Source organism: Salvia splendens, chromosome 13 (assembly GCF_004379255.2).
Source record: "Salvia splendens isolate huo1 chromosome 13, SspV2, whole genome shotgun sequence".
In the NCBI taxonomy this organism is placed as follows: Eukaryota; Viridiplantae; Streptophyta; class Magnoliopsida; order Lamiales; family Lamiaceae; genus Salvia; species Salvia splendens.
The window spans coordinates 5341951-5486129 of NC_056044.1; the positions used below are offsets into that span (position 1 = coordinate 5341951).

The 144179-nt window shown below is 38.3% G+C and overlaps 12 protein-coding genes, 1 long non-coding RNA gene and 1 pseudogene across 22 annotated transcripts in view; 9 read left to right on the forward strand and 5 right to left on the reverse strand.

Annotated features, from left to right (window-relative positions):
* Positions 1-6806: 6806 nt before the first annotated feature.
* On the forward strand, positions 6807-9181 carry LOC121761138 (extensin-2-like). Its single transcript, XM_042156738.1, has one exon. It carries the CDS (start codon positions 6842-6844, stop codon positions 8858-8860), a length of 2019 nt encoding a protein of 672 aa, XP_042012672.1. The 5' UTR covers positions 6807-6841; the 3' UTR covers positions 8861-9181.
* A 10056-nt stretch (positions 9182-19237) lies between these two features.
* Positions 19238-21731, forward strand: LOC121760380 (extensin-2-like). The gene has a single exon (XM_042156062.1). The coding sequence runs from the start codon at positions 19238-19240 to the stop codon at positions 21491-21493; it is 2256 nt and encodes a 751-aa protein (XP_042011996.1). The 3' UTR covers positions 21494-21731.
* A 486-nt stretch (positions 21732-22217) lies between these two features.
* Positions 22218-25050, reverse strand: LOC121760132 (ADP,ATP carrier protein 1, mitochondrial-like). Its single transcript, XM_042155749.1, has 4 exons — positions 24956-25050; positions 23402-23905; positions 22929-23300; positions 22218-22831 (listed from the first exon to the last, which is right to left on the reverse strand). The coding sequence occupies exons 2-4, from the start codon at positions 23897-23899 to the stop codon at positions 22535-22537; spliced, it is 1167 nt and encodes a 388-aa protein (XP_042011683.1). The 5' UTR covers positions 23900-23905; positions 24956-25050; the 3' UTR covers positions 22218-22534.
* Positions 25051-25987: 937 nt separating this feature from the next.
* On the reverse strand, positions 25988-29095 carry LOC121760381. Its single transcript, XM_042156063.1, has 3 exons — positions 28523-29095; positions 26295-26837; positions 25988-26208 (listed from the first exon to the last, which is right to left on the reverse strand). The coding sequence occupies exons 1-3, from the start codon at positions 29093-29095 to the stop codon at positions 26113-26115; spliced, it is 1212 nt and encodes a 403-aa protein (XP_042011997.1). The 3' UTR covers positions 25988-26112.
* A 5825-nt stretch (positions 29096-34920) lies between these two features.
* On the forward strand, positions 34921-42114 carry LOC121761895 (ABC transporter G family member 12-like). Of its 2 annotated transcripts, none has more exons than XM_042157599.1 (9): positions 34921-35332; positions 37727-37809; positions 39041-39502; positions 39884-40006; positions 40081-40206; positions 40297-40581; positions 40997-41269; positions 41344-41451; positions 41490-41653. In XM_042157599.1, the coding sequence occupies exons 1-9, from the start codon at positions 35119-35121 to the stop codon at positions 41490-41492; spliced, it is 1677 nt and encodes a 558-aa protein (XP_042013533.1). In that variant the 5' UTR covers positions 34921-35118; the 3' UTR covers positions 41493-41653. The 2 variants fall into 2 exon arrangements, with proteins under 2 accessions (XP_042013533.1, XP_042013532.1); XM_042157598.1 differs by having other exon boundaries at positions 34923-35332; positions 41511-42114.
* LOC121761896 (protein TRAUCO-like) lies at positions 39433-48176 on the reverse strand. 2 transcript variants are annotated; one of them, XR_006042122.1, is made up of 5 exons: positions 46988-48176; positions 45470-45709; positions 44721-44833; positions 43633-43715; positions 39433-39491 (listed from the first exon to the last, which is right to left on the reverse strand). XR_006042122.1 is itself a non-coding variant. In XM_042157600.1 (4 exons), exons 1-3 carry the CDS (start codon positions 48087-48089, stop codon positions 44739-44741), a joined length of 1437 nt encoding a protein of 478 aa, XP_042013534.1. In that variant the 5' UTR covers positions 48090-48176; the 3' UTR covers positions 43474-43715; positions 44721-44738. The 2 variants fall into 2 exon arrangements, 1 of the variants encoding a protein (XP_042013534.1); XM_042157600.1 differs by lacking the exon at positions 39433-39491 and having other exon boundaries at positions 43474-43715.
* LOC121763137 lies at positions 43917-44013 on the forward strand (annotated as a pseudogene).
* Positions 48177-76469: 28293 nt separating the features above from the next.
* LOC121762006 lies at positions 76470-78234 on the forward strand. The gene is made up of 3 exons (XM_042157730.1): positions 76470-76768; positions 76932-77284; positions 77411-78234. Exons 1-3 carry the CDS (start codon positions 76714-76716, stop codon positions 78017-78019), a joined length of 1017 nt encoding a protein of 338 aa, XP_042013664.1. The 5' UTR covers positions 76470-76713; the 3' UTR covers positions 78020-78234.
* A 23-nt stretch (positions 78235-78257) lies between these two features.
* LOC121762007 lies at positions 78258-82166 on the reverse strand. The gene is made up of 3 exons (XM_042157731.1): positions 81877-82166; positions 78876-79235; positions 78258-78805 (listed from the first exon to the last, which is right to left on the reverse strand). Exons 2-3 carry the CDS (start codon positions 79209-79211, stop codon positions 78386-78388), a joined length of 756 nt encoding a protein of 251 aa, XP_042013665.1. The 5' UTR covers positions 79212-79235; positions 81877-82166; the 3' UTR covers positions 78258-78385.
* LOC121762005 lies at positions 79729-82413 on the reverse strand. The gene is made up of 4 exons (XM_042157729.1): positions 82177-82413; positions 80830-81354; positions 80504-80729; positions 79729-80388 (listed from the first exon to the last, which is right to left on the reverse strand). Exons 2-4 carry the CDS (start codon positions 81352-81354, stop codon positions 79979-79981), a joined length of 1161 nt encoding a protein of 386 aa, XP_042013663.1. The 5' UTR covers positions 82177-82413; the 3' UTR covers positions 79729-79978.
* Positions 82414-83954: 1541 nt separating this feature from the next.
* LOC121761493 lies at positions 83955-88931 on the forward strand. Its single transcript, XR_006042003.1, has 4 exons — positions 83955-84060; positions 84818-84970; positions 85636-87062; positions 87131-88931. It is a non-coding gene; the product is annotated as an uncharacterized LOC121761493 (long non-coding RNA).
* A 2039-nt stretch (positions 88932-90970) lies between these two features.
* Positions 90971-92746, forward strand: LOC121761492. Its single transcript, XM_042157134.1, has 2 exons — positions 90971-91482; positions 92189-92746. Exons 1-2 carry the CDS (start codon positions 91468-91470, stop codon positions 92489-92491), a joined length of 318 nt encoding a protein of 105 aa, XP_042013068.1. The 5' UTR covers positions 90971-91467; the 3' UTR covers positions 92492-92746.
* A 10109-nt stretch (positions 92747-102855) lies between these two features.
* LOC121761237 lies at positions 102856-104839 on the forward strand. 8 transcript variants are annotated; one of them, XR_006041958.1, is made up of 8 exons: positions 102856-102938; positions 103018-103142; positions 103239-103323; positions 103438-103560; positions 103667-103827; positions 103927-104047; positions 104135-104361; positions 104462-104839. XR_006041958.1 is itself a non-coding variant. In XM_042156869.1 (5 exons), the coding sequence occupies exons 2-4, from the start codon at positions 103733-103735 to the stop codon at positions 104321-104323; spliced, it is 405 nt and encodes a 134-aa protein (XP_042012803.1). In that variant the 5' UTR covers positions 102920-102938; positions 103667-103732; the 3' UTR covers positions 104324-104361; positions 104462-104839. The 8 variants fall into 8 exon arrangements, 2 of the variants coding, with proteins under 2 accessions (XP_042012803.1, XP_042012802.1); XR_006041957.1 differs by having other exon boundaries at positions 103018-103323; XR_006041960.1 differs by lacking the exon at positions 103018-103142 and having other exon boundaries at positions 102906-102938.
* Positions 104840-139877: 35038 nt separating this feature from the next.
* LOC121763098 (NAD(H) kinase 1-like) overlaps positions 139878-144179 on the forward strand; it is a 7846-nt gene continuing 3544 nt past the window's right edge. Inside the window, exons 1-6 of the mRNA XM_042159162.1 lie at positions 139878-140164; positions 140627-140753; positions 140853-140972; positions 143053-143252; positions 143715-143828; positions 143953-144047. Coding sequence (XP_042015096.1) covers positions 140114-140164; positions 140627-140753; positions 140853-140972; positions 143053-143252; positions 143715-143828; positions 143953-144047 — 707 coding nt within the window. The 5' untranslated portion in view covers positions 139878-140113. The remainder of the gene's footprint in view (positions 140165-140626; positions 140754-140852; positions 140973-143052; positions 143253-143714; positions 143829-143952; positions 144048-144179) is intronic.

Below are 144179 nucleotides of genomic sequence, written 5' to 3' on the forward strand. Positions count from 1 at the left end.
ATAGACGCTTTCCTTTTCCGTCCGTCTCATAAAAATAGTCGATTTTCATTTATAGAAATTTCTCTCCAACTAATTTATTTACAACATATACTACTATAGCCTACTACTCCCTTCGTCCCGCTTTAGCAGTCCCAGTCACTTTTGAGCCATCGTTTTGTAAAAATGATACTAAATAGTTAAAGTGAAGAAATGGTAAAGTAAGAGAGATAATAATGTAGTTAAGACTCTTAACTACATTATTATCTCTCTTACTTTACCATTTCTCCACTTTAACTATTTATTATCATTTTACAAGACGAGTGCTCAAAAGTGACTGGGACTGCTAAAACGGGACGAATGGAGTATTAAACATTAATAATAATGTGAGTCTTACTATCCACTAATACTCTTTTAACTATCCTGCTCATTATCTTTCTTAATTAATCAGTTATGCATTTGTTCAGGGGGCGTTATGGTGACACCAGCCTTAAAGTGATAACTTGACAACAACGTACCATGCAATCTGCGATACATAGACAAGTAACTCGGCATACGGTTCTAAGCAATCTGTGATACGAAATCAGAGCATTGTGGTGACACCATAATTACAATGACCATCTAGACAAACAATCTACTATACATATGCAAACAATCTGTGATAAATAGACAAATAATTCGGTATATGATTTCAAGCAATCTACTATACAAAATTAGAGATAATCAAGCAATCTCTGATGCATAAACAAGTCTGCCACGTGGCAGACTAAGATTGAATCCGCTCCTAAATCTAAGGGTTCTCAATGGTGATAAGTTGTCATTTTAAATATAGTTGACATTTTAATACAACCCTATATAAATATTTTTAAAATTCGTACATAACTTTTCTTCTCCTCTGAAATATTTTTCTCTATCGGCTCTTGAGACTAGTGTCTTTGACACTCCAACTACTCCGAATTTTTGTATTCTTTTACAGAAGGCAACTAAGTTTTTTACGATTAACTATATGTCTGGACTTCTCGTTTTTTTTTCATAAGGACAACACTGGGTTTTTTAATAAAATACTAGGGGGGCAATTTAATCAAATGAAACATATTATAACAAAATTACATAGGAGTATATATTTATGTATAAATGAAAAGTGAGGTGGGGCAATTGCCCTTGTGAATATATACTAGATCCGTCATTGCATTAGTTCCAATTTTATCATAAATGTCCCTATTTTTATAAGATGGAGGGAGTATCCACTTTACAATCATATATTTCAAATTTAACACAATAGACAAGCGGTGGAATATAAAAATCCATATACTCCGAAGTAGATTATTAGTTTTATGTGATTGGGCAAAATCTATAACATGTGCCAAATATCTAAATATTAATGAAATATTGACAAGTTAATACTACGTAGTGAAAAAGAATGCTTAACAACTCGAAATTGATTAGTTAAATGTCACAGCTCTGGCGACAGGTATCTACAAATTAATGGCGCCTTCCACCAATAAATTAAAGCGTGTAATTATTATTAGCCGAAGACGTTAAAATATCTTCTAAATGATAGTGATTTGATATATCATGGTTTCATAACAGCATCTCCAATAGCAATAGGTCAGCCATAGCTTAGCCACAAACTCCTCCTGACACATCATCAGTACTAAAAACTCCTCATGCCACATCATCAGGACAAGCAACTGGACATGCAATAGGTTAGCCATAGGCTAGCCACAATAAACAAAATTATAAAAAAAAATAATTAACACTCACACAAAATACGGAATTAAATTTACGACACAAATACGAGAAAATTCAATAATAATATTTAATTTAAAAAAAGTACATTAATTAAAAAAAATTACATAATTAATAAAAATGTAGATTAAAAAAAATTACATAATTAAAAAAAACTAACGTCGTGCAGTCCTCCGCGCTCACAACTCTTCAATTAAATCCTTTTTGCGTCGAATATGAGCATCCATTTGGCGCATGTCGGCATGTGCTTGGAGGTGGCCGGCTTCATCGTGAGGTACCCCGCTTCGTACGTTGGGGGCGGCCACGCCGTGGCTTGGACCGGCTTCATTATCGTCGTTGGCCCAACTAGTCAGTTGTACACCTTCATCTTCGACAATCATGTTGTGCATGATAATACAGGCGTACATTATATCAGCAATGCAGTCGACATGCCACAAACGCGTTGGACCCCTAATTGCTGCTCATCGAGACTGGAGCACACCAAATGCGCGTTCCACGTCCTTGCGCGCCGACTCCTGCCGTTCCGCAAAGTAGGCCATCCTCTCATCTGATGCGCATCTGATCGTCTTCACAAAGACGGGCCACCTAGGGTATATCCCATCCGCCAAGTAGTAGCCCATATCATGTCGGTTGCCGTTGGCGACAAAATAGATGGCTGGACCGACGCCTTGGCACTGCTCGTTGAAAAGGGGCGACGAGTTGAGGACGTTGAGGTCGTTGTTCGACCCGGCTACCCCAAAATACGCATGCCAAATCTACAGCCGGTAATCAGCTACTGCCTCGAGGATCGTCGTGGGATTCTTTCCCTTGTAGCCGGTCGTGTAGAACCCCTTCCAGGCAGCGGGACAGTTCTCCCACTCTCAATGCATACAATCTATGCTGCCTAACATACCCGAGAACCCATGCTTCTCCCCGTGCATCTACATCATCTCCTGGCAGTCTTCGGGGGTAGGGCTTCGAAGGTACTGATCATGGAATATTTCAACCACGCCCTGACAGAAATACTTCATACATTCAAGGGCATTCGTCTCACCGATGTGGAGGTACTCGTCCCACATATCTGCCGCGCTTCCGTAGGCCAACTGCCTGATTGCCGCAGTGCACTTTTGAATAGGTGTGTGGCCGGGTCTGCCAGCCGTATCGTACCTGAAGCGGAAACACAGATATCGATGCTCCAAAGCGTCAACAATACGCATAAACAGGACCCTGCTCATCCTAAAACGCCGCCTGAAAAGGTTGGCGTTAAACCGCGACTCTTGTGCGAAGTAGTCTTCATATAGCCGCTGATGTGCAGCTACGTGATCTCGTTCAATCACTGCTCGGAGGTGGACAACGGGTCGAGGTCGAGGTACCGCCGGCTGCAAGGCCCTTTGTATCAGCCGGTTGATCTCACTGGACATATAGGCCTCCAACTCTTCGTTCATTTGCCGTTCGTACTCCTCAGCATCCCCACCACTGCCACCACTACTACCACTCGCGTTACTCATTTCGCGTTGTTGATCTTGTACAGAAATTAAGATAGAGAGAAAACTCGTTAAAACAAGTTGTGCGAATGAAAATGACGTGCAAATCACGTATATATAGTGTTTCGAAAATTAAATAAATAAATAAAAAATGGGTTGGCCGATCGCTCGCCGATCGGGAGCCTGCAATGGCGGCCAGCCGACCGGCGAGCGGATCGGCCAGCGCCCGAAAGTCGGCATGCGCTCGCCGATTTTCTCGCCGAATTGCCGCTCGCCGCCTGGTTCGGGGAGCGAACCGGCCAGCGCCTGGAATCGGCTAGCCGGTCCGCTCGCCGCCATTGTGGATGCTCTAACAAAGTGGAATAGAGTTGTACTTGTATATTCGAATGTAAGTTTTAATGCGAGAGTGGTACTTTTACAAATTAAGTAATTGTTGGAGAAGAAGAATTTTCTTTTACAAATCAAATAATTATTCATTTGTTGGAGAAGGAGAATTTTCTTTTAAGCATGGGCGGAGCTAGATGGATATGGAAGTCTTGTTCTAAGAAATCTCATTCCACAACGAGTGAACTTCAAAATAAGACCCAACACCAAAGAAACTCTATAGATACTTAGCATGACTAGAATTGAGGACAATAGATGTGTATTTTGCAAAGAGCAAACAGAAACCACCGAATATAGTATATTCTTTTGTTGCATGGATGTCCAATAGTCTATGGTATTATTGATGTGAGAAATGGAGCGTCTCCATTTGTCTTCCTAAAGATCCAAAAGACTTACTTTGTCAATTGGTTGGATAACCAGTTTATGAAGTTTGGTAAAAAAAAATTGTGAATCGATCTCCATGTTATTTGTGATCGCATGGTCAGTCTAGAAGATTGAGGACAACTTTGCCAAAGCGACAACTTCTGAACTATTTTCTCTGTCCCAAATTAATTTAATTTAATTATATTCTATTTTGGGTTATCTCAAATTACTTTTTCTTTTATAATAGAAAAACAAAAGTGACTCCATTAAAAGGTTTGGAGGGAGTATGATTGATAATTAATTCCAAATTCATATACAGTGTATCTCTGGAATTGTTTTGTCATAAAAACGTGGCCCAAAGGAAACTTAAAGTTTGACTCAGGCCCATTAATATTTTGCTTATGGACTTATTTATCTTCTGAGCCCAGGATGCACTTTATTTTCCTACATATTAGGATTATTAGTAGTACTAATTTTTTTTTGTTTATTAGAGTTTAATTGGAATTTAGAATCTGTAGGGTTTAACTGCATGCTTTGTTATTAGATGGAACATCTTTTTAGGTTCATAAACTTTGGCAAAGTATTATTTTAGGTCCGTGAACTTTGAAAATATCATTTTAGGTCCGTCAACTACAAGTTAATATCATTTGGGGTATTTTGAACTTTGTCCGGACGAAAATACCCTTAAGGCCTTCAAAGGGTAATTTGGACAATTCTTTCGCCACTCATCTTGCGTCAAAAACCTAGAGTCCAACAATTTTTTTACTACTATTTGATTCAATTACCGTCCAAATTGAATTTAAATATAATTAAAATTTGCCTTAAAAAATATGTGTTAATTTTTCAATTATTAGATGACCAATTATTTAGGAATAGTGAATTGGGACTTGATACTTTATTTTGTTTTTTCAATCTAAACTGCATTTTAAGAACTTACTATAGGTGATTTGTGAATTATATTTAGTTTATTTATTTTAGAATTAGATAGCTATATTAATTTGGATTGTTATTTGGAGTATTATTTATATGGATTTGGGAATTATATTTAGTTTATTTATTTTGGAATTAGATAGCTATATTAATTTGGATTGTCATTTGGAGTATTATTTATATGAATTTCAGAATGGAGATCAATTACCATCCAAATTGAATTTAAATATAAAAATTTGCCGTCAAGATGAGTGGAGAAAGAATTGTCCAAGTTGCCATTTGAAGGCCTTAAGGAAATTTTCGTCTAAAAAAAGTTCAAAATACGTCAAATGATATTAACTTGTAGTTGATGGACCTAAAATGATATTTTCAAAGTTCACGGACCTAAAATGATACTTTAGCAAAGTTCGTTGACCTAAAAAGATGTTCCCCTTGTTATTAATACACGAGTGACGAAAACCTTTCTTTCAAATTCAATTCCATAAAATTTCATTCCCAACACAATTTCAATTTTATGGTATCAAATGGGTTCTCCAAAAATATTGGCGTAAGAGATTCTGGTTATAAAGTAGCATAGGATTTCTAGAAAATTTCAAGAATCAAAGCTATAAATTTCTCTCAACGAATCTGTCTTCTGCGCAAGAGATTTTAAAGTCTTTGATTTTTAGTTTTCGCATTTGATTAGTTCTTCCATATAACCTTTTCCCAACTACATGTCAAGATTTAATTAAAACAGAAGTTCTAGCATAAACATAAGAGAACGTAACTTGAATTTCATGTGATATTTTTGTCTTTAAAATATATAAATAAAATTTGTTATAAGGGCAAGTCGAAGCCAGCTCAAACGAATTTTAGTAAACAATAATCTTAGATTGAATTGTTCTTTATTTCATTCAAAAGGCATTTTATTGATCTTCTAAAGTATTATTACTGAATTTATTAAGGTTATTTTTATATCTATATCATAAACTAAAGTCAGGAATTTAACGTTGGGGCTCACGGTTAATACTCCCTCCATCACACAATAGGAGTCACATTTGATATGAGCACGAGTTTTAGAAAATGTAAAAATAGTAGGTTGAAAAAGTTAGTGGAATATATAGCCTATTTTTTATATTGGTTTTATAATAAAATGTGAGTGAATTGAGTTAGTGGAATGTGAGACGTACTTACCATTTATAGTAAAAGTGAAATGTGACTCTTATTGTGGGACGAACTAAAATGACAAAATATGACTTCTATTATAGGACGGAGAGAGTAATTATGCAAGATTTTAGAATACATACAAGACTTCTATTAAGCTACTTTCGTTATCAATTATTTATTAAAATTCATATTGTCCGCTACCGACACGGTAATGTTCTATTGATGAGCTATACTGAATATAAATACACCTGTATAATTGTTTATTACACCGTTCATAAAAAGTTTGAAATGGTGCATAAGTTTGACATGGTGCAGGAATAATTTATGTATGTTTTCAATAATTTATGTATGTTTTCTTAATTTTTAATTGTGTGAATGCTAGACTTTTTCATCACATACTAATAAAATGTAGTTTAATTATCATGCGAGCCACTAAATATCAACTTTCCCCACGATGTATTCAAATTTTGTGCTGTTTAAATGTCATTTTCAATTTGTTTTAACATCAAGATCATAACAATCAATCAGAGAATAATATGTCCATTGACATCAACAAAAACAATTTATGCATAGCTATTTTAATACTATTTCTAGCGTTGAATAAGATGAGGTATATTAGTTGTTTCTAATTGAATGACTAGTTCTTACCGGCAATCCATAGGCATCAACCAACTCTTAATAAAATAATTGCAATTTGATTGCAAAAAGTAGACTCATTCAATAAAATTGTAGCGAGGAATGGCTATATAATGCTATAGGTTGAACTAATGAAAATCAGAAAACAAAAAAGAAAGATCCAACTCCACAACTACAGTCTTTCATTAGCAACCATGAAGAGCTTCATGGAACCCCGACTGTGGGTTCTGGTGGCTCTCGTCACCACCTTAGCTGCCACGGCAAATGCCGACTCCACGTGGAAACCCGACTTGCCACTGCCACATCTTCCGTATCTTTACAGCTCACCGCCGCCGCCACCATACAAATATGAGTCGCCACCACCTCCACCATACAAGTACGAGTCTCCACCACCTCCACCATACAAGTACGAGTCTCCAACACCGCCACCATACAAATATGAATCTCCACCGCCACCACCTTATAAGTATGAATCACCTCCACCACCACCATACAAATATAAGTCACCACCACCTCCTCCCTATGTGTACAAGTCTCCTCCGCCACCGCCATACTTGTACGAATCCCCTCCACCACCTCCTTACAAGTATGAGTCTCCACCACCACCACCATACAAGTACAAGTCACCTCCTCCACCGCCATACAAATATGAATCTCCACCCCCACCACCTTATAAGTATGAATCACCTCCACCACCACCCTACAAATACAAATCTCCACCGCCGCCGCCTTACAACTATGAATCGCCTCCACCTCCGCCGTACAAATATGAGTCTCCACCACCACCACCCTACAAGTATAAGTCACCTCCACCACCACCATACAAATATGAATCTCCACCACCACCACCGTACAAGTATGAGTCACCACCTCCTCCTCCTTATGTGTACAAATCTCCTCCACCACCGCCTTACAAGTATGAATCACCTCCGCCACCACCCTACAAATACAAGTCTCCACCACCACCTCCTTACAAGTACGAGTCACCTCCACCACCGCCATACAAATACGAATCTCCACCACCACCACCACCTTACAAGTACGAGTCACCTCCACCCCCACCATACAAATATGAATCTCCACCACCACCTCCATATGTTTACAAGTCTCCACCACCACCGGCCTACAAGTACGAGTCTCCTCCACCACCACCATACAAATACGAATCTCCACCACCACCTCCATATGTTTACAAGTCTCCATCACCACCGCCCTACAAGTATGAATCGCCTCCACCACCACCCTACAAGTACGAGTCTCCACCACCACCACCCTACAAGTACGAGTCGCCTCCACCACCACCATACAAATACGAATCTCCACCACCACCTCCATATGTTTACAAGTCTCCACCACCACCACCCTCCAAGTATGAATCACCTCCTCCTCCACCCTATAAGTACAAGTCTCCACCACCACCACCATACAAGTACGAGTCTCCTCCACTACCACCATACAAATACGAATCTCCACCACCACCTCCATATGTTTACAAGTCTCCACCACCACCCCCTTACAACTATGAATCACCTCCACCACCGCCATACAAATATGAGTCACCACCGCCTCCTCCTTATGTGTACATGTCTCCCCCACCACCACCTTACAAATATGAGTCACCACCGCCTCCTCCTTATGTGTACAAGTCTCCCCCACCACCGCCTTACAAATATGAATCACCGCCACCACCACCCTACAAATACGAGTCACCACCACCACCACCGTACCTCTACAAGTCTCCACCACCACCACCTTACAAGTATGAGTCACCACCTCCTCCTCCTCCATATCTATACAAATCCCCACCACCACCGCCTTACAAATATGAATCACCGCCACCGCCACCCTACAAATACGAGTCACCACCACCACCACCGTACGTCTACAAGTCTCCACCACCACCACCTTACAAGTATGAGTCACCACCTCCTCCTCCATATCTATACAAATCCCCACCACCACCGCCTTACAAATACGAATCACCTCCACCACCACCTTACAAGTATGAGTCACCTCCACCACCACCCTACAAATACAAGTCACCTCCACCTCCTCCTTATGTTTACAAATCTCCACCACCACCACCATACAGATATGAGTCTCCACCACCTCTTCCTTACAAATATAAATCTTCACCAACACCACCTCAGAAGGATGACTGTCCACCACCATCATACCAGTACAAATCTCCACCACCTCCACCAATATACTAATCACCCCACTCCCCATCTCCCCATCCATCATGATCCAGTTTGTTATTATATTCCTTCAGCTCCTTCAGATTATTTATTTACCAAAACCACCATCATTATCACATTCAAACAAACCGTGATTCTCTTTCTGGTTGCTTCATTAATATTGCGTAAATAAAGGTTTCACTTCTCTTCTAGTATCCATAATGCTCAGCGTCCTATCAAGGAGTTGCGGACAAAAAAGAGTGGATGATCGATGCTTGCAATCTTTTTCTTTGATCGTAATTGTAACTTATGTTTGTTCATGTACTTTATATATTTAATGGATTTTTTTTATATCAACGTCTTCCTGAACATATTGGATTTTGACAAACTAAGACTCATGATCTACAAATCAATTAGTCGGATCCTTATTAAGGGTTTCCAAACTGATTTTATTTATAATTATCATTATACTCTAATCACATTTTTATCGCATATCTGGAAGAGCTTTTTTCAAGTAACAAGAGTCAAATTTGATTAAAGTAGTTTGTAACTAATCATTGACGACGTAATTCTGTAATTTTTCACCAACACATGATTGTTTTACATCTCTGTGAGGTGAACAAGTCTCCAAGTCTATCTCATCTATCATTGGTGGGCAGAGCTGTTTCTTTTTGTTTTGTTGATTTTCATGATTTTATTAATTTTGCTATAGTTACCTGAAATTAGTCTTGTGGATGTATGAGATGGTGCATAAAATCAGTTGAGATGAATTTCCAAAAGTCAACTACGAACTTATAAAACAATTTGTTGGAATCGTGTGTCCGGTCAAAGGTTTTTACCAAGAATAAATTTAACGAGACATTTAATTTTGTAAAATTAAATAATATAGCGTCGATCTATGTTCGGAGTAGATGACCGTGGTATATTCCTTTTCTCAAATCCGATTCCCGGTGAGTGAGAAATAATGAATTAAAGTTTGGTAAAATTGCGAGCTAATTAAATGAGCTATGAAAGAAGTCATGTGATTAAGTAAAAGAGTTAATTATCCCACATCAGAAATAATATAGCGTCGATTTTTTTATTGTAATATCGTTTCAGTATTCATTATGTATTCCTTCTTTTAGGTTGTATCCGGTTCATCTTTTGTAATTCATAAACCAACACAATTTAAAAGGATTAATCTTAATATCTACAAATTATGCAAAGAACAAAGATGATGCCCTTCCCTGGTTAATGCTTTTCAGTTTTGATTGAGAAATCTTACGTGTCACATTCTTTTTATAGAAAAATGAAAAAAAAAGTTAACAATGAATAAATTACGATTTACGATATTTAGTGAATTTATTGATTTTATTTTGAAATTTGTCAATTTTATCTCAATCTTTAACAATACTTACACCCGTGCTATACACGGCGCATATTATTTATATCAAATTATGAAATATTTTTTGAATATTAAACAATATCCTTATATGGGTCTAAAATTATAAATGTATTTAATAATAAACATTTACAATATTACTACATTTGATCAAAATAGTTACTTTTATTAAAATAAAGTTATGATGTATAAAATTATGAATTTAGTATAATTTATGTTCAAAAATTGCGAAGAGTAGTTTTATTATATAATGATAGTATTGATAAACGAGCATATTATATAGAACAAAAATATTATAGTAAGTTTATATATTATTTCTATGTACATATACATGTTGCAATGAAGATTACCAGATTCAAATTCAATGTACATACATTTGACTCATATTAAGATTAGAATTTAGTTTATTTAAACAAATAACCTCATGCATGCATTCAACATTATAATTAATATAGTTAATGCTTTCTAAAATGACATTCAGTTTCAATAAACGATAACGATCGCAATTTATACTTTCTATCCTAAACCCTTAGTATTGTCATTTTTTAAATTCACAAAAAGATGTTGATTTGTGTAGGGCTGGGGCAATTTAAAAAAATGAAACTACGTCATTAATATTCTAATTTCAAAATTTATGGACGGACCACAATATGACCAAACTCCGTGATTGATATGACTATCATCCCAATAAATAATAGAATATAAAATATTTAAATAATTATCATTTTAAAATATATATTATTTAAAATTATACAATATTAAAATAAATATTAAAAAATAAAAGTACAGTATAATTAACATTACCTTTTCTTATGCATATACTTTTTCATCTTGCACGACACATTATATTTTCTTTCAAAATGCGTAGAATATCAAATAATTATGCACAAAGAATGAAATAAAAAATAATTTATTGAAATTAACTCCATCTTGCACGACACATTATGCACACTTCTCTCTTCCTCCTTCATCTTCCTCAACTCTCCTTCCTTAAGACCTTAACAAAGCTTTTGTAGAACATGAATAAACAAATATTACTTACTTCGTATACTTTGTTTGTCGTTGATATTTACATGTCACCCCGGTCGCAGTCAATTTCCTCTCCGGAACGTCGCAAAATAATATTTTTGGCTCCTTGCTCGTGTTTTCATCGTTGCCGAACAACAGAAAGAACCGGCTAAAGGAAAATGAGAAGATTACAGTAGATGAGAGAGATATCCATAGGAGAAGGATGAAAGTTTATTCAATGTAGTTTCTTTTTTTTCGTTGTCTCAACATTACATGAAAGGAAATACTTATAGGAAGATTTCAAGTGCTCCACTACTCCACTACTCTACTAAACCAACTACATATAAGCATGCACAAACCGAATCGGCCCGGCGGTTCGGAACCGCCGGTTCATGAACCGGAACCGGAACCGGCGGCGGCGGTGATTCAAGCGGGCCGGTTCAGGTTCTGGAATATGATGAACCGTAACCGGCGGATCGCCGATTTGAACCGGCGGTTCAACGGTCCCAACGGGCAGATTCCGGCTAGAGCGTAGGGTTGCAGGCGAGGTGTGCAGAAAAACCGGCGGTTTCTGACGTAAACCGCCGGTTTCCGACGGCTCCGGTGCTTTTTCAGGTGGAAAAGCATAGGTGATAGTGTATAGGCCTGAAAACCGGTCAGAAACCATCGGTTTTCAGCCAGAAACTGCCGGTTTCCGTCAGGAAACCGTGGACTGAACCGCCGGTTTTGCTCTGAACCGCCGGTTCAACCGGTAAACCGGCCGAATTTGAAATTTGTATTATTTTTTTTATTTCTTCCAATTTTACTCCTATAAATACCCCACTTCCCCCATCATTTTTGCTCACCCCATTCTTGTGTTTACAAGGATTTCCTTCTCAATCTTCATTTCTCTGTTCTCTCCTCATTCTCTCTAATTGCTCAAGTTGTTTACTAGTTACTACTTACTACTATATTTGTTATTGAGTTCGTAAACTTACCATTTATTCAATACTCCATATTCCATCCATACTATTTTCATTTATCACTATGTCTTCTTCTCGTGGTGGACCGGGACGTGGTGATCGGGGCAAAGGAATTGCCCAATATCAAAGTAGTCGTCCCTCAAAATCAGGGCGACCTAGTCGTCGAGAGTTATGGAAGAGGTTTCCCGAGTGGCCGCTGAACGCATGCAAGTAAGTTCTAAAAAATTATTTTTACAATTCATAATTTCATAATATTGAGTTTTTAAAATTTTTTTGTGTTCCTACTTATAACTTCAACTTATATAATATTTATAGATAGAAGAAGATCATAGGATGATCATGCTACTCGCTGAAATGCATCAAGGTAGGGGGAGGGGCGGTGGTAGTTCCCAACAACAAGATGACGAGTACGACGTGTTTATATCGTCGGACTCGGACAACAATGATGATAGATCTCATTCTCGTATTCCGTCTAGCACCGACGGAAATGAGGAGATGCCTCCTCCCCCTCCACCCACTAACACTACAAAAGCTTTGAAATCTGATATTTTTGTTAAACACTACAAGAAGGTCCCGGTGGTAATTTCAAGTCCTCATGATCCGCATTCTCAAGAAGAGAAATCGGCGTTTCATGCATATTGTAACTATTGTGATAAAGTCTACAAATTTGCGGGTGGTGGGGGATATGACACCCTCCGTCGTCATTTGGTGACAAAGCATCTGGTAGAATGTGGCACTACCTCTACCCAAACCCAACTAAACTTCCAACCCGGTTGCTCAGGTTCGTCAGGTACGCCTCTTTTTAAATATGTTAAAACTTTTTTGCTGACGTTATGACTAGATGGGCTGCAATGAAGCATTTTCCTTTTAATGTGTATGATGATAAAAAATTTGAGGTTACTATGCAAAGTGGTTTAAACGTAGCTATCAAAAGAGTAGGTCGAATGACCGTTCAACGATCTACCGTTAGACAATGTTTAGTGAAAATGTTGAATTATCACGTTATTTACTTAACTTGGGCTTGGGCCACAAAGTGGACATTTGCTCAGATGTATGGACTGATTGTTTTAACCGGCATTCATACATGGGCATTACGGTTCACTTTTTGGACAATAGTTGGACTTTGAACAAGCGTTTAATTGGTTTTAGAGAATTTGAGACACCACACACTGCACCCGAAATTGCTTCTTTAATTATTCAAGTTTTGAGTGAGTTTCAATTATGCAATAAGATATTTTCTGTTGGTTTTGATAATGCAACTGCGAACATTGCAAGTATTAGTGGTTTGATTGCGGCCTGTGCTCCGGTTATTGGAGGTAAGTATTTTCATCAAAGATGCATATGTCATATTTTAAATTTATGTGTACAAGATGCGCTTGAATTATGGCAAAAGCATGTTAGTCCTATCAGAACTGCAGTTAGATTAATCCATCAAAGCCAACTATTGGCAAAGTTTGGAAAAATATTGTCATCAAAAGAACGTAAGATATACGAATTTTACTAAGGATGTGTCTCATAGATGGAATTCGACATATGATTGTTTGAATTCTACTTTGACGCATAAAGATTCTTTATGTGATTTTTTTAGAACCTATCCCGTTCATGATTTATATATTTCGCATAGTTGTTGGGAACATAGCGTGGCTTTATTTAAATTGTTCAAATATTTCAAAAATGCAACTGTTGAATTATCGGGTGTTTATTATTGCACTACTGTTCGTGTTTTAGAGCATTGCATGTATATATCACTTGGTTTTAAAACTGCAATGAAAAATGCTTACTTTTCACCTGAATTGATGTGTGTTTTATATTATATGATTGAGAAATGGCTTAAGAGTATCTCCAATAAGAATAGCCCAGTCATAGCTCAGCCACAAACTCCTCCTATCACATCATCAGCTCTAAAACTCCTTCTGCCACATCACCAGGACAAGCAACTGGACAAACAATAGCTCAGTCATAGCCCAGCCACAATAAACAAAATTATTAAAAATAAATAATTAACAATCACACAAAATACGAAATTAAATTTACGACACATATACGGAAAAATTCAATAATAATATTAAAATTTTAAAAAGTACATTAATTAAAAAAGTACAATAAAAAAATTACATTAATTTAAAAAAAACTCCTACTCCACGCACGAGCCCCCCCGCCTCCGCCTCACGCCTCGCCGTCGTCGCCATCGTCGTTGTCGTCGCCATCGTCGCCGCTATCCAGGACCCCCAAATCTGCATCTTCTGAGCCCGCGTCTGAGACCCCCACCTGTGCCGCGGCGGCAGTTAAATCGGCTCGCATACTCATGAGCAGTGCGTGAAAAAAACTCTTCTTCTCTGGGTCAGTGGCATTCTTCCAGTCAGATATGACCTTGTACATCCGAGCCCGCGTTTGTTGACGCGCCAAGAAGACGAGGTCGGTTGTTGGGCTGCCAACAGTGGGGGATGGCGACTGGACCTCCTCGGACCTCTGGCGAGCCCGTTGCCCGCCTTTGACCAATCGGACGAGTGCAGCGAGTAAACGCGGGAGGGGACGGGGTCTCCTGAGCATCTTCGGGGAGGTCGTGGGAACCGCTGCTGCCGCCGGCGTAATCACTGATATAGTTCAGGCGCTGCTTCTTCGGCCAGCCAGCATCGACTCCTACCCGAAACTTCTCGGAGTCCATTAGCACCAGGTAGCAGTTCCAGTAGGTGAACTCCTTGTAAAGCCCGGGCACGGGAAACTCTTTCTCCGCCATCCTCCTGCAGTCCTTGTCAGTTTGGCCACTAGACTGCAATCGGAGGGCGTTGGTGTACAAGCCCGAAAATCGGGAGACCCCTTGCCGGATTCGGTCCCATCCCTTCCGGCACTCCTCCCCGCTGCGTGGCCTCCCCTCCGGGAAAAAATGTCTTGTAGGCTGTTGCTATTTTAGCCCACAGGTTGACGATCCTCTGATAGTTCGAGGTGAGGGGATCATCGCAAACACTCACCCACGCCTTGGACAGCGCGACGTTCTCCGCGTCCGTCCACTTCCTCTGTGCCGGGCTGTCGTCATCAACCGGCTGCGACGACTAGCCGACCACCCTCTTGCCCTTCCTCTTTGGCGCGGCCCGACCCCGCCCCTACTCCCCCCGTTTGAACGGGGGTGTCCGCATCCCCGAGATCTATCCCCAACTCCTCTAAGGAGAAAGTATCACACCCAGTGAACTGCGTCTCCGCTGGGGTCGATATGTGCGAAGAAGAAGTAGCAAAATCAAGACTGGGGCGATAGACGTTGTCCCCCCCCAGCGTCCCCTGCATCCCTGGGTACCCTGGCATCATCTGCATCCCGAGTGTCCACCCCGGCATTATCGGCATAGGGGGTTGCATCCCCGGTCCCCCCTGCCTGCCTGGAACCGTCGGCCCGCCCTGCATCACCGGACCCCCCGGCATCCCCTACCATCCCGACATACCACCCCCGTATGCCACCCCGGGCATCATCTGCTTCCAAGTGTAGTAGTACCCTGGCATCGGACCCCATCCACCTCTCGCGGGTACCGTCGGAGTTTGAGACCCGCTCGTCACTGGAGTAGACTCGTTGTTGTGCTTCATTTCGCGTTGTTGCTCTTGTACAGAAATTAAGATAGAGAGAGTACTCATTAAAACAAGTGGTGCAAATGAAAATGAAGTTCAAATCGCGTATATATAGTGTTTCAAAAATTAAATAAAAAAAATCATGCTCGCCGATCTGGAGCCTGCAATGGCGGCAGGAGATCGGCGAGCGCATCGCCGAGCGCTCGGGAATCAGCGTGCACTCGCCATTTTTCTCGTCGATTTGGAGCTCGCCGACTGCAATGGTTCGGGGAGCGGATCGGCGAGCGCCAAGAATCGGCTAGCCGGTGCGCTCGCCGCTATTGAAGATGCTCTAAGTATTTCAATGAGATTCCAATGGTGTTTTTGATTGCAAAGGTCTTGGATCCAAAATGGAAATTAGCCGGTACCTCCAAGATTTTAGATTTTTATTATAACAATTTGAGTTCTATTAATCTTGGTCCACTTAAAGCATTGCAATCGGATACCAGTGACTAATTCGGAGTAGACCTCTCAGAAACATTTCAAATAAACCTCCCGAACCGGTCAATTATCCAACAAACCTTCGAGTTTAACTTGCGTGCTCTCTACACCGAATACGAAACCAAGTATAACAGTACCCACCAAGTCAGAAGACCTCCCCCTCCTCAACAACATAACTTTGGCTTCTCATTTCAAGTCGATTATGATGACCCCGACGTGCAATCCTAATTAGCCGACCTATACAGCTACAACACCGGCGAAGGTCCTCAGATATGGTAAGTGAGTTAGATTTATATTTCGATTCACTCTTTTCTTTTGGTGATGAAGGTCCTACTCCTCTCGCCCAAATCGACGTCCTCGATTGGTGGGGAACACACGAGAAATATTTTCCCATACTTGCGTCAATGGCCAAGAAGATTTTTTTTGTTCTGGCTTCCACTGTCGCCGTCGAGTCCGCTTTTAGTGTTGGCTCGCGTGTGTTGGATGAATCAAGAAGTAAGCTCTCCGCGAAAAATATGGAAGCCATGATGTTACTTGATGATTGGGTCAAAGCTGACGTCAGAGAACAAGAAAATGATTGGGATGATCGTCAGGAGGGATCACAAGAAAAATTCACCGGGGATGAATCGTAGGCCAACCGTCAACCGCCGGCCAAGCCAAATAGGTAAGTAAGGTAAGAGAACTATGTGGGCTTTGATTCCCTAATGCAAATGAGCATTGGGGATACGTAGGCAACTCAACTTAAATTTTAAATTTAAGTTGAGCTCAAGTCCTTTTTCTTTTATTTCTTTTTTTCCCATTTGTTTCTACTTTAAAAATATGCAAATACAATTAAATAATTGTATATGTATATACTCTAGTCGATGAAATAGATTTCTCTATAAGGCTAAATCCGGGAAACTTTTGACAATTCTACTATAATTGTTGATTGTTAGACTAAACTCAACATTTAAAGTTGAATTGCTAAATGTGTCTTCAATTTAGTTATGTAGAAAGATCTTTCGCCGACTAAGAGTATATATACTTATAAAATTATTGTTCAGAACTTCTAAGTCTTTTTTGTAATTAGCTTCGTTGTTGACTAGTAGTCTCGTTGTATTTAAATTTTTGTTTAAGACTTCAAGACCTCAAAGTTTTTGTGATTTGTAATTGTTGTAACTTGTAAGTTCATGAACCGGAATCGGCAGTTTCCGGCCCGTGTGCAGGCCTAACTACATAGCTGTTACATATAATTACTATAATTTATGACTTACGATTATGAAGTCTTTATCTCATTATAATATTTATAATGACAGTCTTGTAAATATCTTCAAAACTCCCATTTTATATATGTATATAATTACTATAATTTATGACTTACGATTATAAAGTCTTTATTTCATTATAATATTTATAATGGCAGTCTTATAAATATCTCCAAAACTCTCCTTTTATATATGTATAGATAGATTAGTCAGTATATCCCAATCTATTAATTTATCATTTTAATTCTTATCTTTGTAATTTGTACCAGTTTTATCAATCAACTTTTAGATTATTATTTTTATAAAAATAAAAACTGCAGTGAAATACTCCCTCCGTTCGCGAATAGAAGTCTCGTTTTTCGTTTTAGTCCGTTCGTGAATAGGAGTTCTGGTTCATATTTACCATAAATGGTAATAGGGTTACATCTTCCACTAACTCATTCAACTCACATTTCATTTTAAAATTAATATATACAAGTGAGACTCTTATTCCACTAATTTTTTTCCGCTCATTTTTTTTAATATTTCTTAAATCCCGTGACGCCAAGAAATTGGACGCCTAATGATGGATGGAGGAAGTATATAATATAATCGTGCACAATTTATTTTTCAGAGTAAAATAATGTCATCATCCAACACATCATATCGACATGATTTAATTAATTGATAAACTGATAGTGCAGTTTTGAAAATATTGGCCTAAAATTGATAATTTAAACAGGTCAATCATTGTTTATAAAAAATAAAACTAAAACAAAATATAAATAAGTATCATTATATACAACTTTTTCCAAGATAAAATATAAATCATCTTCCAACACATTATCTCGCAGCTTAAATGTTACAGTAAGATTTTGATTTTAAATTTTAAAAAAAAATTGTTATAAATTGATAATGTAAAAAGGTTGGATAGATTTGGTATAATTACTAAAACTAGAATAAAATTCACAAATTTTAAAAATAGATTAAAAAGAGATTCAATCGTATTAATCCCTTCAATACTTTTTCATAAAAAAAAACTACTAATTGACAATTGCGACGTACATTCTTTTAATTTCCTACGTAATTTAATTAGTAAACTCCGCCATCATGTAATTCTAATTAATAATACTCCCCCCCCCCCTCCATCATTTAAACCCCATTACTCCCTGAGAGACTTTCGGCCTTAATCCACAAACCCGATCGAGCAGGATTAGTCGGATTCCGCCGAAGACGGGTTCAATACACCTGTGGTCAAACAAAAAAAAAACTATTTTAACTCGGTACAAGTTTTTAAAATTATTGACCGACCATAATATGATCATTTAGCATCACTCTTTGTATAATTGTATGAATACTAGAATTTTTCATCACATACTAATAAAATGTAGTTTAGTTATCATGCAAGCCACTAAATATCAACTTCCCCACGATGTATACAAATTTTGTGCTCTGTTTAAATGTCATTTTCAATTTTGTTTTAATATCAAGATCATAACAATCAATCAGAGAATAAAATGTCCATTGACATCAACAAAAACAAATTATATATAGCTATTTGAAAACTATTTCTAGCGTTGAATGAGATGAGGTATATTAGTTGTTTTTTATTAAATGATTCTTACCGGCAATACCATAGACATCTACCAACATTTAATAAAATAATTTCAATTTGAAAGCAAATTGTAGACTCGTTCAATAAAATTGTAGAGAAGAATGGCTATATAATGCTAAGGTTGAACTAATGAAAATCAGAAAACAAAAAAGAAAGATCCAACTCCATAACTGCAGTCTTTCATTAGCAACCATGAAGAGCATCATAGAACCCCAACTGTGGGTTCTGGTGGCTCTCGTCACCACCTTAGCTGCCACGGCAAATGCCGACTCCACGTGGAAACCCGACTTGCCACTGCCACATCTTCCGTATCTTTACAGCTCACCGCCGCCACCACCATACAAATATAAGTCGCCTCCACCACCGCCTTATAAATATGAGTCGCCACCACCTCCACCATACAAGTACGAGTCTCCACCACCGCCACCATACAAATATGAATCTCCACCGCCACCACCTTATAAGTATGAATCACCTCCACCACCACCATACAAATATAAGTCACCACCACCTCCTCCCTATGTGTACAAGTCTCCTCCGCCACCGCCATACTTGTACGAATCCCCTCCACCACCTCCTTACAAGTATGAGTCTCCACCACCACCACCATACAAGTACAAGTCACCTCCTCCACCGCCATACAAATATGAATCTCCACCCCCACCACCTTATAAGTATGAATCACCTCCACCATCACCCTACAAATACAAATCACCACCACCGCCGCCTTACAAGTATGAATCGCCTCCACCTCCGCCGTACAAATATGAGTCTCCACCACCACCACCTTACAAGTATAAGTCACCTCCACAACCACCACCGTACAAATATAAGTCACCACCTCCTCCTCCTTATGTGTACAAATCTCCTCCACCACCATCTTACAAGTATGAATCACCTCCGCCACCACCCTACAAATACAAGTCTCCACCACCACCTCCTTACAAGTACGAGTCACCTCCACCACCACCATACAAATACGAATCTCCACCACCACCTCCATATGTTTACAAGTCTCCACCACCACCGCCCTACAAGTATGAATCGCCTCCACCACCACCCTACAAGTACAAGTCCCCATCACCACCACCATACAAGTACGAGTCTCCACCACCACCACCATACAAGTATGAATCCCCACCTCCGTCTCAATATATTTACAAGTCTCCACCACCACCACCATACAAATACGAGTCGCCACCTCCACCTCCATATGATTACAAGTCTCCTCCACCACCACCCTACAAGTATGAATTGCCTCCACCACCACCCTACAAGTATGAATCGCCTCCACCTCCACCCTACAAGTACGAGTCTCCACCACCACCACCATACAAGTACGAGTCACCTCCACCACCACCATACAAATACGAATCTCCACCACCACCACCATATGTTTACAAGTCTCCACCACCACCGCCCTACAAATATGAATCGCCTCCACCTCCACCATACAAGTACGAATCTCCACCACCACCACCATACAAGTACGAGTCACCTCCACCACCACCATACAAATACGAATCGCCACCACCACCTCCATATGTTTACAAGTCTCCACCACCACCACCACCTTACAAGTATGAGTCACCGCCACCTCCACCTTACGTATACAAGTCTCCACCACCACCTTACAAGTATGAGTCACCACCACCTCCCCCGTATCTATACAAATCTCCACCACCACCCCCTTACAAATATGAATCGCCTCCACCTCCACCTTACCAATACGAGTCACCACCGCCTCCTCCTTATCTTTACAAGTCTCCTCCACCTCCACCCTACAAGTACGAGTCTCCACCACCACCACCATACAAGTACGAGTTACCTTCACCACCACCATACAAATACGAATCGCCACCACCACCTCCATATGTTTACAGGTCTCCACCACCACCACCTTACAAGTATGAGTCACCGCCACCTCCACCTTACGTATACAAGTCTCCACCACCACCTTACAAGTATGAGTCACCACCACCTCCCCCGTATCTATACAAATCTCCACCACCACCCCCTTACAAATATGAATCGCCTCCACCTCCACCTTACCAATACGAGTCACCACCGCCTCCTCCTTATCTTTACAAGTCTCCTCCACCACCACCTTATAAGTATGAGTCACCTCCACCACCACCCTACAAATACGAATCACCACCACCTCCTTATGTTTACAAATCTCCACCACCACCACCGTACAAATACGAATCACCTCCACCCCCACCATACAAATATGAGTCTCCACCACCTCCCCCTTACAAGTACGAATCTCCACCACCACCGCCATACAAGTATGAATCACCTCCACCACCACTCTACGTATACAAATCACCACCACCTCCTCCATATGTTTATAAATCCCCACCACCACCACCCTACCTTTACAAATCACCTCCACCCCCATCTTACCTTTACAAATCTCCACCACCTCCACCATACAAGTACTAATCACCCCACTCCCACCATACATTTCCCCATCTCCCCATCCACCATCATCCAATTTGTTATCATATCTCTTCATCTCCTTTATATTATTTATTTACTAAAACCACCATTTTTATTCCATTCCAACAAACCTTGTTCTTTTTTGAATGCTTCATCATTAATATTGTTAAAGATAAAAGTCTCACCTCTCTTCTAGTATCCATAATGCTCAGCATCCTATCAAGGAGTTGCGGACAAAAAAGAGTCGGATGATTAATGCTTGCCAATCTTTCTCTTTGATTTTAATTGTAACTTATGTTTTTCATGTACTTCATATATTAATGGATTTTTTTATACCAACGTCTTCCCTCAACGTATTGGATTTTGACAAACTAAGACTCATGATCTACAAACTAATTAGTCGGATCCTGATTAAGCGTTGCAAAATTATAATTATCATTATACACTAATCACGTTTTTACCGCGTATATTCAAGAGCCTTTTCAAGTAACAAGAGTAAAAAGCCTTTTCAAGTAACAAGAGTAAAATTTGATGAAAATTGTTTGTTACTATCATTAGAACGCGTGATTCTGTAAATTGTTTTACATCTTTGTGAGGTGAACAAGTCTCCAAGTCTATCTCTTCTATCATTGGTGGGCAGGAATCGGTTTCTTTTTGTTTTTTTCATTTACAAGGTTTTATACTCCCTATGTTCCCCAATAATTGTGCACTTCATTTCAAGCATAGGTTTTAAAAAAATGTCAAGTTTTATTTAGCAGAACGATTGAGCAGACCTTCAGCAACAAGGCAAAAATGCAACTGTCCCGAGTAAGAAAACTACATGACTCAAACTCAGCTGTCCGAAATCAATCACCCAGCTGCACTGACAATTATGTCAGCCTACGTATGCAATGTTTACTACCATCCAGAGTTGAATTAAGCAACAGAGTTTGGGGAATAGACATACAACCCCCATAAACAAATTATTATTCAAAATTGAATCAAACCGGTTGTCTTCGAAGAAAACCCAAGCCCACGTCGTCGTCATTATCATCATGAGCATACTTAAGCACCACCAGAACCGTATTTCTTTCCGAGGACGAGTAACTGCAGCTTATCGTAGCCAGCAAGCACACCAGCACCGGCTATGGCCCTCAGAATGTTTGCTCCAGCTCCCTTGAATAGAGATTTGGCACCCTCATTCTTCAAGATCTGAGAGAACGCATCCAATGAGCTTTTATATTTTACTGCTTCACCAGACGTCATCATCATACGTCTGCGAACGGTGTCAATTGGGTACGATGCAAGACCAGCACCGTTTGTGATCAGCCAACCCAGAGCAAAGCTAGCAAAGAAACTATCCTGAAACCAACAAATTATTTCAAAGACAGGTAGGGGTCAGTACAATCCAAAATATTCAAATGCAGATGAAGATTCATATATTTAGAGTTATAGATACCTGTAGTGTGCCAGTGAGAAGAACTGGCTTCAATGAATCGTACATTCCAAAGTAGAGACCACGGTAAACAATGATTCCTACACATGATATGTTGAATCCGCGATACAGTCCAGCAATACCATCGGATGCCAAAGTCTTCCTGTAGACATCAATCAAGCCGTTGAACTGCCTCTCTCCTCCCTTCTTTGCAGCCTTGGCATCATTAGCCAATCTAGTACGAGCATAGTCCAGAGAGTAAACAAAGAGGAGAGAAGAAGCACCAGCTGCACCACCTGAAGCCAGGTTTCCAGCAAACCATTTCCAGTAACCATCCCTATCTTTCTTAAAGTTGAAAAGCCTCTTGAAGTAATCCTTGAATGCAAAATTCAAGGCCTGCAAACGATTCAAAAGATTTTATTTAGTATTACTATATACACTAGGGGGTAAAGGAAACATATTACCAGTGTCCAGAAAACAAAAATCATATAACTTGCCTGGGTTGGGAAGTAACGGATCACATTAGCAGTGTTTCCTCTCCACAGAGAACCAAATCCTTCTTCTTTAATTGTTCGCGAGAAACATTCACCGATGCCTCCGTATGGTTTAGATAATCTACCAGTCTTAAGCATTTCATCCTGGTTTTGTATCAGCAGTTTCACACGCTCAATAGGAGCTGCAGCTGTTTTGGACACCGCAGCAGAGACTCCACCCATGAGGAAATCAATGGCAAAGCCCGCAAATCCTTTCTCTGCAGGGGCTTGTGCAAAAACTGGGGAGGCGGTAGACTTGACCATAGAAAGGTCGCACGTCATTTGACATGGATATGTCAATGCAGTGTTGGTGTAGTTCCCATATTTGAACTGTGATTGATAGAGTGATGGTCGGGGCTGGCTTCCTTCAAATGCTCCAAAACGTTGAGTGGGGGTTGTTCTGTAGAGCTTCCCAGTCACCTTCTGAGCAATGGTGGGATAGTGTGGCTGATCCATAGTCATTTCTTTCTGTGAAAATAAAAAATCCAGCCATCAGACCAAAAAAGTAAATGGCTATGGAACAACCAGAATGAAAAGGAGAGCAACAGAGTAGTGCCTGCCAAATGTATGGAGATATTATTTGTTAAATAGTGAAAAAATAATACTGGAGACACATCAGTGCATATAATATCACAGAAAGATAACAATACTATTAAAAACATACAGATAAATGATTGTGACAGCGGTTCCAGAACAGTACAATAATTCTTCACTGCTTGCACACAAACACACACCCATAGATCAACTTCCACAAGGTCAATATTATGTTTACAAAAATGAGCTCAAAGATTATGCAGGAAAGAGTGCCATTTTCTTTATAATACCTTGTAACTATCCAAAAAGAAAAGATGGATTACAAAGATTTTCAAATTATGAATTGAAAATGCCAGAAAATGCAAATTCACGACAGATCAAATAAAATAAGTCTATATTCTGTTGTAAATGAGAATCATCCAATAAATGGAAATAGAAATCTCATAATGACTTCACTAATTAATCCTAATATCTCTGAAACACAGTATGTACAAAATATCAGAAGAATCACAAGATAAAATGGCAAAAATAGAAATCCCTCATAATTGTGCAAGAAAGTGGCATTCCCATCCCATAAAAACATAGCCAGTCAAACTCACATCCATTTGCGAGAATAATACAGTAACCATGATTTAGTTTTCACAGAAGTATATAACTGAAACTGAAACTAAAAATCGGAATCATGATCGAATAAATTCAATCATGATAAGAAGTTCATGAAATCAGTTGAAGATACTGATTCATGAAAAAACAGCACGGTTTGCATTTACATCCATCAGATCTACTATTTGAGTGAACAAATATACGAAATGAAAGCAACAATCAAGACAAATTACAAAAGGATTCTGCAAGCACACAATACAGTACACAAAGTTAAAGGAACAAGCAGATCGCTATATATTAAAGTGAAGTTCCGAAACCAATCCAGCTGCAGAATTTATTCCGATGAATTTAGAGAATCGAAGGATGTGAAAATTGTGGTACCTTCGCGAAGACGATGAGAGACAGAGAGAACTCCGCCTTGACCTAACAATTTGTCACGCGAAGAAAAGGGGTGTGAGGTAAGTGCAATGTTAAATAGTGGCTACTTTCCCCTTTCTTTTTCATTTTTCATTTTTCATTTTTCATTTTTCATTTTTGTTTTGGTAAAATAGTCCTGTAGTACTCCCTCCGTTTCATAATATTGGAGACGTTTCTTTTCATCACGGGATTTAAAAAAAATTGTGTTGAATGAGTTAGATAAAGAAAGAATAAAGTGGAAAATTAAACAGGTGGATGGAGTAAGAGATAATAAAGTAAGAAAAGTAAAATAAGTGACAAGAAATGTATTGACTTTTAACTCTACTACTATGAAACGGAGAGAATAGTAATTAGTAGTAATTAGTACTTGAATAATACTCCGTACGTTGAAATAAAATCATAATGAATCAAGAAAAAATATAACTTGATCGTTTTAATAGGTGTTTTTCATTCCTACCGATATTTAGAATAGTACTCCTATTTTATATTTATGGATTTTTTTTTATTTTTATGAATAGGTAGTAACTTGACAAGTCACAACTTAATTTCTTTTAAATCATACGTATATGAGTACACACATCGGATCTCCTCCACACTTGCACCCATCCAACACAAATTTAGGCTAATTCTAAAAAATAAATATAATGGTCCAAAAAAGTTTATAAAGATTTTTGAATTGATATATATCTAGCGGTGCATGTTGTGAATTTATATATTCTGATAAAGTGATTATATATAGACTCGTAACCAAGAAGTTTGTAGTCTTGTAGATGAAAAATCAACGATTGTATAGTTGTACAATATCACTTGTTATGAATTAGGAAATTTGTTCTTCGATTTACAAATATTCAACTAGGGGGAACTCTCTAGGCAACTTGCAAATTCAAAGCCAGCTAACAGAAAACCAACAATATGAAAAACCTTCTCTCATCAAATTATTTTGAATCAACATTTACAAACACCTTCTCATCAAATGGAAATGGCTTGATACTAGATTGAAACAAAAAAAAACAAATACCTTCTCACATCAATTCACACCATAACTCTATTCTATTCAAAAGGGTACATTAAAAAAATCTCATCTACATACAGTTGATATCCTCCCACATTTTGGTGCAAAATTAAGCTATGATCTCATCTATCTTGCACTCCCTAAGTCCAACTTCCATTTTCCCACCATCCACTCGAACAATATCACAACATTCACATCTATCAATCTGCAACAAGAATCAAACAAACTAACATAAGATTACCATTTGAAACCACACACAAATTCAACTAAGAATCAATTTGATTTTTATACCTGGAGGCGTTTTTTCTTTGGTGAAATCACTTTAATCTTAGTAATACAATCAGCAGGGTGGTTGCCAGCGGAGGAACAAGGAGGCAAGCCCCGGGGGCGGGCGCGTTTATAGGTTGTCACAATGTGATGTGGTGAAGCGGTCTTGGAGACGGATTGAAGGAAGAAGAAATGAGGCTTTTCACAAGAGTCGTTGGACTGCGGGCGCGTGTTGAACGTGTAGAAAGGGTGTTCCTTGCCACTCGCCCACGGGGTGAACGTTTCGATGGGCATTTGAAGATAGCTTCGTGGCATTATTCTCTCGTATATTTGTGCGGAGTAACCCCACGACACGGAGATAGACCAGTTGGTCTTCTTGTGGTAGCAGATGGTCTGCTGAAGTAGCCGGGACTGGTCAGCGTCGGCCGCCTTCATGAGGTGGCGTGAGGATTGCATGCGATCCATGGAAGGGAATATGGGATCCATTGCGTCGAAGTGATGGAAGGTCATCACAGGAGCTTTGGGATGGGCTGATAGATAGCCTGAGAAGTCTCCATGTAAATCTACCTGCAAAATTTAATCACTGTTACGCCCCTCTTGGTATGCTGGAACTGGAATGGAATGACATTCCTACCTCCATTCAATTCTTTTACTTGGTAAATATTTTTGTTAGGAATTACCATTCCTGTTCGAATGGCCATTCCATTCCGCATGGGAATACTCATTCCATCCATTTAACTAACGAATGGCCATTCCATTTTCCTTTTTTCTTATTTAAAATTTTAACAAAATTATATAAATATTATTTTATATTATATTTAAATTTAATATCATCACAATTTTATAATAAATTTAAAATTTTTTAATAATTGAAAATTCCACACACACACTACACACTACACGCACTACACACACTACACACACTTCACACACTACACGCACTACACACACTACACACACTACACACATTTCACACACTATTTGTAGTTATCAAACATAGGGTGTGAAGTGCGTGTAGTGTGTGAAGTGCGTGTAGTGTGTGAAATATGTGAAATGTGTGTAGTATGTGTAATGTGTGAAATGTGTGTAGTGCTTTTTTTTTGATAGAATCAACATATTAATTATTCATATTTCATTCCATTCCATTTCTATATTAATTTATAGTTATCAAACATTGGAATGGAATCAATCAAGGAATAACAATTCCTTTCCTTGTGCTTACCAAGCATAAGAATGGAATGGAATTGTCATTCCATTCACACCTTCATTCTATTCCATCTCCACTCCATTCCCTCCTCATTCTATTTCATCATACCAAGAAGCTCCTTACTGTATTATAATATATACATTCTTTATCAGTATATAATTGTACTTAAACTACTTTAACAACCATGAAATAGTCATCAATTGATCATTTTAAAATTATTATTCTCTCATGTCCTAATAAATGTCACATATTTGATCCACGCAAGTTTTAAAAAATGGTTTTACTTTGTAAAAAATGAATAAAATTGTAGAATCTTATAATATCGTCGAAAAACTATATTATTCATATAATATTATCATATATATTGGATACTTCCTATGTCCCATATTAGGAGTCACTTTGACTTTTCAGTACTCGTTTTATAAAAATGATACTAATAAATAGTTAAAGTGATGAAATGGTAAAGTAAGAAAGAATAAAGTGGGGCGAAGGGAGTATTTTGTATAAATTATAATGCAAAACCCTTTGTATAAATTATAATACAAAAACCCTATCATCCGGAAAATTCTTATTTTAATATTTTGAATAATGAATTTACTCCCTCCATCCAATTTTATGAGTCCCGGTTTATCACTTTTGGATGTCTCATTTTAAATATTCCATAAATGGTAATAGATATCACGTGGAACACTCACATTTTATTATAAACTATAGTACATGTTCACAATCAGATTTATTTGTTGCGGGATAACTGCAAACATATCTAAACTTCATAAAATTTTCGAGTACGTATTGCCGAACAAACTAGAATCATATTTAACATGATGGGATCGTCCAAATGAGATTGTCCATTTCCATATTCAATTTGGTGATTCCATTATAGTGTGTAGTAAATAAAAGTGATTAGTGATAGATCCAATCATCCAAATCATATTTGACATGATTGAATCGTCCAACATGAGATTGTCCTATTCCAAATTTGGTTGATCTCTTATCCATATATAATTCAAAACCGTTAAACAAAAACAAAACAAATCAAACTAACCTGGTGAATCCCTTTATGAGGAGTGAGGCTGACTCCAACATCAGCAATGCACGCCATACTAATCCAATCAGCAGACCAGCCACCGGCATACCTAATCAGGCACCTATCCATGTCCCTCACCAGCGCCGCCGCCAGCGGGTAGCTCATCACGATCCCGCCGCCGCCAAACGCCTGGTCGAACGAGTACCAGAAGTTGGATATCACGCTCTCCGAGTGCCACCCAAGATAATAGTACTTATTATGATCATACTCCGCCAGCACATCCACCACGTTTTCCACGAACACCACCGTGTCGTCGTCCCCCATCACCACCCACCTCACCCCCTCCCGCTCCTCCCTCAGCAGCTCCACCAGCCCATGCACCATCCGCGGCATCAGCTCGAACCGCGGCTTCGTCTCCCGGAATAGCTCCGAGATATTGTCCACTATTTTGTACGGAGGGGCCGTCTTGGGCCAAGGGAGGAGCTCTGGAGGCGGGGCCCGGTCCAGGATCACGTACCCGCGGGTCTTGTTGGGCCGCCACCACGCCTCCAGGTAGCCCCTCCGGTGGGGCCACGTTGGGACGGACCCCATCATGCCGAACGCTATGTGGCTAAGGTTGGTTCGATGGTGGTTTTCATCGGCCTGCGGGGGCGGTGGGACCCATCTGGTGGATAGGAGTTGGTGGGGTTTTTGGGTGGTGACCATCAAATTGAGGAATAGGCCTATGACTACGAGGGTTTTCCATAAGGTGCAGCTTGTTAAGAAATTTTTTAAATATGGAGAAGCCATTATTTTGATTTGTGTTGGAGTTATTAGTTTTACGTTTATAAGAGTTAGTAGTGATTATTTCATTTTGGAACGCATTGATTTGTCAACTCTATTGGGATTTCTTTTGATTAAGGCGTATATCACAATCACATGGCTCTGACCAATACTTTTCTGGCAATGTTAATCCAGGAAAAAAAATTAAGTGCCCGCCATGGAAGAAAAAGTATAATAAGGAAACGTGTATTAGTTTATAATCGGTTTGGCAGAAATTGAGTCAAATATTGTGCAACTTGAATATGGTAAATCGAACTATTTAATAGGGTCTTCTCTTTGGTTGTAAGTCTATAATTCAAAAAGAAGGGTGTCAATTTGGGAGTGATTGAAAATGATTTCATGTACTATAATTTTGTCATAAAATACTAATTAATGGTCAATCAAATTAAATAACACCAAAACTCAAACTCAATTATTCATATCTTTATATGATCTTTCTAATTCTATTTCTTTTGATTCATTGTTAACCTTGGTCTTAAAATTACTAACCTTTCAAATTGTGCAAATTTCCCATGACAATTCTCTTTGTCCATGGTTTAAATCGACATGTCATTTTTAATCCGATGTATAGGCCAGTTGAATCTAGACGTGACCTAAAATGGACAAGTAATCGCATTGACTCTCTCAAACTTTCGAAGAAAGAAAAAGGAAGAGAAGAGGGTGCAAATACATATTCTCCTCTATTTTCCATCAAAGAGAATTCATCATTCCTGGACTCAATCTGCCAAATCTGTTGTAGTGTTATGTAGCTATGTGATCTACGCATTGATTAAAAATAAATAGGGAAGGAATAGAATAATTAAAAATGAATAAGAAGGAAAAGATTCTTCATCTAAAATCTCTGTTTCATTAAAATACTACACAACTCACGACACCCCAATAATATTTGAGAAATATATGAATTATATTATAAATAGCAAATTATATTAAAATATTTGTTTTGACCAGAAACACAGTTAAGAGAATATCAATCAATCGAATAAACACGTTGGAACATGGTTAACGTGGAATCATGTGTATATGCGTAATATACGGGTGTATGTATATATCCATGAAATTTTGTGTAATAAAAAATGGATCGAGTTATAGATAAACCTGTTTTTATGTTATATTTTGAGTCATCCACGACACACCTCTCTTTTTTGGGTTGTCGATCGGATGAAGTGGAGGAGCTCGAGGAACTGAAGCCCAATTTGGGGCAATCGATATTTCGTCCTCAATAATTATGTTGTGCAATATAATACACGCATACATGATGTCTATATAAGCACTTTCTTGAACAAAAACACATTGAATCTTTGATGATTGTGAAATAGTTTGTTGAATGTCAAATGCATATTCTACGTCTATACACGCAGCCTATACAGGCAGCCTGACTTCTATGCAAATAGAGCTATTTTGGGCTTGTTTAGGCAAAAAAAAACGACTTCACGAATGTCGACCACCTTGGATAGGTGTCACTGATGAGATAGTACCTCATATTATAGCGAATGTGAATTGTATCAATAGAGCTCTAACGTTTAAAATGTCATTGGAGATGTTAGAGTAGTTGAGGACATTTATATCATTGTTGGATGGGTTCACCAAAAATGTATGCAAATCTAGAGCCAGTGCGTAGACTGCTTCTAGTACAATCATTGGATGAGAGCCTTTATGACCGGCATATGTCCTTTCTATGTTATTGGAAAATTTTTCCAATGACAAAGCATGCAATGATGCAATCAATGTTGTCAAGCATGTCGGGGAAATTGTGGTGTGCTTCGTGAAGATGGTGCAGTTATTGCCAGTCATGGGTTGTGGGCGCCCTCATGTATTCATGTAATCTACACATATTGCATCGCAAATTCCCCTACAAAGATCATTTTATCATTCTCAAACAATAGCACAATATATGGTCTCGCAATGTGAAAGTACTGGTTGAACATATCAAAATTTATGTTGGCCGGTTTGCCAATTCATTTTTTTTAATAACAAAATTTTGAGATATTCATATTTACGCCCAGTATATATGCATCAGTGCACCACACATGTCACTGAATAACCGCGGGGGGGGGAGGGCACGTAGCGTGATGTCCGCCCCTCTTCGTTTGCTAAAGAGACACAGCGTGTTCTGCAATGGTCCCGTCCTAGGTTACGTGATCGCGCGAATGTTCTTGGAATTAGCATTAGCATTGTCTAAATATCAAGTAATGTTAAGTTAGGTCTCTTTGCATCGCCTCAATTAGATTCCTTCATTGCATTGGAATAATTTAGAATGTATATTGTGCTTAATTGTATGATAATGATTATTTCAGCCCAACATAAGGATAGCATGGGCTGGTTTTGTTAGTTAATACTAGAACCCTATTGTTGAACCCAACTAGCGAAATAAGAAAACGAAACCATTTGTTTAATTAGAAATTTAATTAACATTAGGTAATCACCAAATAAGGCAGCAATGGACATATTCATGACTCTAATGGTTGGTGCCTAAAGAAGTGGTGGTGGCTGTTTAATTAGAAATTTAGAATGTATATTTGCTTAATCACTAACTAATTGTTCGGTGACCAAATCAAAAGGAAAATTTAATACTAGTACTAACAATTTAAGTTAGAAGCTCAATTAATTTCTTTTTCAAAATCCAGATGCGTGCTTTTCGTTTCTAATTAAACAATGAATTCGTGATATTAAAATTTTGATAATAATATCATGTAACTTTCAAAAAAAGTTTTATTTTTTCCATGAACTTCAAACTTGGCAAATAAGATTATAAATTTCAAAGTATAATATTTTTAATTAATAAAAATAATTAAAAATAATAGTAATTTTATTTCTTAAAATCACCCGTATTCAACCCTAACCCAACCCGAAATCATCGGGTTCTTATTGGGTCGACCCGCAATGACCCGAACCTAATAAAACTTGACCCAAACCCATTAATTTCGTGTCGGATTATTATGTCGTGTTAAAAATGGCCATCCATACTTTTGATAGTTGATGTTTTATTATATTTTTCCTTCAACCATATATTTTTAATAGGTCAACATTCTTCATATGTGTCAATAATTTTTCAATTATTAATGGAATGAACCCATTACTATGTGAATTAACATTATATATTCCATTCTTCTCTAAAAAATAAGCCCATAAATGCGTAGTTCGGAAAACTGAAACATTGAAATGACAAAGAAAGTTCCCTAAAACAAGAAAAAGGAATTGGCAAATAAACTTGTTCACATTAGTTTGCCTTGGGCAAGACATGAAAATCCCAAGTAACGAATAAGCCTAATATATTGTTGATAACGTGAAATGTGTCTATTTTACAACCGATTTTTGTGACCAAGACAGAGAAAACTATATGGTATGGATTTTATCCCGTTATTCAAGACGTTGATTCAAAAATACCTCATTGTTTAAGTAATAACCATTAGTACCAAACGTATCGTTTTCAAGAATAAAATATTTCATAACTTTTTTAACAATCAAAATATTAATTTAACAATAAAAATTACTTATCTATGTAGCAATGTACATTTGATATATACTCCCTCCGTCCGCGAATAGGAGTTCCTTTTTTTTCATTTTAGTCTGTCTCCCGGTTCACTTTTACTAACTCATTTTACTCACATTTCATTTAAATCTAAGTGGAACGCATATTTCACTAACTTTTTTACATCCATTTTTCTTAACATTTTTTAAAATCTGTGCCGCCAACAAATGGGACTCCTAATGGCAGACGGAAGAAATACTACGGAGAAGTGTTTGCTTATTGATTTTGTGTCAATCATGGGGTCATTACTATATTTTGACTAATCAATTGAGTATTTTATTGTTAGTGTACTCTGTAAACGAAAGGAAAATTTATGGCCGTAAATAAATTAATTTTAAAGTTATATTGCAAACTAATTTAACTCTAAGGTATTTTTGTTTTAAGATGTACCCACTGGATAAGAAATTGAAACCTTCTAACACAATAAGGGGCTGTTTGGTAGCTATGTTACAAATTTTCATGACCCGTGTTTTGTATCCGGCCTGGACAAAGTCCACTTAAAAAGCCTATGTTTCAAGTAACAATGTAACTACCCATTTGCATAGGTTACATATCTAGTCAACCTAGTTAGTTTTAGAAAAATACAATTTTACCCATCAATTCTATGTATAGCCATATATATACACACTATATTTATACAAATACATACTTTAATTATATTTCAATATAACAAATAATGATTAATGTAATTAATGATGTGCAATAATAAAAAATAAACTATATAATTATTCATATAATTAATGTACGGTGAGAAATGCTAAACTATGGTATTCTTGGGTATATTTAATTACACAAAATATAGGCAAAACACATCCTTAAGTCCTTGTACTTTTATATTCGATATATTACAATCCTTATTTGAATGGAACCGTTAACTTTTCCGTTATAAAATAACACATTATATATTAATTATTTGAATATATTCCACCTAATATCCTAGTTGGAAAATATGAACATAACATAAAAAAAAGATCCGTCGTCCGCTCCTCCGCCCAAATCCGCCGCCCCCACGGCTTCTCCGTCCTCGTCACCGGCGCCACGGCTTCGTTGGCTCCCAAATATATCATTGGAACCAAATATAAATTAATATTCGAATTTCAAATAATCAAACAACAAATTTCTTTTAACGATTTGGAATTCTTTAGTTTTTTTGTTTTTGTTTTTATCTTTTTTTTATATTTATGTTATTTTCATATTTTCCAACTAGGATATTAGGTGAAATATATTTAAATAATTAACATATGATGTGTTATTTTATAACGGAAAAGTTAACGGTTCCGTTAAATAAGGATTGGAATATATCGATTATAAAAGCACAAGGACTTACTAAAATGAAAAAATTGTATAAGGACCTTGTAAAATAAACAATCAAAGTACAATGACTTAAGGATATGTTTTGCCTAAAATATATAATAAAAATAAAAGTAACAAATATAGTTATGGTCATATTTATTTAATTTCTCATTTTTAGCATTTTTACGTAATAAGAAATGGTATGCTTGAATATTTTCATATAAATAAATTTATATAATAAAAAATAAAAATAAAATATTTAAGTTATGATTATATTTATTATGTACTCCATTTTTAGAATTTTATATAATAAGAAATGGTATGCTTGGATATTTTTCATCGTCAACAAATTGCCAAAACCACTCAAAATTAAGGCAACATGGGATATTTTAATCATTAAATTAAATTAATGAGGATAATTTTGACAATTCTAATTTTTATCTTTATTTGTAACTTGTTGTGCCAAACATCTAAATAGGATAACTCACAATTATCCTTAGCTACCAAACACTCAATCAAGATAAATTAACTAATCGAAACTATGATAACTATCACTATTTGTATCATGTCTAGTCGAAACATAACATAGCTATCAAATGATGCCTCAAGTGTTGCAATTCCTTCGGCTATCAAATCTCTGAAGTCTTATCTCAAACGTGTTAGAGGAAGTGTTTGCGTCCAAGTATGTCTCATTGAGAAATATTTTTATGAATTACTTGTTTTATATGAATTAATATTCATCGAACTCAGAATATTAAGATAAGATTTGGCCCCTAAATTGGGGTAGTAAAATTAGGTGGCTTTCCCTCACTATCTCTCTGCAACGCCATTGATGGCAGCACTCAAGTATATGTGTATCCCTTCATTCACCCATCCAAATCACAACATCCAAAGCTCATTGTGTTTGGTTTATTAATAGGAACACCAACACCCATACATTGTTCATTGTTGAGACTGAAATTGAATATATATGGAGATAGAAATATCAGCTGCTCCAGAGCTTCGCGGTGGAGCGGCTGTGTTCCTAGCTTGGGAGGACTTGACGGCGCTGCTCCCAAACTCCGGAAACGGCCCCACCAGAAGGCTCATCAATGCCTTAACAGGTTATGCCCTTCCCGGCCGAATCATGGCTGTTATGGGCCCTTCCGCCTCCGGCAAGTCCACTTTTCTAGATGCTCTTGCAGGTATCTCTCTACATTTCTTGCATAGATTGCACGTTTCTGTAATGACTCGAATCCTCAACCTAAATAGTTGAATGAATGTGTTAGCAACTTGATTGTGTTTGTCGTCTTGCATATTTTGTTTTATGACCTATTTGTGGGAGACTAAACTTGCTATTGTTTTTATTGAAAAATTTAACAAAAGATTTCAACTTATATCTATAAGAAAACATGAATATTATCACCTCAAAATTTTTGTTAAGTTCAACTGAAACCATGCATTAAGCTTTCTGCTCTGTCCAATCAAAATAGGTTGAAATTTTTGTTGTCAGTCCATATTCTGGAAACTTTTTCTCCTTTTCTTTTAATTTGTCATTTATGTACTCTACTAGTACATTATTTCTACTATTTTTCTAATTCTGTCTTACTTTACTAATTACTTCCTCCGTCATTAAAATGTTGTCCAATTTTGTCATTTTGGTCCATCCATGAAATGTTGTCCAGTTTTTTTTTTTTGGTAAATGAATCTCACTTTCCACTAACTCATTACACTCGCATTCTATTATAAAACTAATACATAAATGTGGGGCCTACATTCCACTAACCTTTTCCATCCACTTTTCTTCACATTTCTTAAAACCCGTGCCGAGTCAAACATGGATAACATTTTGCGGATGGAGGGAGTATATGTTAAAACTCATGTCATCCCCAAATGGCTTATTTAGGAGGTTGTATTATATAATATCCTAACACCCATAATTGTATTTAATTTAACTTTGACATAATGCATAGTATTAATTAAATAGAAAGTCTACCATGCTTGTAGTATTATTTATTGATAATTGACACTAATAGAGTACTACGGGTAAGTAAAAATATATGCTACAATTATCTAATAGTGGGACATAAAATCAAGTAATTGTTCATAACAAATTCTGGAAAAGCAAGGCATGTGCTAATAGGCATGAGCAGGTAAAATATCTAGCATACTGAACATATTAACTATTCAACGCTATTCTATTTATTTATTTGTCCGACGCTTTAAAGAAGCATTTAATATGCTTTCTATTAACGGTTGACAGTCACATGATATGCACTCATTTTTTGGAATTTATATTTTATAGTACTCTGTTTTAATAATCTTAATTAATTGAACAAGATATATAAACGTGGTAATCAGTAGTCGATTTTAATGGAGTAGCTAACTTTTGCATGTGTATTATGTTGAATTTTGGCTCTCTTTTTATTAAAGATGGAGTCCTGCCAAATTAATTCTGTCAAATACTCAAATGGTCCATTTACTTTATTTTATTATATTTGAACCCTCTTTTTTATATTATGGCATCATTATCATTTAATCCACTGCTTTTAATTGATTTTTGTAAAACTGTGAATATATATTTTGATTGCGAAATATTAAATTATTAATAATAGATACTCCCCATGTCCGTGAAATGTTGTCCAATTTTGTCATTTCAGTCCGTCCGTAAAATGTTGTCCACTTTGTTTTTTTCCATTTTTGGTAAATGGACTCTACTTTCCACCAACTCATTACACTCACATTCTATTATAAAACTAATATATAAATATGGGGTCTACATTCCATTAACTTTTCCACTAATTTTTCTTCACATTTCTTAAAACTCGTACCGAGTCAAATATGGACAACATTTTTTGAACGGAGGGAGTAAAAGCGAAATATATAGGATTAGTTTAAAGAAAATTCCAAGTTTGATTCTATAGTGATTTTTCTATCAAAAATTTAATTACATTTTGTATTTGTAACATGTTAAAATAATTAGTATTGGTTCAAAAGTAACACAATAGAAGTGAACAAAATAATACTCCCTCCGTCCCAGTTTAAGAGTCACATTTTGCCATTTAAGTCCGTCCCAGTTTAAGAGTCACATTTAGAATCTACTATATTTGGACATAAAATTTAACCTCATTGTTGATGAAATTTACACTCAAATGTCATTACTTTCGTAAAAATAAAACAAAACAAAATCCTAAACACACAAAAAGTCAAAAGGGTCTCACTTTCCACTACCTCACTTCAATTATTACGCACTTCAACAACCAATATCTCACTTCATTTATTACATACTCCACCAATTTCTTAAAACTGTGTCATAACTAAATCTTACTCTTAAACTGGGACGAAGGGAAGTATTACATGGGAAGGGCATTCATTAATATGATTGAACTTTGAGACAGTTTTGCTTGACCATTTTTGCCGAGTCGAGAAAGACATTCACACTTGTCATATGGCCTTCTGCTGCTGCTGCAACAATTGTTCAAACTTTTTGACACCTTTTGGAGTCGTTTAATTGTGGTGGTTGAATTTGAATTACTATATATGAAGCTTTGCATTAAATATGTATCTAACATAATTTATCGTGCATTTGATATTTGCAGGCAGGCTTTCTGGAAATGTGGTCATGTCTGGGAAAGTTCTTCTCAATGGAAAAATAAAAAAGAGTCTTCACTACGGCAATGTTGTAAGTAATAATATTACTTGTTAAGAGTTGCACAAACCAATAAACAAAAAATTGAATGAGCCATTCATGCAAATAGCTTATTTTTAGTGATTTACTGATTTTATTATTAAATATATATGATCATTTAACATAATTAAATAATGTATAACTCAAGAGGCATACAAGAGGGAGAGATCGGAGTCATGCGGTGCACAGTGTATTGAATTTGTTGTTGGGTATATTAATATATATGAGAAATAAATATGGATAGAATGATTCCTCACAAGGGAATTCTTTGGAATATTGAAGCTATTAATTAAGCTTTATTATTTGAGTAGACAGAACCAATTAATTCTTAGTATGGGTAGTTGAATTCTCAGAAATCGGTTGCAAGTTGCAACATCTTAAATGTTGTGCAGTAATACTAAATTGCGGGGTCTCTGATGATTCAACAAATATTTAAATCCATTGATCAATATATGTCTAACTGTTAGCATAATTGTGCCTCCATATTTATTTTTACTTTGTGGTAATTTTTCTATAAAATAAAGTTGTTTGGGTAAGCCAAGGTAATAAAAAGACTGCATCATACACAATTAAAAATTCAATGGAGTATAAAAGATTAAAGAAAAGGATGTAATTCCAGTAGCATTTAAGATGTTAATTTCCAAAACCATGGTTGAGAAAAAGTCATCTCAAATACTCTTAACAAACGAACTATTATTAAAGTATTGCAAGTGTAAAATAAAAGTTTATTTTCTGCTGAGTTCTCAAATTGACTTATAATTTCATTTCAAAATAGAACTTAAGTTAATTTGATTTCAATTCATACTCTTTTCGAATTAATGCATATGAATTTATCTTTCCATAACTGTTGATATGGCTTTTTATTTGACTGGAGTGACTAACCATCCAGCTTGTGAACAAATACCGAATTTCAATATTTTTAGGGCCCCATATAGTGTAAATAGTAATTCTACAACCTCTACTATAAAGTAAAGATAAAATTTACCCTCCAAAACTAAAACATACCATTGAAATTGTATCTGATGTGGCACATCGGCAGCCAAGAAATCGTACGTGGGTGCCACTGTCAGTGAGTAAGGATGTCGTCTATTCGTAACGAAAACGTCATCAATTAGTTGAAAAACATCAATAATATATTGCAAACAAATTCATACTTCATACTTTCTTTCGGTTGATTTTTAAAGTTGAGGGGTGAATCTCGTAAATTTGACCAAACTTCATGCAGGCTTATGTAACGCAAGAAGATGTGCTAATGGGGACTCTAACGGTGAAAGAAAGCATCGCATACTCAGCATCCCTCAGGCTTCAAAGCAGCCTTACAAAGCAAGAGATGGCCGATATCGTACAAAACACCATAGCCGAAATGGGATTGGGAGACTGTGCGGATCACCTCGTTGGAAACTGGCATCTCAGAGGGATCAGCGGCGGCGAGAAGAAGAGGCTCAGCATCGCCCTCGAGATCATAACGCAGCCGCGTCTTCTGTTCCTTGATGAGCCAACCACTGGTCTTGACAGTGCCTCGGCTTTCTTCGTCGTTCAGGCTCTCAGGAGCATAGCACACCGAGGCAGAACCATTATCACCTCCATTCACCAGCCCAGCACTGAGGTTTTCTCTCTCTTTGATGATCTCTTGCTGCTCTCCTCCGGTGAAACCATCTACTTCGGAGAGGCGGAACCTGCGGTTGAGGTACGAAATCCATCAACATCCATCTCCATAGATATTGATATCATAAAAGAATCCTCATATATCTAGGGTAAAACTTCAAATTTGTTATATGACTAATTTATTGCACTTCGCAATTTAGTTTACATGGGCTTAGAACATTATCGTTTAGTTGTCCATGTCGTCACAGTAATACACCTCTGTACTACTATTCATCCATACCACCAACTCGGCATCACATTTGTAAGTTCTACTATTAGTAGTACAACTAAATTAGGCCAATATTGCTTCTTCACCATGAAAGTGGCTAGTAGTACTTATATGTTTTGAAGATTAATTTGGCTACTATCAAAATGATAGTTTATCAGTATTGACTCAACTGTTTATTTACTGATGCTACTGCAGTTCTTTGCTGAGGCCGGATTCCCATGTCCCCAGATGCGAAGCCCTTCTGATCATTATCTTCGTTGTATTAACTCAGACTTCGATTACGTAAACACTGCATTGATGGGATCACAGAGAATAAGAGTAATTTTTGGGCCTCTTTACTCTTACTTTGCTTTACCATTCTACACACTAATACATACAACTTTCTCTCGCAGAATATAGAAGATGGGATCTCTCCCAATTTAACAACAACAGAGATCAGAGCGAGGCTTCTACACAAATACCAAAATTCGAAACTCACAGAAAGAGTCCGAGCTAAGATCAGAGAATTTTGTGTTACTGTGAGTGTTTGAAAACTAGATATATGTCATTGGGATAATGCAAGTATATATATATATGAGTGATTATACTTTTATACATACTGACTGCAGGAAGGATTTTGTTATGAGGAAAGTAGAGGGAGTCAAGCAACGTGGCGTAAGCAACTTAGAACATTGACAAAGCGTTCCTTCACAAACATGTGTAGAGATTTTGGGTATTACTGGCTGCGTATTGTTATCTATATAGTGGTGTCTCTTTGTGTGGGCTCAGTCTTCCATGACGTTGGATCCGGTTACCATGCCATTCTTGCTAGAGGGGCATGTGGTGGATTTGTGTCTGGTTTTATGACATTCATGGCCATTGGAGGCTTCCCATCCTTCATTGAAGAAATTAAGGTAAGTTCACATTTCTAACAACCACAATAAAAAGGTGGGATTTACCAACGAACACAAACCGTCTCAATACCCTTGTCTCAGAAAAATTTACCCCGTCAGAACATTACCGTCAGACATTCCGACACAACGCTATTATTTAAACTTTACCGTATATTTTTAAAAAATGGATGAAAAGTTTACCGATGGTGGCTTCCGTTGTTAATTTTTCCAACATCCATGTCTGTCGGTAAATCAGCCGGAAAATTTGGCAACATAATACCTGTCAGTATTCCGTTGGTAAACCATGATGCATATCAAGTCGTTGGTAAATCCCGTCTTTTTGTAGTGAACATCTCTGCGTTATGCGTTAACCTTCATTTCAAAGGATGATTGAAAAACTAACCGCAAACTCATACCTATTTTGTTATGTAAACAGGTATTTTGCAAAGAAAGGCTCAACGGACATTATGGTGTAGGAGTGTTCATACTATCTAACTTCATCTCTTCTTTTCCTTTCTTGGCTGTGATGTCACTGACTTCGGTGTCTATCACATACTCGATGGTGAAGTACCACCCTGGCTTCTCCCACTTCATGTACGCTTTCATCGACCTTCATCTCTCCGTCTCTGTCGTTGAAAGTTGCATGATGGTGGTCGCTGCCCTCGTCCCCAATTTCTTGATGGGCGTTGTTGTCGGCGCAGGTTTCATTGTAAGTACATATAATTCTCTTCTTCGTTCATCGAACCATTCGCCAAAACGCCTAAATCGAACGTCTTGTTTTAGGGCATCATGATGGCTACAGCTGGTTTTTTCCGGCTGCTTCCCGATCTTCCCGTTATATTCTGGAAATATCCCGTCTCCTACATCAACTACATGGCTTGGGGCTTACAAGTAAGATTCATAACCCTAAATTCTCACATATCCTAAAGTGACGATTTTATGAAACGCAGGGGGCCTATAAAAACGACATGATCGGGATGGAGTTCGAGGGTATGGTGGCGGGACAGCCGAAACTAAAGGGGGAATATGTTCTAACCTCGTTGCTCGGGATACCATTAAACCACTCCAAATGGTGGGATTTGGGCGCCGTTGCAGCTATTCTCTTGGCCTACAGACTCCTATTCCTTTTTATTCTTAAGCTGAAGGAGAGAGCTATTCCGGTGTTTCATACTTACTATACAAAGAGGACTCTTCACCATCTCAGACGGCGGCCTTCCTTTCGAAAGGCGCCAGCGCCCTTCTCTTCCAAGAGGCATCACGTTATCCATTCCTTGTCTTCTCAAGAGGGCCTCAATTCTCCACTTCATTCAACCTAGCCAGGCTTTGCTTTGCATTGCTTTGTTTCGTTTACAATATACACTCGCATTTCCACTCTCAGTTAATATTATAGCGATGCATATTATTTTCTTAGTTTGACGAACCTCTATCTAGATTCAATATCTAGTGTTCATATCACTTCTCTACCTGGTAGCTAAATGTATAGGACTTTATATGAATAATTTTTGTTGCAAATTAATTTGTTTTGTCATATAACTCATTGAGATATCAGAAATACATTTCATGTAGTAAGACTTAATAAGAAATGGCCAGTTCAAAATCTGAGTTTGGCGTCATTAACTAGGATGTATAAATTCTGATGAGAGAAATGGTTAATTTTCGCCGATGATAAATGGACGGTGGTAATATGTGATTATTTATGTTGCTTTATTTGAGGCTGATTTTTATCTTTTAATATCTCATTTGCTACTATAGTTGATTTAATAATTTTCTTACTTAGTTATCATTCTCTCTAACTTTAATACGTATTGTGGTAGTTTACCAAAAATCATATGTTTATACAATTGAATTCACTATATCGTTCTTTATAGTTCGACCTAGCTTATTGATATACATTTCTTTAGAAAAATGACCCATTGTACATTTGTACATGAAAGCCCAAGGTTAATCACCATCCTTATCCCCCAACGTTTTCAATTTACGATTAAAATAGTTTGTAAATGTGAATAGTGCAATTTAATATTTGTGACCTGAAGGCTTGCAGGGTTGTGGGAGTCATGGATTGGCGCAGAAAATAAGGGGAATGATAACGTGGCAAAGACTTGGGGCCTTGCCCCAAGAGGGGGTTGTTGATGCCCTAATACACAAGTTTTCTTGTTTTTTATGACATGAAATCACAATATACTTCATATCTCAACCTTACAAACACTTACTATTTTGAGAACACACACACACACACTTTTTCTACGTAATAGTATTGGTTATCACCTAAAAATACATCCACCAACCCCCACCAAATATTTTCTTAAAATGTGCTAAAAAAAACTTTGTATAGTTCTCGTAGACGGACGGACTATTTTCTTGCACGGTTAGAACATAAATTTAAACATTTATCTAACATCAAAACTCAATGCAGTTTGAAGTTCATTCTTTGTCTTAATTCCTCCCTTGTTACAAATTTGTTCATCGGAAGTTGGAATTGTAACTCAAACAACATAAAACCTCAAACTCGGTGACATTGACTCCAAACCCGACTAAATTACCCAACCATCAGACTTCAAATGGCTACACGAGGATGAAACAATAGGCTCCTTCAAAACCCCTCACTCAAATTTTGATTTTGAATAGATGTTTAAATCTCAACTCCAAACTCAGACAAAAATGGTAACTAACTTCAACAACCCAAAAGATTATGACAATGTTAATGCACTTTAAAGATTGGATCTAATTTGCTACAAGATCCAAAATTGGGGTTTAAATTGCAATTATCTCAATATAATCATAATTTTTAGTAAAAGCTTGGGCAAAAGGTTGCACACACAACCCGAAATTTCAGCGTCCTATAAGCATAAAAAACCTAACGCCAGATCTGAATTAGGCAGACACAAAACAACCAACCACGGACATAATGTGGAATTAATCAGCAAATGTGAAAATCCTTTAATACTTCCAATTTAGTTACTAAGTCTTACACTATTCCATACATGATTAATCCACGTTATGTAGCTAGGAGCTCAGAAAGTAAATAACAAAAAGAGGTAATTTTGAAAATGGCACATACACGAGTACACGCACCTCTATGTATAACCGCGTAGGCCAACCAAACACCGGGTGTATCAGTGTTTGAAGCTCTTCACTTCAAGTTGAATCAAACCGAGCTGCAAAGAACAAGTAACAAGATTGTCATGCATATTAAAATCATCACCACTTGCTCATCTCGTCCTCATTTTCAATTTTGTCTTAACCTTTTCAATCATAGTTGACCATCTTACTAATCTACATCGCCCTTTTAGTTAGCATAACATAATTACATTCGCTATGATAATATGCAAATGAACATTTTCAAACTTACGAATAATTACAGATTATTGTCCCTTTGGACAATTGGAACGATACATAGAAGATTAGCATGACTCAAGGATGACACACCTAAATCGAGAAATGGTTAGAATAAATACAAATTATTGTAACTTTTTCTAAAATTGAATCTGACATGGAACGAATCCATCAGAGTGACATCGTTTTACTTGTGCAATTTATTTTTAAAAAAGGTTCTTGATAGCTAGCACACAAATTTTGGAATATTTTGATTTTGCACACAAACTTTGGATATAGGGAATAAATGCACAAGCTTAAATATAATTGCAAATTTTCAACTTTGGTCAAGAGGATCCGACACGGATTGAAAATTGAAAATTGAAAATTTGGAAACGACACGGATTTTAGAAATTAGTAAAGTGGGAGGGAGATAGAAAAAAAAAGTGGTTGAAGTATTGTTAGTTGAGAATAAAGCACACCTCACTAGAAATGAAGAATTACCAAAAATGTAAGTGTGCTAATTCTAGGGGACGAACCAAAATGGCAAAAGTGGACAATTTTATTTTGGGACTGAGGGAGTGTATTGAAGCAAAACTGAATCATTTTGGACCAAAAAGACTATCAACTTGAAAGTAACATATGTATAAATCACAGCCCACCAACAAGTCAGTGCTCCAAGGCAAGGATGCAGGACATGCAAGACCCACCCTTGAAGCTATATATGTATATCTACAAACCTAATTGGACTCTACAGAATGGTTTCACACGAGTGTGGTTCATGCAGTTAGGAAAAGACTCAGTAAGATATATGACCCAAGTAGTTTCATGAATGAAACACCACCAACCTCAGAGCATGCTCAAGCTTAACCAGACATTTCAGCAGCTTCGTCAATATTACTATTTTCTTCTTTTATCACTTTGAACATAGGGGACATTCGAGTAATATTCCTTGGACTACCTGTAATCACAAAGAAAGCTTTTATCATGTAGGGTTCACCAAGCATCCCCACCTCTCCTTTACTTTTAACACAATAAGAGGGCCAAACTGCAACAATTTTACTGAAAAATACCATCTTCATGGTTCTAATTTTTCAAGATTTAATCCTTTCCTTTCTTATCCCTATGGCCCTCCATTCTAAGAAGAGATAATTAAGATTTAGGCAATGTAATCACCATACAGAAATGAGCTTTAATTGTGCAGCTACCTAGCAAAGTAAAAGAAATCAAAGTGGAATTGCAGATATTCTGAAAGGATGACATGCTAGGAAGAATAAAATATGTCAAGCCACTTTTGTACAGATAAAGATGACACAATAGTTAATAAAGGAGCTGAAGCTTTGAATTTATGAAAAAATGGTGAAAGGGCATATCATTCCCATCGGTTGCCACTTCATCCTTTAATCCACCCACAATGGGAAAGGCAAAAGATTTTGAGTTTTGTCTATAAGGAAAGCTAAGCTCAAAACTAAAACTGTTAGTCAAGTTGTCAACAGAAATGAGAAAATACAACAAAATCTAAATCAAGTTATCATTCCCAATCATTTGACAAATATGGGAACCAATTTTTATCCAATAGTTTTCTCAGTGGACACACCATTCTCAACTCTGTCATCAAAACTTTGATATGGAACTTCAACCATAGGTCTCGGACAAGGACGGTCACCAAAGTCTTCAGGAAACCTTTCAAAGTCAGGACCGAAATTGAACTTAACAGCACAAGGTGGTTGGTTAGGGAGGGTGTACATGGAAGCAGCAGGATAGTAACGACCACCATAGAGATCCGTGAAAGCAACCCCTTGGCATATACCATTTTTGAAATATGATATCTCACTCCCTGCATATAAAATGCAACTGTTTAAATGAATACCAGAATAACTGCAAACAAAAATGTAACACAAATTTCGAGCCACAGCCCACGACTACACTACAGTACTGCATACATTTAAGCCAAAAGGTATTATTAGTTGAAGTGTCCAGGAAAAATGTTGATTTATTAAAAAAAGGAAGTACACACTTATTTGGCTTTTGTTGTGATGTAAGCACTTCAACCTCATTTTTTCCGACTGCAGCACCGCTAACATTCATTTGAAATGGATAGTTCTCATGCATTACAAAATTACAATACAAGACGTATCACTCTTTTGCTAATGGCTTTGAGCCTTGATGTCTAGCTAAAAAGACCATTCTAGGCTTTTCTCTAAAAGAGCAAAGCTGTAAACGTGCCCAGCACCTCTGAATAGGGACATAATGAAACAAACTAGATTTCTCTACAAAAGAGCCCTTCATTACACATGAACTTCCAAAAAAAGGCATATATATGTGCCAATTTGCAGTGGAGAGGCATTCTAGACATGATTCACATCAAAAGGATGTAGAGGGCATCAGGCATTCCATTTCTTATTGCTAATTAAATTGCACTCCAAATAGAACACACAAGTTGCTATCACTTTAAAGGTTTTTCTGCTTCCAAAATAAGATTTTAAACACCGGATTCCAACAAACTAGTTATACTAAGAACTTCAAAGTGATTGAACCAGATAGAAAACAAGGCATCAAATGCAATAACTAGAATTTCCTAATTGCTATCTTAACAGACATTTAGCCAGGCAATTTACAAATCAACAATGAAACAAGAAGTTGATATCACATGACAAACACCATAATTATTTATTTTATGCTCCATATAAGGACCACTTTACATCAAGGGTGATGCGGAGGATATATAAAGAAGAAATGGTATATCTTCATTCACCCAGCATTTAGCAAAACACTATGATAGGGAGCTCTAATCATTACCAATTTCCTAGTCCTAGTTCACCAGATTCTATAGGACACCTAATATGAGACGTTACCCCCACAAAAAAAATTAACCGGATAGCAGAATGACCATTGAGTAAACAATAACTTTCACCATCCTATTACCTAAACCTCTAAGTATGTTCACTAAACCAATCAAAGATGCACATTGGAGTACAAGCCTACATCAGCACACCAGGCAGAAAGCTAAATCAATTTTACACACATTTAAGTAAAATGGAACAAAATACACTCATGTCAACAATCATTCTCGAGAAAAATGTACTTGTGCAGCTTAAAACCATGAAGTACTAACCAGGCACAACTTTTAGTGCATCCTCCTTAGCATTGGGGGCACAAATGTAGCGCTGCCCCTTGTGCCAAACCAACCGCGGAGGGTCAGGCGCATACGACATTCCATCAGGTAAATTGATATAGAAACCTATAACATCTCCTTCCTTGTAACCTTCATCCGCATACTTATCTCTCAAGGCCTTGTGCACCTTACTTCCATCAATATCCCTATAACCAAAGCTATTAGCATCGTATCCAACTGGGGCCTGCAGGTCCCCTTTCTCAGTCGACCACCCCAGCCTCGTGTGCCCTGTCTCTCCCAAATGCACAACTCTAATCTCAAAATACCACGCGCCTTCGGTCACGCCCCTCGTAGCCCTAACCATCCTGTACCCCTTTGTGCTGCTTGCACTCATTCTATCCTCACTCAGCTCAACCTTCTCCGCCTTGTAAACCTTCGAGAGGCAGATGTCGAGCTCCGGGACATCGTCGTTTTTGTCGGGAAACCTAGGGATTGGAGATATGAACACTCTATCTTCAGCCAAGGCGGCCCCGTTCACAGGATTTTTGGAATTGTGGTTGCCATTGGAGGCTTGCTTTGCCTTCTTCTTCCCTTTCCTAGTGGTGGTGGTCCACACGTCCTTGCTCTTCTTCTTCGATTTTTTGCCGGACGATTTGGGGGCGAGGGGCTTCCCGTCCTGTGGCGGAGGGGCGGCTGCGTCGGCCGTCGAGGGCGGTTGCGTGATTTCAATTGCGGCGGCGGGGGGTTCCGGCAGGTCGGATAGGTGCTTCTGCTTTTTAGGAGAGGGCTCATGGTCTTCCTCGTCCAATTCGTTGCCCTGGAGTTCCAATTCAGAGGGGAGATTTGGGGAATTGCGCGAATCGGGGAGATCGGGGTCTAGGGCTTGCGGTGGAGTTCCGTAAACGGAAGCTTCTTCAGACGAAACATCTTCGGAGGGGTCTACGGCAGCGGCGTCTGGCTCCTCCTTGATTCCGTTTTCAGGCAATTTGGTGGGGGTTGTGGTGGGTCCTACATCGAGGGCGGCAGCGGGCGAGGGTGGAGAAGGGGAGGCGTTGGTTGCTTCGTCGTCATCCTCTGTGTAGGTGGCCTGAAGGGCATCCATTGGAATTGGAGTGAAAACAAGAGATAAGATAAGAGCAGAGCAGAGCAGAGCAGAGCAATGCACTAAATTATGAGGGAGCGTGCGAAACCTCTGATGTACTTAATTTATAGTCTGAGGCAAATTTCTTAAAAGGGGGCCGTTTGACGTCGGAGCGGATCCCTTAGAGTAGGCATGCACAAGGGTCGAAACCCGCCGGTTCAGGGTCATGAACCGGCGGTTCAAGGGTCGGGGAATGTATGAACCTGAACCGGCCTGCCTAGCTCCCGGCGGTTCCGGTTCCGGTTCAAAAAACCGGCGGGTTACGGGGCGGTTTAAAACCGCCGGTTTTCGGCTTGAACCGCCGGTTCCGGGCCGGTTCGACGGTTCGACGAATTGTTTTTTTTTTTTTTTTGCATTTTTCAACTTTTCAATTTTAATCAACTTACATTACACTTTTCAAGTTTGTTTTTTGTATGAAATGTGAGTAAATAAAATTGAAAAAAATACGGATAAAGTTGCAATTTTATTGAAATTGCATGTTTACAAATTACACGTTACAAGTTACAACAATTATAAATTGAAAACATATGGCGGTCTTGAAGTCTTAAACAAAATTTAAATACAAATGAGACTACTAGTGAAGAACTAATTACAAATGACAAGAAACGATGTTGAAGTTCTTAAACGTATAAGTGTATTATATATATACTCTTAACCGGCGAAGAAGATCTTTCTACATAACTAAATTAAGGACACCTTTAGCAATTCAACTTTAAATGTTGAGTTTCGTCTAACAATCAACAAATATAGTAGAATTGTCAAAAGTTTCCCTCATTTAGCCGTATAGAGAAATATACTTCATCGACTAGAGTATATACAAATACAATTATGTAATTGTTTTTGCATATAGTCATATACAAAAACATATGGCGGTTCAACCCTAAACCGGCGGGTTGTCCACGGTTTCCGTCAGAAAACCGCCGGTTTCTGACCGAAAACCGGCGGCTTCTGACCGGTTTTGCAGGCCTACACACTGACCCTACGGCCTAGCCTCTGAAAAGTTGCCGGAACCGTCAGAAACCGGCTCCCGAACCGGCGGTTTACCCCGACAAACCGGCGGTTTACCCCGCGAACCGCCGGTTCCAACGGCTATACTAAACCCCTACGCGAACCCTACGAACCCCTAACCTACGAAACACTATTTAACCCTTTGAACCGGCGGTTCGAACCGCCGAACCGCCGGTTCAGGTTCAATAAATTGCCGAACCTGAACCGGCCCTTCCGACCCTTCAACCCTTCTGCCGGTTCAACCCGCCGGTTCCGGGCCCGGTTCCGGTTCATGAACCGGCGGGCCCGAACCGGCGGTTAACCGCCGGGCCGGGTCGGTTTGTGCATGCCTACCTTAGAGTGTCCACTGTAGTATAGGCGCGCCGGCCACCCCGGCGAGAGCGAAGGCGGGGCAGTCTATAGTGGGCGGGACGTCTGCCCTGAAGCGGACAAAAAAGAGGGCGGAATGCCTTCCGCCGAGAAATGTGCGAGGACGATTTTTTATTTTTTTAAAATTCAATTTAATTTACCTATAAATACACCTCATTTCACTCATTATTTTTACATCATTCCAATTCTTCACTCATACTTTCTCTCACTAAAATTTGTGGATTCCATTGGTATTTAAAATGGACGATTTATGGAACGAGGCGTGGAATTCTCTGATTCAAAAGGTGCAGAACGACGCCGGCGCGGAGGATGCGGCGGAGATCGCGGAGGCCGCGATCCCTCGTGCGATTACTCGTCGTCAGACCATCCAACGAGACCATAGCAGAGCGCACCAGCGTCTAATGGCGGACTACTTTTTGGATAACCCCCGTTATCCACCCGAGATTTCCGTCGGCGATTCAGAATGTCGCAACGGTTCTTCAACTATATAGCAACGAATTTGGCGGAGCGGTACCGGTGCTTCACCCTCCGAAGTGATTGCACTGGCCGGATCGGGCTGTCTACTCTTCAGAAGTGCACCGCTGCAATACGGCAGCTTGCCTACGCCGGACCGGCTGATATGTTCGACGAATACCTACAGATGTGTGAGACGACTAGCCTAACGGTGCTCAGGAAGTTTTGTAAGGGGATCCGAGAAATATTTAGTGGGGAGTACCTACGAAAGCCCACCCCTGATGAGTGCAAGAGACTACTACATATGCACGGTGCGGTTCATGGTTTCCCAGGAATGTTAGGAAGCATCATTGGGAGTGGAGAAACTGCCCGGTGGCGTGAAAAGGCCAGTTCACTACTGGTTTCAAATGCAGACATCTCTCGATGATCCTGGAAGCCGTTGCTGACTACCGTTTGTGGATCTGGCATGCGTATTTCGGTGTTGCAGGTTCGAACAACGACATCAATGTTCTTCAGTCATCGCCTCTATTCAATGATGAGTACCGGGGGAGGGTCCCAAAATCAACTTCGTAGCCAACGGCACGCAGTACAGTAAGGGATACTATTTGGCAGATGGGATATAACCTCGGTGGTCCGTATTCGTCAAGACAGTTCGCCAACCGGTTGGACCGAAGAAACAATATTTTGCGCGAAAACAAGAGGCTGCTAGGAAGGATGTTGAGCGAGCTTTTGGTGTCCTCCAAGCGCGATGGGCCATTATACGGTGCCCGGCACGAGTTTGGCACGAAGATGATGTTACGAATATTATGTTAGCATGTATCATATTGCATAATATGATAATAGAAGATGAAGGATTTGCTGCAGAGCACTGGGCACCGGAAGATGGCGCAAGTACAAGTAACGGTGTTGCCTCCGCGCCGATCCATATGGGCGTACCACGGAGCAATGAATATTTGATTCAACGTTTCACTGATATGCGCAGGAGCACAACACATACCGCACTCCATGCTGATTTGATTGAAGAAGTTTGGGCACGTAGGGGAGGTGGCGGCGCAGTGTGAACACCATCGTGATGTTGAATAGATTAATATTACCTTGTATAATTTTTCCAGTACTTTAATACGACAAAAATGTAGTGTTTAATTTTAGTTTCTTCACTTATAGCCGTTTTTTTCTAATTACGTATAGTCCGATAATTTTAATTATAATTGAATTAAAATAAACAAAAAAAAATGGGGCTATTGGAAGTGTCCGCCTATAGTGGCGAAAACCTTTTTTTTTGGAGCGGATAAAAAATCTGGGGCTGTGGACAAAAAAGGGGGCGGGGCTATTGGAGTTGTCCGCCTTATAGTGGACACTCTTACTCTACTCCTACTTCACACTCACAATAAAAAATATTCCCTCCGTCCCAGCCTAAGTGAGACGTATTCATTTTTTGTACGTCCCAACTTAAGTGAGACGTTTCCTTTTTTGGCAACAATCACCTCACTCATCTCACCTACTTTATCCTCTCATATCTCATACTTTATCTTCTTTCTTACTTTATTCTCTCTTTCTCTTTCTTACTTTATCATCCCTCTTACTTTTTTCTCTCTTTCTCTTTCTCTTTCTCTTTCTCTTTTTTACTTTACTTTCTCTTACTTTATTATCAATAATTTAATTCACTAAACACCACTACCTAAATTCTTGTGCCAAAATTTAAACGTCTCGCTTAGACCGGGACGGAGGGAGTAGTAAAAATTATACTCCACTCTTCAAGTTTAGTACTCCATCCTTCCCACTATAAGAGTCACTTCTTTTAGGCACGAGATTTAAGAAATTGATATTTAAAGAGTTAAAGTCGAGGGTAAATTATGAGAGAAATAAAAATATAGCATTGGAAAATTAAAGTAAGAGAGATAATTTTTTACTTAGAAGGAAAATAACTCACTTATAGTGGGACATCCCAAAAAAGAAAGTGACTCGCTTATGGTGGTTGATGGAGTATGCTTTATTTTTAACAATATTTTTGTTGTTTCCAATGTTATTTTTAGGTAATGGTACGCATGCACAAACCGAACCGGATCGCCAGTTAACCGGTGGTTTGGAACCACCAGTTCACAAACCGTAACAGGCGCTGGCGGTTCGGCAGTTCAAGCTGGCCGGTTCAGGTTAAAAAAAGCGTGAACCGTAACCGGCGGTTTGAACCGGTGGTTCAGCGTTTCCAACAGTAGGATTCCGGCTAGGGCGTAGGTTATCAGGCTAGGTGTGCAGAAAAACCGGTGATTTCTGCCGAAAACCGCCGATTTCTAACGTAAACCGCCGGTTTCCGACGGTTCCGGACCTTTTTCAGGTGGCAGTGTATAGGCTTGAAAACCGATCAAAAACCGCCGGTTTTCAGCCAGAAACTGGCGGTTTCCGTCAAAAACCATGGACTGAACTGCCGGTTCAGGCGGTAAACCGGCAAAAATTTGAAATTTGAATTTTTTTTATTTCTTCCAATTTTACTTCTATAAATACCCCACTTCCCCCATCATTTTTACTCACCACATTCTTGTGTTAACAAGGATTTCCTTCTCAATCTTAATTTCTATGTTCTCTATCCTCATTCTCTCTACTCCATATTCCATACTACTTTCATTTTGCATTATGTCTTCTTCTCGTGGTGGACCGGGACGTGGTGATCGGGGCAAAGGAATGGCCAAGATCAAAGTAGTCGTCCCCAAAGATCAAAGCGACCTAGTCGTCGAGAAGTTATGGAAGAGGTTTCCCGAGTGGCGGCTGAACGCATGCAAGTAAGTTCTAAAAAATAAAATTATATTTACAATTCATAATTTCATAAGATTGAGTTTTTTAATTTTTTTGTTGTGTTTCTAATTAAAACTTCAGCTTATATAATATTTATAGATAAAAGAAGATCATAGGACCGCCATGCTACTCGCTGAAATGCATCAAGGTGGGGGGAGGGGTGGTGGTCCCAACAACAAGATGACGAGTACGACGTGTCAATATCGTCGGACTCGGACAACAATGATGATAGATCTCATTCTCGTATTACGTCTAACACCGGCGGAAATGAGGACATGCCTCCCCCTCCACCCACTAAAAAACATTGAAATCTGATATTTTTGTTAAACACTACAAAAGGTCCCGGTGGTAATTCCAAGTCCTAATGATCCACTCTCTCAAGAAGAGACATCGGCGTTTCATGCATATTGTAACTATTGTGATAAAGTCTACAAATTTGCGAGTGGTGGGGGATATGACACCCTCCGTCGTCATTTGGTGACAAAGCATCCGGTAGAATGTGGCACTGCCGCTACCCAAACCCAACTAAACTTCCAACCCGATGGCTTAGGTTCGTCAGGTACGCAACTTTTTAAATATGATCCTAAAAATTTTGCTGACGTTATGACTAAATGGGCTGCAATGAAGCATTTTCCTTTTAATGTTTATGATGACAAGAAATTTGTGGTTACTATGCAAAGTGGTTTGAATGTAGCTGTCAAAAGGGTAGGTCGAATGACCTTTCAACGATCTACCGTTCGACAATGTTTGAAAAAAAAAGTTGAATTATCACGTTATTTACTCAACTTGGGACACAAAGTGAACATTTGCTCAGATGTATGGACTGATTATTTTAATAGACATTCATACATGAGCATTACGGTTCACTTTGTGGACAATAGTTGTACTTTGAACAAGCGTTTGATTGGTTTTAGATAATTTGAGACACCACACACTGCACCTGAAATTGCTTCTATTCAAGTTTTGAATGAATTTCAATTATGCATTAAGATATTTTCTGTTGGTTTTGATAATGCAACTGCTAACACTGCAAGTATTAATGACTTGATTGCGGCTTGTGCTCCGGTTATTGGTGGTAAGTATTTTCATCAAAGATGCATATGTCATATTTTGAATTTATGTGTACAAGATGCGTTTGAATTATGGCAAAAGCATGTTAGTCCTATTAGAACTGCAGCTAGATTAATCCATCAAAAGTTGCCTATTGGCAAAGCTTGGAAGAAGTATTGCCATCAAAAGAAGGTAAGATATACGAATTTTACCATGGATGTGTCTCATAGATGGAATTCGACATATGATTGTCTGAATTCCACTTTGGCGCATAAAGATTCTTTGTGTGATTTTTTAGAACCTATCACGTTTCTGATTTATATCTGTCGCATAGTTGTTGGGATCATAGCGTGAGTTTATTTAAATTGTTCAAATATTTCAAAAATGCGACTGTTGAATTATCGGGTGTTTATTATTGCACTGTTGTTCGTGTTTTTAGAGCATTGCATGTATATATCACTTGGTTTTAAAACTGTGATGAAAAATGCTTGCTCTTCTCCTGAATTGATGTGTGTTTTATATTATATGATTGACAAATGACTTAAGTATTTCAGTGAGATTCCAACGGTGTTTTTGATTGCAAAGGTCTTGGATCCAAAATGGAAATTAGCCGGTACCTCCAGGATTTTAGATTTTTATTATAACAATTTGAGTTCTATTGATCTTGGTCCACTTCAAGTATTGCAAGCGGATACCAATGACCAATGGGGAGTAAACCTAACCGAAACATTTCAAATAAACCTCCCGGACAAGTCAATTGTCCAACAAACTTTCGAGTTTAACTTGCGTGCTCTCTACACCGAATATGAAACTAAGTATAAAGTACCCACCAAGTCAGAAGACCTACCCCTCATCAACAACATAATTTTGGCTTCGCATTTCAAACTGATTATGATGACCCCGACGCGCAATCCCAATTAGCCTACCTATACAGCTACAGTACCGGTGGAAGGTTGACCTCGGGTATGGTAAGTGTGTTAGATTTATATTTCGATTCACTTTTTTCCTTTGGTGATGAATAGAGGTCACTAATCCGAACCGAACCGGATGAACCGGCCCGAAACCGTCACCGGCGGTTCTGAACCGGAACCGGAACTGTCGGCGGCGGTTCGAACCGGCACCGGAACCGCCGGTTCCGCCGGGCCGGTTCCGGATCCCATATTTCGCGAACCGTACCCGGCGGTTCCGAACCGCCGGTTTCGCCGGAACCACCGGTTCAACGGTTCCCGACACCTTTTCAGACCTACTTCTTAGCCTTTTCAGAAACCGCTCCCCCGGCCGCCGGTTTGGTCAGAAACCGTTGACGGAAACCGCCGGTTTCGGCTGAAAAACCGGCGGTTCCGGCGGCAAAACCGGCGGTTCCGGCCGCATTTTTCAAAATTTGAAATTTCAAACGGTCCTCAAAACCGCCGGTTCCACCGAAAACCGGCGGTTCCGGCGGCAAACAGGCGGTTTCGCCGTGATTTTTCAAAATTTGATTTTTTTTAATCACAATTTTCCCCTATAAATACCCCCATCCTCTTCATTTCTACTCACCCCATTCTTGTGTTAATAAGAATTTCTATCTCAATCTCAATTTCTCTATTCTCCATCCTCATTTTCTCAAGTTGTTTACGTTATTTGCGCTCATAATTTACTCACGTTGTTCACGTTATCATATTCACACAATCACACTACTCTCTACTCTCCACTTTGAATTTCCATAAATATCATGTCTTCATCTCGTCGTGGCGGTGATCGGGGAAGGGACTTGCCCAAGATCAAAGTGATACTCGTCGTCGCCGTGCCCCTACTAGAGCACAAGTTGCGGAGGAGGTGGGAAGGCGAGCCGCTCTTCGAGCACAAGTAAGTTCTAATGTGTTTTATTTTTATGTTAGTATTAAATTCATTTGTGTTAGTATTTTTACTTAGTCATATCGTATAATTTTCGTAGGAGGAAGAAGATAGAAATGCGGCCTTGTTACTTGCCCTCGGCGGGCTCGACGACGACGACCAACAAGGGGGGCATTCACATTCGGCTTCGCGGTTCGAGTACGATGTGAATCTATCGTCGAACGAAGGCGATGATGGATCGCATCAATTCCCCCCTTCTAGCACCGGCCAAGTAAGCGAAAATGATGATGAGGAGGCCGATGCTCTCCTCCTTCCGCAGGACGACAAAAGAAGATGATGCCTCCCAAGTTGAAATCCGATATCTTCACCAAACATTACAAGAAGGTACCGGTTGTAATTTCAAATCCTAATGATCCGACCACTACCGTGGAGACAAGTGAGTTCAAAGCATATTGCAACTGTTGCGATAAAGTCTATCCCTTTGGAACCGGTGGGGGATATGGTACTCTCCATAAGCATTTGAAGACAAAACACCCCGTGGAATATGAGCATACTAAGTCCCAAACCCAAATCAACTTCCCCTCCGGCTCATCGTCTCAAACAGGTACGCCACTATTTAAATATGATCCTAAAAATGTTACCGATACCATGGTAAGATGGGCGGCAATGAAACATTTGCCGTTCAATTTTTTTAATGATAGAAAATATGAAATTACTATGCAACAAGCTTTTAATGTTGCTGCAAAAAGAATTCCCCCCACTACTGCTCAAAGATCTAACAACCGTCAGTTTTTTGACAAAAAAAGGGAGATTGGAAAATTTCTATCCACCTTGGGGCACAAAGTTAATATTTGCTCCGATGTGTGGACGGATTCTTGCCAACGAAATTCCTACATGGGAATTTCATGTCATTTTATAAACAATAGTTGGTCTTTAAATAAACGTTTAATTGGTTTTAGACAATTTCCTTCCCCACACACCGCACAAGCAATTGCATCTCTAATTATTCAAATTTTGAATGAGTATGAGTTATGCAACAAGATATTTTCGGTTGGTTTTGATAACGCAACCGCCAACACCGCAAGTATATCCGATTTAATTGCGGCTTGTTCCCCGGTGATAAGTGGTAAGTATTTTCACCAACGATGTATTTGTCATATTTTAAACTTATGTGTACAAGATGCTTTGTCTTTATGGCAAAGACATATTCAACCTATTACTACAGCTGTATCCTTGATCCACTGGAAGCCTCAAATTGGCAAGGCGTGGAAGAAGTATTGCCACTCGAAGAAAATAAGGTACACAAAGTTTACTTTAGACGTGTCTACTAGATGGAACTCTACATATGACATGTTGCAATCTACATTAGAGCATATAGATTATTTAGTTGATTTTTATAGAACTTACCATGTTGATGATTTGTATCTAACATCTTCTTGTTGGGAACAAAGCATGAGCTTATTTAAATTATTCAAAGGTTTTCGAAATGCCACTATGGAGTTATCGGGTGTGTATTATTGCACATCCGTTCGTGTTTTAGAACATTGCATGATCATATCACTTGGTTTTAAAACTGCAATGAAAAATTCCACAAACAATCTTGAGCTAATGTGTGTTTTATATTACATGGTTGAAAAAAGGCTCAAGTATTTCAATGAGATCCCAACTGTTTTTTTGCTTGCCAAAGTTTTGGATCCAAAGTGGAAACTAGTTGGTATTTTCAAAATTTTAGAATTTTATTACAACAATTTGGCTTCTATTGATCTTGAACCACTCCGAGCTTTGCAAACTGACGAAGACGACGACAACTACATAATCCTTGCCCAAACATTCCAAATAAACCTCCCCCACCTCCCAAGCCTCCAAAGAAATTTTGAGTTCAACTTGCGGGCTCTCTTTCACGATTACGAAGCCAAGTACAACACTACCCACCAAGTTCGACCTAGACCCCCCGTCAAACACATAACTTTGGCTTCTTCCAAGTTGATGACCCCGACGCCCAATCCCAATTGGCGGACCTATACGGCTTCAGCAGCGGAGGAAGGATGGCACATTCGACAAGTGAGTTAGATTTATATTTTGACTCACATTTTTCATTAAATGAGGAAGAAGGAGGTCCCGTTCCCCAACAAATCTACGTCCTAGAATGGTGGGGATCACACGAGAAAGATTTTCCAATCCTTGCATCAATGGCCAAGGAGATCTTTGCGGTTCCGGCTTCCACTGTCGCCGTCGAGTCCGCCTTTAGTGTTGGAGGCAACGTCTTGGACGACCGAAGAAGTAGACTCATCGGGCAAAACATGGAAGTCACCATGTTACTTGATGATTGGTGATCCGCCGAAATTAGAGACCAAGAACCGAATTGGGACAATCAAGTAGTACAACCCGACCAAGACTACTTCCCCGACGAAGAAGAGTAGGCGCCAATTCCTCCAATCAAGCCAAATAGGTAAGCAAGGTAAGAGAACTACGTGAACTTTGATTCCAAAATGCAATTGAGCATTGAGGATACATAGGCATCTCAACTTAAATTTCAACTTAAATTTTAAATTTAAGTTTAAATTTAATTTGAGCTCAAGTCCTTTTCCTTTATTTCTTTTTTCTCCCCTTTGTTTCGAATATGTAATTTTGTAAATTGTAATCAAGACTTTAAGTTTTTGTAATTTATAATTTTGAAGTTGTAATTTCTAATTTTTATGTTGTAATTTGTAATTTTAAAGTTGTAATTTGTAATTTTAAAGTTGTTTGTAGTTTGCAATTTTAAAGTTGTAATTTGTAATTTTAAAGTTATAATTTGTATCAATAAAATTGCATTTGAACATCGCTTTATTCTAATTTTATTTATGCAAATATATCTACATATTTTACTTGAATTACAAATTTAATATGCAAAAAAAAAAAAAACCGCCGAACCGGATGAACCGGCCCGGAACCGGGCAAACCTAGGCGGTTCCGCGGTTCACGTGAACCGGTGGTTCACGGTTCCGGAACCAGAACCGCCGATCCTTGGCCGGGCCGGTTCCGGTTCCATTTATTTTCGAACCGGAACCGGCAGTTCCGAACCGTGAACCGCCGGTTCCAGAACCGTGGTGACGTCTAGTGATGAAGGTCCTACTCCTTCCGCCCAAATCGACGTCCTCAATTGGTGGGGAACACGCGAGAAAGATTTTCCCATACTTGCGTCATGGCCAAGGAGATTTTTTCGGTTCCGGCTTCCACTGTCGCGGTCGAGTCAGCTTTCAGTGTTGGATCATGGGTGTTTGATGAATCAAGAAGTAAGTTCTCCGCGAAAAATATGGAAGCCGTGATGTTACTTGATGATTGGGCCAAAGCTGACGTCAGAGAACAAGAAAATGATTGGGATGATCGTCAGAAGGAATCACGAGAAGAATTCACCGGGGATGAATCGTAGGCCAACTGTCAACCGCTGGGCAAGCCAAATAGGTAAGTAAGGTAAGAGAACTACATGGGCTTTGATTCCCTAATGCAAATGAGTATTGGGGATACGTAGGCACCTCAACTTAAATTTTAAATTTAAGTTGAGCTCAAGTCCTTTTTCATTTATTTCTTTTTTTTCATTTGTTTCTACTTTAAAAATATGCAAATACAGTTAAATAATTGTATTTGTATATACTCTAGTCGGATAAGTAGATTTCTCTATAAGGCTAAATCCGGGAAACTTTTGACAATTCTACTATAATTGTTGATTGTTAGACTAAACTCATCATTTAATGTTGAATTGCTAAAGGTGTTCTCAATTTAGTTATGTAGAAACATCTCCTTCGCCGACTAAGTGTATATATACTTATAAATTTATGGTTCAGAACTTCAAGTCTTTTTTGTAATTAGCTTTGTTGTAGAGTAGTAGTGTCGTTGTATTTAAAAACTTCAAGTTTTTTGTGATTTGTAATTGTTGTAACTTGTAATCTCAATAAAATTGCAATTTTTATCGTGATTTTTTGAATTTTATTTACGCACATTTCATAGATAAATAAATAAGAAAATGCAAAAAAAAAATTACGAACCGCCGAACCAGCGGTTTCGGCCAAAAACCGGCGGTTTTGAACCGCCCCATGAACCGGCGGTTTTTTGAACCGGAACCGCCGGAACCCTTGGCGGGCCGGTTCCGGTTCATGAAAATGTTGAACCGTGAACCGCGGAACCGGCGATTTTTGAACAGTGTGCATGTCTATGTAATGGAGAGTAACGAAACTCAATTTTTTTTATCAAATTTTTTAACATTACCAACAACTTTACGAAAAAGGATTCACATGAGATGTTTCCGTGCCACACAAATTATATTAGTTGTGGTGGCAAGAACTGAAGAACATTCATGGAATTTACAACTAAGTTTTAGTTTGTGAAAAAAATTAGAATTTGAACAAAGTTAGTGGTATTATTGATCATTAATTAAAAAAAAGCAAATCAAATTGTATTTTCAAACCATAATTTAAATAAACATATAAGTTCAATTTGAATTGATTTTGTGGATACTTGAAAGAAAATACTCTCTCCGTCCTACAATAAGAGTCATACTTTGTCATTTTGGCTCGTCCCTCGATAAGAGAAACACTTCATTTTTACCATAAATGGTAAGAAGGTCTCACATTCTACTAACTCACTTCACTTACATTTTATTATAAAACCAATATAAAAAAGTAGATCTCATATTTCACTAACTTTTCCAACCCACTATTCTTTATATTTCTTAAAATCCGTGCCCACGATAATAGTGATTTATATTATGATACGAGGGGAGTGTCATATTTTTCTTACTCTCAATCACTTTGAATCCTTTATCATATTGGTCATAGTTCATATTCATCTAAATGACACATAATTAAAAACATTATTAATATTTTTAAAAATAGTTAAACTTATAAATTTACCAAAGATTGGTTTATTAGTGAAATCTCCCGATTACACAAAAGTAGACTCCTGCAGTCAACCGAAAAATAGGAATAACCATGTGATACATACTACAATTTGATGTAAATCATTAATTGCAATGGACAAATATGGTTATCTTTTTTAAAGTATGCCATCCCATATAACACATGAAGCCCTAATCTATACCTTGTCTTCCCTTCCGCCGCAACTCTCTCTTCAAGCATCATAAATTCACAGATTTATAACATTATCCCATTCCCACTTCAGATTCATTCTGAACATATCCCTCCATCTCATGGAGGAAGAGACATCAAAGGAAGTAGAAGTAGGCCAATCTACTTCCTCAAGAATTCATTTTGGTGGAATGATGTTAATCAAAGAGATTATCTTCTCGAGCAATCACACTTTGTCGGAATGGGCGGTATTGGAAAAAAAACACTTCGGTGAAACTATTCTTTGTTGAATCTTGACATTAAGTATGAATTCATCACTACACCTAATACGTGTTTAATTACACCTCTGAAGCTGAAAATCTCGGATTAAATTAGTGAAAGTTCTCGATTACTCATACCCTCTGATATGCGATCGATTAGATACTAAATGCATAAATATGAAATAAGGAGTGCGTGTATCTATGATATGATTAGTTACGGATTAGATCTAAATGTATACATTCAAAGATTGAGGATTGATGACCTTTTCTAGCGAGGTGATGCTCTTCTTCTTTTATTTCCGGACTGTCATTGTGGATTTTAGCTTGATAAATGAAATTAATAGTTTATCTTAACTCGAACCAGTGAAAATTAAACTTCCACATAATCCCTTTGATTTTGTACTTGATTTGCTTTATCAACATAAATTTTGATAGCAATAGTATATGTCAAAGATATATCCTTTTGATAGTAACATGATCCATTTGATATATCTATTTCCTATTTTTTTGCGGTGCATGTCAAAGTTCAAACTATGTTCACTCTAAATTCTCTAATTTTATTTCACTGAAATCAAATTGTGCCTTCTTTTCTCTCCGGTATCCATTGCTTTTCTTTTCTTTTCTTGGGTCCCAGATTTGGGCAATAGGGCGATTGACTGGGAAATCCTTAAGAAGGCCAGCATGGTCGCGGTGGATAGTAAGGGTGTTGGGTACTTCATTCTAGACAAGAAAACGTTCTTTAGGTTTCTCGCCTCCCAACTCACTGTTGTTGGAGGGTGGGCTTATCAAGAGAACTGGAACCTGAATGATGAGTCCGCGAATTTCTGATGTTAGTAAATGCTGGTAGAGAATAAAGACTACGACACAAAGAATTTACGTGGTTCGATTTACTGAAGTAAATCTACGTCCACGGGAAGAAGGGAGGGCAAGATTGTATTGCTTGATCTGGGATTACAGCTTACAACACAGACTTGCTATATGATGTTTTATCTCTAGAGAGCTTAACCCTGTCTATCTGATCTAAGTCCTATTTATACATTGAACTAGGATCGTGGTTTGCAGCCCCACTAACAAGATCGTGGGTGAGCAATAACTGCTCAATAACTGCTTCGTACCACTAAATAGATCGTGGGTATAGTGGAGGTCGTGGAGGCCTTTCATGAGTCCACTAACTCCTAGTTCGGTCGAATGCTGAGACCGAACTGCTGGACTTTACCGATCAGCTCTTGCCGATCTGAGAGGAGAGCTTGACTGGTCGGCTTTTACCGAGCTGTAGGCTGACTCCGAACTCTTTGGTCGTGCCGAACTCTTTGGTGCCGAACAGATACTCTTTCTTGGGCTCTGGGCTGATGGGCCGTCACTGTTATTGGGCTTGCCATTAGGGTTTAGTTCGTACCCCATCACTACCCCCCCCGAAAAGCGAAGTGAATCACTTCGGCGAGGTGAGTCACTTCGGCATTCTGGATAACGGTAAGGGGGAGGCTGACGTCAGGGGACGTGCCTTGCGCGTGCCTGCATTAAATGCGACAGTAAAATCCGGCCGTTGAATCCTGAAAAGGTGGGATTCGAAACAGCGCAACGATCTCGAAATCTTTCCCGAATCTGATAAATATGCTCTTTCTTCCTCATTTGAACACTTTTGCTGTTGCGTCTTCTATACTCTCTCTTTCTCGAGAAATTTTCTTCCGCTTTCAAGAGCTTCTTCAGACTTTCTTCACCTTCAAAAAGTAAGGAAAATGGCTTCTATTTCTTCTTCGGAGTCGGGTAGCGGTAGGAGAGGCGGTAAGGGGTCTTCTGGCCGGAAAGAGTCCGGGGAGAAGACCGTAGAGTATTTCCATAGTATTTTGAGTAAGGATACTGTGATATCCCTACCCGAAAAATACTTTTTTCCTGGGGGGAAGGCTGTGGTACCTGACGGTGATCATAGGGCTGACTCCCCGCCGGAGGGTTACGCCACCGTGTACGAGGCCTGCTTAGAATGCGGGCTTCGTTTCCCCCTCCCTTCTGCCTTTATAGATTTACTAGATTTTTTTCAGCTTCCTTTAGGCCAGGTGACTCCGAACTCTTGGAGACACTTGTCGGCCTTCGCTGCCGAACTCCGTAAGTTAGGAAGGGATTTGTCTTTGAAGGCGATCCTTAAATTCTTTCAATTTAAGAGGAAGGGGTCTTGGTTTTACTTGATCCCTGTACAGCCCTTTAGGGCCTTTTGTAAAACGAAGTGGCCGAAGTGGCAAAACCGCTTCTTCTATTATGATAGGACCGCGGCTCCTAGTTTTCCCTGGAGAGGGCTGAAGTCCGTTATCCGTCATCCTCGGCCTGAACCGTTGGACGAGCTCGATGGCGAGCTCAACAAGATTCCCATAGTTAGGAAACAATACACGGAGTCTGAGCTCGTCAAGGGCGACGTCGTGTTCGACATCTCGTCTTCGGACGAAGAGGCCGAGGGTGAGGATTTCTCTTTATCTTTATGCTCTACTGCTTTAACGAAGAAAATCTGACTCTGCTTTCTTGCTTTTTGGCAGTGTACATGCTGAATAAGGCTATCCGAAAGTCCTCCGAGCTTGTGGAGCCGGAGAGGCAGAGAGCCCCTCGCTCGGCGTCTGAAGCCGAGAAGAATCCGAAGAGGCAAAAAACCTCTTCTTCGGATCCGAAAGTGCCGGAGTCGTGTTCGGCTAAAGGGAAGGGGAAATTTCATGAGTCCCCAAGAGTGCCGGGGAAAGACCTGGTCATCTCCGAGGTGGTTGCAGACATCCCGGAACACGTCCCTGAGCCTTTTCAATGGCCGACGAATTTTGTGGAGGTAAGCTTTCTGACTTGGCTTCTTTTCCACATTTTTTGATGGCCATTCTGTTGAGTTTTTTCCTTGTTCATCTTCAGAGAGCCAAGCTCGTCTCCGTGGAGCTCTCCAAAGCATCCCACGACTACGAGGAGATGCAGAAGAAGTTGCATCTTGCTCGTAGTCTGGCCGAACAGGCTGAGGCCAAATTTGAGAGGGCCCGAGCTGCTAGGATCTCGGCTCAGGATGAAGCCCGGTCAGCCAAAAACCAGATCATCATCCTGCAAGAGCAGACGAAGCACCGGGAGGCTATGAAGGAGGCTGCCGCCGTGGCTGCCCAGGGGGAGGCTCTCCGTGTTTACACGGAGAAACTCTTTTTGAGCAGCCAGTTCTCGGCCTTTGTCGGTAGTCTGGTAAGGCTAATTACCGATAAGGGCGAGCAGGGGGCCGACGTCGTGTTGCCTCTGTACAGCCGAGAGATAGCAGCTCGGCTTCAGAATCTGCCGCTCCTTGAGGAGCTCGCTTCATCCTCGGTCCTGCTTTCTGCAGACCGAGTCCGGAGTTGTCGAGCTGATCGGGACGAGAACCTGGAGGCTATCTTTGCCTCCGTGGGACCCGTTTCACCCGCTTCGACTTACAACGGAGAGGGTGAGGCCGAGCCGCTGGAGCTGGAGGCCGAAGTCGAGCGGGCCGGGCATCCGGAGAAGGAGGCCGATCAGGAGGCGGAGGCGAGGCCGGCAGGATGCGAGGCCGAGGCTGAGGTAGCTCAGGAGAAAGAAGCTGAACCAGACCGAGGATCCGGAGACGAAGCTGGCGGAGTATGATTTCGTCTCCCTTCTCTTAGTCTAGTTTCTTCCTTGTAAAATGGCCTTGAAGCCCTCCTAGTGTAAAAAAAATTTTCCTTGTGAATGAAAAATTCTCTACACTTGTCTTCGTATAGCTTTTCGTACTCGCCTTTATTCCTGTTGTATTTTACTATCTGCTCGGTACAGCTGCCGAACTAATATAGCTGCTTTGTACTCAAGGAGATGGAGATACTTCACTGGAAACGGCTGTACTCTTCGGCTTTAGACGAAGCTGAGAAAAGAGCTATAGCCGATCAGACGAAGAATGACGAGCTTCTGGCTCGTTTAGTGAAGCTGGAGGCCGATAATAAGGACTTAGAGTCCGATAAGAAGGATCTGGAGGCCGAGCTGAATACGACCATTGCTGAGAGGACTGCGTACGAGGATTACATCCGTGTGCGCGGGGGAGTGACCATATCAGATGTTCAGAGTCGAGTTGACGAACTGTGGGAGGAATATCATGTACTCCGGAGGAACAATGCGCTGGAGAGCTCGGCTTGCCAACAAGTTGTGAAATCATTACGGCGCTGGGCTTCTCGGTACGACATCATTCTTTCCCGGCGTCCCGCAATCGAGAGATTCCTTAGGCATTTCCCGCCAACAGATGCTCGCACTCCAGATCAAGCCTCTGGTTCCCTTGTTCAAAATCCTACTCCAAGTCAACAACGAACTCCGGAACAGCCGGAAACGTCAAGACGAGAACGGGCTCAGGAGCAACCGGAATCGTCAAGACAGGGACGGACTGAAATTCGCCGAGGAGTTGTGACTATGAGCGAGCAAGATCAGCAGATGCTTATTGCAGAGACTCTTCATCGCCGAGGGGTTAGAGCTTCTGGGGCTCGCGGAAGAGGTGTTGGGTCGAGGATAGCATCTCGTCGACCTGCTTATTCTTCATCTGCTCGGAACAACCGAACTCGGCTTCCAGAGGATTTTGCAGATAGGTGGCTTAACTTCAGCAACCCTGGACAGTAGAATAGTCCTTTGTAATAGCGTAACGCCATTTTGTAGGGTAGCGGAGTTGTATGCCGAACAAGATTTGAAAAATGAAATTTTGTTTTCGCTTCTAACACTGTATTTACAGCTTAGCGAAAAAATTTCATCGTACTTGTCCTCGGTCTTATGAAGTAAACTTCTTTGACCGGACTTGGTCCTTGGTCTTATGAAGTAAACTTCTTTGACCGGACTTGGTCCTTGGTCTGATGAAATAAACATCTTTGACCGGACTCGTCTTTGGTCTGATGAAATAAACATCTTTGACCGGACTCGTCTTTGGTCTGATGAAATAAACATCTTTGACCGGACTCGTCTTTGGTCTGATGAAATAAACATCTTTGACCGGACTCGTCTTTGGTCTGATGAAATAAACATCTTTGACCGGACTCGTCTTTGGTCTGATGAAATAAACATCTTTGACCGAACTTAGTTTGTGTTCTAATTTGGCGATTTTTGTCGCCGGGATCGAACTTTCCCTTGTCCTAATTCGGCGAGTTTTATCGCGTGGATCGGACTTTCCCAGTTAACCGAAGTGGTCTTATGCAGTAAACCTCTTTGACTAGACGTGGTCGTCCCCGGTCTTATGAGGTAAACTTCTTTGACCGAACTTGGTCGTCCTAATTCGGCGAGGTTTATCGCGTGGATCGGACTTTCCCTTATTGCAGTTCGTTTCAGACGAAGTGCTTATTTCTTAAGCCGAATTGTGGTCTTGTATCTTCCTGAGAAGCTTGGACTCACAATCGTTGGCTTATTGCAGTTCGTTTCAGACGAAGTGCTTGTTAAGCTGAATTGCGGTCTTGTATCCTCCTTGGAAGCTTGGACTCACAATCGTTGGCTTATTGCAGTTCGTTTCAGACGGACTGCTTGTTAAGCTGAATTGTGGTCTTATATCCTCCTTAGAAGCTTGGACTCACAATAGTCTTTAATAATCGATCTAAAAAGGGGATCAGTCTTTAAAGAACGATATACCTTGGTACCATTTGTAAGAGACGACAAGCACATAGAGACAAAACACATAGAGAAAAAATGAAAAAGATGAAAGAAAAAAAACTTTAAACTTTTTATAAAACGACAAGTAAAAGGTACAAGTAAGAAACAAACAAATAAAAACATGTACCCCTATGACCGAACTAGACACAAGACTGACTGACCGGACTTTGTCTCTTACAAGTGGAACTTCTTGAGGTTGGAGACGTGCCATGTTCGGGGTACTTGTTCTCCTGACATGTGAGTCAATTTATAAGACCCTTTGCCGAGGACTTCTGACACCCGATACGGACCCTCCCATGTGGGCTCGAGTTTGCCCAGCTTTTCTGCTCGGCTTACTTCGTTGTTTCTCAAGACGAGATCTCCCACTTGAAATTGAAGCTTTTTCGCCCTTTGGTTATAATACCGGGCTACTTGCTCCTTATACTTGGCTGCTTTTATGCACGCCAACTCTCTTCTTTCTTCGGCGAGATCTAGTTCTGCTCTCAGTCCGTCGTCATTCATTTCTGAGGAGAAATTTAGAGTTCGGGGACTGGGTACGCCGATCTCCACCGGAATTACGGCTTCAGTGCCGTACACCAGACTATACGGAGTTTCACCGTTGGAGGTTTTGGGTGTAGTTCGGTAGGACCATAGGACTTGAGGGAGATTTTCTACCCATTGTCCTTTGGCTTGTTCTAACCGAGCTTTTAACCCTTTCACCAGAATCCGGTTCGTTACTTCCGTTTGTCCGTTTGCTTGGGGATGGGAGACCGAAGTGAACCGCTGTTGAATGTTCAGCTCTTGGCACCAATTCTTGAACGTCTTGTCGGTGAACTGAGTCCCATTATCCGAGATGAGGATGTGGGGTATGCCAAATCGGCACACTATGTTCTTCCAGACGAAGTCCAATGCCTTTGAGCTCGTTATCGTAGCTAAGGGTTCAGCCTCCACCCACTTCGTGAAGTAGTCCACGGCGACGATAAGGAATTTCATTTGCCGAGGAGCTTGAGGAAGTGGTCCCACTATGTCTATGCCCCATTGCATGAAAGGCCAAGGGCTTTGCATAGTGTATAGATCGGTCTGCGGCATCCTTGGGACATTTGCGTGAATTTGGCACTTCGTACACTTCTTGACGAGCTGCACTGCCTCTTGTACCATGGTTGGCCAATAATATCCCCATCTCAGAACTTTTTTAGCTAAAGCTCTGGCTCCGATGTGGCTACCGCACGAGCCTTCATGAACTTCTCTGAGGATGTAGTCCGTCTCTTCTGGTCCTACGCACCGCAATAACGGCTGGAGGTAAGACTTTCTAAAGAGGACTCCTTCATGAAGTTCGTACCGAAGTGCTCGGCACGTGATCTTCCGAGCTTCTCTCTTATCCTCGGGCAATTGTCCTTGATCCAGATACTGCAAGATCGGCGTCATCCAGTTCGGCGAGCTGGATACTGAGTGTACCTCGGCTTCATCAATGCTTCGATGCATTAATTCTTCCGCCTTTGAGCTCGGATCTGAGGCCAACTTACTTAAGGTATCTGCTCGGCTATTTTCCGCTCTGGGAATGCGGATTATCCGAAAATAGGAGAAACTTCGGCTGATGCTTTGCGCTTTGTCCAAATACTTCTTCATTCTCTCGTCACGGGCTTCACTTGTGCCCAACATGTGATTTACTATGACTTGTGAATCACAATGGACTTTGAGAGATTTGACGAGCAGACTTTGCGCTAACTGGAGTCCGGCCAGGAGGGCTTCGTACTCGGCTTCATTATTAGTAGTGGGGAATAGGAACCGAAGTGAGTAGGCTACCTCGTGTCCGTCGGGAGCGACAAGTAAAATACCAGCTCCACTTCCCATCTTGTTCGAAGCTCCATCTACGAATCCGCTCCAGCAGTCCGGCGGCTCTACTTCGGATTCCAAGGGCTGTGCTAGTTCGGCACTGGCAGAATTCTTCTGTTCGGCAATAACAGGAATTGCTTGATCGAACTTCGCTTCTGCAAGAAAATCTGCCAAGGCTTGTCCCTTGATGGCTTTCCGAGGTAGATATTCAATTGTGTGCTCTCCCAACTCTATAGCCCACTTGGCGATTCTGCCTGATGCTTCTGGTTTGGTCAACACTTGCCGAAGTGGCAGATCAGTTAAGACGCATACCTTGTGAGCATAGAAGTATGGCCGCAGTCTCCTTGCTGCATTTACTAATGCCAGAGCAATCTTTTCCAGAGGTTGATACCTGGTTTCTGGACCTCTTAATGCTCGGCTTGTAAAGTAGATGGGAAGCTGCTTTAGGCCTTCTTCTCGTACAAGCACCGCGCTGATGGTTTGATCCGATGCCGCTAAGTATAAGAATATTACTTCGGCTTCGGTTGGAGCAGAGAGAATAGGAAGCTCGGCTAGATAACTTTTGAGCTCGTCAAAGGCCTTTTTCTGCTCGGCTCCCCACTCAAACTTTGGGGCCTTTTTCAACACCGTGAAGAACGGCAGTTGCTTTTCGGCTGCTTGAGAAAGGAATCGATTCAGTGCGGCTAGACATCCGGTTAGCCTTTGCACGTCATGTATGGACTTCGGCATCGCCATGTTTTGAACAACTTGAACTTTTGAGGGGTTTGCCTTGAGTCCGTCCTTTGAAACCCAACAACCCAGAAACTTTCCCGAATCTACCAAAAAGGTACACTTTTGGGGATTAAGTTTGAGGTTGGCTTTCTTGAGCACGTTGAGAGTGGACTTGAGGTTGTGCTCGTACTCCGAAGTGCTTTTGCTTTTGACGACTATATCGTCAACATACACTTCGACCTCCTTTCCAATCAGGTGCCGAAAAAGCTTGTCTACCATCCTTTGATAAGTGGCTCCGGCATTCTTTAAACCGAATGGCATCTTTTTATAAGCGAAAATGCCGAAATCAGTAATGAAGGCCGTTTTTGAAGCGTCAATCTCATCCATTAAAACTTGATGGTATCCTTTGTACAGATCAAGAAAACAAAAATTTCAAAGCCTATCAAAGCTTCTACTTTTTTATCTATGTTCGGAAGGGGATAGCAATCTTTGGGACAGTGCTTATTTAGATCGGTGAAATCTATGCACATCCGCCATCCTCCTTCCTTTTTCTTGATCATGACAGGATTGGCCACCCACGAAGGATACTTCACTTCGAATAACACATCCGCCTTCAATAATTGACGGACTTCGTCATGGATGACTTGACTTCGTTCTGCCGCAAAGAGTCTTTGCTTCTGTTTTATCGGCCGGACTGAAGGATCAATATTTAACCGATGAGTGATTACCTCGGGGGGCACTCCGGTCATGTCCAACGGAGACCATGCAAAGACGTCTTTATACTCCTTGAGGAGCTGGATGGTTTTTTCCCGAAGTAGGGGCGTTCCCGCGAAGCCGATCTTAACCGTTCTGGATGGATCGTCTTCGTACAGCTGAACTGTCATCGAGTTCGGCTCCAGTATGACTTCGGTCATCGCCTCTGACTCCGGCTGCTGTGATTGCTATGCTTGGTGGTGCCGATCTGACTGCTCGGCACTTCTAAGCGCAATTTGCAGACATTCCTTTGCTCTCTTTTGGTCACCTCGGATGACCGCTATCCCTCCTTTAGTAGGGATCTTGATGGTGAGGTGATAAGTGGAGCAAACGGCCCGAACTGTGTTGAGCCAGTCTCTTCCCAGGATGATGTTGTACGGGGACCGAGCTTTCACCACGAAAAACTCAATCATCGTACTGGAGCTAGTAGGCGCTTTCCCCACCGTGATCGGAAGGCTGATAATACCTTCAGGGCGGGTGTCCTCCTGGGCGAAGCTCTTCAGGGGAAGCGGAGCCGGACTGAGCCGAGCTGGGTCCACTTCTAGTTTGTCAAAGCACTCTTTAAAAAGAATGCTAACCGACGCTCCTGTATCCACAAACACCCTGTGGATCAGTTTGTTTGCCACTCCGGCTTGGATGACAATGGCGTCTTGGTGAGGAGAGATGGCCGGGACGGGATCAGCATCCGAGAACGTAATCACTTCGTCCTGCTTCAGCCTTTTATGCGTTGGCTCCTCTCGATTGGAGCCTCTGCGCTCTGACTTTAGGGACGACTTGGTCTTCCCGGCAGGGAGAGCGTCAATAGTCTGGATTACTCCATCATATTGCGGCTCGTCATCGTCTTCGGGATCCGGCTGCCTTTTCGGATCCTGAGGAGCGCAGTTCGCACCACTCTGCTTCTTATTCTTCTTTGGCTGCTTGCTTTGGTATTTTTTCAATGTCCCTGCCTTCACAAGAACATCGATACCTGCGGCCAAGTTTCTGCACTCCTCAGTATCGTGACCGTGGTCTTGATGGTAGGAGCAGTAGCTATCCTGTGGTCGGCGCGCGGCCGATTTCGTCATCCGCTTCGGCTTTTCGAATAGGTCAGAGTGCAGTTCGAAAATTTCCGCTCTCGGCTTGTTCAGCGGTACGAACTGAGCGGGCGGCTTCTCGGGATTGAGACGAGGTCCCAATCTGTCTTGCACCGGAGCCCTTTGAATTCTTTCAAATGGAGTCCGGCGAGGATGCCCCTGATCGCTATGATCGGGCTTCCTTCTGTCTCCTCGGGTCGATGAGCTGTCTAACGACCGTTTGCGACGGTCTGCCTCATCGGCCCGGGAGTACTGGTCCGCAATGTCCCACATTTCCTGAGCTGTCTGCGGACCGCACTCAACGAGCTTCCTGTAGAGAGCTCCGGGCAGGATTCCATTTTGGAATGCCGAGATGACAAGCAGATCGTTGAGATCGTCTACTTGCAGGCATTCCTTGTGGAATCTTGTCATAAAGTCGCTGATTTTTTCGTCGCGACCTTGACGAATGGAAAGCAGCTGAGCCGAAGTGATTCGGGCTTCCGCTTTCTGAAAGAACCTCCTGTGGAAGGCATCCATTAGATCTCGGTAAGATCTGATGCTGCCCTGGGGGAGGCTATCGAACCACCTTCTCGCGTTCCCGATGAGCAGCTCGGGAAACAGCTTGCACATGTGGACCTCGTTGAGACCCTGGTTCGCCATGTTATATTGATAGCGCCCCAAGAAATCGTGAGGGTCCACGAGCCCGTCGTAAGTCATCGACGGAGTTCGGTAGTTCTGTGGTAGGGGAGTTCGGGTGATGTCGTCCGAGAACGGAGTCTTCAGTGCTCCGTACACGGCGAATCCGATATCTCGTCGGTATGGAGGAGATTGAGTTCTCCTGTGATTCCGGTACCGAGGAGGAACTGGAACATGTTGGGGACGGGGATTCTTTCTCCTGGGAGATGCGACACTACTGCGGTAGTGACTTTCTTGTGCGGAGGGAGAAGGAGAATCCGCCGTTTTCGTCTCCGGCTGCTTTTGGCTTTTTTGCAGGAAGGTTAAGAATTCCTCCTGCTTCGCCGCCAAAAACTGCTTGACAGCCTCATTCAAATCGGGCTGCTGGGAAGACTCAGTGGGACGATTTTTGGAGCGGCTTGTTCCTTCGCCATGAGAACTGGTGGTGGATTTATCCCTAGGCTGTTTTCCAGACCTATGGGATGGATTGGCTTCCTCCTGGTTCTCACGGGCAGGAATACGGGTACTCTGCGATCTGGTATGCATTTTTTGGGTGGAAAAAATGGATCAAAAATTCGCTTTATCACAAATTTTGTTCTCTGCTTCCCACAGACGGCGCCAGTGATGAGTCCGCGAATTTCTGATGTTAGTAAATGCTGGTAGAGAATAAAGACTACGACACAAAGAATTTACGTGGTTCGATTTACTGAAGTAAATCTACGTCCACGGGAAGAAGGGAGGGCAAGATTGTATTGCTTGATCTGGGATTACAGCTTACAACACAGACTTGCTATATGATGTTTTATCTCTAGAGAGCTTAACCCTGTCTATCTGATCTAAGTCCTATTTATACATTGAACTAGGATCGTGGTTTGCAGCCCCACTAACAAGATCGTGGGTGAGCAATAACTGCTCAATAACTGCTTCGTACCACTAAATAGATCGTGGGTATAGTGGAGGTCGTGGAGGCCTTTCATGAGTCCACTAACTCCTAGTTCGGTCGAATGCTGAGACCGAACTGCTGGACTTTACCGATCAGCTCTTGCCGATCTGAGAGGAGAGCTTGACTGGTCGGCTTTTACCGAGCTGTAGGCTGACTCCGAACTCTTTGGTCGTGCCGAACTCTTTGGTGCCGAACAGATACTCTTTCTTGGGCTCTGGGCTGATGGGCCGTCACTGTTATTGGGCTTGCCATTAGGGTTTAGTTCGTACCCCATCACTGAACTTACCAGATCATCTGGCGTGGATAGCGAATGACCCATCCCGGGGCCAAGGGTTTCTGGCTCGGAATCCAATGTATGTGGCCCCACACTACATCCCGCGGCCCGGAATCCCCGATGCGCCTCTACACATCCGGGATGCCGCACCGGATATGGAAGACAAGGATGAAGAGGAGGCCACTGAGCATGAGGCGGGCGAGAGCAGCCGGCCGAAGAGGAGACGTCCAGTTGGCCGACCTTCTAAGGACAGCCAACTGTCTGAGATAGCTGTCGGGATTCAAAGCCTTCAGCTTGGGCAGGCCTCTCAATGGGAACAAATGCAAAAATGGCATGAGGATGATCAGCTATGGAGGGCCCAGCAAGGGTCCTGATGAGAGTCCTTCGATACGCAGATACAGGGAGTGCAGGCTCAGGGGGACGCTAGATGGACCGAGGAGCATGCTTTCTACCAGGCTTACTATGCGAGGTTTCCACTACCATCCGAGCATCCGAGTAGAGGTAACCCAAACCATCCACTTCTCTTCAAACTTATTTATTCCTTCGCATTGAATAAGTTTGGGGGGGTCTGACGTGGACTGGTGATGCTCTCCCTCCTTACTATTTTTCTGTCTTGGCGTTATCAATGAACTTCTGGAATTGTTGATGATTTGTTGAACTATTTTTATTTTGATTTTTATTTCTTATTTGATTTGTGTACGTCCCTCCTGTGGGACTTGAATATGGGGATGTAATGATCATATATTTATTCATATTGGGAGGTGTTTATTTTCTGGCACTTGTGATGATTTCTTGTTATTGTCTGAAAAATTCTTTGTGAAAATGGCGGAATTATGCTTTATTGGTTATGATTTGCTTTTGAGTGAATTGTTTGTTTGCTTGTTCAATGCCGATTCACAGTGAGATTTGAGCCAAACCTTCGTTTCTGTGTGATTTTATCATATGCTTGTTGTTTCTAGAACTTGCTCATAATCACATTAAGTCTACATAGTGAATGTGAATTTAGGAGACAATGTTAGGCATTCTTTGTTTTCCCCTACGCAAGTGTATACTCCCTCCGTCCCACGTTACTTGAGGGATTTCTTTTCGGCACGGGATTTATGAAAGTTGTGTTTAGTGAGTTAAATAAAGTAGATAAGAATAAAGTAAAAGAAAGAAGAGAGAGTAAAGTAAAAAAAAGAATAAAGTAGGTGAGATTAGATGTTTTCTTTTTAGCCAAAAAGGGAAATGACTCAAGTAACTTGGGACAACCTAAAAATGAATACGACTCAAGTAACTTGGGACAGAGGGAGTATATATTTGTCTTAATCCCTAGTTAGACCTCTTAGCCTAAAAGGGGTTCCGATGTTAATTAATTGTTAAGTCACCCTCAAAAGTAATAAGCCTACAAACTTGGAAGCACATATGGGGCGTTGTTCTTATAAAAAAAATAAAAAAAACATTGGAGGTATAAGCTAGATGAAGTCTAGAGAAAGAGGGAAAAAAATAATAAATTTGTGGAGGTATAAACTAGACGAAGTCTAGAAGAGTTTTTGGTTGGGTTTCTAAATAAGTGGGGACCGGATGGGAGAAACAAGTTCGACAAAGTCTTACTTATCTGAGATTTGTTTGGGAAATAGTCATTTGTTGGTAATTGTAATATGTGGGTACTTGTGTTTCTTATACTTTTCAACCACTTTAGCATAAATATTTCCTAACGTCCAAAGAGCCACATTACAACATTAATAAAGTTATTTCTGATTTTAAACTCACTTTCACAATTTAGTAGAGGAGATGATTGATTTTGAGCAAGCCTATGGAAAACACTACTTGTATTTTGAGTTGAGTGATTATTATTGAGCCTCTATACGCTTGAGAGTGAGTGAAGCATGAAAAATTACACTTCATGAATCTGTGAGGGTATTGAAAACAAGCTATGCACGAGACAATAACTCAAGGTAATGTTTTATTGATCTTGGTATGTTTCCATGCCATCGTCTTTTTAAATCTATATCTGAAGCAAAGCCCAATTTCATCTCTTGTATGAGTTTATTTTCTTTGTGATCTTCTTCTTATTTGAGGACAAACAAGGTTTTAAGTTTGGGGAGATGACAAACTCATATTTTTATCGGTTTAATTGGTCTGTTGAAGTGCTAAATGCTGAGTTTATCACGTGAAATTGTCTTTGTCTGGCCAATTATTCTATCTTTTGCAGTTTTATGTGTTTGTTGAGTGTTTTAGGAAGAATGGATGGAAAAGGAGACAAAATTCGACTCACTGGAGGCAGGAAGGCCTACAAAAGCATCACTCGGCCGGGTGAATATTAACCTAGGAAATATACCCGGTCGGGTACCAGTGAAAAAGCGTGGAAGTTCCAGAAAGGGGTCGAAAAATGGGACCCGGCCGTGTGAATTTTACCCTTTAAAATCCACCCGGACAGGTACTTCAGTCTGACGCGTAATTTTTCAGAAAACACGATTTTTGGAAAAAAAAAAAGGAAAAGGGCTGGGGTTGTAGGGGAGAAGATATATTCTACACCTACCACCTTCATCACTCACACATACTTCGAAGAACACCTTTGAGAGAGAGATTTGAAGATTGAAGACTCTACATCGGAAGATCGAAGCTTCAATCCATAGATCTATCTCACAGGAGTAATTAGTATATTTTATTCATGTATTTGTTGAATTCCTTTGTGTTTGACTTGGTTTTCTCCATGAATATGAGTAGCTAAACACTTTCTTGTAGAATTCTTGGTGATAATGCATTAAGTTCATGGTTTTTATTCAATCAATTTTGTTCTTACCTTGCTCTTGTAGTTGCTTGATTATTCTTGGGTTCGTTCCTTACAATTGCTTAATCACCACTTGATTGTGAAGGATTAATTAGATTAATCGCGAGATGAAATAATTAATTTGAAAAGAAGAGTAATTAATTCAATAGAACTCGGGAGAGTTGAGGTTTTGAGTGAGGTCTTTGATCTTTCATGCTTTAAGGAGTTAGAGGTTTAGGATTAGAAGGGGACTCCAATCCTAGCACCTAATCTACAGGTTTCTCACCTCAGGAACACCAAAATGTAAGGCAATTTGATTGGATAAGAGCTTGGAATTGTGCATCGGATCCTTGAGTTCTACAATTTTCTCCATATTATTTGTTCACATCTTGTTAACTTGTTTTCGTTTGTTTACTTGCTTATAATATGCAATAGTATCAGAACAAATCAAACCTTTACCGATTGTCTAGATAGTAGTTAATATTTTTTCGTGGTAGTTAAGTTGGTACAATCTTGTTTGTGGGATAAAATACTCTTGCTTGATATTTGCTGCACTAGCCCCCCGTACATTTGCGGGTATCACTTGTGTTAAAATAAGTTGAGTCAGAAGTCAACTAATTGCGTACTGGCATAATTTCAAAATATATTTGCCTTTTCCCCTTTTCTTCCGTTACATTGTTTCCTTCCTGTACATTGTTTAACTTTAATCAGCTCTATACTGGTATTGATTACTTTCTATTCACAAAATTCTACAATTTTATGAACACTACTAATTCACTTATTTTCGATATTACACATTATTTTCTATAGTTCAATTTGTAATGTTTGATTATTTTTTTAAATATAAAATTGTCGAATTAGTATCTATGGACTTTGAAAATATATAACATCAGTAAATTTAATTTTAAAATTCTAAGATCTCTAGAAAAATTATTAATAAGGAGAGGCCAGATAAATATGACACAAATTAGAAGTTGGGTTATTCATTTCAGCTGTTTGGTTTGCACTATATAAAGCACAAGTGATATATATCGTGTGTTTGGTTTGCTGTAAATCAAATACCACAATACCCAAACCTAAATTGGAGAATATATATTACAACTCTCTTCCGCCGCTCTTCCATTTCAGTGTTCCAGAATCGCCTCGCAAATTCCGCAGAAGCTATTTTCACTTTGTCCAGTTGAAGATGTCTGACTACATGCGTTCAAGGTTCACTTCCCCTGATGTGCCGAGTTCGCAAGGTACATATAGCTATCTCAGAATTGAATAAAAGAGAGTTTATTTTCGTATGGTTCAACATCATTTCGTTTGGTAATTTATTTGAAAGCACCAGTGAATTCGCATTTCGTTCTTAGATCTTGCAGTGCTTTACAGTTTTAATTGGGTGATTTTGTTGTGGTTCAGTGAATTCCCGCCTTGGACGGTCAAGGAGAGGCAACGGTGACCGAACCCGCCGAACCTGGTCATACCGTGAGGAGGAGATTCTTGTGGTTGCGCTGAAGGACCTTGTTGTCACCGGATGGAAAGCCGATAATGGATTTCGGACAGGCTACCTTGGCAGACTCGAGGAAGCCCTGAAGAAGCATTACCCCAACACTGACATCAAAGCAACTCCTCATATTAACTCGAAGCTCACTTCCTGGAAAAGATGCTACAATTCTTTGCGTGGCATCTTAAGTCGTAGCGGTGTGGGGTTCAACCTCCACGACGACTACAAGATAGATTGCGACGACGATCAGTGGTCGCAAATTGTCAAGGTACCAAATCTCGTTCTAATGGATATCATCATGTTTTCAAGTTAGTTTTAAAAATAATACTCAATATGTTTGCTTCACATTGGCAATTCTGATGGTGTGTGTTATGTTACGAATTCGTATGTACAGCAAGACCCTCATGCTCGCTACATGAGGGATAAGAGCTGGCCATTCTGGGACCATTGGCAGGTCATCTTTGGTAAGGATAGGGCTGCTGGGGGATCAGCTACTGGTTTGATGGATGCGGTCAATGGGCTTTACACTCAGGACACCGGCTCAGGCTCAAGCGATGGAGGTGAGGTTGGCAACTCTGTTGGCTCTACTGATGTGCCCACTTCTCATCCACTGAGTCAGACCAGCACTCCTCCCGATGCTCCGGTTGAAAGCTCAGGCAACACTAACCGTGAGAAAGCTGCTCGGCCTGCGGGTGGGAAAAAGAGAAAGGCTGACCATTCTATAGATGGTCTCATTGAACTGCTGGGGAAAATCAATGACGCCACCAACGTGAGGTTGGATTCTTTATCCCTCCGCATTGGTTATGAGTTCGATCTGAGCAAAGCACGGAAGGAAGTATTTGCTGAACTAGGTCGCTTGCCTGGACTGACAAGGGAGCAAAAGTTTGATGCAGGGGAGATTATTCTGGAGAAGGTGGAAAGGTTGGATTTCTTTCTTGGGATGCCGGATGATGACCGTATCGCGTTCGTGCTTCGTGTGCTTGCGAAATATGGTTCGGGATAGATGGGGGAATCTACAACGGGTGAAGGGGTGGCGTAGGTCGATGGCTTGCCTGATATAATTTATAAAGCCTATTTTCTGTCTGAAACTTTTTTTTTGGAAGCCCCTCTTCAACATTGGCTTGTTGCAATTGTCTGTAGATTATATTATTATCTATCATCTTTTGTAGGAAGGATTATGTTGCCTTAATCAGTAAACGATTTCCTAGTATTCCTTAATCAGCTGCATTTGAAGGAAAACCTTAATCAGCAAATATTGATCTCATTGATTGAATTTCCACATAGATATTCCAGCAAAACGTACACGAGATAGATCACATACACAACCTAGCTTAATAGAGTAGAAGGAAGACAAATACAACATAAAACGTCAATACTTGTGGGTGTTCGAAGAGCCACATGAACTTCCATGTGGCGAACCTAAATTGCTTGGAGGAAATTTCTTCGGCTTTGGGGGGTATTTCTTCCCGATACGCGGGTCCATATCCTCGTTATTGGACTGACTACCCACATTCGTGAACCCGTCTCCAAACAAATTGCGTTTCATCTTTGGCACTTTGGGCATGGGAGGAGAAGAGACGGACACGCTTAGCTCCACGGTCGGCGCCATTCCAACTCCATCTAATGGCTTAAACATCAGATTGAGATCCTCTACGGGCACGGTAGTGTCAGAAATATTGAATATCAGTGGTGCACTCTCCTGCTTAATATCTTGCGGTCCGAACAGCAACCTCAATCTTGGAAATTCGGGGTCCCCACAATAGTAATAAGCTGCAGCCAATTTATTTTCCTACAAGAACAACGGAGCCATGGAGTTACAATGAACAAGCTGACATAAAACAAACATTGTATCCACCTACCTTCAAAATGGGTTTCCATACTTGCTCCGGTGCCATGACCACGTTGGTGTTAGCATTCCAATACACACCGTTGGTTTTGACTACCTTGTCGAAAAGTATGTGTCTCTCTTCAAGGTTCTGAAATCTCTCGTACAATTGTGGCCATGTGAATGGCACCCCCACTTCTTTGGTGAGCACCTCCGCCACTTCTTCGAGGATGGGTATGGGGATCACGGAACCGCTCCACTTGTTCATTTCTTTGGTTTTGATTATCAAGGATAGCAGCAGTGAATCTACCTCAGCTGTCCAGCTTGATTTGTAAAAGAAAAAGCCTTGTTGAGGGATTTTTGTTCCCATTTCAAGTGAAGGAATGAAAGAAGCCAAAGTTGCTGGGTCCAAGCTTCAATTGAAGGGTCAGCTAAATATGAGTTATTTCATCACCATCCCAAGCAATTGTATGCCCGTGAATGACTAGACAAATCAGACTCGTGAGGGGCATATCTGCCATCGCAGCCTTGTTTAGAGTAGATTCCTGCATGATAATAGGAGATTCCTGCATGATTTTACAGCTCATTGTTGCTACTGTGTTGTCTTTCATATAGTGATGGGTGGAGCAGATTTATTTTGTTTGGAAAATGCTTTGTCAAATCAGCTCACGGGTAAGATGTAGCCTCCACAAAGCTATATTGAAGAGCTTATGTTGTACAAGCCCCCAAAGTATCACTCTTCGGAACCAAACTGTATTCTCTAATCACATCATGTATGCAATGGCATCAGCATCAGCTCCTCCGCCACTGCTGCCGGAGTAAGTAATTTATTGTTGTCGATTATCGAACATTTTTATTTTGCATATAACCACTAACTTTCCGGTTCCTAGGCACATTAAACCATCGTTTTGTCGGACATTGACTACACGGTCATGCTTGTACCGCATGGTAAGTTGGAAAATTCATATGTATTTTACATGCGAGGCTTGCTTTCCAAACTAACAACGACACATACTTTTTTGACATGAAGGTTATTCCTTATGAATGGATGTGCGAGCATGGAGGTAGCTTACCTAATCTCTGCAGACTCCAAATGCTCAATGGCCTTGAATGGGTGGTGGGCGTAACAAGGGATGATCAAGATGACGTTGCCTCAACGTAGTCAACGTATTCAATGTCCCTATGATCTCCCTCGGCCTCAGCCCCTTGGCTCTCAGGCATGCAGTCCAAAAGGTCATCGAGTGGATCAATTGGCATCTCAGACCGAACGTAGTTATGGAGAAGGAAGCATGCTATAATTAAATTTATTTGAACTTTGAGGGGATAGAAGGAGGCACTGCGCAAAATACCCCACCGCATCTTCAGTACCGCGAATGCTCTCTCAATTACATTCCTAGCTTTGGTATGACGCATGTTGAAGAGCTCTACAGCATTTTGTGGAATTTGCGCATCAGGACCCCAATCTTGGAGGTGATACCTCACCCCCTTGTAAGGGGTTAGAAAACCTTCACTGTTCGCATATCCATTATCACACAAATAATAATTACCTAGACCAGACAAAACTCAACATCAGTTTAGTAAAAACTAACCAAATATAAATTTTCCATTTGAATTGATATATGTTGCTGAATATTGTAACTTATTCAAAGCTAGTCAATTTACCTATTGGGACTCGCAACCCATGAGGACGAGTTACGGCATCGCGAAGCACTCGAGCATCGCCAGCTGATCCCTCCCAGCCGGGTAATATGTATGTGAAACGCATGTGCCTGTCGCAAGCGGCCAAAGTGTTGGTTGTTATCTGACCCTTCCTATTCCTAAACCGTGGTTTGTCCTCGTTTGGTACTAAAACGTCAATGTAGGTGCCATCAAGAGCACCAAGACACCCCTGTATGCACAAGAAGTAGCCACACACTCACGTAGTGAAATGCTGAATATATAGTTTATTCCAAAAAGAATAGTCTTCGCTACTAAAATATAAAACATACCTGAAAACATTTCCATCGCCAATCTACACAATCTTCGCGAATAGGCTCGGGTTTGACCAAGAACAAGGAATGCAACTTTAATACTGCTGCAAGGACCTCATGAACGTAGAATGAAACTGTGTTCCCTGATCGCCAATGATCAAATCGAACAACACGGTTTTTCTTGTGATGTGCTATGACACCTAGAAAAATGGCGACTTGCTCTTCTATCCCTACGAACCGCCGGACGCGTAACATTCCCAACTCTGTAAACAATGAACACAACCTTCCAAACGTATTCCGGTCCATCCTACAATTAACTAAACAATCTGTGTCAGTTACCCCAACGAGTCTGTTTAAACGTTGAATCTGCATCGGTACTCGATTCAGAATGTCGTAAGCCAACGCAAATTCAGCTCGCCTCCTTTTCTTCGAAACTTTGCTAAAAATCATGTGCAGTATACAAATTCGCGCCACGGTTTGAGTCCAAATTATGTCCTCAATTATTTGCCTCACATAAGCATTTTGCTTCTTATGTTCCCTCATCTGTGCATAGATATACAAATAAGTTTCAATTCCAACTAATCTTTCATCATTCAAATAAAGGAAGCTTAAACTATTCAACTACCCTTTCATTATTCAAATAATAACCACAAAGCTGTGAATTCTCTACATCACAATTAGCACGATGCAACATCAATATTAATTTTTTTCACACAACAAGTTGCTGAAATACTGGTATATTTCTCACACTATATTTTGAATCGATTGGATTCAACATTACAAATTCAAAGTAAGCAATTGGATGAGAAAAAATTAAACTATGCACCATTGCAGTGGAAAACTTCAAAATTCCCATTTTTCTCACTGAGTTCAACCAAAATTCAGCATCTTTAATTCTTTATCATTAAACCAGACATCTTAATTAACATCTATTACGCGGTTTCATTTGCATTCAAAAACCCCAAATCACACGTCGAGACGCACAAAACGAATCAGCCACGTAATTCTACAATCCATATAACCTATAACACCGGATTGCATTCGAAAACGGCCAAATGAATTAATAAATTCGTTTGCTACATTAACTGAAAGGCAGATTCCCCACAATACGATCTAGGGTTTTTTAGCCTCCAAAAAAATTCAAATTCAAATGAATTAATCAATTCAATTGTAAACTTGGGTTGGATTCAAAATTACAAATTCAAATTATTCAATTAGAAAGGGAGATTCCATGGGTTTTGTAGATTTCGAAAAAAAAATAGGGAATGAACCGGTAGGAGGATTAATTCAAAATTACAAATTCGAATTGGGTTTGTAGCCTTCGAAAAAATTAATCAATGCAAACAAAACAAAGAACAGACTCACCTGAAATCTCTCGTTGCGGTGAGTGTCGCTTCTCTTCTGCACAGATTTGTTCAAAGGGCTTGTGTTGGTTTGGGAATGTTATGCTACGATTCCCCCAATTTTCTATGCATGTTCAAAGCAAATGTTATTGGTTTACCTCAAACCCTGATTAGAGCCTAATATGTATCGTAGGGCCAGACCCCGATACACTAACGCCATTATATGGCCAAAAAGAAACGGGCCAAAGCCCATTTGTAGGGCTGTGCATTTATGGTGTATGTCAAATAGAACACATGATAGGCACAGATACATAATTTAAATGACCTCTATATGACAAACAGAACAAGCCCTTGCTGCACTAGCCCCCGTACATTTGCGGGTATCACTTGTGTTAAAATAAGTTGAGTCAGAAGTCAACTAATTGCGTACTGGCATAATTTCAAAATATATTTGCCTTTTCCCCTTTTCTTCCGTTACATTGTTTCCTTTCTGTACATTGTTTAACTTTAATCAACTCTATACTGGTATTGATTACTTTCTATTCACAAAATTCTACAATTTTATGAACACTACTAATTCACTTATTTTCGATATTACACATTATTTTCTATAGTTCAATTTGTAATGTTTGATTATTTTTTTAAATATAAAATTGTCGAATTAGTATCTATGGACTTTGAAAATATATAACATCAGTAAATTTAATTTTAAAATTCTAAGATCTCTAGAAAAATTATTAATAAAGTATTGTAAATTTTCAAATCATTAATAGTAGTGAATAAATGAAAAATAAAATAATGATCCTACTTCCCTGTCCCATTCAAGATTTCCACATTCTTGAGTGGCCCAAGATTTTATAAAGAATTGTTAAGTGGAGTAAGTAGAGACAAAAAATAGTTGAATATTTTAATGATGAGAGATGAGAGAATATCAAAAGTGAACATCTTGAATTAGACAAACTAAAAAGAAATGATGAACATCTTAAATGGGACAGAGCGAATACTGTAAAGTTTACTTGATATAAGTCATATAGCAAATAGAGCGAATACTGTAAAGTTTACTTGATATAAGTCATATAGCAATGTTTAGTCGTCAAAAAATAATGTTTTTAGTAACAATTACGACAACATCATGATTGTCGATTTTTCTTGCCGTCCAACCGGGGCCCTCGATATCAAAATTCTAAGTCTATCATTCATCACAATGACGCATAATTAATTTTTTTTAATATTTTAAAAAATAGTTAAACTTAGAAATTTACCAAAGAGCAGTTTATTATTGAAATCTCATGATTACCCAAAATACCCCTTCAGTCAGTAAAATACGAACAACCATGTGATATACTCCATCCGTTCCGGACTACTCGCACATTTCCTTTTCGGCACGGAGATTAAGGATTGAGTGTATAGCAAAGTCAACCATTGCGGCTGTAGGTGATAATTTTTACTAAAAATGGAAAGAGTGCAAATAACTTGGAACGTCCAGAAAGGAAATAAGTGCAAATAGTCCGGGACGGAGGGAGTACATCATACATGGATGTTGATGTAAAGCATTAATTGCAAAGGTCAAATATGGCTATTTCATCATTCACGAGCCATTTAAGCCCTAATTTATACCTAGTCTTCTCTTCATCAACCGCCGCCTACTCTCTCTTCGAGCATTAAAAAAAAAAATCACAGATTTATAATATACGTTTCCAGATTCATTCTCAACTTTAGTTATCTTCCACATCTCATGAAGGAGGAGACGCCTGAGGAAGTAGACCAATTTATTTACTCAAAGAATTCATTTTGGTGGAATGATGTTTGGAAAATCAAAGATGTTATCTTTTAGAGAATCACCCTTCGTCGGAATGGGCGGTGTTGGAAAAAAAACACTTCGGTAAAACCACTCTTGCCATGCAAGGTAATATTCTGTGTTGAATCTTGAGATTAAATATGAATTCATTACTACACCTTATACGTATTTTATTTCACCTCTGAAACTGAAAATCTCGGATTAAATTAGTGAAAGTTCTCGTTTAATCATACCCACTGATACGCGATCCATTAGAGACTAAATGCATAAATAAGAAATAAGGAATGCGTGTATCTATGATATCTTTAGTTACGGATTAGATCTAAATGTATACATTCAAAGATTGAGGATTGATGACCTTTTCTAGCAAGCTTATTCTTCTTTTATTTTCCGGACTGTCATTGTGGATTTTAGCTTAATAAATGAAATTCATAGTTTATCTTAACTCGAACCAGTGAAAATTAAACTTCCACATAATCCCTTTGATTTTGTACTTGATTTGCTTTATCAACATAAATTTTGATAGCAATAGTATATGTCAAAGATATATCCTTTTGGAGAAAATCGGATGTATGGGGCACTCTACTACTACAATAACAAAACTGTACTCACTTTGTTAATTGTTCCATATATGGGAAAAACGTCAATCGAGCTGGCGTTTTATTAAGTGAAAACGCCAACCATGCTGGCATTTTACATTTAATTTGTGAATTAAAAAAATACGGTACATATTTAAACACGCCAACCTAGATGGCGTGTTTCGGTTAAAAACACGCCAGTCTAATTGACGTGTTACGATTGAATTTCCGAAAAAAAAGATTACTTTGAAAAATGCCAACCTCAATAGTATTTCTTCACATAATAGGGGAATATATCGGGATTTCTTCCCCAAATCGTCAAACCACACCCAACGCACAGCAGTAGCGGCGCATTCTTCCCCAAGCACGCCAATCTCTTGCAATTACATCAACAAGGAGTTAATCGGTGTCATTCTTCCGCGTATTTGATATATCATTCGGTTAGTATGCTTTTTTTTTACAATAATGGAGTAATTGTTTGGTAGTTAGTTAGGGTTTGTAATGAGTTATAAATTGAGTTGATAATTTGTGTTGTGTTATTATTTTGTGCAGTGGCTTGTTTGAATGCATTATTGTTGATTAATATTAGAGATATTAGTGTTTAGTTAGGGTATAAATGTTATTAAAATTGGGTTTAAACTAGGTAGTGTTGTTCTAACTTAAAAATTGGGCAACTTGATTTTGTTTATGTGGGTTTTAAATTGGTGTTGCATTATTTGGGTTTAGGTGTTACATTATTTGATATTGGGTTTAATAGTGAGAAATTATTGAAATTGTTTAGATTGATTTATATTGTTTAGTTTGAATTGTTAATGTTGTGTAGGTGAATTGTGTTATAATTTTGTGTAATGTTGCGTAGGTGAATTTGTGCATTTGTGTATTGTGCATTATTTGATATTGGTGTTCCATTTTGTGATATTGGCTTAAATAGTATCCAATTATTGAAATTGTTTAGGTTTGTGTATTGTTTAATTTGAATTGTGAATGTTTTGTTGGTGAATTATGACATCATCTTCAAGTTCTCGTCAAAGACTCTTATATGGTCCTGAGGACCCTTCCGTATTATATCTTCAGAGACAACACATCTCTAATAATATATGGGCAGGAGTTGAATCAGAAGACGTACGCTGCAGAAGATATGAAGGAATCATTTGAGATGTTCCCATACATCTGCGTGTTTTGGCAGTAATAGACGAGATGAGGTTCGGCGGCATATTGAGGTGTGGTCAACCAAAGGACATTGACCACCATCTTATCACCGCGTTGATTGAACGATGGAGGCCAGAGACTCACACGTTTCACTTTCCAGTCGGTGAAGCGACAGTGACATTGGAAGACGTGGAGGTCTTATGGGGCCTCAAAGTTGACGGTGATGCTTTGACGGGTTACATCCGCACTAAGGATGTCAACTATTGGATGCAACTTTCTCTGGATTATCTTGAATTTGTACTAGATACAGTTAAGTTGAAAGAAATGGTTTGGAAACAGACAAGCTTATCAAATCAACTAAGGATTGAGTTGAGTGATGAACACGACCACTATATATATGTTCAACGTGCTCGTGTTTATTGTCTGCTTTTACTTGGTGGTCTGATGATCCCGAACGCCTCCGGAAATAAAATTCCATTCTTCTACTTGTAACTTTTCATGGATGTAGAACGATGTTCTAGCTATAGCTGGGGTGGTGCGACTATTGCTTGTTTGTACCACAATTTATGTGAAGCTGCCCTTGCTAGGAGGAGCGATGTTGGGGAGCTTGTACGTTGTTACAATTGTGGGCTTGGGAGAGAATCTCAAATATTAGGCCGAAGATGCTAAATCTCGTGCATATAAACTACGCACCATGTGCAGTCCCGTAAGTTGTTCACTAATTAATTTTTTAAGCATAATTTTCATTAATTTCCTTGTTATTCGCTCTTAATTTAATTTTTTAGATTAAGTGGTCCGGCGTCATATGTAAAAGCACCCGGGCATTGCATTGAAAATTTCAGAGATCAGTTCTCCAGAATGCACGCCAACCAAGTAATTTATGTAACTTAAATTGTTTATTGTTTGCTGTTTTGATTGAATTTGTTTTGACTAAATTTGTTTCATATGTAGTTTATTTGAAGGCCTTATGTAATGCGAAACTTTCCAAATATTTGTGTTGACGGTCGTCCTATATGGACGTCGATCACAACCCTTATTTGCTAGAATTTGGTTGAGCCATACTTTCCACAGCGAGTGTTGCGACAATTTGGGATTGTCCAACCGTATATCCCGCTCCTCAACCGATTCCACGGTACTGATTTTGTGAAACAGGATCGTCGTGGTAAATCTGGTCGAAATTGGGTTGAGTACCACGCCAATCATATACAGGAGTGGGACAATAGGCACAACTTGGTTTGGACTGATCTAGAGTACTCAAATGAGCCTATTGCAACTGATAAATATATGGATTGGTTTCGCCGAATAACTGTGGTGTACTTAACTAAACCTGGTGTGCATGCTCAAGAGGGCTTCCATGAAACGACATATTCTCATAGCTTCGCGGTAAATTGAAACAATTATTAATTATTTAAATTCATATAATGAAATGAAATTAACTTTGAAAATTGTAGGTTGAGACGCTTCAAAAAATACGTCACTTTCTAAGTGAGCAAGATATGACATGACGACCAGATTTGGTAACAATTTCGAGAATGGTTGAATAAGGTCTGCAGATATCTGGGGAGGCTGAGATGATGGACTACCGTCCTTCCCAGCGCTCTGAGCTGGACATTGACATGCCCGTGAGACAAAAAGGGGAACGACGTGGAAAGAAGAAAACTTTTTGTGGAGAGTCACCATCTTCAAGGATGGATGTTCATTTGGTAGATGATTCCAATGAAGATTTTGTGCCTCCACCTCCACCTAGATCTGCAGTTCGAGGTCGTCATTCTGTCAGCCACACGGGTGGTACTGGTGAAGATATTGGTCTCAGTGATATCCACCATTCTCTACCTCGGTCTTCAGTGCGAGATGACTTTTTTGGGGTGGATTTAGAGAATGCTGTTGTTCAAGATAGTCCTCCCTCTAGACTCCCTACTTCCAGAATCGAGAAGGGGATCCATGGCCTGTTTATGCGGAGAAGGCGAGACGATTGAACTAAACTACATCTATTTTTATTGGTTTATTGAGTTGAACTTCGTGTTTGTCAAGTGAGAATGATTGCAATATTTTGAATAAGCATTGTAGTAAGCAGGATTGGGTAGAAACGGTTGGCTGAAACTTAATGCCAAACATTCTGACTAAAAACGCCAACGTGAAAGGCGTGTTTACTAGAGAACGCCTACTTGGTTGGCGTTTTTATCAGAACATGCCAAGTAGGTTGGCTTCTTTAAGAAAAACGCCAGTCCCGTTGGCGTTTTACACTTTGATGTTTAGGCGTGTTTCTACACAACGCAATACAACCATTCTGTATTGACTCACCAACTTGGTTGGCGTTTTTAAGAAACATGCCGATCAGGTTGGCGTTTTCACGTAAAACGCCAGTTTCGTTGGCGTTTTAAACTTTGATTTATCGCCCGAGTTTCTAGTAGACGCAATACAACCATTCTGTATTGACTCGCCAACGTGGTTGGCGTTTTTATGAAACACACCAACTTGGTTGGCTTTTTTAGGTAAAAACGCCAACGGCAATGGCGTGTGTTAGTAAAAACGCCATCGAGACTGGCGTTTCAATGCAGAAACATTTTGTGTTTAACATACCCTACAGAGCCACCATCACAATACAATAACAAAAATACATTATGTAACATATTGAATACTACATAAGTCCAGACAAAATACCACAAGTCCAAATAGTAATCAATACATAAGTCCAAATAGTAATCAATACATAATTCTAAACAATTAAGAAGTCAGGCAGTTGTGCCTGTCGTGACCCGGTTGACAGCATTTTTTACAACGTCGTCGGGCTCGTGGCTACTTCACGGACATCCATCTGATTAGGAATCCTAGTTGTATGGTATCGACCGCGACTTCGAGGCATTAACTGAGTTCGTGAACACTGCAAAGTCCATTCAGGCACGTCCCAATAAGCTGGGTGTCTGAGTGGATTGAACACCCCAGAATATTGGTGTACCCAAACACTGTGTGGTATACGGGATTAGCAAGCGATATCATGTTGTCATTTCTAAACTGCGCAACTGCCGCTGCATGTGAACACGGAAGTCTCCACATCTGCCACTTTTTACATTTGCAGTTTGACACCAAGTACAACACCTTCCACTTGTTACCAACCTTTCCACCAATTCGACGTCTTGTTCGAACCACATAAATCCCTTGAATTGTATTTGTTGCTCTCACATTATGTAACTGACCAAATAATAATTTTTGCACACCTTTTCATGTGCCCACGGGGTAAGTGGTGTCGCACACTGTCTTGATGCAATTGACCGTTGATTGAACCATTCTATTGTCCTCCAAAATGTCATATCAATGCAAGCTTTGATTGAGAGTTTTCTTGCGCCTCTCAACACATTGTTGTAAGATTCCACCATATTAGTGGTCACCACTCCCCATCTTTTGTGTTTGTCATGCGCCAAATTCCATTTTTCTAAATCCACGGTATCAAGGTACTGCAAAGCCTCGTTGTTGACGTCTTGAAATAAACGACGTTTTTTCTTAAACTTGCGCTTTTTAGTAGCAATACCCATTTTCCAAACCGATCTTTTAACCATGATACCGTTGTGATTCTGTAGAACATTCTTTCTAACATGTACCAAGCAAAACCTGTGATGACATTTAGGTTCTTCTTTCCATATGGGAGAATTCATTGCATCTATGATTCTCACATGTCTATCAGATATTACACATATTTCATGCTTTGCTACATGAAGTCTTATGCGTTCCATAAACCAATTCCAGCTTTCTTTGGTTTTCTCATCAACAATGGCATATGTAACAGGCAAACATTTCTTATTAGCATCAAATCCAACGGCAATAAGAATTTTACCTCGATATCTTCCACGTAGATGAGTTCCATCAACTGTTAAAACTGGTTTGTATAGTTGAAAAGCCTCCACAGCTGGTCCAAAAGGCAAAAATACGAACTTGAATACCTTATTCATACCGTGGCTTAATCTGTCATCATGCAACCATTCGACAATTGTACCAGGATTTTGTTTTTGCATTTCATTCAAATAAGAAGGGTAAAACTTTGAATGACCACTCTCATCCACCATATACAAGCTCAATAGCTGTTCTCCGAGAATACCATGCTTTCTTGTAACTAATTTTCACATGAAATCTATTTTGAATATCCGCCACAATAGCTTTTACCTTGTAGGCAAGATCATTTTCTATCTGATGTCGAACATTCAATGATATCATGGACTACGAAAGATTAGCGTGCCCATTATAATTACGATCTCTCATACAAGTATAAGCAGTGCTAAACACTCTAATTTGCCAGTGTTCATCATGCTTTCTCAATGTTGCTCGACACTCCCACAAAGATTTCGGTAATGACTTATCTTCCGGATTTCCTTGTGGCCACTTACAAACTGCATGCCATCTCTTTCCTTTACTTTCAACAACTGTATATTGTCGGATTTTTTATAAATGCCAAAAAGTCACAGATGTCTTCAATTCCAACTTCGTTCTAAATTTAGTATGCAAACCGACATTGCTAGGATCTTTTTCACTCCAATAATGCACACTGGGATCAGCAGCCTCAAAGTTCTTTGGATCAAAACTATCATATGTACCTGGTAAGGTGCGAAAATAGTTCATTCCATGTTGTGGGAACTATGGAACTACTCTTCCTCCAACTGCTGTTTCTCCAACCACTGTTTCTCCAACTGGAATGGATGGTCTTGAATCAACAAATTGTTCATCATCAGACGGATCACCATCTGAGTCTGTACTAACCATGTTTACATCTTCAGAATCATAAGGTGATTGTGGATCAAGAAAGTCGGCTTTATCAAGACCTATAATGCCATCAACCACATGACAATTGTCACTGTCTCCTAAATGCACACATCCAACATCAAAATCTTGTGTTGCAACGAAACTTGGTTCTTGGGCTCTCGTAGACGTACCAATATAATAACTTATGTCATGATAACTATTTTGTTGAGTAATTGCCGAATACTCAACAAATAATTCAATTTGACCTCCTGTAGCCATACTCTCACTGAACATTAGTGGCATGCATACTTCTTCTAGTAGAGTACCTATAAACGTGACTCCGGATCCAACACATATAGTACGTTTCCATATTATTTGAACTTTGTTTTCAAATATGCTTATCCCCATCATTTCACAAATTGTTTCCACAAGCTTATCGTAGGAAACACTTTCATCCAACATAATGAATCCTTTTGAAAAAGGAGGATCATATGAAATAACTGCTTCGGGATTATCTTTTCACCCCAATATAAATTGACACACCACGTCATACTATCTGTAATAATGTAAAACACAAATAAATATGTATTAATTTTTCATTCAATCATTATGTAGAGTGAGCCAAAAATTGGTGAAAATTAGATATTAATTACATCAAATATAGACTATCATAACAATCCGAAACCGAAACCGAAACAAAGACATCGCAACTTATTTTAGTTCCTTCAGTTTCTTGCATCATGAGTAGCATTTCCTCACCACTTTAATCGGTCTTCAGAAACCTTATGGTACAAAAAGATCGCATATACAGCATGGTAAAATTTTTCTAACAAATAAATCTTTCGCTTTTTGTTTGTTGAGGTTCAAAATCAAATCTCCTCGGATTTCAAGCATCAAGACTTGATTCATTTTAATATTTCATTTTTCTACAGAAAGTATGTTTCTGGCTTGATCATGGGTGCTCCCTTTCGAAAGAGCAGCAATTAGATTCTCATCCTTCATTACCTTCTTAAAGTTTAAAGGTCCTACTCTTCAATTGTAGCGGATTATTGGTGAATTCATGAATGGGAAACATGTGTGTGAGCTATAGCTTTTGTTTTTGTGAAGAAATTCATGTGTGTTAGCTATAGCTATGGTATATGAAGAGTTCATGTTATGTGCTATATGTGGACCTCAAACATTGGTGAAATTTTTTGGTAGAACGAGAAGCATGCTTGAAATACTTTATGAAGGTGTGTTGATGTTTATTGTGTCCAAGTTTGAGAGTGCTATTTGGAATTTTTGTGTATGAAGAGCATGAAATTTGGTCTTTTCCATGAATGGAGCATGTGCTCTTGTTGGTAGTGGAAATTTTGGATGGACATTTAGATTATTGGCTTTTTTACTGTGATTAATGTTGGGTAATAGTATTGGATTTGTTGGTTGAGTCGTTTACTACATAATGGGGGGTTGAAATTGATGATTGTGTTAGTTTTGGTATAGGGATTGAGCCTATCTCCCTTTTGTGGTTGAATGAGAAATGGGCATAGGGATCGAGTCTATCTCCCTAATTTGGTTGAGTTGTGTTATATTGGTTTTAGAAATTGAGGCTATCTTCTTTCTAAAATTTAACTTGCTTGTTTGCCCTATATGCTTTTCTTGATTATGGTGCTTTTGATTTTTTGGAATTGAGTCTATCTTCCTAATTTCTCCTTGTCTTGCCTGTAATGATTGACATTTATATATCTTTGATTGTGGACTAAAGTTTGGGGGAGTTGGTTGCTTGTTGTGGTTTATTTCAGGTAAAATTTGACATGGCCAACATCGCTAACCCAAGGAATGTGAACGTGAATTTGAGAGGCAAGAAAGAGAAGGCATGGTGGGTAGCCCTTACACCTCTTTATAGCATGTCTTCCCGATACCTGCAGAGTGGCCCGATTAATGATATGGGCATTCAGGTCGCTTGGGAAGGCCTCGTGGAAGCAGGACACCTCACGTTCCTATTTGCTCAGCAATACGGGTTGTACAAAGCCTTGACCTTGGAATTCTTGTCCACCCTTCAGGTTAACTACGAAAATAAGGAGTTGGCATCTATTACCTTCTGACTCGCCAATGTAGAGCACACACTCTCACTGTCAGAGTTTAACGCTATCTTCCGACTGCTAGACGAGGATGAAGAAGGGTATATTGTTGACCCCGAAGACTATGATCGAGATGCCTTTTGGGGCAAGATTACACTTGACGACGCCACTTCAAGTCGGGGCCCTACCTTTAAGCTAAACCTTCGTTTTTGTGTGATTTTATCATATGCTTGTTGTTTCTAGAACTTGCTCATAATCATATTAAGTCTACATAGTAAATGTGAATTTATGAGACAATGTTAGGCATTTTTTGTTTTCCCCTACGCAAGTGTATACTCCCTCTGTACCACGTTACTTGAGGGGTTTCTTTTCGGCATGAGATTTAAGAAAGTTGTGTTTAGTGAGTTAAATAAAGTAGATAAGAGAATAAACTAAAATAAAGAAGTGAGAGTAAAGTAAAAGAAAAAAAATAAAGTAGGTGGGATTAGATGTTTTCTTTTTAGCCAAAAAGAGAAATGACTCAAGTAACATGGGACAACCTAAAAAGGAATACGACTCAAGTAACATGGGACAGAGGGAGTATATATTTGTCTTAATCCCTAGTTAGACCTCTTAGCCTAAAAGGGGTTCCGATGTTAATTAATTGTTAAGTCACCCTCAAAAGTAATAGGCCTACAAACTTGGAAGCACATATGGGGCGTTGTTCTTATAAAAAAAAAAAACATTGGAAGTATAAGCTAGATGAAGTCTAGAGAAAGAGGGAAAAAACAATAAATTTGTAGAGGTATAAGCTAGACGAAGTCTAGAAGAGTTTTTGGTTGGGTTTCTAAATAAGTGGGGACCGGATGGGAGGAAGAAGTTTGAAAAAGTCTTACTTATCTGGGATTTGTTTGGGAAATAGTCATTTGTTGGTAATTGTAATATGTGGGTACTTGTGTTTCTTATACTTTTCAACCACTTTAGCCTAAATATTTCCAAACGTCCAAAGAGCCACATTACAACCTTAATAAAGTTATTTCTGATTTTAAACTCACTTTTACAATTTAGTAGAGGAGATGATTGATTTTGAGCAAGTCTATGGTAAACACTACTTGTATTTTGACTTGAGTGATTATTATTGAGCCTCTATACACTTGAGAGTGAGTGAAGCATGAAAAATTACACTTCATGAACCTGTGAGGGCATTGGAAACAAGCGATGCATGAGACAGTAACTCAAGGTAATGTTTGATTGATCTTGGTATGTTTCAATGCCATCGTCTTTTAAATCCATATCTGAAGCAAAGCCCAATTTCACCTCTTGTATCAGTTTATTTTCTTTGTGATCTTCTTCTTCTTTGAGGACAAACAAGGTTTTAAGTTTGGGGAGATTACAAACTCATATTTTTATCGGTTTAATTGGTCTGTTGTAGTGCTAATGTCACGCCCGCATTTTCTAAGTATAGAAAACACGGTTGATCGCGACTAGAGGAGGATTAAAGAAGCGGGGAAGAAAGGGGAAAACAACACAATCGACCATAGCTCGGAACAAATGGGAATAGCTCGAATAAAATCAGTGTATCTCAACAACCAACAACTCAAAAATGAATAATATTTCAGCGATACAAGAACTCAAAAGAAACAACACTCAGCGGAAGCATTTGAGAGAAGGAATATGCCACGTGTGAAGACATGACACACTCTACACACTTAAATTTCTTCAACGGTCTTGCTCAACACCTACCGCACCCGTCACGCTCAACCTGCACATTTTTAAAAGAAATGCAGGGCTGAGTACTTGATGCACTCAGTGGACTCATGCCGAAAACATTTTATAAAAAGTATTTATCATGCCACCATTGAGTGACCTTGGGGTTTTAACTTTAAAAAAATCATCCAAGACACTAAAATCATTTTCATCGTAAAACTCGTGACTGCAGTCATTTTCTCATAGATGTCTACCATATCTGATCCATTGATGACAAGGAATGTGGCCACATTCCAAGTCACTAGACCGGCCGACCCAAAAGACGGCTCACGATCCCCATTGGTGTATAATAGCCTGAGTAGGGACTCACTCCCTAGTCAGACCCGAATTCGATTATCCATAGATGGCAAAAGCCACATCAGATAGGTTCCATAGAATAAAACAAAACACGACATGACAAATATTCATATCATTTTCACATAAAAATATACTTAGGGCATTGCCCATATTTAAAAAGAAAGCTCACCTCAAATGCTTAACTCTTCAATCACTTTCTACTTCAACCACAAACGACGTGGAAAGTTCACCCTTTTTTTTTAAAAAAGATGATATGCTAAAATTAGACTTTGCAAAGTAAAACAATGCATGCGTCCTACGTGCGTGCTCAAATTATTCTTCGTTCTTTCATAAAGAAAAAAATATATATATAAGACAGATTCACCATTAAACACAAAAGCCCCCAAACATAATCTCTCGGTCATTACTAAAATAGGCCTAAGTATGTAAATTTCCAACACATATAATTTCCAAATTCTTAATAAACTAGGCCAACCCAAATATACACCCAAACATCAAACATAAATACTCTCTACCCAATACATATCTATTTACTAAAGGCCCAAAGCTTGAAAGGGAAATAAATGGCCCAAACCATTAAATAAAAGAACTAGAATTTATTAGAGGCCCAATCATAAAAGCTCAAAACAAGAAAAAGAAACAGATAATTAAAATTTAAAAAGTATACTCCCTGCCACCAACGCGTCTTCCTCACCAAAATCCTACCAGCAAAACTCTCTCTCTAGCTCGCAATTTCTAATCTCTCTCTTTCGCCATCCTCCTACAAATTCACAACAAAACAATTCCCCCAACCAGGCTCAAATTCTCGTCTCTAACTCTTCTACACAAAATTGATAATCTAGTTACTTCCCTTCTCTCTCTCATCTATAAATCGCGCTCTCTCTCTCCCCTTTTCCCATTCTTAACTTTTTATTAATTTCAAGTTGTCCGATTTCAATTATTAGTGGGCAGGCAGAAGTATTTCTAGGAATTGGATTGAAGAGCAAACAAAAGGCAGTTTCTAACGCATTAAAGATCGAAACTTTGGGAGAAGAGTGTCATTCAACAAATTGCAGAAATTCAATTGGTGGACTACCGTGAATGTATATGCCATGGAAGATTTCATAAATAACAGACGATATACCTTTTTGGAAGGGGGAAAGATTTTGCAACTACAGGAATGAATGAAAAGTGGGAGACGTGTGGGATGGTTTGGGTATATATATTCCCATATATATTATAGATTTGAATCTGATATGGAGTAGTATAATAATTCTGTGGAGATTTGGTTTGTTTGAGAGATTTTAGGGAGTGAAGATATTGATGAAGAAACATGTAGAATGAAATTAGGAGAAGGAATTCATATTGACTGAGGATTTGACTGCATGATTAGAATAATAAATTAATATTTCGGCTTCTTAAAAAAAATAAATTCCATAGGCTCTCAAAATAAAACGGAACGATAGTTGGCTAAAAAATTCGACAGTAATCCAAAAATAACTTGAAGGAATAGGAAAAGTCGGGCGTCACAGCTAAATGCCGAGTTTATCATGCGAAGTTGTCTTTGTCCAGCCAATTATTCTATCTTTTGGAGTTTTATGTGTTTGTTGAGTGTTTTAGGAAGAACGGATGGAAAAGGAGACAAAATTCGACTCACTGGAGGCAGGAAGGCCTTCAAAAGCATCACTCGGCCGGGTGAATATTAACCCAGGAAATATACCCAGTCGGGTACCAGTGAAGAAGGGTGGAAGTTCCAGAAAGGGGTCGAAAAATGGGACCCGGCCGGGTGAATTTTACCCTTTAAAACCACCCGGCCAGGTATTTCAGTTTGCACGTAATTTTTCATAAATCACGATTTTTGGAAAAAGAAAAAGAAAAAAAAGGCTGGGGTTGCAGGGGACGAGATATATTCTACACCTACCACCTTCATCACTCACACACACTTCGAAGAACACCTTTGAGAGAGAGATTTGAAGATTGAAGACTCTACATCGGAAGATTGAAGCTTCACTCCACAGATCTATCTCACAGGAGTAATTAGTATCTTTTATTCATGTATTAGTTGAATTCCTTTGTGTTTGACTTGGTTTTCCCCATGAACATGGGTAGCTAAACACTTTCTTGTAGAATTCTTGGTGATAATGCATTAATTTCATGGTTTTTATTCAATCTATTTTGTTATTACCTTGCTCTTGTAGTTGTTTGATTATTCTTGGGTTCATTTCCTTTCAATTGTTTGATCACCGCTGTGTAGGATTAATTAGATTAATCGGGAGAAGAAATAATTAATCTGGAAAGAAGAGTAATTCACACCTTAATTCAATAGAACTCGGGAGAGTTGAGGTTTTTGAGTGAGGTCTTTGATCTTTCATGCTTTTGGGAGTTAGAGGTTTAGGATTAGAAGGGGACTTCAATCCTAGCACCTAAGCTACAAGTTTCTCACCTCGGGAGAGGGTTTAATCTATAATTGTGATCGACTTAATAACTCTAGGGACACCAAAATGTAAGGCAATTTGATAGGATAAGAGCTTGGAATTGTGCATCGGATCCTTGAGTTCTACAATTTTCTCCATATTATATGTTCACGTCTTGTTAACTTCTTTTCATTTGTTTACTTGTTTATAATATGCTTTCAGTAGTGTTAGAACAAATCAAACATTTCTCGATTGTCTAGATAGTAGTTAACATTTGTTCGTGGTGGTTAAGTTGGTGCAATCTTGTCTCTGTGAGATACGGTACTCTTGCTTGCTATTTACTGCACTAGCCCCGCACACTTGCGGGCATCACTTGTGTTAAAATAAGTTTGAGTTGGAAGTCAACTAATTGTATATTGGCCTAATTTCAAAATGTATTTGTCTTTTCCCCTTTCCTGTATATTGTTCAACTTTAATCAGCTCTATACAGGTATTGATTAGTTTGTATTCATAAAATTCTACAATTTTATGCACACTACTAATTCACTTATTTTCGATATTATTCATTATTTTCTACAGTTCAATTTGTAATGTTTGATTATTTTTTAAAAATATAAAATTGTCGAATAAGTATCTATGGACTTTGAAAATATATAACTATCAGTAAATTTAATTTTAAAATTTTAAGATCTCTAGAAAAATTATTAATAAAGTATTGTAAATTTTCAAATCATTAATAGTAGTGAATAAATGAAAAATAAAAGAATGACACTACTTCCCCGTCCCGCTCAAGATGTCCACATTCTTGAGTAGCCCATGATTTTATAAAGAATTGTTAGGTAGAGTAAGTAGAGAGAAAAAATATAGTTGAATATTTTAACGATAAGAGAAGAGAGTATCAAAAGTAGACATCTTGAATTAGATAAATTAAAAAAGAAAGATAATATCTTGAATGAGACTGAGAGATTATTATAGAGTTTACTTGATATAACTCATATAGCAATGTCTAATCATCAAAAAATAATGTTTTTAATAACAATTACGACAACATCGTGATTGTTCATCCGATGTTATCGGCTTTTTCAACATTTTTGTAACATTGTTGCTTTTCGCAATATCGAAATCCTAAATCGGTCATTCATCATAATGACGCATGATAAAAGAAAAAAACATTAATATTTTTAAAAATAGTTAAACTTAGAAATTTACCAAAGAGCAGTTTATTATTGAAATCTCATGATTACCCAAAATACCCCTTCAGTCAGTAAAATACGAACAACCATGTGATATACATCATACATGGATGTTGATGTAAAGCATTAATTGCAAAGGTCAAATATGGCTATTTCATCATTCACGAGCCATTTAAGCCCTAATTTATACATAGTCTTCTCTTCATCAACCGCCGCCTACTCTCTCTTCCCGCATAAAAAAATTCACAATTTATAATATACGTTTCCAGATTCATTCTCAACTTGAGTTATCTTCCACATCTCATGGAGGAGGAGACGCCTGAGGAAGTAGACCAATTTATTTACTCAAAGAATTCATTTTGGTGGAATGATGTTTGGAAAATCAAAGAGATGTCATCTCGAGCAATCACACTTCATCGGAATGGGCGGTATTGGAAAAACAACACTTCGGTAAAACCACTCTTGCCAGACAAGGTAATATTCTGTGTTAAACCTTGAGATTAAGTATGAATTCATTACTACTACCCCCAATATGCGTTTATTTACACCTTTGAAGCTGAAATTCGGATTAAATTACTGAAAGTTCTCGATTACTCATACCCTCTATATGGAATCGATTAGAGACTAAATGCATAAATATGAAATAAGGAGTGCGTGTATATATGATATGATTAGTTACGGATTAGATCTAAATGTATACATTCAAAAGATTGAGGATTGATGACCTTTTCTAGCAAGCTGATGCTCTTCTTCTTTTATTTCCTGACTGTCATTGTGGATTTTAGCTTAATAAATGAAATTAATAGTTATCTTAACTCGAACCAGTGAAAATTAAACTTCCACATAATTCCTTTGATTTTGTTTTTGATTTGATTTGATTTAATTTATCAACATACATTTTGATAGCAATAGTATATGTCAAAGATATATCCTTTTGATAGTAACATGATCCCTTTGATATATCTATTTCCTATTTTTTTTGCAATACATGTCAAAGTTCAAACTATGTTCACCCTAAATTCTCTAATATTATTTCACTGATATCTAATTGTGCCTTCTTTTCTCTCTGGTTATTTCCATTGCTTTTCTTTTCTTTTCTTGGGTGGAGTGGCACTATGTATGATGATTCGCATCTGATATAGTGTACCAGCTTATTAGAATTTAAATTACCAAACCAAAACAAAGACATCGCAACTTATTTTTAGTTCCTTCAGTTTCTTGCATTATGTGTTAGTCGTAGCTATGGTATTTGAAGAGTTCATGTTATGTGCTATGTGTGGACCTCAAACATTGGTGAAATTTTTTTGGGAAAATAGAACGAGAAGCATGCTTGAAATACTTGATGAAGGTGTGTTGATGTTTATTGTGTCCAAGTTTGAGAGTACTCTTTGGACAGTTTGTTCATGAATTGTGTTAATGTATTGAGCATAATTGGCAATGAGGGTAATTTTTGGATTTTGTTGGATGACATTGCTGAAATTGATATATAGATTGAATCTATCTCCTTATTTGGTTGGATGGAATTGGCATATTTGTGAGTTATACATCTTTTTGATGAATTGGTTGGTTTTGATTTTGAATGAATGCATGTGCTAAAGATGTATGTATTGAGTCTAGCTTCCTACAATCTAGCTTGACTTGTGTTACTCGATTGTGGATTTGAGTTTGATGTTTGTTAAATTGATGAGTACAATATTTAAGGATTGAGTCTATATCCTTATTGTTTGTTTGGCTTGAACAGTACAGAGAACAGTTCTTCCGAATGCACGTCAATCATGTAATTTATGTAACTTAAATTGACTTTTGTTTTGACTGAATTTGTTTCGACTTTTGTTTTGACTAAATTTGTTTCATATATAGTTTATTTGGAGGCATTATCTTATGCGAAACTTATTGGCTATTGATGTTGAGGGTCGTCCTATATGGATGCCGATAGCATCGCTTATTTGCTAGAATTTGGTTGAGCCACACAAGCCACAACGAGTGTTGCGACAATTTGGGATCGTCCAATCGTAGACTTCCATGAAACAGCTGCTTCTCATAGCTTCGCAGTAAATTGAAACAAATATTAATTATTTAAATTGATGTGATGAAATCTATACTAATCTAAAGTGACCGTTTGTGAAAAGTCAGTATTACCCTTTTTGGCGGGAAAGCGTGCAGCTATTGTGGTTACCTTTTTGATAGAATACAAGAGAGAGAGACAGAGAGAGAGAGAGGAGACAGCTTAATCTCTAAATATATCTTTCTTGCTAAGCAATTTTTTAGAGTTTTAAACCTGTTTCCAATGCATTTTTTCCCGGAAAAAGATAAATAATAGGTCAGTATTTATGTATATGTAATTTGTAGAAATCGGGATGTAAATATTGGTGTCTGTAAATATAGGGAGAAACACTCAATACATAATTGAAATTACACATTAATCTTGCAATATACCATATCGGCAAATAACACAAGTAAAGAAGCTTCCTTAATTTATGGTTTGAAAGCAGTAGGATATGATAGGTATCTTATCAGGTGTAGGAATTAATGGTGACAACTAAATCTCACTGGACATAAGTAGTACAAAAGAGTAGTGACATAAATATTCTGGAAAGTAATGTAATTACCTGATAAGTAAGTTTATCTTGAATATCCTTATAATATTTGTTGATTTATGTTTTATATATGAATTGCTTCTCTTCTTTATGAGAATTCATAACCTGTGCATAAAAATGGAGATATTAGTGTTGAAATTAACTGTATTTGAATTTCTACAATTGTATAGTGCACACTTTATACTGATAGGAAGATAGGTGTTATGTAGTGATGTTAGAAGTGTACTTAATGATTGGTAATCTGTTATAGAAATGGTATTAAGATACTTATTCGAATTGATCTACAACTAATATTATTTATGAAATGTGTTACCTGTTGATATGCATCGTTTGCCCTTCTCCTAACCTTTATAGACTTGAAGAGGTTCTTATGGAAGGATCCATTTCCATTTTCAGAACTTTAGCAGCCTCTGTGTAGGTAGCAGGCTGTTTGAATCTTTTTGTCTCTTTCTTTTTCTTTTGGAGAGAGTGGTTGGCGGCTTCTTTTTAGGGTTGTAATCAAAAGGTTTTGCACTCCTGCAAAATTTGGATTAGTTTAAATAGAGGAAATACCAATCAACACAATCATTTATTGGGCAAGGCAAATGGACCATTCAATTAATTTCTTTTACTGTTTAATTCGTTTTCCAAGACACAAATGCCACTCATTTATGTTCCTTATAATTAATTCGGGTAATGCATTACCTAATATTGCTAATTCATTTATAACACTGTTTTATAGTTTTTATACCTATGTAATACTTATTAAAATATTATTTGGTATATATTTTAAATGAGATGTGTGAATGGTTCTCCTAATCATTCTGTTTTTTTGGAATATGGATTGGTGTACATGTGTGCGGTGCAGGGTGGTCTCCTTCCTCTATAAATATGGCTAATCACTCAGTTTACAAATAAGTTAGCTACACTCTTTTAAAAACTTACATCAACTTCTTCTCACAGAGCTAAGCACTCGATTTTTGGTAGTGCTCTCTTTCTTTCATTCTTTTAAAATCAGTAGGAATTATGTTAGATATCTAAGTATCTTACCATTTTGCTGAAAGATCCTCTTGGCATCCATTTGCTTTCACTGATATCTCTCCTTTTGTTGCATTATTTCTGCACAAGTAAAGGGATTCATTGTTATAGGTTGTTGTGAATGATATGGCTAAGCACTCAGTTTACAAATCAGTTAGCTACACTGTCTTCAAAACTTACATCAACTTCAACTCACAGTGATAAGCTCGATGTTGGCTAGTTATTTCTTTCTTTCATTCTTTTAATATCAGTAGAAAGTATGTTAGATATCAGAGTGTTTTACCATTTTTCTGAAAGATCCTCTTGCCATCCCTTTGCTTTCACTGATATCTCTCCCGTTGTTGCATCTTCTTGCTTGCACAGATTACCAACTTTTTGTTTCACTGTTGTTGCATCTTCTTGCTTGCACAGATTACCAACCTTTTGTTTCACTATTTCTGCAAAAATGAAGATTATATTGTTATTGTTTGATGTGAATGATAAGTGGACTAAGTGTTTAATCTCTTAGTACATTGCATCTTCCGACGTTATTTCATTTCCATCTAATTGAACAGATTGTGAAGTAATGTCTCCTTTTGTAACATGCTTAACCAATCTTTCCAAGGCAATCACTACCTCTACCATTAAAGTAAGATGTGTCCGTAGGTATGAAGGGGTTCCAGAGGATAAAAATGATAACAGCCTAGAGTGTGTTTTGCATGATAATGAGGGATGATCTTTTGTCTACCAAACAACTAGGCTTTTATTGTAAACTAAATGGAACTAATTATTAATGTCTTTTGTTATTACAGGGGACAAGAATCCAAGCATCATTCCCTAATAACATTATGAAAAAGATGGCCTCACCACTTAGGGAAGGTGGTGTCTTTTATATAAAAAATTTCTTGGTGCAGAGTAACACTCTTAAAACAAAGCAACAAACCACCAATTTAGGCTGGTAATGAATAGCTACACTGAGATTTTTGAGGTTAAAGATTTGGCTTTTCCTAGAATGATGTTTGCTTTCAAGCCATTCCCTGAAATTTCACAATTGAGACAGTATGATGAAACAACCTTTTTTTATAAGAATTTAAATTCTATGTTGTAATATGTTTGTTTTTAATACTCATTACATAGGTTGATTTCTGATTTCTTATTTTACAGATGTTATTGGAGTTATCACTAATCCAGGAAAAGAGGTCAAGCAATCTAAGTATAGGCTTATTGAGATTGAAATTAGTGATGAACAGTAAGTTGTATCAAGAGTTGTAAATTAAAATTCTATACTACAATTTGTCTGAAAGTTAACACTTCTTTTGTGTGTACAGGCATAATAAAATCTTTTGTACAATTTGGGAATCAAATGTTGATTCTTATCTCTCTGATTTCAAAAAGAGTGAAGGAACCATTCCGATTGTTATTGTTCAAATTTGCAAGCCTAATTTATTTAGAGGTTTCATTTCTCTTACATTTGTCTGTTTGTTGTTTGTTTTGCTTCTTTGTTTATCTGACATAAACTGTATTCCTCAAATGTGTTTTTATGTATTAGGTGAAATGAGAATATCTACACACTTTCAAGCATCAAAGGTTCTAATTAATCCAAAATTAGATGAAGTTACTGATTTTAGGAAAAGGTATAAGCTATTAGTTGTAATATAGTTCTCACAGTTTTTAAGATGAATATGTTATACAGCTATGTAGTTATTTATTATCTTATTGTCAACTGATTTTGGATGATATTTATATAGAATTGAAGGTGATGAGAGATTTATTCCCAATGGTTCTTTGGGTCCAGTTGGACCAAACATTAGCAGTGAGTTTGAAAAGAAAATCTTACAGTGAAGTCTCTTGAGGATTTAGAATGTCTAGAGGTATTAAATACTTCTTTTTCCAACTGAAATGAATAAGTTTACATTGACTTATTTTGTTAATTATACTCTTACGTTATATTAGTTCATTTCTGCCATTTATTCACAGGATGGTTTATATTGGGTTTTTGGAAAGATTGTATCTGTGGAATCACATTATGATACATGGTATTACATGTCATGTAAGACCTGTTTTAAGAAGGTTGAGGCAGAGGATAACAAGTTTAACTGTTCAGTATGTAAGAGCACTTATTCCCATGCTTATAGAAGGTATGATAGCATTAAATTTTTATCTTCAGAATGTTGCAGCAGAGGACATAATCTTTATAATGTTTGATAAGTAACATTTTAAATTTTTATCTTATGCAGGTATAAATTTATTGTCAATATTGTTGATGATACAAGCAACACTTCACTTTTAGTGTGGGATAGGGAGGGGATCCAACTGATAGGAAAAAAGGTTTATGAATTTGTAGAGACTGATAATCAGGTATGTTATTTACAATGTTGATATTATGCTTTTATTCTTTATGCTTTTATTCTTTATTAGCTTTTACTAAAAGCACTTAAATTGCAGGTTTTGCCAATGGAGGACATTGCTAAAGAAATTGAAAAGAAGCTGGTGGGGCAGAGTGTGTTGTTCAAGCTCCAATTCAGAAATCAGCTGGAGTATTACAAATCTTATCCACACACTGTGAACAAAGTGTGCAATATTCCTCATGTTGTTGAGAAAAGCTTGGTTCGCAAGAAGTTAGGAAAGAATTAAAGTTATCTGATCTCATCTTTGGTTCTGATCTTCGTGAGGTAATCTTATTTTGTGTTGAGGTTTTGACTTATAATAATTCATGTTATTGTTGTTGATTGATCTCTGATTAAATTTCTGTTATTATTATTATTATTTCAGGTTTATCAGAAAAGTATTGTTACTCCAGATTTGTCAAGTGTAACAATTGAGATTAATCATGAATTCAACATTGAAGGGTCTGTTAAGAGATGCTTGGAGGCTGATTTTAATTGCTGTGATGATATTGTTGGCTCTCAGAAGAACAAGAATAAAAAAGTCAGCAAGGAGTATTAGTTTTTGAGTCATTTTAGGTGTTTTTGTGCCATGGATTCCTACATTTTGATTAAATGGAAGAGTGGAATGCTCATATTATCTTTTTTGGATGTTAGTTTTGTTGGCAGAACATTGTATGAGCATATTTTGGTCTACTCGCTTTAGCTTAATGATCTTTGTTCAGCTTTATGTAATCCATTAATTCCAAGGTTACTTTTTATTTCAGTGTGTGCCCTTGAAGTTTACATCCTTAATCAATCTTAAGTGAAACTCAGTCACAAATAACAAAATTAACTAATGATAGTGTTTCATCCCAAAATTATTAGAGCTAAAACAGTGAAAAAATGTCTATGCGATATAAATTATTAAATTTCTATTGGAAGTCTCAGTTTCAGACACCAACCTGTTTTTCAAACGAGTTTGAAGTTTCTTCTCTCTCATGCCATGCCTATCATTGTTTCTTATAATGAGATTCACCTTAATCCTACACAATCAAAACCTGCAATATCAGATGCAGAATTTCAGATATAATTCTAGAAGCCAACATTTAAAAATGGAGTGAAACAAATCTGCCAATGCTTACATCCAATTGAGAGTATCTATACCCCCATTCCATGTCTTCACTGTAAATCTGAATTGATTGATTTTTAGTTAGTTATAGTTTGGTAAAGGACAAAACAAGACTACCCAAAGTTGTTAACATACCATTACAGATCTGCAATTACCATGCAGACACACTTTCTGCAGCAATTAATGGAATTCCCTTTTAAGTTCTTAACAATGTTTTGAAAAGACTATTTTGGCATGACATATGTTACAAGCTTTATAAGGCTAATATTACTATTGCTTCTTCTTCCCAAAATCTAGCATATTTTGTGTGACACATTGTGAATACATCGATGATTATTACCCAAAAAGGGTAATACTGACTTTTCAACAAACTGTAAGGCAACATAGCACAATAAATTTAAATAGTTTATATGCACCAATTTGTTCACTTGTACCAACTCTATAAAACAAAATCTAAAGACAAGAATGATATGGAACTTGTATTCTATGATTTTGTGGTATGATTCCTGATTTCTTCTCACTTGAAACTAAATTTATAAACCAAAGATCAGTTTTAGTAAACAAGGCTAAGTACTAAAACATAAGGATGAATTTCCATTCTTTTATAACATCTATGTTGTCATTATTTACATTTTTGCCTCCTAGACAAATTTTTTTGTTAGTTCATCTTTATGAAATATGTGTGTATCCATTTTTGTGTTGGTATATTTAGTTCTACAATTATTGATAAATATTGGCTTTAAATCGTTATGTGGACTTTGGTGATTTGCCTTACAGTGACATGTCTTCAAACTGCAAAATATAATAAGCTTATTGGCGGGCTCGGAAACACGCGGATTAAGATTGGATCAAGTTATATGGAGGATAACTGAATCGGTTGGACCAGTTAGCAAATTGTCATTGCCACTTAATCGAATCAATCCTCGAACCGAAACGCGCCAAAGATAATATTTATAACTCCCGATTTCGCACTACTTTAACAGTAAAGCGGCAAGTTCGGGGTCGATCCCACAGAGAAGTTGGTGTGTCGAGTGTGTGAGTAGTGAACAGGGGGTTGGCTGCTGCCACGCTTTAACTTGGGAGTTTTAACTACGATTTTATCTAGGCAGAATTCAAACTAGCTAGCTTGATCAACGAAAATTTAAACACTGGGTCAAGTAAATTGCAGGTAATAACAGAAAAGTAAATGCGCGATTTAAAAGAGAGAATAACTTCGATTAAACTAAGATACGATTACAGCGTGAAAATAAACTAAGCTAACACTTCGAAAATAAAGAAAGCGGTAAACTGAGAAGAATCTCAGCGGGAAACTTAAGTTACGCCGATAGAAATGGTTATTCTGCAGCGGTCCCTTCGGTCGCCCTTTTAACTACGCTATCTAAGCTAAACTAGAGATCTGAACTAAACTAAGCTAAGAGAGCAGAACTAAGTTAAACTAAGCTAGAGAGCTGAACTAAGCTAAACTAAGCTAAACTAGGCGGAAAGTAAAGTCTCGGATACTTTCTTGTGGTGGCGCAGCCTCTATTTATAAGCTCGATTCGGCCTCCAGCTGGATAACGATCTTGACAAGGAATATTCACTCATGCAGAGGATGAGCGACTCATTGATTGCTACGTGCTCTTTCTTCTAGAATAACGACGCTTTTGGATAACAAATTTCTGATCGGTTCGTCCTGGCGTCTTCACAAGCTGGCACGTGTCCCCTTCTAGAACGTCGTCCTGGGTAACAGAATGGTGCGCCACATCTAGCTCATTTCCTCACGTTTTCCTTCTAGAAACCAGCGGTCCCCACTTTAACTGCTTGACCTCGCCTCTTGATCAACTCCCCCGATTTTTGGCCTTTTTCGCCTTTTGTACGTGCTTGATCAGTTCGGCCTTGCTGCCTTGGACAAGTAGCATTTCTGCACATTTTAACACTTGTTTGCGCGATAAACCGATCAAGTAGTATATGTTTTACCCCCAAACCGATGCATGAAATGAGCCTTTTCAAACTGCTCACACTTAAAACATAATTGTCCTCAAGTATAAAGAGAAAGAAAAAGAAAGAGAAAAAGATAAGGCAAATTTCAGGCATGGTTTACTTATTTCACAAGCAAAAGAAAGAAGAAAAAGAACTAAAAACACGTATTCACATGTATGCATTGGACCGAATAATTTTCCAACAGGTCGAGGTCATACCATTAACCAGTAGCTTATGTTTTTTGCTTTTTCGCTTCTGCTTGATCAAGGAGTCAGCTTGTCAAGATTGCTCAATTTAAGAACCACTGTTGGATTTACTCAGTCACTCATTTCTCACCAGAGATGTTAGGACTGTTCACTCGGTGTTGCTACAAATTTAATACTTTGAATCGGACTGCACAAGATAGTTCCTTAAGGTCTTTGTTTCAGGTTGTAACAGGGCTCAGGGGTGGTAACTTGTTAGGGTAGGGTCCTAGGGGTTCTAAGTTTAAAAGAGAAAATCACATGAGTTAAAAAGCCAAAGATTTGACTGAACTTGCTGGATCAAATTTGGGGTGTTTATTTCTTCTTCCACTTGATGCTCCTTCTCGGTCAATGTTGACCCTTAGCCTTATAACTTTTAGCTTTATTTTATTTTTTTCCTGGGTCAGGTTGCAACTATTTCCTACCCCTTTCTTTTCTTAAACCTTTTCTCACTTTTTTTTGTATGATCAACCTGATTGTCTAACTTGATCGACCCGGCTACCTTTAAATTTTTTATTTTTTATTCTATTGATATCCCCTTTTGTTCCCCTTGATAAATTTCATCTCCTTGACCCTCTTCCCTCATGTGATACGAAAATTTTTGGTTTTAAGGTTACAAAGAATGGGTAAGAGTGTATGGGCTCAAAGTGACTAACTAAGGGGTGCCTTTAGTAATGAGGCGGGTTCGTGGAACGAAGGGAAAAACGGCTCAACTGGTTAAATCCTAATGCCTTTAGTCCTCACTACTTGTGCAATTTTCATCTCAATATTAAAAGTTAGCCTCTCGTAATTTTTCTTTTGTAAAGAGTAGTAGAAAGTGTTCTACTTTTGGCTTATAACTCACATATAGAGAGGCTTCACAGTTGGTTTAGAAATTGAGTGATTCCATCATACTTGCGTCATTCAAATTGATCAAGTTTTTGCAATCAAGTTTTACATGTGAGCGTACTGAATTCTTTCTCTATGTCTTCGACGAAGTAATCAAGTCTTTCATTTATCCGATTTCATGCATATTTCCTATCTTATTGCTATCTAAAATTTGTTATTTTTGAAAAATTTTAGCATGTATGAATTTTCTGTAACTAACCCGTCCCCTCTTCCCACTGCATATGAGCTCGTCCTCGAGGGACTGGATGCTGTGGAAAGAAGGGTTAGGTACAGACAATTTGCACAAAAACAAACAAGGGAAACTTCTCACACTTAGACCAAGCATTGGGCTAAGTGTGAGAAGAAAAAAGGGTTAGGTACATGCAATTTGCACAAAAACAAACAAGGGAAACTTCTCACACTTAGACCAAGCATTGGGCTAAGTGTGAGGCGGTGCCAATAATCAAAACATGCTAAGAAACACAGAAAAACGGAAACCAAAACAGATATGGGCAGACGAACAAAACAGATAGCAAAAGTGGACATGCATACTTCTCACACTTAGACCCAATATAGATCTAAGTATGGTGTGGAGCAGAATAACAGTTAAACATACCTAAAAAAACAAATAAAACTAAAAAAGTTTCGGAACTTGAAATGAGTAGAGATCGAGGAGGGGGGGTTATACTCAATGCTTGCGGAGCTGACTGGGGGACGCTGAGGGTGGCCTGGAGGATGGCGGGTGCCGAGGTGGAGGAGAGCTTGCAGAGGGAAGTGGTGTTTGCATAGCGAGGGTCAGCTGGCGAATAGCCTGCAGAACCCTGGACTGAGCGACCAGTTGGGCGTCCGAATTTGCTACTAGCTGCGTCAGCATTTGCTCCATGCGGAGTCTCCATTCATTTGTAGCACGTGCAGCTTCCTCTGGTTCTGCTACGTTTGCTAGCTCCAACCTCTGCCTTGGCTGCCTGTCGGGGCTCGCCGGTTGATCTGTTATCCTCCTCCTTCTCTTTCCATCTTTTGAACTTGAATAATAATAAATAAAAAATAAAACTTACTAAAAGCTATTTACACTAATTCTTAAGGGTTTTTGACCGGGTCCCCTAGGGTGTCACTTGATCAGTTTAATAGATTGAGACTTTTCCGCTTGATCAAGCAGACTACCTATGAGTACCTGATCATTCCCTTTACCTGATTACTGGAGAGAGTTAGGCATGAGTTGTGGAATGTCGTCCACCACAAATACCTCCATTCATTCTCTGTATGGCTTTACCCTATGACCATTCACCATGAAGGAAGGCGAATCTGAATCGCCTCCCTGGAGTTCGATTGCACCATTCGCTCAGACGGCGACAATGGTATAGGGACCTATCCACCTTGATCTGAGCTTCCCTGGCATCAATTTCAGCCTGGACTGAAATAGCAACACTTTCTGGCCTACTTTGAGCTCCTTCTTGCGGAGATTCTTATCATGCAACATCTTCGTCTTTTCTTTGTACCACATAGCAGAGTCGTAGGCATCCAGACGGAGCTCCTCAAGCTCCTGTAGTTGCATTCTTCTTTCTGCAGTCCCTGCGTCGGTATTCATATTCATTTCCTTGATGGCCCAGTAAGCTTGATGCTCCACTCCCACCAGCAGATGGCACATCTTCCTGTTCCCACTCTGGAATGCATCGTCGGATTACTTGATCTGCCCCCATTTTCCATAGGTAAGGATCGTCCCAATAGAAGTATCGGGAATCGCTTTTAAGCTTTAGCTTCTGTGATCTTGTAATCTCATCACTTCTAGGTAACTCGCCCGTTACCAAGTAGTTTGCCATGTCCGCAAACCATGGCTCCTTTCTCGTGTTCTGTCCCTTGCTTCTCTGGTTGCCTTGATCAACTCCCTCCGCTTGGTTGATCCACCGGCATTCAGGTGATGACTCGATCAGGCAGAGATGCTCTTCAGGGAAAGCGTCTGGAATTGCTTCTTCATTGTCCTTTTGCAAAATTCGACTTAGGTGATCTGCCACCTTGTTCTCACATCCTTTCTTATCCACTGCTTCCCAATCAAACTCCTGTAGAAGGAGTACCCACCTGATTAACCGCGGCTTTGACTCCTTTTTTGCTAAGAGGTATTTGATGGCCGCATGATCTGTATAAACAATTACTTTGGAACCAAGCAAGTATGGTCTGAACTTTTCAAACGCGAAGACTATCGATAGCATCTCCTTTTCGGTCACATCATAGTTCTTTTGTGCCTGATTCAGAGTTTTGGAGGCGTAAAAGATGACATAACTCTTCCCTTCGATTTTCTGACCTAATACTGCCCCCACAGCGTAGTCACTAGCATCGCACATCACCTCAAAGGGGTGATTCCAGTCGGGGGAACGAATTATTGGAGAACTTATCAATCGATCTTTTAGAAATTGGAACGCGGCTTTGCAAGCATCTGAGAACTCAAACTCGACCTCGTTCTGAAGAAGTCGTGTCAGTGGCTGGGCTATCTTTGCGAAATCTTTTATGAATCGTCTATAGAACCCAGCGTGCCCCAGAAAGACTCTGATCTCCTTCTGGTTGGTAGGATATGGAAGTTTTGCAATGACCGCTATCTTTGCTGGTCGACCTCGATCCCTCTGCTTGACACTATGTGGCCCAAGACTATTCCTTCGGTAACCATAAAATAGCATTTCTCGAAATTCAGAACCAAGTCCTTCTGGCGGCATCTTTCCAATACCCTGTTCAGACTATGCAGCCCTTGATCAAAATCATCCCCATAGACAGTAAAATCGTCCATGAAAATCTCAATGCAGTCCTCCAATAGGTCTGAGAAAATGCTCACCATGCATCTCTGGAAGGTGCCCGGGGCGTTACAGAGGCCAAAAGGCATTCTCCTGTAAGCGTAAGTGCCAAAAGGGCAGGTGAACGTCGTCTTCTCCTAGTCTTCTGGATTTACAGCAATCTGGAAATAGCCACTATAACCATCCAGGAAACTGAAGTACTGCTTCCCTGCCAACTTCTCCAATATTTGATCAATGAACGGCAAAGGGAAGTGATCCTTCTTCGTAGCTTGGTTCAGCTTCCTGTAATCTATGCACATTCTCCATCCAGTAACTGGCCTTGTTGGGATTAGCTCATTTTTTTCATTTTTTACCTCTTGAATCCCTCCTTTATTAGGCACCATGTGCATTGGGCTGACCCAGTTACTGTCGGGAATGGAATAGATAATCCCGATCGAAACCAACTTGACGATTTCCTTTAGCACCTCTTCCCTCATGTTGGGGTTGAGTTTCCGTTGTTGGTCGCGGTGTGGCTTGGCTCCTTCCTCCAGTCGGATGTGATGCATGCATAAGTCCGGGCTGATGCCTACCAAATCTGTCAGCTTCCAGCCGATGGCCCTCTGATTCCTTCTTAATACTTCCAGCAATCTGTCTTCCTGCCCCTGGGTTAATTGATTGTTGATGATGACAGGCTTGGTTTCATCTTCACCCAGGTAGGCGTACTTTAGATGTGCGGGAAGGGGTTTTAACTCTTTTGCAGGTTTTGGTTCTTCATTGGGCAGAGGGTTTTCTGCTGTGTCTCTTTCCAGTAACTCGCCTTGATCATGCCGCTTCGCTAGGCTAGATACTTGAGCTGTCCCACTTGACCCAGCTGGCTTTAGGCGCTCGCAAAAATCATTTATTGCACTTGCGACGGCTTGGTCGTCCATTTCTCCGACCTTCATGGTCTCAAACCATTCTTCCACTTCCTTTTCGACTTCCTTATCTGCGGCGGAGTCAGTGAACTGCCTTTTTAAAAATTCTTCCTCCAAATACTCCTGTACCAAGGGCTCAGTCACATCGATGGAGTACACGTTCTCTCCGTCGGCTGGCCTTTTCATGGCCTCATCAATATTGAACGTGTACTGTTCTCCTTTGAAATCTAGGCTGATCGTTCCATTCCGTACGTCTATGATAGTGCTGGCTGTGGACAAGAACGGCCGTCCTAGTAGGACTCCGCTTGACTCCTTTGTTGCGGGCTCCGTCATCTTGATTACGAAGAAATCAGCTGGGTACAGAAAGTTATTTACCTTAACAATAACATCTTCCAAAATTCCTTCCGGGCGAATACATGATCTGTCGGCCAGCTGTATCATTATATCCGTGTCGACTAGCTTTGCCTTTCCCAGCCGTTGATAGATGGAGTATGGCAGAACATTGATAGATGCCCCCAGGTCGCACATGGCGTGCTCCACCTGGACGTCTCCGATTGAAATTGGGAGCGTGAACATTCCTGGGTCGGTCTTCTTTGAAGGGAGGTCATTCCGTTGGATCACGGCAGAGACAATTTCATCTGCAATCATTCTACCCTTCTCATTGACTTTCCCTGCCAGGTAGTCTTTAATAAACTTGCTGACATAGGGCATTTTAAATGCCGTTAAGAGTGGTACTTTAACGTCCACATCTTTGAACATACTCGCCACATCGATTGTGGCATCCTTCCTTCTTGCCACTATTCCGCGGTACGGATACGACTTAACTTTCTCACCCCCCCTCTTTCTGATTTCCTTCTGAGGTTTCATCTCCCACTTTTTCCTTGCCTTTCTCTTTCGCTTGATCCACCACCTTGGGTTCTTCCTTCTCTTCACGGTTTGGTCCAGGATCAATTGTTTGGGACGTCGCAGGATAACTGGGGCATTGGTAGACCCTTCCCGACCTTAGGGACACTTTGCTAATGTGTTCATGCCCAGGCGGCTGTTCAGTAGCTGGAATTCTTCTGTCATTTCCCTTTAACTCTCCTAGCGACGTTGCAACTAGAGAAAGTTGTTGTGTCAGCATCTCTAATGCCGCCCGCTGCTCCCTCTGAGTTTTCTGGATTTCCTGCATCGCATCATTTGTGTGGTGCGGTACTATCATATTGCTCGGGCTATCATTGGAGTAGCGGTTATATTTCTGATTTAGCGGCCTCCCTCCATGGTTGGGCTGCGGGTAGTCAGATCGCTCGTAATGTTCGAGCAGGTATGGCTGATGGTTGTAGAATTGATTTCCCTGTTGCTGGCCTCCCCGTTGGTGTGGCGGGACATAAGTAACCATCTGGTTGTTTGGTTGCCTTCCCTGGTTGCTTGACTGAGAAGCTAGCTGCCTGTATCCCCAGTTTCCTTCCTGTTGTCTGCTTGACCAGCTAGGTTGTCCTACGCTTGACCAATTCCCTTGAGGTCCATTTGACCAACCTGTCTGACTTCCCTGCATTATGTTTCCTCCAGCATTTGGCTTCTCCTGGATCCGAGCAGACCAGTTAGGCTGTCCGTTAGAGGGTTGCAGTTGTTGTGTCGATAGTGGGAGTTGTTGGCTTTGATTCTGATCCGTCCACCTGAAGTTGGGGTGGCCCCTCCATGGAGTGTCTCTTTGCTTCCCCTGGATCCAGTTGCCATTTGCATTCCACTGTCCTACTGCATTTACTTGCTCTACCTCAGGGGGGAATTCGCAGTAATAATAGTGATGTTCTTCTGGCGGCGACGGCTGTGATACGTACTGCGTCTCTTTTGGTGCAGGTGGTGGTGGCGGCGGTCTGGTTTTTTCTACTGCTTCCAACAGTTTCTTCTCCATCTGCTCGAATCGAGCTTCCAGCTTTTCATCGTTGCGCGCATCTGCTGCGTGCACTTCTCCTTTCCTGTACTGCCCTCGAGAGGTTTCATACGACCGCTTAGCCTCAATTAGTCTTTCCAAAATATTCTTAGCTTGGCTGAAAAGGGTTTTTGAGAAATCCCCTTGTGCTGCGAGGTTGAGGTCATTTTTGCTGTCCACTGTGAGTTCACCGTAGAAGATCGAGTAGATCTCCTTTTCTCCCAGCTTGTGGTTGGGGCATGCTTGAAGCAGCCCTTGAAATCTGTCCCAGTACTGGCTGAGGGGATCGTCGTACTCTTGTCTGGCCTTTGTAATCTCCCTTTTCAGGGCACTTGTCTTTGATGCTGGGAAGAAACGGTCGAGTAATATCATGCGGAATTCCGCCCAAGTCCTGATGGATCCCTCTGGTAGCCTTGACAGCCATACTCCTGCGTCCCTTTTCAAAACGAAGGGGATAGCCTTGAGCCTATAATCTTCAGACGTGGATCCAGCCGGGACGGGCTGAATATCGTAGTATCGGTAGAATTCCTCCAGAAAGGCGTACGGACATTCCTTCGAGAGACCGTAGAAGTGGGTCAAGACGGCCAGCACTCCTGATTTGATAGCGATGGTCCGCATCCCAGGAGTGGCGGCAACGGCATGTGTGGGCTCCTTCTCATCATGAGCGTGCAAAGAGCCGATTCCCGAGTCGTCGATGACAACGGCCATCTCTACTTCTGTTTGCTTTGGTGGTGGTGGTAGTGGGTTTTGCTCAGCTGCTGCTGCTGCCTCTAAAGCTGCTCTGTAACGAGTGGTAACTACGCCGGCTTCCTGGACTCTCCAACGTTTGTTAGTTCTTCTATATATCAAAGGATGATTCCAGTAATCGCCTTGGTGGTACCTTCTCATCAACAGCAGGAAAAACAAATAAGAAAAGAAAGAAATAAACTATTTACTCCTACGCACTACACACAAACATAAAGTAACACCATGCTTCCCCGGCAACGGGGCCATTTTGGAGGGCTCGGAAATGCGCGGATTAAGATTGGATCAAGTTATATGGAGGATAACTGAATTGGTTGGACCAGTTAGCAAATTGTCATTGCCACTTAATCGAATCAATCCTCGAACCGAAACGCGCCAAAGATAATATTTATAACTCCCGATTTCGCACTACTTTAACAGTAAAGCGGCAAGTTCGGGGTCGATCTCACAGAGAAATTGGTGTGTCGAGTGTGTGAGTAGTGAACAGGGGGGTTGGCTGCTGCCACGCTTTAACTTGGGAGTTTTAACTACGGTTTTTATCTAGACAGAATTCAAACTAGCTAGCTTGATCAACGAAAATTTAAACACTAGGTCAAGTAAATTGCAGGTAATAACAGAAAAGTAAATGCGCGATTTAAAAGAGAGAATAACTTCGATTAAACTAAGATACGATTACAACGTGAAAATAAACTAAGCTAACACTTCGAAAACAAAGAAAGCGGTAAACTGAGAAGAATCTCAGCGGGAAACTTAAGTTACGCCGACAGAAATGGTTATTCTGCAGCGCTCCCTTCGGTCGCCCTTTTAACTACGCTATCTAAGCTAAACTAGAGATCTGAACTAAACTAAGTTAAGAGAGCAGAACTAAGCTAAACTAAGCTAGAGAGCTGAACTAAGCTAAACTAAGCTAAACTAGGCGGAAAGTAAAGTCTCAGATACTTTCTTGTGGTGGCGCAGCCTCTATTTATAAGCTCGATTCGGCCTCCAGCTAGATAACGATCTTGACAGGGAATATTCACTCATGCAGAGGATGAGCGACTCATTGATTGCTACGTGCTCTTTCTTCTAGAATAACGACGCTTTTGGATAACAAATTTCTGGTCGGTTCGTCCTGGCGTCTTCACAAGCTGGCACGTGTCCCCTTCTAGAACGTCGTCCTGGGTAACAGAATGGTGCGCCACAACCAGCTCATTTCCTCACGTTTTCCTTCTAGAAACCCGCGGTCCCCACTTTAACTGCTTGACCTCGCCCCTTGATCAACTCTCCCGATTTTTGGCCTTTTTCGTCTTTTGTACGTGCTTGATCAGTTCGGCCTTTCTGCCTTGGACAAGTAGCATTTCTTCACATTTTAACACTTGTTTGCGCGATAAACCGATCAAGTAGTATATGTTTTACCCCAAAACCGATGCATGAAATGAGCCTTATCACTTATCAACATGCTAAATATGACATATTGTAACCTTCTTGGACTGTGTTAATATGAATTTGTTAGCCTTCGCCATTTCTGTCACTATTTTGAAGCTTTGTAGCAAAGGATAATTTTAAATGATAGTGAGATTCTCCCAAATATATTAAGGGAAACACTTATTCGGCCGTATGTTCTTAGTAGTCGCTATTTTCCCCAATTTTTTCAGATATGTTCCCTAATAGTAGAATTTATTTTAAGCTAATCAGATTAAAATCTAAACATGCATTGTGGAAAATTGATAAGGCTAATTTCATGCATAGGTCTAGGGGAAAAATTCGTGAATTTACAAGGTCTAACACTTGTTTTAAGCCAGGTGTGTAGAAGGAATCCGCCAGGTCCAGGAAGGGAAGGCGGTAATCACACGCCCGAAGAAACTGGCGGATAAGTGAACAATGTGCGAAAAATTGCTTGACGGAGGAAACCTCGGAGTTGAAGGGTAGAATAGAGATTTCTACGAAGACTCTAGAAGGTTATGTCTGCATCTATAAAAGGGAGAAGCATGCACGCTGGAGGGATCCTCTCGGTCGGAGACCTCGTTAACAGCCTGTAGCTTAGTTCACTTTTCACACACTTGGGTTCTTTTTGTGGGGAGATTCAGGGTGACGCACTTTGGGTTCACATCTAGCTTTTTCATGTTTTCGATTGGTTGTAACACCGTCCTTCTGTGGGGTGAAGAAACAATTTAATTTCCGCTTTCGTACTTTGCTGATTTTGCCGAGCTTCGCTGTTCGAAGCTCGGACCTCTGGTTGTTTTTACCATTTATTCTGCATTTTATGCGAGTTTTATTTTCAGTGATGTCGATGATGTTGATTTCTGGTTTTGCTGCTATGATCCTCTGGAATTTGAGTTAGTTTACTTGTTTTGGATGCGTTTCGCAATTGTTTTCTGAATTTATGCAGGTTGTGGTTGGATCTGGGTGATCGGAGTCTGTTTGTTGATGAATCGGAGAGTTGAGTTCGCTGGTGTTGTGGAGATGTTTGTGATTGTTTGAATTCGGAGTTGATCGGGACAGATCTGTGAAAACCGGAGTTATAGAGTCGATTTTGTCTATTGTTGGGTTCGGATAGCTTGGATCCGGAGTGGATTAAGCATCCGACGTGAATCTGAGCAAGATTGATTAAATTTCATGCTTATTTGTTGTGTTTTGTGTTCTTTGTGTGTTATTTTTCTTTTCTGAATCTGTAGTTGTCTAGGTCTAGGAGTCTGTTTTTGTGTTAGTGTCTTGTTTATAGAGTCGTTCTTGGGAACCGTGCATTGAAATTCGCCTTATTTCTTTTTTCTTGTCTTTCATACTTGAGGACAAGCATGGTTTAAGTGTGAGCAGTTTGATAAGGCTAATTTCATGCATAGGTCTAGGGGAAAAATTCGTGCATTTACAGGGTCTAACACTTGTTTTAAGCCAGGTGTGTAGAAGGAATCCGCCAGGTCCAGGAAGGGAATGCGGTAATCACACGCCCGAGGAAACTGGCCGATAAGTGAACAATGTGCGAAAAATTGCTTGACGGAGGAAACCTCGGAGTTGAAGGGTAGAATAGAGATTTCTACGAAGACTCTAGAAGGTTATGTCCGCATCTATAAAAAGGAGAAGCATGCACGCTGGAGGGATCCTCTCGGTTGGAGGCCTCGCTAACAGCCTGTAGCTTAGTTCACTTTTCACACACTTGGGTTCTTTTCGTGGGGAGATTCAGGGTGACGCGCTTTGGGTTCACATCTAGCTTTTTCACGTTTTCGATTGGGTTGTAACACCGTCCTTCTGTGGGGTGAAGAAACAATTTAATTTCCGCTTTCGTACTTTGCTGATTTCGCCGAGCTTCGCTGTTCGAAGCTCGGACCTCTGGTTGTTTTTACCATTTATTCCGTATTTTATGCGAGTTTTATTTTCAGTGATGTCGATGATGTTGATTTCTGGTTTTGCTGCTATGATCTTCTGGAATTTGAGTTAGTTTACTTGTTTTGGATGCGTTTCGCAATTGTTTTCAGAATTTATGCAGGTTGTGGTTGGATCTGGGTGATCGGAGTCGAGTCTGTTTGTTGATGAATCGGAGAGTTGAGTTCGCTGGTGTTGTGGAGATGTTTGTGATTGTTTGAATTCGGAGTTGATCGGGACAGATCTGTGAAAACCGGAGTTATAGAGTCGATTTTGTCTGTTGTTGGGTTCGGATCGCTTGGATCCGGAGTGGATTAAGCATCCGACGTGAATCTGAGCAAGATTGATTAAATTTCATGCCTTGTTTACGTGTTTTCATTTCATTTCGCCTAGTTTACGCAGATCTGATATATTTCCGGTTCATGGTAAGTTTCCAGCATCCAAATCTTTATATTCAGTTCGAATCCAGATATATTCTCCTCTTTCTCCATTTGCGTGCTTGAATCGGTTAGGAAATTTCATGTCGCTGTTAGTTGGAGCATAAGTTTGTTATTTGCAGCTTTGGCCGTACTTACTATATTTGGAGTCATGGTCCCCGCCGTTTTATTCTCTCTATCTAGTCTTAATTAGTTAGGCGTTTACTCAATCTAGGAAGTAAAATGTGTCTCTCAGTATTGAAGTCTGATTCTATTTTACATTTCGTGCCTAGGACTAGAGTTAGGTAAAATTCTCAACCCTTTGCGTGGCAGCAGCCGCTTGTTTCCAGAGTCTCTAGCACTACTTCACGAATCCATCTTCTTGGGATCGACCCCGCTTCTCTATACTAATTTATAGTATTCGGGTTGAGGGATTTATTTTTTGAATAGGAGTCGAGTGTGTCCAACGACAAAAACACTATTGTTCTCTTGAGTTCCTGGACCTGGTGATCCGGTGGATTTAAGGAGCGTGGTGTCTTGACCGAGCACTTGCTTTAGTTTTCTCTGTGCACACTTGACTTACTTACTATCACTGCTTACAGTAACCACACCCTTCAAAAATATAAAGCAAGTTTTTTGGGTAATAGCTGTTACCTTACTCTGGTATGGATATAATTTCCGTTGGTGGAGGCGGCGAGACGGAGTGCGATGTTTGGTTTCTTCTTATTCTCAACCATGTGAAGTGGGATTTTGATTTGGGGCAGTTATGCACGGCATTTCCTGTTGAAAACACTTATGAGTAAGATTTCAAGAATGACACAGATATTGTTTACTTTGGTTTTTTGTTACAAGCCCAAAAGTAATACCTAATTTCCATTTTAAAGCCCATTTTGCAAGATTTAGGGTTCTGGAATTTTGGATGAACTGAAAGGTCATCTTGGTTTATGTGGAGTTCTACACCTATAAAATATCCGCATTTCCAGTATCCATTATCCCTCACTGTTTTCTTAAATGTTATCTCTGTTGAGCTTCATATTATACTAGAATCTGTTCTGGATTCAATTATCTGCTCTGAATCAAGGAAGAAATTAAAAAAATCCGTAGTACTTAAGAGTTTGCCATCTGAGAAGTTTACTCATTCAAGTTCAGGTACTTATTTAGCAACAATATAAGTTCTCTATTTCGACTAGAATTTGACAAAGATATAAATGCTTTCGAATTTTTTCTCAGATCTGTGTAGGTTTTCTATAATATGTGACAATCATGTACAAAAATCATTTTACTATGGTTGGGAAAAGGAATTTAGTTACCTTTCGCAGTTGACGTCCTCTGTTAGGTTACAAACCCATATGACAACAGATCTCCTATCATCCAAACAAGGAGTGTTCTACAAATATGGGATCGGAAATCTAAATCAATTACGAAACCTTTAAAATTCATGAAACAAGACAGAAATTTTACCTTTATTTCATTTAAAATCGAAGTTGGTGTGTAGATTTGTGGAGAAACTCTTCGATGTGTAGGCTCAATACCGTTTAGGGTTTTCGAGAGGTAGCAGAACCTTGCCGAATGTAGGCGGATGTAATCGGCGGAGGAGGGAGTCATTGGTGGCGGTGGAGGAGGGAGTCACTGGTGGCGGTGGAGGAGCATGTCAGCGGCGGAATGTTTGCGCCGCTAGGGTTTCGGGAATGAGGGGTCGGTGTTTTCTGAGGAAGAGGAAAAATAAATTAATTTTCAGTAATAATAACTATGCATAACTAAACTAAGATTAGTTAATTACGTAATTTAATTCTGTTATATTATAAAATTGTTAAAAACCTAAGATAAGATTAGTTAATTTATTTGTCACAATCTTTTAGCTTGATGATATTGGATTAAATATTTTATTTTGTCACAATCTTTTAGCTTGATGGTATTGGATTAAATATAGGGCAAAGTCTGGGCATGCAATTTCTTATTTGGGCTGTTTTTAAGTTTACAGATTGGCCATTGTTTTAATCTATTTTGACTGATATCTTATGGATGTAGAACCATTTTTTGGGCATGTTTTTATACAATGTATTTATATTAGATAATAATATATTGAGAAAAACAAAATAAAATTTTAATTGTTATATTCATTTTAATGAAATTGTTGTATGGTAAATTTAGTTATGTCTTGAATCATATTTTGTTTTGTTTGATCTTACTATTTTTTTTGGCTATCAAATGTTGGTATATTCTTTCAAAGTTCAATAGCTATGAGTTATGTTGTTCTTTATCAACCTAATTCATGTATTGTGGGTTATAGTATTATTTGTAGTATGTTGGAAATCAAATTGGAGTTATGTATTTTATTTGTAAATTATAAATTTTTAAAATATTGATGATGAATTCTTTTATGTATTAATCGCTTGATTGTGCAAATCTGTGTTTCATTGTTGTGTTAAACAAAAGTTCACGTTTTAAAATTAATTTTTTTTTCGGCCTCTTATTTTATTTACTCTTTGTCCATTTTTTTTATCTATTTGGGTTGTTTTGTTTTAGATTTTTTAATTGAAGTATTTGGGTTTTTTTTTAACTTAAGTTAGGCGAAATCATATATTTTTTGGGTGCATCATATGGCTATCCTGTTTTAATATAATATATTTATATAAATGAATAAGAATTTGACAAATAAGTATTAAAAGAGTTTTTAAATTATTTTGAGCATTTTATTGAAATAATTTTATGGTGAATATTGAATGATATCTTGAATCATATTGTATTGTATTCTAACTTACTAAATTTATTACATTTTTGTGTAGCTAATGTTGGTGTATCCGTTCAAAGTTCAATAGCTACGAGTGATGGCGTACTTGATCAGCCTAATTCGTGTATTGTGAATGATAGTATCGTTTGTTCGTCTATCGTAAATCAAAATGGAGGTATTTAATTTTTAAATGTTGGAAAAATTAAATATTGAGCTTGGATGATTTTATTGCTGAATTCACCTGATAAGGTTTAGGGACTTCTTATTTTTGAAATATTTATATTTTGTTAAAACTCTATTTTTTTTCTTCAATAGAATATTGGGATATCGGGGATGCTATATTAAATTGTTCACATTGTGGTGCATTCTTTTGGTTCGAGGAACGTCTTGGGAAACCAAGTAATGTGACTAATCCAAGATATTCGGGTTGTTGTATGAATGGGAATATACAGATTCCTAATATGATACTTCCTCCTCGAGTATTATATCGGTTGATGTTTTCTAAAGACTCGAAAAGTACTCATTATTTGAAAAATATCCGATCATATAATTCGATGTTTGGATTTACCTCTATGGGAGGTAAAGTTGATCATAGTATCAACACTGGTCATTCTCCACCCACTTTTTGTTTGCATGGCGAAAATTACCACTTAATGGGTAGTCTATTGCCTGAAGATGGTTGTCTCCCAAAGTTTGCCCAATTGTACATTTATGATACGGAAAATGAGATTAATCGTAGAATAAACTCGGTGAGGTATGTATATTTTTATATGAAGACAACATAAATAAAGTATTTAATTTGTAATTTTACTAATTTGTGTTTAATTAAATATTATTTTATAGGGGGAGGAATGATTTGAATAATCTTCATTCAGAAATAGTTGTTGATCTCCAAAAAATGTTGGATGAAGAAAATGTTTTGGTCAAATCCTTCCGAATGGTCAAAGACAAGATTAATCAAGAAAATCATCCAAATGTCAGTTTAAGAAAATCATCCAAATGCAACGTATTACTGAACGAAGTCCTTCTTATCTTGCACTTCAGTATCCACTTCTTTTTGCTTATGGTGAGGATGGTTATAGCGAAGATATTGGTTTTTCAGATAGTTGCACTTCTTCAACAAAAAGGAAGAAAATTAGCCCGAAAGAATATTTTGCATACCTGTTGCATGATAGACTGAATGCGTGTTCTGTTATTTTGTACGCTCGGCGATTATTCCAACAATTTGTTGTTGATGCTTATACTATGATTGAGACTGGTCGTCTAAGGTTTGTACGCACACAGCAAAAAAAAATTGTGGGCTGAAATGTATAATGGTCTGGCGGAGGCTGTTCTTAGAGGTGAGACAGATGGTTCAATGCATGGTAAACGAATCATCTTGCCTTCAAGTTTTGTTGGTGGGGCAAGATATATGATTCAGAATTACCAAGATGCCATGACTATTTGTAGATGGGTCGGTTACCCAAATTTGTTTATTACCTTCACCTGTAATCCGAAGTGGCCAGAGATTGTTAGATTTCTTGGAGCTAAGGGGTTGAAATCTGATGATCGGCCCGATGTTGTCTGTAGGATTTTTAAAGTGAAGTTGGATAATTTGATAAGAGATCTTAAGACCAACAAAATTTTTGGAGCTGTGAAAGCAGGTTTGTTATCAGTCTTTAGAAAATTATGTCTTTTAGTCTAACTAATTTCTTTATTCTATTTTCTGATAAATATGTTGGTTAAATAATTTTTTGCAGTTGTGTATACTATTGAGTTTCAGAAACGTGGATTGCCTCATGCCCATATTTTGCTTTTCTTAAGCAACGAGGACAAACTACCTCAACCTAGACGCATTGATGAGATTATTTCTGCTGAAATTCCTGATCCAGTAATTGATCCTTGCTATTATGAAAATGTCAAAGAATTCATGGTGCATGGACCCTGTGGTGCTGTTAGAAAATCTTCTCCGTGCATGCGTGATGGAAGATGTTCAAAATATTTTCCAAAGCAATATCTTGATGCCACAAAGTTTGATGATGATGGTTTTCCAGTTTACAGACGTAGAGATAATGGTCGTGTTGTTATGAAGGATGGTGTGCCCTTGGATAATAGATACATTGTTCCACAGAACCGTGCATTGCTTATGAAATACGGTGGTCACATCAATGTTGAGTGGTGCAATCAATCGCAATCCATCAAGTATTTGTTTAAGTACATAAATAAGGGTCATGATCGTGTTACGACGTCTTTTTTCCAATCTGGTGCGGATGGTGCTAGGCAGAATTTAGATGAAGTTAGTTTGTACTATGATTGTAAGCTGCTTGGAGAATTTCGGTTTTGAAATTCAATATAAGGAGCCTTCTGTTGAAAGACTGAGTTTTCACCTTCCCAATGAACAACATGTTATTTTTAATGAATCAGATCCGTTGGATAACGTTCTGAATCGTCATACTATTCATCAAAGCAAGTTTTTGGGTTGGATGAAGGCAAATAAGATTTATTCTGAAGGTCGAAATCTCACTTATGGAGAATTTCCAACCAAATTTGTGTGGAAAACCCATCATTGGCAACCTAGAAAACAACGATTTTCCATAGGGAGGTTGTTTTATGTTGCTCCAGGTTCTGGTGATATCTATTACTTGAGATGTTTGCTGAATATTGTTAAAGGAGCTACATCATACGAAGACATTAGATGTGTGAATGGCGTTCAGTATGATACGTTTTGAGATGACTGCTATGCTTTACGATTGTTGGATGATGATAAAGAATACGTTGATGGCATTATAGAGGCATCCTTTTGGTCTTTTGCTCATTCTATAAGATTGTTATTTGTGAGTTTACTGACATCAGAATCTATTTCAAGGCCGGACTTTGTTTGGCGAAGTTGTTGGAAATATTTATCAGAAGATGTTCAGTATAACCAACGAAAATTAAGAAATGTTGCAAGTATACATTTAATTTATTAATTTGGTATTTTGTTTGATTTACATATTATTGGTTAGTTGCAATAATGAATTATATATTATCGTAGGTTTGATGATGAATGACGAAGAAATTCAGAATTTTGCATTGGCGGAGATTGAGAAATTGTTGTTAAATGTTGGGAAAAGTTTGCGCGATTTCCAGGGCATGCCTTATCCAAGATCGGAGTATTTTGAATCATTTGACAATAAGTTGATTAGCGATGAGTTGTGTTATGATCGTGATGGACTTTCTTTCCAAGTTCACTGATGAATAACTTTATGTTCATGATATTATTATGTCATCTGTCTATTCAAGTGATGGAGGAATGTTTTTTGTCTATGGTTATGGAGGTACTGGTAAAACTTTCATATGGAAGTCTTTGTCAGCCGGGATCCGTTCTAAGGGTGATATTATTTTAAACGTGGCATCGAGTGGCATAGCTTCTTTACTTTTGCCTGGAGGTAGAACAGCTCATTCTCGATTTAAGATTCCCATCATTGTTAATGAAGATTCTATGTGCAATATAAAACCAGGGAGTGCACTTGCTGAACTGATTGTAAGAGCTAAGCTTATCATATGGGATGAAGCTCCGATGATTCATAAACATTGCGTAGAAGTCGTTGATAGGACTTTCAGAGATATTATGCGTGTATGTAATGAGCGCAGTACGGACAAACCATTTGGCGGAAAAACAGTAGTTTTTGGGGGTGACTTCAGACAAATCTTACCAGTTGTTCCTAAGGGTAGTAGGCAAGATGTTGTGAATGTCGCTCTTAACTCTTCATATCTTTGGAGGAATTCTGAGGTTGACCAAAAACATGCGACTTTTGAGTGCTGCATCTTCTGATGAAGTTTCACAATTGAAGGAATTTTCTTCTTGGGTTGCTTCTATTGGAGATGGAGTTGTTGGTGGTCCAAATGATGGTGAAGTGACTATTGATCTTCCTTCTGACATTGTTTTGTCTAATTCTGGGGATCCTCTTAGAACAATTGTTTCAACGATATACCCGTCCTATATGAATCATAAAGTGTTGAGTAATTGTTTGCATGATCGTGCCATACTTGCTCCTACTTTAGAGGTTGTTGATGAGGTTAACCAATTCATGATGTCGTTGGATCGGTCTCAGGGTCGAGTTTATTTGAGTTATGATAGTATCTCAAACTCAGATTTGACCTCAAATGGCTTAGCTGAGATACATTCTGTTGAATTTTTGAATAAGTTGAAGTGTTCAGGTACACCTAGTCATGAATTGTTATTGAAAGTTGGTACTCCTGTGATGTTGTTAAGGAATATAGATCACTCGAATGGATTGTGTAATGGCACCAGACTAGTAATTACGCGTTTGGGTGATTATGTTTTGGAGGGACAAGTATTGGGTGGCCATAATGTTGGTCATAAAGTTTTGATTCCCCGAATGTCTTTAATACCATCTGATCCAAGGTTGCCATTCAAATTCCAACGACGACAATTTCCTTTGGTTGTGTCGTATGCAATGACCATTAACAAAAGTCAAGGACAATCTCTGTCTCATGTTGGATTATTTTTACGAAAACCAGTCTTCAGTCATGGACAGTTGTATGTTGCTATATCTAGAGTTACGAGTCGTGGAGGTCTCAAGTTTTTGTTTGTGGAGATGAAGATGATAATAGAAGCGATGCTACTGTTAATGTTGTTTACAAAGAAGTTTTTCAAAACTTATGAACTATTGGTTGGTTTGTTGTTGTTTTTTAATTTTCCTCTTTAATCTCTACTCAAATAACAGATTCTTTATTTGTGTATCTTATTCTAACTAACTCATACTCTTTGATCATTAGTCATACATCTCTTATTTGTCATTTATTTTACTCCACTTATATCATAAATTAAATCTGTATAAAATTGATTGCCGAATATGAAATATTTCATTTATAGTTGATGAGTAAATTCTTCATTTATTATAAATATTTTATTTATAATCACATTTATGTTTAGTAAATCTTTATATTGTTTGTAATTCTTAGTTTCTATATTTCATTAAAATTTATATTCATTATTTAAAAATTATATGCCTCGTGCATAGCACAGGTGTGAATACTAGTGTAATTAACTTTGAAAATTGTAGGTGGAAACGCTTCAACAAATACGTCACTTTCTAAGTGGACGAGATATGAGGTATCAATCGAATTTGGTTACAATTTCGAAAATGGTTGAAGACGGTCAGCAAGTATGTGGAGAGACTGAGATGATGTACTACTGTCCTTCCCAGTGATCTGAACTGGACATTGTTATGCCTGTGAGGCAAAAAGGGAAACGACGTGCAAAGAAGAAAACTGGCTGTGGAGAGTCGTCATCTTCAAGGATGGATGTTCATTTGACAGATTATTTTGGTGAAGACTTTGTGTGTCCACCTCCACCTAGATCTGCGGTCGAGGTCGTCATTCAGTCAGTCACACTGGTGGTATAGGTGAAGATATTCATCTCAGTAATGACTACCATTCTCCACCTCGGTCTTCGGTGTGAGATGACTTTTATGGGGTGAATTTAGAGAATGCTGTTGTGCAAGATACTTCTCCCTAGCGTAGAAGGTGAGAATATTGAACTCAACTAGTTACTCCCTCCGTCCATGATTAGATGTTCCATATTTAATCGGCACGGGTTTTAAGAAATTATTTGACTTTATGTAGTAAAAGTGAGTAGAAAAGTGAGTGTAATGTTGGACCAACTTTTATATATTGGTTTTATAATAAAATGTGAGTGGAATGAGTTAATGGAATGTAAGGTCTACTTACCAAATATAGAAAAAGTGAAATGAGACATTTATTAATGAATAGACAAAAAAGAAAAAATGGGACATTTAATGGTGGACGGAGGGAGTATATTTTTGTTTGGTTATTGAACTGAACTCTATGTTTGTGAACTATGTAATCTTTTTATTTAGAACTAAGTCCTTATATTTGATATTTTTACAACTCAAATCTATTGTTATTTGTATTTTGAATAGGCCGTATAAACATTCTGCATTAAAATGTTAACCACGTTGGCATGTTTGCCTTGTGTTTCGTTTTTTTAAAACCAACAAGTAAAGAAACGCCGACTTGGTTGGCATTTTACATTATATTTTTTTTAAGAAACGCCAACCTCGTTGGCGTATTTGAGTTGTTTCGTTTTTCTTTTTAAATCGACATAAGGAACATTCTGTAAAAATTCACCAACTTGGTTGGTGTTTTACATTAAAATTTTTGTTTTAAGAAACGCCAACCTCGTTGGCGTATTTGAGTTGTTTCATTTTTCTTTTTAAATCGACATGAGGAACATTCTGTAAAAAATCGCCAACTTGGTTGTTGTTTTACATTTAAATTTTTGTTTTAAGAAACGCCAACTTTGTTGGTGTTTTCGAATAGTTTCGGTTTTTTTTAAATTGACATGGGAAACATTCTGTATAAAAACGCTAACTTGATTGGTGTTTTTATGCATAATGTTCTTGTCTCAATTTCTGTTTCTAACAAGCCCTTGAAAAGTCTCAAATACAATAAAATAAGTTCAAATAGTAATCAAGTCAAAATATTGATTACTACCTGACTCCAAATAAAATATAATAATTTCAAATAGTAATCAATACATAAGTTCAAATAATAAATACATAAGTTCAAATAATAAACACTGTATAAGTCCAAACAATCACGAAATCTGACCACGGAGCAGTTGCGCCTGTCGTGACCATTTTCACCACAGTTTCTACAACAACATCGGTGCTCATAGCTGGTCAGCTGTACGGACTACTATTTGGCATACTGAGTTGGTATGCCAAACAAATAATTATTTGACAAGTGGAACTCTTACAATGTAATATTCCAACTATATATAATTATACATGGAAACTAATGGATGTAATCTACATTCAATTATTACTTTAAACTATGGAAAATTGTCCAAAATATTTTGAACATTTGTAAAATACATTCAACTACATATTGAATCGAATGGGAGTAATATATGCGTACAATTATTTTCTGTTTTTTTTTATTTTCAAACTCCTTAGATTTGTTCATGCTGCGAAAAAATATATACAAATTAAAAATAATTAATACAGTAATATGTTAATAAAGTTTAAATTAATATGTTAACAAAATTTAAATTAATAGCCACACTTCTGGCTATTTTTATTTTCAAATTTCTTGAATTTGTTCATTCTGCAAAAAAAAGTATAATAAATTGAAAATAGTTAATACAGTAATATGTTAGTAATATGTTTACAAAATTTAAATTAATAGCCACGCTCCATTATTTATGTAAAATACACGTGATATTATATGCACAAACGTATATTCAACATAAATAATAAAGTTTGGCTATTAAGTTGGCCTAATTTCAAAATGTTACATTGTTAAACTTTTATCAGCACTAATACAGTGTTGTATTGATTACTTTCTCCTTATCATTATTATTTATTATTATGCATAAAATTCTAGTAGTACAATTTTACGCACACTGCTAATTCACTTATTTTCGATATTACATTATTTTCTATAGTTGAATTTGTAATGTTTGATTATTTTTAAAAATATAAAATTGATCGAATAAGTATCCATGGACTTTGATAATATTTAACATCAGTAAATTTAATTTTAAAATTCTAAGATCTCTAGAAAAATTATTAATAAAGTATTGTAATTTTTCAAATCATTAATAGTAGTGAATAAATGAAAAACAAAAGAAAGATATTATTTCCTTGTCCCACTCAAAATGTCCACATTCTTGAATGACAAATAATTTTATGAGGAGATGAAATAAGTAGAGAGAAAAAAAGTAGTTGAATATTCTAATGATGAAAGAGGAGAGAGTATCGAAAGTGGACATCTTGAATCAGACAAACTAAAACGGAAAGATGGACAACTTGAATGAGACAAAAGGAAATACTACAGAGTTTACTTGATATAAGTCATATAATGATGTTTAGTCGTTAAAATTAATAACAATTACGACAACATCATGATTGTTCATCTGATGTTACTGGTTTTTTCAACATTTTCCTAACATTATCGATTTTTCCTGCCGTTCAACTTGGGCCCTCAATATCGAAATCCTAAGTTTGTCATTCATCACAATGACACATAATACAACATTATTAATACTTTTAAAAATAGTTAAACTTAGAAGTTTACCAAAGAGTAGTATTCCCTCCGTCCGTCATTAAATGTCTCATATTTATTTTTCGTCCGTCTGCCAATAAATGTCCCATTTCACTTTTTCTATATTTGGTAGGTGGACTTTTATTCCACTAACACATTCCACTCACATTTTATTATATACTCCCTCCGTCCCGGGCTACTCGCACATTTCCTTTTCGGCACGGAGATTAAGGAATGTGTGTATAGCAAAGTCAACAATTGCGGCTGTAGGTGATAATTTTTACTAAAAATGGAAAGAGTGCAAATAACTTGGGACGCCCAGAAAGGAAATAAGTGCAAGTAGTCCGGGACGGAGGGAGTATAAAAATATGACGCACATTCCACTAACTTTTTCTATCCACTTTTCTTTACAAAATCAAACAATTTTTAAAACCTGAGTCGATCAAATATGGGACATTTATTTTTGGACGACGGGAGTAGTTTAGTAGTAAAATCTGATGATTACACAAAAGCACACCTTCAGTCAATTGTAATATATGTTTCCCATATCAGATTCATTATCTTCCTTCATCTCATGGAGGAGGAGACGCCTGAGGAAGTAGACCAATTTATTTACCCAAGAATTCATTTTGGTGGAATGATGTTTGGAAAATCAAAGAGATTATCTTCTAGAGCAATCACTCTTCGTCGGAACGGGCTGGAAAAACAACACTTCGGTAAAATCACTCTTGCTATGCAAGATAATAATCTTGAGATAGGTATGAATTCATTACTACACCTTATACGTGTTTAATTTCACCTCTGAAGCTGAAAATCTCGGATTAAATTAGTGAAAGTTCTCGTTTACTCATACCCACTGATATGCATAAATAAGAAATAAGATCTATGATATCATTAGTTACGGATTAGATCTAAAGGTGTGATTGGTTTGCTGAAAAAAATTTCATGGATTTATAGATACACGTTTTTCTCATGAGTAGTGATAGCAATTCCTTGTTTGGTAGAAGATGAGTACTGACTTAATCCTTTGTTGTTTAGTAAGCGGCACATGTTCCATCCCAACATTAGTTTAATTTTGTGATGACAAATATCTCCCTACTTTTTGAAATGAAATGTCCACATGACATTCCATCGTCCTCGATTTGAAGTTAGGTGCTGGCATCCGGAGACGAGCTACGTACTCGACGACTATCGGTGCTATGATATGTAGTCCCGGTCTACAATTTCTACCCTCGCGTTGTAATTTACACCACGATGAAACTAACAATTTTTGTAAATTGTGTGTCATGCAGTCAATCCCGAAAACCTTTTGGGAGACATACATTGGTAGGTCTCCCGGTACATACGCCTTCACTTTCCAGATGGGACGCTATGCTTGGGATGTGGTCATCAAATTCAAGCACTCGGGTGACACGTGGATTCTCCGACTTTGTGAATGCAAATGACATCGTGGTTGGGAGCATCCTCAAGTTCGAGCTTGTGAGGGGCCGTCGGAGTCTTTTTCTCGTGTCTGTGCATAGTTAAGGACGGACAGCCTCTTCATGTAGCCCTGATTTTCCAACGGCGGTGGCTCATGTGTGTAAGGGAATCCTGGGGTTTGTTGTTTGTGTATGTGTTTGCTTGGTTGATTTGCTTAGATGATGTGATGGTTAAGTTGTGTGTGAGTATGGGTAATGACGTAGGAGATGGAGATGTAAGTGGCGAGTAATTATGAACTTTTCAATGGTCCTCCTCCGTGGGGGGTCTTTGTATTACCATTAATTGCGTAATGTATGTAATGATGGAATATTGTCCTTTCCAGAGATCAGAATTGGACATTGTCATGCACGTGAGGCAAAAAGGGAATCTTGATGCACTATTTATTAGTGCTAAAAATACTTGCAAGTATACAAGGTAAATCTAGTATACCTAAAGGTCAGTACTGTAACTTTCTATTATATACTAAGCTTCATATACTCCTACTATTTAGAGACACGAGATTTTAGTTTGATTTATAAACTAGACAGAAAGAAAGAAATAAATAACAGCAAAAATAAAAATAAATAATACAAAGCAGGCTAGGAATGTTGAGTTTTAGGAACCACAACCAAAAGCTAATATCCAACTGACTTTCTTGAATTACGGTCTCTGGAGTTACTAAGCTATCACAGATGTAAAACTATATCTTCTCCTGAAGCATACAATTTGTAGATTGCTACCCAGAACTGAAGTCTCCTTCCTAGAACTAAGGCAACAACTCCTAAAAGCTCCTAAGATAAATTTGCTTCATTCAAAGACTCGAATCTCCCGATTATATTGGCAAAGACGTCAATTTCTCCTCTTTCAAATTAAACTACTTATCTTACGATTATTGTAGTAGAATCCACATGCATTCATAAGATGGACAATCAAACAAATGTATAAGCACAAAAGAAATTGAAATAACTACAAGAGCTAACAAGGAAAAACAATTGAATAAATAACTCAAAATCATAGCATGTTTTTACCAAAAATTCTACAAAAGATGTTTAATATACTCATAGACAAGTAAAAATAACAAAAAGTACTAGACATGAAGAAAAACAAAACAAAACCCAAGGTTGAATTATGCAGTCTTCAGTCTTCTCTTGCCTGGATCTGCAGAGCTCCGCTCAATAGAAGGTGGAAGAATAATATTGTGGAATATGAGATGAAAGAAGTATAGAGATTGAGAGGATTGGAGGCTCTGAGATAAATATTATGAATTAGGTTATGGGGTATATATAGACTTGAAAAAGATTTATATTTGGTAAAAAGTGTCCTCCAAGCAATGGGAAAGATGTTAAATTCGAATTCATCAATTAATAGGAGAGATTTGGCAACAATCTCTTTCCTTCATTAATTTCAGCCAGCTTTTGACTACACTGCGCGACATTCGTACAATGGCCATAACTTTCTCCACATAACTCCGATTTAGATGTTCAAGGTACCCACGCGAAGCTCTTTTGAAGAAGAAGAGAATGGTATATAGTAAGCACTGATTAGAATTCAAACTCGCTGGCAGAATGGGCTTGAACAGAAGCTGCTGCACCTTGGTCTTTTTGCACCTTTTTTCTATCTTTTTCTATCATTTATCAACAAACACAACAAAATATCAAAATGTATAACATATGCAATTTAAGAACATAATTTGCATGATTGAAATTTAAAACAAGCCAAATCTAGGCCTTAAAAACGTGCAAAACCAGTGTTTATCAACGTGCAAAGAAGAAACGCTGACTTGGTTGGCATTTTACATTTAATTTTTTTTAAGAAACGCCAACCTCGTTGGCATTTTTGAGTTGATTCATTTTTTTAAATCGACATGGGAAACATTTTGTAAAAACCCGCCAACTTGGTTGGCGTTATACATTTAAATTTTTTTAAGAAACGCCAACCTCGTTGGCGTGAATTATACTTTTATATACTCCACTTAGTTTTATAATAAAATATTAAAATGTGATTGAGATAACATTAGGAGAAAAAATTCTCAATCTAAACATACCATTTGGCATAATGAGTTGATATGCCCAACAAATAATTATTTGACAAGTGAAACTCTAACAATGTTATATTCCAACTATACGTAATTATACGAAACTAATGGATGTAAATCTACATTCAATTATTACTTTAAATTATGGAAAATTTTCCAAAATATTTTGAACCTTTGTTAAATACTTTCAACTACATATTGAATCGAATGGGAGTAATGTATGCATACAATTATTTGCTATTTTTTTATTTCAAATTTCTTAAATTTGTTCATGCTGCAAATTTTTTTTAAAATAATTTATAAAGTAATATGCTAATAAAGTTTAAATTAATATGTTAACAAAATTTAAATTAATAGCCACACTTTTTTGCTATTTTTTATTTTCAAATTTCTTGATTTTGTTCATACTGCAAAAAAAGGTATACAAAATTGAAAATAATTAATACTGTAATATGTTAATAAAATTCAAATTAATATATTAACAAAATTTAAATTAATAGCCACACTTCATTATTTATGTAAAATACACGTGATATCAGTGGCGTATCCACTTGAGAACAAAATAGTACGAGTGTACCCAAAATAAATCCCATCAAGTGGTCTAGTGGTAAAAAGATCTACTATATTCAGTGGAGGTGTTGGTTCAAATCTTACTAAGTGCATGATTTAGGACCATTTAACATTTACCTTCTTATTTTTAATTTTTGGGTTATTTGCATGTAAATACACGAACTTTCAACATTTTTCTGTTTTTTCTCCTAAACTTTATTTTTTGAATATAAACACATGAACTTTAAACTTTTCTGATATTTTTGGGTTATTTACATGTAAATACACGAACTTTCAACATTTTTTTTTGTTTTTTCTCCTAAACTTTATTTTTTGAATATAAACACATGAACTTTAAACTTTTCTGATATTTTTGGGTTATTTGCATGTAAATACACGAACTTTCAACATTTTTCTGTTTTTTCTCCTAAACTTTATTTTTTGAATATAAACACATGAACTTTAAACTTTTCTGTTTTTTCTCCTAAATTAAAAATCAAAGCTGGTGTAGCACATTAAAACTTATGTGGCAATTGAAACTATATTATTTTTATTTTATCAACTGAAAAAATTGAAATTAAAATTCCATATCATCACATGATTCATATCCTCTCTCCCATTCTTCTCTCCCGATCTTCTGTCATCTTTTCTTGCCATCTTCTTTCTTCCCAAACATTTAACATATCCAAATCCTTCATTTACTCAAATGGATTTAAAAAGAAAACCAAAATAAGAATACAAAGCTACTCCAGATGCTCCTTGCATAATTCATAGTTCTCTCCATCAATTTCCACAATGGCACCGAGACCCTCCATCATTTTCTTGAGCTCCAACCTTTCTTGCTTCCCTAACCCTCACAAACAAGCTTAGAAATTGTGATAGAAATATTGTTTTCTTTCAACTGGAATTGCTATAAAATCAATTTCATTTATTGAAATTTGAAATGAAATTCGGGAAGAACAAAGTGAGAGAGATAAGTGAGAGGGCAGAATGATGATATGGAAGTTTAATTACAATTTTTTTAATTAATATATAGTTTTAATATACCACATAAGTTTTAAAATGTCACATCAGCTTTGATTTTTAATTTAGAGGAAAAATCAGAAAAACTTAAAGTCCGTGCGTTTGTATTCGAAAAATAAAGTTTAGGGAAAAAACATAAAATATTAAAAGTTCGCTCTTAGTTTTTTAAGCATTTATGGATTCTAAATTATTTTTTCATTTCTGAATCAGTTATCTCTCCTCTAATTATTATACATTTATAGAGTAGATCTATTTGTTTAGCTCTTCAACGTGTAATATATTTCATTTTTGTAAATTATATTTTAATTTGTTTTGTAATACAATTCATTTTTTTTCATTGCTCAGTTTCTTATGAATTAATTTAATTATCGTCTAATACATTTAATTTCTTATCGAGTTAGTAGCTTTTAAAATTTTAATTTATTATTTTTTTAGAACAATAGAAAGTGCTTTCAATTCCTAACACATTTAACTTTATCTATGAAATTTTATTTTAAATAGTGGAAGGTAATAAGAGCATCCACAATAGCGCCTAGCGCACCGCCTAGCCGAGCGCCGGCGCTAGGCGGTCTATTGCAGCCGCCCAGCGATTTTCGCGAAAAAAACCCCTAGCGCTCGGCGGTTCCGTGGCGCTAGGCGATCCGCTAGGCGCTATTGCAGCGTCCGGATCGCCTAGCGCACCGCCTAGCGCAAATTTTTAATTTTTTTTTGTTTCCGAAACACTATATATACGCGACTTGCCCGTCATTTTCATTCGCACCACTTGTATTAACGAGTACTCTCTCTATCTTAATTTCTGTACAAGATCAACACCTAGAAATGAGTAACGCCGGTGGTAGTGGTGGGAGTGGTGGGGATGCTGAGGAGTACGAGCGTATAATGAACGAAGCGCTAGAGGCCTATACGAACCGTGAGATTGATCAATGGATGCAGAGGGCCTTGCAGCCGGCGGTACCTCGACCTCGACCAGTGGTACAAGCCACGGCGTGGCCGCCCCCAACGTACGGAGTGGGGTACCTCACGATGAAGACGGCCGCCTCCAAGCACATGCCGACATGCGCCAAACGGAGGCTCATATTCGACTCCAAAAGGATTTAATTGAAGAGTTATGGGCGCGGAGGACTGCACGGCAGTAGTTTTTTTGTTAATTATGTAATTTTTTTAATTAATGTACTTTTAAAATTTTAATAATATTATTGAATTTTCTCGTATATGTATCGTAAATTAAATTGCGTATTTTGTGTGATTGTTAATTATTTGTTTTATATAATTTTGAGTGATGTGACTGGGCTAATTATGATGTGGCTAGGCTATGGCTGGGCTATTTATGATGTGCCAGGAGGATTTTTAGTGTTGATGATGTGGCAGGAGGAGTTTGTGGCTAGGCTATAGCTGGACTATTCCTATTGTGGATGGCCTAATACCAACAAGATTCGTCGAAGTGCTTTCAATTCCAACACATTTAACTTGATCTATGAAAATTTATTTTAAATAGTGGAAGGTAATAATACCAACAAGTAACTCACTTTTACATATGATAAATATTTTTAATAAAAAATGATATAGATTATGGTTGAAAAAAAATCTATTAGAAAGAATATAAAAGATTCTTCGAATTTTGAAACTTCAAATCATTACGATTATTTATCGTACCCTCGAACAAAAAATTCAGGATCCGCCACTATGTGATATTATATGCACAAACGTATATTCAACATAAATAATAAAGTTTGGCTATTAATTTAAATTTTGTTGATATATTATTAATTATTGTTATTTTTTTTCCTAATTTTTTGATAGCATAAAAAAATTCAAGAAAAAAAAATAATAAAATAAAATAGCTAAGACATGTATAACTGTACGAATATTTACTCCCATTAGATTGGGAGTATGTATATGACGTAACTCCAAAATATTTTGCAATTTTAGAGTAATAATTGAATTTAGAGTTACATCCATTAATTTCCATGTATAGTTAGGTATAGTTGGAATATAACTTTTTTAGAGTTCTACTTGTCAAATAATTATTTGTTGGGTATATAAACTATTATGTCAAATGGTATGTCTAGACTAGGGAATTTTTTCTCTAACATTAGTGGATGTGGGTTCATTACCAAAATAGTAAAATGTAAGTGAGTCATTTATTAGTAGATGGACAAAAATAACGAGAGACGATTATTGATGGACAAAAGGCAAAGGGAGTATAAGCTTAAAATCAGAATCTGATAAGAAGTGCCTTCTTCTCTCAAAAGAAAATCAAAAGGTTGAATATTTCAAAGACGTGGTTTGAACAAGAAGACACAATTGACCTTATACAGTTGAACAAATCAAGTTGTAGGGACTGTCGTGGGCAATAGAGTATTGACTAAATCTTTTTTTGTTTTTTTGTATTGTATGACGAGAAGGAAAACGTATAACACGCCGGTCAACATTTCCGTGTGACCGTGTCTACTCCATTTTCTATATCATCTGCTTCATAATAGAGAGATTCCTCCAATTTAATTCATTTTAATTTTTAGTGTATATTAAATATTAAAAAAAATTGAAGTGTAATGAATTATATATATAGAATTGTAATAAAAAAAATTTAAAAACAAAAATTTTGGGACGGCTCCGCCGAGAGAATGCTGCCCGCCCACGGCCATACCCGTCCCTTCAGCGACGCCAAGCGCCGTCCCATGGCTGATGACGCGCAATAAGCGCCATCCCAATCGCCGTCCCTCACAGCGTTGGCTCCCTAAAGGACTTATAAAACAAATCTCGCCATATTTTCTAGTTTTGATTATTTTCCATTCTCAATATGCACATTGTCGATAGTTATGCAAGTCGACCACTTTTTGGCACATTGTAAATTATTTTACCACTATTATTTTTATTTTATACATTTAATTTAATTATATTTTAACTTTTTTGACAGGATTAATTTTTTCCAGTCAACTTAAAAGTTACTAGAAATAAAAAAAGCAAATTCAATTTACATTTTTTTATAAAAGTTCCAAAATGCTCAAACCAAGGCGAGCAAACAGTCGAGGAGCGCAAAGAACAAAACTTCCAAACTCGTAGGACTAAGAGCATCCCCCACCGTCCCTTAAACTACTATTTGAGGGTCTCACTGTACTTTATTCCTCCATCTCTTAACTAAGGGACGGAACCTGCAACGCTCCGTCCCTTAAATTACTATTCATTCAATTTCAGTTTTTTATTTTTTTTCCAACAAATTCAATTAAAAAAACAAACTTCATTAAAATTCAAAAAAATAGAAAAAATACATAATTAAAATCCTAAAAAAATAAAAATGACATAATTTAATTTTCTCCGCCAAAGTTTTCCCAAATGTGCTCAATTAGATCCTCTTGGAGTTGGGCGTGAGCGCTAGAGTCGCGTGTCCTTGCCCGAATAGACAATCGTTCTTGTATTGACGGATGCGCTCCACTTCGCGGCAGACTACTTGCGGTTGAGCTTCCGGGGGATGTACGTCCGGGATCGTCGTGGGGGCGGCGCGGCTTCCTCCGCCTCTCGGCGTCGATCGTCTACAAGTGATTGTTCCATTATTTGACGCATTTGCTCAAAAGGATCCATTAGTTTGAGTTGATTTGAGATGGAAATTGGAGTGGATATAGAGAGGATTTGAGAGGAATAGATGTGTGTTTGTGTGTGCAATGAGTATGAAATAGGAGTATTTATAGAGTAAAGAAAAAAAAATTAAAAAATTGAAAATAAAAAAACAAAACGGTAACATTACCGTTTGGAATTTTTTTTTATTAAAATTCGAATTTAAAAAAATTGAATTATTGCGTCATCCGTGACGACGCCCACTCGCGGGCCAGCGAGTGGGCGTCACACATGCGTCGGGCGAGCGACACGTCGGCCGGGCACGTGGCGCGACGTCGCGTCCCGAGTCGCGCAGCGACTGGATACGAGACGGGCTGGGGACAGGCGATACGCTGCAACGCGTCCCGCGGCGGAACCGTCCCTCCAGGATGGAACACGAACTGCGCGCGGGATGCGTAGTGGATGCTCTAAACATTTTCAACTAGCTAACCAGAAGCCAAAACAAAAAAACAAAGACAAAGCTTAAGGAAGAAACACAAGGACTACATGACATCAATCCAAGCATTGAAACAGACAACAGAAGCGAAAATTCCACAAATTTGGCTTTTACACAAATTATATAGATAGTAATATTGAAACAAAAACAAAAAAGCATATATAATGTCAATGCTAAATGGTGTTGACATATTCAATTAATCATATTGACTGTTTAATACACTATATTGACATTTTTATCAAAAACTCTAATTTTGGTGGTTTTTTTATCTTTTTAAATTTAAAATATTAATAAAACAAAATTACATATGACAATTTATAGACCAATAGATCTCTACAATCTTATGGTTTTAAATTAGTTGTAGATAGCAATTAAAAATTAAGTTAGCAATTGGTTTTAAATTAGTTGTAGATATTTAAATTAGTTGTAGATAGCAATTAAAAATTGAGTTAGCAATTGATCACATCACTTATGATATATAAACCATATAAATTATCTATGTGTTAATTAAAAGTGGGTCACGTAAGAATTTAACATTAAAATTACATAAAAATAGAGAAAATAAAGTAGGAGAGATCAAGTATATTAGAATTTGTTAAAAAATAATTCAATTTAATACTAATGAAAGGGGTATTAAAAACTAATCAAAATTCAATTCAATTTATCAAATATTAGTAGTAATATTAGAGGTGGTCCAACTTCAAAACTAGGTATATGAAACAAACATTACACTAATATGAGTGGTGTTTCATAAATGGGATTAGCGTATCATTTTTTATAGGAGAAATTGTTATTTAAACATAAATTTTAGTTGACTTTTGTTCCGTCCCATAACTTGTAAACTAGCTAATTAAATCACTCACATTTCTCAATTGTTCCATACAAATAAAATTTTGATAAAATTTGTTGTGAATTTTGTACTTTTCATCATTATATCTTCACCAATTATATAATAATAATAATAATAATAATCTAAAATTAATCATTTTAATATGAATAATACTAAATTTATCCAAAAGTTAACAAAAAATCATGATTTAAATGACAAATTTCATCAAAATTTTATTTGGGTGCGACAAATGAGAAATGTGCATTAGTTGTGATTTAATTAGCTAATTTCATAAGTTATGGGATGAATCAGAAGTCAACGAAAAGTTTATTTAAACGGCGATTTTTCCTTTTTGCATAAAAAATATAAATATGCAAGTTTCATCGATTTTTGGGTAGTTTCATAATATTACAAAAATTAAATGACAAAAAAGTTTGAAATTTTTTAATGATCCAATGATAATTTTTGAGGTTAATCCAATGTTAAATTATTGTATATGAGTGAAATTTTGGTAATGGGGCCGATTAATATTAACGTAAATATATATTAATATAATGATGTAAATAATTAAATGATATCGAGTCTACAAATTTAAAACATAAAAGTAAAATAAAGCAAATTTGGCAAGTGCATAAAACGAGTAAGGATTTACAAAATTTTTTATTTATCATTAATAAAAGGGGTGGAATAAACAAAAATTTAATCAAATTTCTAATATATAGGCAATTAAACTAAACTCAAAAATCAAAATATGAAACCAGAATTTGATTATGATTATGAAGAACAATTTGGTAGATAGCTGCTTACCAATGAGTCTTCCATGGAATCCGAAGCCACGCGTCTCGTATTTGGATCCCACCATCTCAGCCAAGATTCTCCCTCCCAACTAAGACACCCTACCTCCGTCTTCCTCTTCCTCTTCCTCTTCCTCTTCATACATTCATCAATTTACCCTTTTTTTCCCCTTCACTATAAAATCGCATCGCATTTTTCTCCGCTCTACTAGTCTTTGTTCTTCACCAGTTTTCAGCTCTCTCTCTCTCTACAACCATAAATATATGCATAATAATAATAATATACACAGCGAAATGTCTCCAAGCAACTCCCGTGTACGTGAGTTATTGATTGTTAAGCGCGATTTTGGAGTGCTCTGTTTTGATTGACTAGATTTCTGCTGAATTTCGCTATTATTGCTTGCGAATTTGAATGATTGTTTTTTTGACTTTTGATACTTGTCTGGTAGTTTAAAAGGTTGATTTCTCTGGAATTTATCCCATTGCTTATAGGTGGTCGTTAGACATTTAATTAAGCTGCTGATTAGGGGTTACTGTAAAATAACTCATTTCTTTTCCATCAATAGTGCTGACAAACCTTATGAGATAATCAAATTGACAGATCACGACTTGAAAAGACATGTGATTGCCATGGGAATATGTGGATCCAGCTATATGTTGTCTATTTAGTTTTTATGCACTTTTAGTCAGATCAATTTCTGCATTTGGTACTGTATTTATTTGTTTCAAGTGATCAAAAGGAATCATTTTTTAATCACTAAATGACTTCTCTAACAGGGCAATGGAATCGTGTCACCGGCAGAGAATGGCTGTCTTGATTCTAAATCTATAGAGGAACTTATTCAACAACCTCCTCTCCAAGGAATTGAAGATAATCTGGTCGAGTTCTCTGAGGCTTTGAGAAGTGAGTCTTCAGAATTTTCAATTTTGGGAATATATGTATATATGCTACTATTGGAGCAATATGTTATGTTATCAATTATTTGATTAAATGTGGTTTTAGCTGTTGCGAAGGCACTGCGAAGGGTTACAGAAGGCAAGGCTTCTGCTCAAGCCGAAGCTGCTGAATGGAAACGTAAATTCGAACTGGCGACAGCACATAATCTGCAGTTGGAGAAGAAAGGTTATTTAAGCGCTGCTCACTCTAGTATTTTTTTTGTTTGATCTCTAATTGTTTGTCTTATATAATATGGAGTTCTTCTCCTGATATGAATGCTGTCACTCTGTTTGTTTTGCTCTCTGTAATGGAAGCCGGAATGCTATAGTAACCAAAAATTGCATTATTCCAACATTGGTCGAAGATTTTTCCTGAGTTGTCCTTATTTGCCAAAAATTCAAATTGAGAGACCAATTTAGTGAACGAATAGGAAGTTTTGAGGATCGGATCCTTTGCTTTCTAAGAAGTAAGAAGATATCTCCATTCGCTCCAGTTTTCCAACATTTATGACATCGATTATTTGTGTACCATCCTTTTCTATTTGAGTCTCGTTATATTTTGGAATATGGCATTTGGATAGTCTTAGTTGTGAGAAGACTTTTGGTGAGACTCTTTACGCAGGACATTGGGTTGGATGAATTTAGACGAAAGGCTTATGTTGCAATAGTTAAAGCTTAATAACTCTATTATGTTGCAATGATCTCCACAAGAGAGCTTTTGCATTGAGGAAAGTGGGAAGATTTTCTTTCATGCTACTATAGGATCCTCATCATATGGTTTTTCATTACATGAGGATATATGATTTCTTCTCATTCTTTACACCTCCCTCGCAAACTGACTCTAGGTTTGTACCATAGTGATGTACTAGTCTAATCCCATGAAACAATTATCTAATGTTGATTTCATAATGTCCACACCTCACATCACATGTAGTTGATTTTTAGCCTCCAAAAGAGATAAAAATCTTTATCACATTGTGAGTCTTCGGACTCAAGGGGAGCCCACTTTTATTCTTTTTTACATTATTGTTCAGGCCATCCCAAAGGAAGTCAACTAATTGTGTATTAAGTTGGCCTAATTTCAGAATATATTTGTCTTTTTCCCTTTCCTGTACATTGTTTAAGACCTTCTGATATAAGACTTTGCACTTAGAAGTGCTCTGCTACTATTGGAATCTTATGTAGCTCTTTAAAGATTTATAAAGCTATTAAAGAAATAAATGCATTTATACTTCAAATAACATAGCAGGGTTATTAATTCTTGTCTAAATGGAAGGCTTAATTGCGAGCAAAATCACCTATTTGACCATTGTTGCAAGTCAATTATGTCCTTACTTCTTAAAGTTGTAGCAATTTTATTAATTTTATTTATTGTTTTGAAATTTGATACACAACACTAATTTTTGGCAATATTTGGATGACATGGTAGCTGGATTTAAGATTGGGTTACTTAACCTTGTCCCTTATTAAGATTGGGTTACGTAACCTCCATGTAATGTCTCTGCATTTCTTCGATAAGAGTTTTCAAAAGTTGCGTGGAGTGTCGGATGCGGAGTTACTGCCTTTTTGGGAAGTTTGTTTCCATCTTTGTCTTCAAAAGTTTAAACTAGAATTTCATTAGTTGCATATTGATTTTTACAGTTTAAACTTTAAACTGTAAATATGAGATTAGCTTTTTAAATTTATGTTAGGTCTCTTAACAGCTGATTCTTCTCAAGCATCATCATGACACTGGCTGGAAAACACATCATAATTCCTGCTTTCATGTAGATAAAATACTCAGTAAAAGCAAATAATTAAATAACAAATTCACCATAAGATGCAATTTTTATTTTGTAATTAATCCCAAATCAAACTAAACTGGTCTTTGGTATGGTTTAAAGGTCAAACAAATTACGCAGCAAGTGAGGGAAACAGCAAATTTTGTGGTATCATCAAGTATATACATACACTAAATAAAATTATGTTTGGATATTTTCCTTATTATCCTGAAAAATGAAATTGCAGTTGAATGTCTGAATAATATCTGATCAATTAGTGACTGATAATATCTCCTTAGATTTGTCAAATATATGTGCCATTCACAGCATATTTCATGTGCAACCAACAATCCAAATATCCTCATGAGCTCATCAGTTTCCTGTTTTGAGTTTCTCGAAGTGATTTGCAAGATGTATTTTAAGAGGTTTTAGATGCCAATATCTAGTGATGTTTTTTCTTTACCTAATTAATTCTATTAATAAAAATTATAAAGTTCTGCTTGGCAGTACTGTCATTGGGAGGCCAATCCAGTGAGTCCAATGTTGAGAGAACCAGAAACTTGGATGATCATGTTGCAACCTCAAACCAAAATAATGATCAGTGTGAGTTATGCAGCGGGAAAAATGATATTTGCGCTCATGAGGTTCTTCGAGATGGTGAATCCGGTTCCGGCTGCACTCCTGCTTCACATAAGATGATGAGAAAGGTTCGCTACTACCTGAGTTTTGTGAGAAGTTAGATTCCTATTCGCCAATATATTTTGAAAAATTAGTGCTTTAATTGCTTTATGAAAGACATAGATTCAGAATATCTACCAAACCAGTATTGCACAGAAATTCATCATAAAAAAGAAAGAGAGAAAGTAACGTTAAGTAAATAACAGATAGTCAGAAATCAAAGTGAAGCATACCTGATATTTATGCATCTGTCCTCTCTAGAGTTATTGCAAGCCATTTCTCATGAGGTGAAAGTACATAAACAGGTATATATTAAAAATTTCCTTTATTTTGTTATGGCTTCTTGGCTCTAGACATCATGGTTCTTTTTTGCTGAAGTACTCAAAGTCAGCTTTGTGTAAATTTATGCAGACTCATTTTCTGTGTTAGTCATATCTCACTTTTCAAAAAGTAATTGCAATTTAACTTGATGGTTTGGCTTGTGGTGACAGGCATCGTTTAAGCTATCATGGTACTGCAAGGGTGAAAAATCTGATCGCCACAAACATGATGTTGTGTCTTTTGAGAAGGGTAATATAACAACTGCAGAGCGCAGCAGTAAACAGGTATAGCTGCTGTCATGCAACTTGATTTGCGATTCCACAAACTTTCCTGTTTAGAATGTAATTTTGTGCTTGGGTATCAATTTTAAGTATAATAAGACCACAATTTTTATATTTTTCATTTCAGATTTCCTTGAAGTGGGAATCACCTCCACAGACTGTGCTTATGTTAACAAAACCAAATTCTACATCTGTCAAAATCCTATGTTCTGAAATTGTCAGGTAGGATTCCTTAAATATGTCTTTGTTTTCATACTTGTTTCACTCATTCGTATTCAATCACATGGTGCATCTGTTCATATGATTCTGTCTGGGATTGGACCCATCTGAGGTACATAAGTTTCCCGTGCTTAA

Bases quoted from the DNA above. Each gene is read 5' to 3' on its own strand.
- LOC121761138 (XM_042156738.1), top strand. From the start codon at position 6,842: ATGAAGAGCTTCATGGAACCCCGACTGTGGGTTCTGGTGGCTCTCGTC.
- LOC121760380 (XM_042156062.1), top strand. From the start codon at position 19,238: ATGAAGAGCATCATAGAACCCCAACTGTGGGTTCTGGTGGCTCTCGTC.
- LOC121760132 (XM_042155749.1), bottom strand. From the start codon at position 23,899: ATGACTATGGATCAGCCACACTATCCCACCATTGCTCAGAAGGTGACT. The intron at 23,301-23,401 runs GCAAGTTATATG...AATCGTTTGCAG, and splicing joins TCCGTTACTTCCCAACCCAG to GCCTTGAATTTTGCATTCAA. The intron at 22,832-22,928 runs GTATCTATAACT...TGTTGGTTTCAG, and splicing joins TTCTCACTGGCACACTACAG to GATAGTTTCTTTGCTAGCTT.
- LOC121760381 (XM_042156063.1), bottom strand. From the start codon at position 29,095: ATGGGGTCCGTCCCAACGTGGCCCCACCGGAGGGGCTACCTGGAGGCG. The intron at 26,838-28,522 runs GTTAGTTTGATT...TAAATTTTGCAG, and splicing joins CTCATAAAGGGATTCACCAG to GTAGATTTACATGGAGACTT. The intron at 26,209-26,294 runs GTATAAAAATCA...TTCTTGTTGCAG, and splicing joins CAAAGAAAAAACGCCTCCAG to ATTGATAGATGTGAATGTTG.
- LOC121761895 (XM_042157598.1), top strand. From the start codon at position 35,119: ATGGAGATAGAAATATCAGCTGCTCCAGAGCTTCGCGGTGGAGCGGCT. The intron at 35,333-37,726 runs GTATCTCTCTAC...TGATATTTGCAG, and splicing joins TTTTCTAGATGCTCTTGCAG to GCAGGCTTTCTGGAAATGTG. The intron at 40,207-40,296 runs GTGAGTGTTTGA...TACTGACTGCAG, and splicing joins TCAGAGAATTTTGTGTTACT to GAAGGATTTTGTTATGAGGA.
- LOC121761896 (XM_042157600.1), bottom strand. From the start codon at position 48,089: ATGGATGCCCTTCAGGCCACCTACACAGAGGATGACGACGAAGCAACC. The intron at 45,710-46,987 runs GTTAGTACTTCA...TTTTATATGCAG, and splicing joins TGCACTAAAAGTTGTGCCTG to GGAGTGAGATATCATATTTC. The intron at 44,834-45,469 runs GTGTGTCCACTG...TTGTGATTACAG, and splicing joins TGATGACAGAGTTGAGAATG to GTAGTCCAAGGAATATTACT.
- LOC121762006 (XM_042157730.1), top strand. From the start codon at position 76,714: ATGTCTGACTACATGCGTTCAAGGTTCACTTCCCCTGATGTGCCGAGT. The intron at 76,769-76,931 runs GTACATATAGCT...GTTGTGGTTCAG, and splicing joins TGATGTGCCGAGTTCGCAAG to TGAATTCCCGCCTTGGACGG. The intron at 77,285-77,410 runs GTACCAAATCTC...TCGTATGTACAG, and splicing joins AGTGGTCGCAAATTGTCAAG to CAAGACCCTCATGCTCGCTA.
- LOC121762007 (XM_042157731.1), bottom strand. From the start codon at position 79,211: ATGGGAACAAAAATCCCTCAACAAGGCTTTTTCTTTTACAAATCAAGC. The intron at 78,806-78,875 runs GTAGGTGGATAC...TTGTTCTTGTAG, and splicing joins TATGGAAACCCATTTTGAAG to GAAAATAAATTGGCTGCAGC.
- LOC121762005 (XM_042157729.1), bottom strand. From the start codon at position 81,354: ATGAGGGAACATAAGAAGCAAAATGCTTATGTGAGGCAAATAATTGAG. The intron at 80,730-80,829 runs GTATGTTTTATA...TTGTGCATACAG, and splicing joins GGCGATGGAAATGTTTTCAG to GGGTGTCTTGGTGCTCTTGA. The intron at 80,389-80,503 runs GTAAATTGACTA...TGTCTGGTCTAG, and splicing joins TGGGTTGCGAGTCCCAATAG to GTAATTATTATTTGTGTGAT.
- LOC121761237 (XM_042156869.1), top strand. From the start codon at position 103,733: ATGTCATGTAAGACCTGTTTTAAGAAGGTTGAGGCAGAGGATAACAAG. The intron at 103,828-103,926 runs GTATGATAGCAT...TATCTTATGCAG, and splicing joins TATTCCCATGCTTATAGAAG to GTATAAATTTATTGTCAATA. The intron at 104,048-104,134 runs GTATGTTATTTA...CTTAAATTGCAG, and splicing joins TTGTAGAGACTGATAATCAG to GTTTTGCCAATGGAGGACAT.